This window comes from Telmatherina bonti (assembly GCF_933228915.1).
Source record: "Telmatherina bonti genome assembly, chromosome: 12".
In the NCBI taxonomy this organism is placed as follows: domain Eukaryota; kingdom Metazoa; phylum Chordata; class Actinopteri; order Atheriniformes; family Telmatherinidae; genus Telmatherina; species Telmatherina bonti.
Genome location: NC_136610.1, coordinates 39,907,744 through 40,051,922, shown reverse-complemented (window position 1 = coordinate 40,051,922; position 144,179 = coordinate 39,907,744). Strand labels below are relative to the sequence as shown.

The 144,179-nt window shown below is 44.6% G+C and overlaps 1 long non-coding RNA gene across 1 annotated transcript; it reads left to right on the top strand.

The window, feature by feature from the left end:
- Positions 1 to 35,749: 35,749 nt before the first annotated feature.
- Positions 35,750 to 106,602, top strand: LOC306763184. Its single transcript, XR_013771521.1, has 3 exons — positions 35,750 to 35,793; positions 36,147 to 36,227; positions 106,327 to 106,602. It is a non-coding gene; the product is annotated as an uncharacterized lncRNA (long non-coding RNA).
- The last annotated feature ends 37,577 nt before the right edge of the window (positions 106,603 to 144,179 follow it).

Below are 144,179 nucleotides of genomic sequence, written 5' to 3'. Positions count from 1 at the left end.
GGATGCAGTTGCTGTTTCCACTTAGTAAAGGCAGGTATTTTAAGGTGACTGCATCTCTTACGGTGAAGCCTCTGTCTGCCAGGACCACATCGCCAGGGGACAGATGTTCCAGGTAGCCAGAGTTTTCAGTCATGTACTTGTCACTGGTTCGCCCTCCCCAACCACTAGACACCAAAGATATGACTCCTTGTGGGGTAATTATTAGGTACTTTGCCGAATTGTGATGTTTGTATTGTGAATAGGTCTGTTCTCCGGCTCTCATGTTTTTAGGTCTTTCAATATAAATGTCAAAACAATCGATTATGGACGTACAGTTTCTGAAGTTACTGGACCTAAAGCACATTGGTAGACTCATCTGAATCTGCTCTTTTGGGGGCCATTCTATTAATCTGGACAATCTATCATGTAAAACATCTAATGTACTGTTAAAAACACGGCTCACAGTTGGCTTGGACACATTAAACATATAAGAAAAGAAAAGAAGCGGCATGTTCGTCTCATTCTCATAAGCGTCATGAAGCAGCTTTGAAAGGGAGACAGTCCATGTCCAACTTGAAGGAATCCCGGAGCAAAGCTGAAAACAACCATAAGTTTGGCATGAGATGGAAGGCCAGTTAAGTCCTGCACCATGTTATCATTGTTTGCAAAGGCTTCCTGGCTGAAGGAGAACTGGCTGACCTTTTGTCTTAGCTGACAAACTTCTGCTCTCAGTGCTCGGCAGTCTTCTGTCAGTCTCTTCACAGTGGCCTGGCAGGCTGCACCGGTGCAACATGGTTTCCCTGCAGTAGCGGTGGTCGGTGGCCTCACCTGGATCCTCTTCAGTCATGTCCTCATGGTCGGTGTGAGGATCACTAATGATGCCACTGGCAGCCACCATCCCAACATCTTGTACTGCACCTAGTTTCCGTTTGAGTGCTTGTGTTTGCTCAAACTTCCTGTAAGCGTACAGTTTCTTTTGCCGTTGCTCAGGTGTAACGAAGGCAAACAAGCATGGAACATAATCAGGGTGAAGGGGTTGTCACTCTTTTTACCTGCAGCAGTACAGTAGATACAAAAACAAGTTAGAACAATAATTGTAATTACTAACTCTAACTTGTAATTGACTGGGTCGATAATAATTTAATATCAATATTTTAAACTAATTGCGTTCACTGATCGCAACTTCTTAATCTTGATCAAGATTGTTAGCATGCTAACGCTAAGTTACATAGGTACTCACCCGAAATAAAGTGTTCAGCACAAAGCCGTGAATGTTTAGTGGGAGTCCAGTGATCCCGTCTTCTGGCAGCAATCCACCTCTGTCTTCGTTCGTTTTCTTTAGAGATGTTATAAAACATAATTGCTGTTTGTTTTCCCTTCGCGTTATCGCAACCGACCGCACAGCGTATAGACAGCATGATTACAACGTACTTCCGGTCTCAGGACGGTCCTAAAGATAGCACTGCTGAAACGCAGTGGCGTCACATGAAACCCAAGAATAACCTCTAGTTTCCATCTATAACCTCTAGTTTCCATATATGCCTTCTAGTTTCCGTCTATATCCTATAGTTTCTATCTATAGCTTTTGGTTTCCATCCAGAGTCTCTACTTTCCATCTATAGCCTCTAGTTTACATCTATACCCTCTAGTTTCCATCCATAGCTTTTGGTTTCCATCTATAGCCTCTAGTTTCCACATATAGTCTCTAGTTTCCATCTATACCTTCTAGTTTCCATCTATAGCCTCTACTTTCCATGTATAGCCTCCAGTTTCCATCTATAGCCTCTAGTTTCCATCTATAGCCTCTAGTTTCCATATATAGTCTCTAGTTTCCATCTATACCTTCTATTTTCCATCTATAGCCTCTAGTTTCCATCTATAGCCTCTAGTTTCCATCTATAGCCTCTAGTTTCCATCTATATCCTATAGTTTCCATCTATAGCCTCTACTTTCCATCTATAGCCTCTACTTTCCATATATAGCCTCTAGTTTCCATCTATATCCTAGAGTTTCCATCTATAGCCTCTACCTTCCATCTATAGCCTCTACTTTCCATCTATAGCCTCTAGTTTCCATCTATATCCTCGAGTTTCCATCTATAGCCTCTACTTTCCATGTATAGCCTCCAGTTTCCATCTATAGCCTCTAGTTTCCATCTATAGCCTCTAGTTTCCATATATAGTCTCTAGTTTCCATCTATACCTTCTATTTTCCATCTATAGCCTCTAGTTTCCATCTATAGCCTCTAGTTTCCATCTATAGCCTCTAGTTTCCATCTATATCCTATAGTTTCCATCTATAGCCTCTACTTTCCATCTATAGCCTCTACTTTCCATATATAGCCTCTAGTTTCCATCTATATCCTAGAGTTTCCATCTATAGCCTCTACCTTCCATCTATAGCCTCTACTTTCCATCTATAGCCTCTAGTTTCCATCTATATCCTCGAGTTTCCATCTATAGCCTCTACTTTCCATCTATAGCCTCTAGTTTCCATATATAGTCTCTAGTTTCCATCTATACCTTCTATTTTCCATCTATAGCCTCTAGTTTCCATATAGCCTCTAGTTTCCATCTATAGCCTCTAGTTTCCATCTATAGCTTCTACTTTCCATCTATAGCCTCTAGTTTCCATCTATATCCTATAGTTTCCATCTATAGCTTCTAGTTTCCATATATAGTCTCTAGTTTCCATCTATATCCTATAGTTTCCATCTATAGCTTCTAGTTTCCATATATAGTCTCTAGTTTCCATCTATATCCTATAGTTTCCATCTATAGCTTCTAGTTTCCATATATAGTCTCTAGTTTTCATCTATATCCTATCATTTCCATCTATAGCCTCTACTTTCCATCTATAGCCTCTAGTTTCCATATATAGCCTCTAGTTTCCATCTATACCTTCTAGTTTCCATCTATACTCTCTAATTTCCACCTATAGCCTCTACTTTCCATCTATAGCCTCTACTTTTCATCTATACCCACTAATTTCCATCTACAGCCTCTAGTTTCCATCTGTAGCCTTTAGTTTCCCACCTATAGCCTCGGCTTTCCATCTAAGGCCTCTAGTTTCCATCTATAACCACTAGGTTCCATCTACAGCCTCTAGTTTCCATCTATAGCCTCTAGTTTCCATCTATACCCTCTATCTGTGGTGTTTGGCCGGAGGTGCTTCGGGTTTCTGACCAGATCCTGCAGCTGTTGCTGAGCTGACATGGTTTAGTCGCGTTAATGGGCACCTTTACTTGTTTCTGCAGATAATTAGGCACACTGCACCATCACATTTGCTTTAAAGCTGCAACTGGGACATTGTTTCCGCAGTAATGTTTTGTTTTAAACACAATCTGAAAGAAAAATCTTGTAGATGCTCAACGTCTAATGTGCACCCTGCTGTGTGACGTGCACATCAAGGGTAACATACATATCACACAGAAAACTCATACATTTAACTTCATGTAAACCAGATCTCATGCAGTTTCATACTAAAATCTTCATTTTAGACAAATGGCTTGTGGACAACTTTCCTGCCAGCATCAAGTACCTCAACACAACACTAAATAATCGATCACGTTTCTCTGACCCATGATACCTTTACACACATGTTCTTCCTGCGTGCTGTGTAATGGAGCTCTTCAGGAAATGTCAACATGAGGGACATGAACTGTCGGCTTTAACAGTTATTTTTCTGACAAAGGCAAACTGTACGCCTGCTGTGGGAAACTGCCAATGTCAGATACAAGCAGGATAAATATTTAAACATCAAACTGTACAGCTGGATCTGTCTTTGAAGTGTACACACATTTATTTCAATCATTGATGCAGCAGAGGGAGGCTGCTGCGGCTGCTCGCTACCCTGATGCTGTAAATCCATCATGCAGCTCAAAGACTTCTGCAGTTTTCTCATGAAGTCAGACACAACACACTAGTAACTTAAATAACTTCAACAGGAGTTTAAAAGAAATCTTCAATTTTTCCAGTGAAGCAACTTTCAGAGCTTTAAAAGGGTCAGAAAACCCAGATTTCTTTTAAAATAAGAAGGCCATAAAAATAAATGCAAATTGGAATATTTGATATGAGGTTATTACAGCCTTGACTAGCTCAAAAACTGATAACAATATTCTTGTGGAGTTATTTTTACTTTTGGAGATATGAGCATTTATTGGGCATTTTTTAAAATAGCTGACTTTTTCAGCTTCAACACCAAAACAGTACCTGTATGGTGGTGGCCAACCAACCAGACATAGTTTGAGTTTATTTCAGTCAGAAGTGAAACACTTATTAAAGCCAAACCCTATTACAACTTTGTTACAACTTAATGCAGCAAACTTACAGCTAGTTCAGCAAGAAGAAAATAGTTTCAAACTAAATTTAAAGTAAATTTTCAGTAGTCATACATGCATTTCTTCCATTAATTCCACTCAAATGACTTACTTTTAAGGAATGAGACAAAACCAATAAAAATGAAAGATTATATTTTGGTAAATTCTAAAACTCTATATTTGATTATTCTTTTATATTCAAACATTGTTTTAAATACTTTAATTAAAGTGGAGCTTTTCAATGTAACTTTGCCCGGCTATTCCATACATCTCCACCTCTGACTGAGATACATCTGCTTTTCATGTCTGTTCTGTTTGATAAACATGGATTCTCTTAGATTATAGCAGGTCTCTCTGGATTTAAACCTTTGTTGAGGACAGTCGGGAGCTTGTTGTCATGATCCTTGTACATAACTACAGCTGTGCAAAGATCAACTAAATCACTACATTTTAATATATTTAGATCAATGAATAAAGAGTTAGTTGGAGCATAATAATCTGCATAATTTATTATTCTGACTACTTTCTTTTGGAGAATAAAAATGGGTTGGTTAACTGTTTTATAATTATTTCCCCACAGTTCCACACAATAACTTAGGTATGGAAGAAAGGGGGTATTGTACAATAAGGGGAGTGATTTTTTTTTAATTGACATTCACCTTATTTTTACACAATATATCAATTATTTTTGTTACTTTAGTTTTATCGTAATTCATATAAACTTTCTAATTTAATCTTTCATCAATATGCACCCCCAAAAAATTAATATGGTACACCATCTCAATTTCCATTTGGTTAATCTTTCATTTTGTTGGATTATGAATTTTCCTATCATCAAATAGAATATATTTAGTTTTGTTCACATCCATTGATAATTTATAATAGTCAAACCATTTTTTTTTTTTCAAATTTCTAGTTCTTTTGCAACTATATTTAATAAATACATTATATTCTGTCCAGAACAACAGAGGCTAGTGTCATCAGCAAACAGAATACACTTCATGTTCCCAAGGACCGAGCACATGTCATTGAAATGCATAATAAACCATTTTGGCCCCAGGACAGAGCCCTGGAGGACTCCGTGACTTACAAACTGCTGTTCAGACCTAAGATATTTTATTTGTACGTATTGCTGTCTGCCATTTGGATAACTTCTTATCCAGTCATAAGTGAAACCATATTGTTCCATGTTTGATAAAAGTAAGTTGTGATCTATCGTATCAAAGGCCTTGCTTAGATCGACAAAAACACCCACTGTATTCTCACTTATCTGTTATCACCTCCATGACTGCCATAGAGGTCGACCTCTTTGCCCTAAAACCAAACTGCCGATCATTAATTATATTATGCTCATCTATAAATCCATTCCTCCTTTTGTCAAACAATTTTTCGATCTATAAGTTGTAAATTTGTCTACATCTCTGCTTTTTAAGAATGGTATTACTTTTGCGGTTTTCATATTTATTGGAAAAATACTTGTGAGAAAAGATTGATTACAAATGTATGTTAATGGTGCAACAATACATTCAATAGTTTCTTTTACCAGTATCATATGTAAATCAAAGCTATCTGTAGATCTAGGTTTTAAATGTATTCACAATATGTATGATTTCATTTTCATTTACTACTCTAATAAAAAAAAGACTTTACATTGCTTTGAATGTTGCTGATCCCTCCTTCCATATTATCCGGTGGTGTGATGATTCTCGGGCATGAGTAGGCCATACTTCAAGGAATTTATTAAATGCGTTTACTGTTTCTATAGTATAGTACATTATTTTTCCATCTTTAACAAAGTACTTGGGATAATCTGACTTCTTCATTCTGTTTTTAGGTATGATATTTAAAACTTTCCATGTTATCTCTCTGTTCTTCTGACAATTTATTGTAGTATTCTTTTTCACTTTTTCACTTGACCAGAGCCGTTTCAGGTCTGTGATGAGGTCGAAAGCCTGACTGGAATTTATCAAGATTTCCATTTTTATTAAAGAAGTCATGAATCTGATTGAACACAACTTTCTCAGTCATCTTGGATATAAAAGAGAGGTTAGAGACAGGTCTGTAGTTGTTCATTACTGAGGCATCCAAAGTCCTTTTCTTTAGGAGGCTTAATAGCAGCTATCTTTAGAGACTTGGGAAAAATACCTAATGCCAGTGAGCTGTTGACAACAAGCAGGAGATTCTTTCTACAGAGGTAAAAACTACTTTTAAGAAGTTGGATGGCATCAAGTTGCATTTCTCAGTGGAGAGGAGGTCTGGGTAGAACTGTTTAGGAGGATTTGTAAGTTTTTCTGTCATAGCAAACAGAGTGCGGGGATTGTTAACATTCTTGTTAATCATGTGAGACAGATACCGCTCTCTGGCCCTGCGCAGCTCATTGTTATAATCTCCCAGGGTTTGTTTGTACAGCTCATAATGAATCTGAAGGTTTGTTTTCCTCCACTTGCGTTCTGCTTTTCTGCATTCTCTTTTTAGGTTTACAACCAAACTGGTATTTCGCCATGGTGTCTTCTGTTTGCTTAAGTTACTCTTGGTTCTTATCGGTGCTACAGCATCCATCACATTCAAGATTTTCAGATTGAAATTATCCAGGAGTCCATCCACTGACTCTGCAGTCGTTGGCAACAGAGCTACGGCCTTGATAAACTCTGCACTTGTTCTTTCATTAATGAACCTCTTCCTAACAGAGAAGCAGGATGTTTGGACATTCTGGGTGATCAGTAAGTTAACAAGATACTGAAATAGTCCGACAGGTCAAATCAGAAACTGCAACAGAGGAAATATCAACACCTTTAGAAATAACCAGGTCTAGAATGTGGCCTCTAGTGTGGGTTGGTTCTTTTACATGTTCCCTTAAATCAAACATGTCCAATACAGGAGAGGTTTTTTTGGCAATACCATCTGTTGGTTCTGCTTCTTCGGATTGTGACTGTAGAAATAATTTGTAGAGGGTTTTTTTTTCTTACATGCATTAGCTATGGTCAGGATTAGGAGTAGCGTAAACCTCCTTCCACATCTGGTTGGATAGATCAGCTCTTAAAGCAGCCATGGCTACTGGAGTTCTGTTTCTCATCAATAGCCTCTTTCGGACAGAGACTCTCTACGAACAAAGTCCTTAGAACGAAGTGCATTCTAAGTCCTTAGAATGAATTGCGTTCTAAGGACTGCCCTTACCCCGAGAACCGTTTCATTTTGCATTCGGACATGAGTCTGAGATCCTTGATCGTTACCGATCTGACACAACCATCTGTGACAGTGACTTGTTATTCTAGTGCCAATCAGCAACAAAACAATCCGCGAAGAGGAAAGCAACACCAAGGAGCAAAATGGAGAGCGATTGTGTTGTTAGCCTGCTTAACAGGTTCGTTGATCCTGAATGATCGCTTCAGGCGGCTAACACAGATGCTGGACATCCACATAGAGAGAGCCAGGAGAAGAAGAACCGATCAGCAGATGATACTTCTTCGTTTAATGGAGAATGAAAGGAGAGCACAGCTCCGCAGACAACGGAGAGGACATGTAATTTTAACTTATTAAAGATCGTATCCATTTCGTATTAGTAAACGCATACGATGCTAATACGTTGTTTGTGTCGGTATGATTATAGTAGGTGTTATTTCAGGCTGTAGGTTTTTTGTAAATTGTGTTCTGTTTGCGTTTTAGAAGTTACTGCGCCTCGTTGTCCAACAACATCCACCGTCCGTCTGGGTCTGGAGTAGAGCTGCTGACTGGTGGCAAAAAGTTGTTCCCAGTTTAATCAGAGAGCAGCGGATAGAGAACTTCCGCATGTCCAGAGATGCACATCAGTACATCTGTCACCGCCTCAACACAGACTCTTCAACAGGAAGGGGTGGTATTCTATCATTACAAAATTTAAACAATCAATTGAATCAATTTTTTTACCTCTACCATGTGTTAGCATGACTGAGAGTCCCCCTTTAAGCCTTACTCAAAAACAACCCTCGGTTTCTTTTCAGCACTGTAGCCGGGCTTACTAGGAGCCGGAGCGCTGTGGAGCCATGTATTCCTTTCTCACTTAGCTGTGATGATTTCATGTATTTTTTCAGGAATAAAATTGACACTATTAGAGATCAAATTGACAATATTCTTCCTTCTACCTATAATGTTGAGCCTGTTGTGGTCTCTGAAGCATCCTTAGAACCAGGATCTGACTTGTGTCTAAATAGTTTCTGTCCTGTCCAACCCTCTGAATTAACTAAAATAATAGCTTCATCTAAACCATCCACCTGTATCTTAGACCCTCTCCCAACGAGCCTCTTTAAGGACATTTTCCCTTTAATTAATACATCACTACTAAATCATATCAATATGTCTTTAGTGACAGGATATGTACCACAATCATTTAAAACTGCTGTAATCAAGCCTTTACTTAAAAAAGCAATCTCTGGATCCAGAGGTGATAGCAAATTATAGACCTATATCTAACCTCCCGTTTATGTCCAAAATTCTGGAGAAAATAGTTTCAGCTCAGCTACATGCCCACCTGAGCAGAAATAATTTATGCGAGGAGTTTCAGTCAGGATTTAGAGCTCATCATAGCACTGAGACGGCATTGGTGAATGTTACTAATAACCTTCTTATGGCCTCAGACAAAGGACTTGTGTCCGTACTTATCTTGCTTGATCTTAGTGCTGCATTTGATACAGTCGATCATAACATTCTGTTACAGAGACTAGAACAGGTGGTTGGAATTACAGGTACAGCGTTAAGCTGGTTTAAATCATATTTATCTGATAGACTTCAGTTTGTTCATGTAAATGACAAGTCCTCCTCCCAAACTACAGTAAGTCATGGAGTTCCTCAAGGTTCTGTACTTGGACCAGTACTCTTCACGCTATATATGGTCCCTTTAGGCAAAATTATTAGACAGCATGGAATAAACTTTCATTGTTATGCAGATGATACTCAACTATACTTATCCTTTAAACCAGATGAAACAAATCAGCCCAATAGGCTACAAAATTGTCCCATAGACATAAAGACTTGGATGTCTAGAAATTTTCTCCTCTTAAACTCAGATAAGACTGAAGTAATTCTCGTTGGATCTGAAAAACTCAGAGCTAAATTTTCCGGTTTTGTAATGAACCTGGATGGCATTACTTTAGCTTCCAGTGCTACAGTGAGAAACCTTGGAGTAATATTTGACCCTGACCTGTCCTTTGGTCCACAAATTAAGCAGGTTACTAAAACAGCCTTCTGTCATTTACGTAATATAGCCATCAACACAGCAGAGACAGATGGCTGCCTGTCCTTGAGCCGGGTTCTGCCTGAGGTTTCCTTCCTGTTAAAAGGAAGTTTTTTCCTTCCCACTGTCGCCAGTGTGCTTGCTCAGGATGGGAGATTGAGTTGGACCTCCAATCTGTTGGTTTCCTTATATAGGCTGTTATGAATTGGCTTTCATTATGTTTTCTTCTCTGTCTGTAAAGCGTCTTGAGATGGCATTGCCGTGATTTGACGCGATATAAATAAAGTTGAATTGAAGTGAAAAAGATTACAAAGTTGTTTTTTTTTTTTTTAATAGAAAATAAGAAAGAACAGAATAAAACAAGCAATTTGGAGAGACAGTCCGGAGGTCCCACAGCAGAAGTCTGAAAATGCTCTAAAGAGGTCTAGACAAAACCCTCCTTTTACCCTTGCATAAGGGCCATCAATTGCCTGCCCTAAATCTGTTATTCTAAACAAGAATGGTCTGTTATTAGCTGTAACTCTTGAAAGGAAGACAATGTTGTAGTTAGTCAGATCCCAGATGTCTGAATGCAGACATCTCAGGGCCTCTACACATTATGTATGTCTGTAAGGACAATAAGGTGACACTGGAACAAACCTTAAATTCTTAAGTTCAGCATGACCTCATCAGACCTACACAACAACCATCAGAAATTCATATATGCTAAGGATTATAAAATATAATTAAAGTTAGAACATGAAAATTTCGACCAAAACAGCTAGTTAGCCAGCAGTATGACAGCTAGTTAGCTAAATACATGAAAGCTAGTTAGCCAGCAGTATGACAGCTAGTTAGCCAGCAGTATGACAGCTACTTAGCTAGTGACATGAAAGCTAGTTAGCTATTGACATAAAAGCGAGTTAGCCAGCAGTATGACAGCTAGTTAGCCAGCAGTATGACAGCTAGTTAGCTAAATACATTAAAGCTAGTTAGCCAGCAGTATGACAGCTAGTTAGCCAGCAGTATGACAGCTAGTTAGCTAGTGACATGAAAGCTAGTTAGCTATTGACATGAAAGCTAGTTAGCCAGCAGTATGACAGCTAGTTAGCCAGCAGTATGACAGCTAGTTAGCTAAATACATTAAAGCTAGTTAGCCAGCAGTATGACAGCTAGTTAGCCAGCAGTATGACAGCTAGTTAGCTAGTGACATGAAAGCTAGTTAGCTATTGACATGAAAGCTAGTTAGCCAGCAGTATGACAGCTAGTTAGCCAGCAGTATGACAGCTACTTAGCTAGTGACATGAAAGCTAGTTAGCTATTGACATGAAAGCTAGTTAGCCAGCAGTATGACAGCTAAGTAGCTAGTGACATGAAAGCTGGTTAGCCTGCAGTGTGACAGCTAGTTAGCTAGTGACATGAAAGCTAGTTAGCCAGCAGTATGACAGCTAGTTAGCTATTGACGTGAAAGCTAGTTAGCCAGCAGTATGACAGCTAGTTAGCTAGTGACATGACAGCTAGTTAGCCAGCAGTATGACAGCTAGTTAGCTAGTGACATGACAGCTAGTTAGCCAGCAGTATGAACCATAAATGCTTTGGCAACCTGGCGCTAAACTCAAACACCTGGGACTGAAATCGACCGGCGACGCCACTGGTTCAGGCTACAAATAAACAAATAAACAGATAAACACACTAAAAACCCAAGCAATTCACAGATGTTTTCTTCAGTCCACTGAGAAGAAATGTCAACTCTCCGAAGGGATGAAGGTAGACAGCTTTTGAACCTGGTCCAGGTTAGGAGCAGAGTTAGTTAGTTAGTTAGTTAGTTAGTTATTTAGTTAGTTAGTTAGTTAGTTTCTTCCAGCTCAGTAGAAAGTGACGGAGCAGTGTAATAAAATCTTGGGAGTGCTGTGTCTGCAGGTAGCTGGTAGGAAGATGAATATGATAGCAGCAGCCAGAGGATGCATGAGAAACCAATACAAGAGTCTGTGGATGCATGGTGGAGACCAGTTCGCCCGAGAACGGTGAAGGAGGCCTTTACTGTCTTAGCTTTGTACACCATGAATCTGTAGATACACTATGATTGTAAATTAAAGCTAAAATGGAAACATGAGGCATTTGAGCGTGTGCAGGAGGGAAAGCTATTTTCTAATCTTTATGTTTTGCAGCTTTTCATTTGGCACAAAGACGTCAAAGCTGCTGAAGAGACTGCATGTTTGCTGCGGACGCTCTTATTTTATCTGCAGCCAACACTCTGCACTTCTCCTCTTTTTGGATTATTCAGCAACATTTGTACTTATATTTGCACAACACCAGGACTATTCATGATCAAATGCCCGGCCAGGTCTTCCAGCGAATTTTTCATAGTGTAGATTTAGAAGAAAAGGGTCCTGCAGCTCAGCACCGCTGATGAATGTAGTGAATAACAGTGATGGTGGCATAGTTGCTGATTTTATATGCATATAGATATATTGATGACTGATCTCGTTGCTGGTGGTTTTATCAGCGTTACAACCTGGACCTGGTTTTATTTGGGTTTTAATACTGACAGTACATTTTGTTGCAAGTTGAAGATCAGGAACTGAATCTTTTTCTCTGCCCCTGATGGATTTTTGCCAGCAACGGTCTGGTCTGTTGGCTCACTCCATCAGGAACATGGCGGTGACTCTGTTGACATCCCGACATCCTTTGTCTGACGTTTACTTTGGAAAACTATTGATCCTGAAGACCAGGGACCTCATTTATGAACCTGTGCGTAGCAACACTGACTACAGGCGGCGTACGTACGGAAAACAGGAAATGCGGTGCAAAAAAACTTCACGATTTACAAAGCAGCACGTCCCACGCCTGTTTTGCTTCATGAATCAGGATCAACGGTAAATTTCACCACGCGAGGAAACTTCTGGCCACGCCCACATGTTGGCCATAAAAGGTCAGGCCGACGCCCTGATAAATATTAATCCATCTCATTTCCATGACGGTTCTGCAGGAAAAAAGAGGAATTTTCTGGAAAATGAGGAAGAACTTCTAACAGATAAAGTTGTAAAATGTAAAAGTATTTTATCTGGTGGAGACGGGATGGACATCAGCACCAGCAGAAAGACAGAGGAGGTCAGCAGGGGACAGATGCTGTCAGCGTCTCATCAGACCACCGGACTTATCCAGAAAGGACAAATAAAGTGGTCAGACAGTAAAATGTAGGGAGAAAGTGCATCTTGGTCCACAGGAGGAGGAAGGGGGGGCGCTGCCCACTCCCACAGATTAGAAGCTGGCGGGAAAATGAAGGAGTCCAGAGATACGCTGGAACAAAATGCTCCAGATGATGCTGGAAGTGCTTCATTCCTTGGTTTCAGATTATAAAATGAACGGACATAAATGAGACGTCTCTGACTCCAGTTTATTTACTGGGAACATACTGGTGTTCCTGTGTGTCCCAGCTGGGTTGCAGCGCTGCAGATGTGGTCGGAGAGGGGGGTGGGGGATTCTCCTCCTCTGATGTGTTGCATCACTTCTAGACGTTTGGCAGCAGCGTTTGGTTCCAACGTGAGAGGATGATTGACAACACGATCATTCAGATTGGATGATTGATCAGGTGAACGCAGGTGAAGCACTGACGCCATTTAGTAGCATGTTATGTAGCGTCTCCACTATCTGCACACATCTGCAGCTGTACAACAGGTTTCCTCCTGGGCATGGAGGCACCTCCACCTGCCTCCATCTGCCCGATGGCCGCTACACCACGTCTGGCTGTGGAGAACATCGTTCTGTTCCTCTGCTCTGGGTAGGGAAAAGGAGCGGACCCGACCTGTCAGTCCCTTCCCTTTGGAAGGTGCCGGACTGGAGTCCAGAGTCTCCATGTTCCATGTCCACCAGCAGGGACAGATAAGCCACATTGGGGAGCATTTTATCTCCAACCATCACTTCATGTTCTGTATCTGCAGGTGGAGGAAACACCTGAGCAGCCTGATGATGGGCTGTTGTCGTGGCGACACGTCATTTTAATGCAATTATTCATTTAGACTTTTATTATTAATGCAGCTTCTGTATGACTTCACTGTGTGAAATGGTTTTTATAACATGTAGAACTGCTTGGTTTCAGAACAGATTTTAGTGGTTGATGTTTTACGTGCTGGAGGAACAATGTTGATGTGCGTTTTCTTTTTTTCTTTTTTTGCAAATGCTGTTAATATACAACATTCTGCATAAAGGCTTATATCATATTTTGAACAAATGTATCAAATTTCACATCATTTCTTTGGTTTTATTTTCTGCCTTTGGTGTCGCCATTTCCCGTTTCTCCAGATGTTGTCGTACGCCGGGGTCAGAGTTGGCGTGGAGGTCGGGACGTTTTACCGCCATGTCCTGCTTTTAGAAACCCCAGAAGTGGACTATAATTGGCGTACGCTGGCTTCATAAATGAGGCCCCAGAACATGTTGTTTTACTTCCACTTTGGTTCTGATTGAACTGGTGTGAATGTGGGCTGGTTCACCAGAGAGCACCGAGGTTCTGAGACTCCAGAACCAGAACAGTGTGTGCAAGCACTATGGGGGAGCTGACCATAGGCTGCATATAGAAGATGGGTGGAGCCTCCGTGGCATCACTCTTAGGTTTCTGAAGAGCTGAATTGAAGCTCATTGGACGGTTCCTACCATCACCATCTTGGCAGCGTCACCCGTGTCGTTCCTCCTGGAAAAAACAAAAATTAGCAAAGTGTTAATAAATGCTTCTCCCTGAGCCGTCACCTTATCATGGTGGAGGGGTTTGTGTATCCTGAAGATCCTAGCAGCTATGTTGTCGGGGGCTTTATGCCCCTGGTAGGATCACCCATGGCAAACAGGTGTCCAGGGGAGGGACCAGACCAAGCACGGCTCAAAGACCTCTATGATGAACAGAAACCTGGGCATAAATGTTCCCTTGCCCAGATGTGGGCTATCGGGACCCCCTCTGGAGCCAGGCCTGGGGGTGGGGTACGAGAGGCGCTGAGCAGGTGTGGGCATTCTCATCAGCCCCCAGCTTGGTGCCTGCACGTTGGGGTTTACCCCGGTGGATGAAAGGGTAGTTTCCCTCCGCCTCCGGGTGGGGGGACGGGTCCTGACTGTTGTCTGTGCTTATGCACCGAACAGCAGTTCAGAGTACCCACCCTTTCTGGAGTCCTTGGAGGGAGTGCTGGAGGGTGCTCCTTCTGGGGACTCCATTGTTCTGCTGGGGGACTTCAATGCTCACGTGGGCAATGACAGTGAGACCTGGAGAGGAGTGATTGGGAGGCATGGTCCCCCCCCTCTGAACCCAAATGGTGTTTTGTTATTGGACTTCTGTGCTCATCATGGATTGTCCATAACGAACACCATGTTCCAGCATAAGAGTGTCCATATGTACACCTGGCATCAGGATTCCCTGGGCCGCAGTTCCATGATGGATTTTGTAGTCGTCTCGTCTGACCTGCGGCCACATGCCTTGGACACTCGGGTGAAGAGGGGGGCGGAGCTTCAACTGATCACCACCTGGTGGTGAGTTGGCTCAGATGGTGGGGGAGGAAGCCGGTCAGATCTGGCAGGCCCAAACGTGTTGTGAGGGTCTGCTGGGAACGTCTGGCTGAGTCCCCTGTCAGAGCGAGCTTCAACTCCCACCTTCAGCAGAGCTTCAACCATGTCCCGAGTGAGGCGGGGGACATTGAGTCCGAATGGGCTGTGTTCCGTGCCTCTATTGCTGAGGCGGCCAGCCGGAGCTGTGGCTGTAAGGTAGTTGGTGCCTGTCGTGGCGGTAATCCCAGGACTCGTTGGTGGACACCAGCAGTGAGGGATGCCGTCAAGCTGAAGAAGGAGTCCTATCGGGCCTTCTTGGCCTGTGGGACTCTGGAGGCAGCTGATGGTGCTGGACGCCTCCCTGGTGAGGTGTTCCAGGCACGTCCCTCTGGGAGGAGACCCCGGGGAAGACCCAGGACACGCTGGAGGGATTACATCTCTCGGCTGGCCTGGGAACGCCTCGGGATCCCCCCCGCAGAGTTGGCAAATGTGGCTGGGGAGAGGGAAGTCTGGGCTTCCCTGCTTAGGCTGCTGCCCCCGCGACCCGACCCCGGATAAGCGGCATGAAGATGGATGGATGGATGGTCATGAATGTAAACCTGACCTATTAAACCTAAAATGTTTTTTATTCTGCAATAAACATGTTTATTTCTGTTGTAAACATGTGAAGTTGGTCTTTTTAACATGAGACTCTGGGGATTTGCTCTGTTTTATCATTTCTGCGTATTTACATTGTTACACATTAAAAACTTCAGTTTTCTGTTCAGAAACAGCTGTTCCTGTAGTTTATGATGTATTTAACAACTGTTGCATTCTGTGTCACAGTCCCTCATCCTCCCTCTATTCTCACAAGATCTCTTCCTTATTCAGCTTGTTTTTATATATTTATGTGCCGTGTTTGATGTTGGGCTTCATGTGCAGGGCTCTCGGGTCCTTCAGTCAGACAATCCCAACCTCACGCATCACAGATGAAGGACTTGTTCACAGGAACAGGAAAAGACAGCAGAAGCAGTGTCATGTTGAGAAATTCCCACTCAGATCTCCGGGTTGGGATTCGACTGGAGATGAGCTCAAAGTTTCACTGTTAGAAATACAATTCACAGCATAAGACAGAAAGTCATTTTATTTCTATTTCCCTGTTCCTGTAGGCTGTTTGAATCAAACTGAGACTACAGTCAGAAAACATGTAAAATAGCTCATGAGCTAAGTTTGCTAGATAAATAAACAAGAAGCTAGCACAGTGTTCTCTTTCCGCTCCTGAGTACAAGTCCAAGTTCAAGTTTATTTTTCTCAGTTACACATGTGCAACTTGACAATAGCTGCTAACATGCTTCACTGTAAAGAAGGAAAACCCTTGGAAAGCTGCTGCTATTAAAACATGGGTCCTACCACCACCACCCGGCACTGTGTAGCATTGCCTTTGTTCCCTTAGTGTCATACATAACATCATTACAATATCCTATTTTCGGTAAGAATGAGATATGTGCCCTTATAACTTACTTATCTATGAATAACTAAAGACTGTTTAATTCATTAAAGTATTAAATTTGTACATGTGTCAGACACATAACGCTCCAAAAGTTTTTGAAAAATTTCTTTTAAATAAAGAAAATGTAGCAGATTGCTTTATATGGCTTTCCAACGTATTCCATACCTTTGGTCCTTTATCCTGAATAAGTGCAGTTGTACATGTTGATCTGTCTTTCCTGTCCTCTCCACCCCAACCAGTCGAGGCAGATGGCTGCCCTCCCTGAGCCGGGTTCTGCCGGAGGTTTTCTTCCTGTTAAAGGGGAGTTTTTTCCTTCCCACTGTCGCCTCGTGCAGCTCAGGATGGGGGATTGGATCCAAGTCATGACTTGATGCAATCAGTTGGTTTCTATTTTAGGATATGTATGAAAAGGCTTGAAATGATGTGGATGTAAAGTGTCCTGGGACAACATTGTGGTGAAGTGGCGCTGTACAAATAAAGCTGAATTAAATTGAATCAAATCAAATCAAAGATACTTTAATCGTCCCCGAGGGGATATTCAAAGTTCAAACCAGCTCGTCCAAGGTTTGACATACAGACCTTTAACATTAATGACAAAAGAATAATACAGAACCAAGCTTTACCGGCGCCGCCTTATAACAGATAAGAACAGAGATGCAATAGGATCATGGGGGGGGTGGGGGGGTTGAGGAAAAAAGGTCATGTAATTCTGGACCGCGCCACTACATGACGCAGTCCGAAGAGCATCCAGAGCCTTTAGGAACTCCGGGCGGATCTCATCCACCCCTGGGACCTTGCCACCAAGGAGCTTTTTAACCGCCTCAGCCTCCTACTGACCCGGTCTTGGACCACCTCCTCTCCACTGACCCAGTCCAGAACTGCCTCCTCTTTGCCGACCCGGTCCAGAACCCCTCCTCCCCACCGACCTTATCCGGAACCACTTCCTTCTAACCACCCAGTCTAGAACCACCTCCTCCCCACTGACCAAGTCTTGGAACGCCTCCTTCCCATTGACCCGGTCCGAGACCCCTTCCTTTTGATCGACCCAGTTCGAGACCGCCTCCTCCCCACTGACCCGGTCCTGCTGTCTGTCATCCAGTCGTTTTTGTCAGTCTATTGAGGCGCCGCCCACTCTCTGCCACCTGATCACCTCCCAGTCCTCGCTCTCCCACACCTGCAGCTGAACCCAACAGCGTTTTCCTCGAGAGGTGTCTAAAAGTCAGGACTCGGGTCCAGGACAGTCTGCTGAGGGATTCGGTCCACATTGGGCGTTTGTAGTCCTGGAAAGCGCCGCAATGGACCGCTTTATGGCAGGACTGGTGGTGTTCCTGGGACCCGGTGGAGGGGATGCAGAGGGCAGAGGAGGGTTCAGCTGCATCTCAGATCCAGCAGCTTCCAGGTGGATCTCTGATGTTTCCTGGCAGGAGAATCTCATGAAGGTCGACAGACAAGCGTGTACGCTGCAGGGAAACGAGAACATAAGGCATGTTTCCTAGAACACGCTCCAACCTGCAGCCGCATCCTGCACAAGACGACATGCAGTAACGCACCAGAGCACAACATCGCCATGAACGATGCAGAGGTGCAGAAGCCAACATGGTGACTGAAACGGCAAGCAGTTCTGAATGTGTCCATAAATCTGAGCTGTAAATGAGACGGACGATGTCCAGTAACTTTTATTCGTTCAGTCTGTAACACATCAAGTCCTTATGACTTCTCTGATGCTTCTAATTTGTTGTCTTCCACTGCAAACAGGTGATTGGCTGGTGCTCTGAAAAGCCATCTGTGATTGGCCAGATCGTTGGCTGCCATCCAGCTGATGCCCCGCTTTGCCGATCACAGCTGATTTACAGTCGACAACTTTGCTTTAACCTCGTCTTAATGAGGAGAGTCTCAAGTTGTTCCAGCAAGTCTAGTAAGTCAGAAGTAAGATCACTCCTATCAGATCCGATCTTTTATCCCAACGCTGTGCTGATCGACCCAGTCTGGGACCCTTCTTTTTACCCGAGGAAACCAGTGTGGGGTTCCCCAAGGTTCAAGTTCACGCCCAATACGTTTTAATCTGTACATGTTTCCTCTTGGGGACATCATCAGGAGACGCGGTGCTGATGTTCACAGCTATGTTGATGATACACAACTTTACATCGCCGTCGCTCCTGATGAGCCCCTTAATACTCTGCTAAAGTGATTTTAGATATGAAGTCGTGGATGGCAGATAATTTCTTACAGCTCAACCTGGACAAAACCGAGGTTTTAATTATCGGTCCTGAAGGTAAGAGAGATCATTCCACACAGACTGCAGGGTTTCCATCCCTCTCAGTGAGAAATCTGGGAGTTTTATTTCACTCTGAGCTGATTTTCATTCCACACATCAGAAACATCACAAAAACTGGATTTTATCATCTAAAAACATTGCCAGACTCCCGTTTCTCTCTCCTGCCAGCAAAGACATGCTGATGCTTTTATTTCTCTTTTTTCTTCCCTCTTTCATCTTTCCTATTTATTTTCATTTTTATAAATAAATATGTAACAAATTAACTGCAAGATAAAAAAGACAAAAAAAAAAGAAAACAGTGTAATATACTGGGAAACAAACAGGTACTTTTACATACATCAGTACATCATTGTATTTTTTGTATTTCTCCATCTTACATTTGACTAATAAGTATTTCCTCTCTGGTTCTATAGTTCAGAAAAGAGGCCCATTTCTTCTGGAATATCTGTTTATTATGCAAGTTAAGGGTTTGCTGCTCGTAATTAGCCGTTTTATTTATTTCTTCCCTCCATTCGTTATAAGACATCGGTTTGATTTTTCCGATGTCTCAGCACAATCCTGCAGCCTATGTATGAAGCCAGTCTACACCACTGAATCTGTTCAATTTAGAACTTCATCTTTTCTAGGCCTGTACCTAATACACACAACCATTTTTATCCTAAATATGTCATTCATACACTCCAATATACTTGTCCAATAGCTCTCAACTGTTTGACATTAATAAAACACGTGTATCAGTGTACCTCTGGCTCTTTCACACCTCCAGGATTTTACAGAGTCTTGCAGTGTAAGTCTTGCCATCTTGTCAGGAGTCCGGTAGCTTCTATGGACGATTCTGTAGGTAATTAATCGCATCTGCACCTCTCTTGATGTCGAATACCAGGATTTAACAACATTGTCCCATGTAGTGTCCTGTATTTCCTGTTTCAGGTCTTTTTCCCAAGCTCTCTTTAGACCATTATGTTTTGGTGGGTTGGCGGTTCTTAATAAGGTATAGCATTTAGATGCTGCACCTTTAGATATTTGTGTATTTTGACAATTACCTGTGTAGTAGCAGCAGATATTAAGCTGTGTGTTTTGTTTTTTTTTAATGCTTTTCTCATACAGTCTCTAAGCTGTAAGTATTTCCAGGTATTTTTGGAGGTAATTTTTTATTTGAGCTGCCATCTGGTCAAAAGACATGCAACTCTCTGTATTAAAAATATCTTCAATAAATATTATTCCTGCACTGATCCAAGATTGACAATAAAGTGTAATGAGTTACCCTGAGGGTCCGAAATTACAGCCACACACAAGGAGTTATGGACAAATGACCAGTTTATTGGCGAAGAAGTATGAGCAGAAGATCAATCCGGGTGACTGGTCTGCAGAAGAAACCAGGCTCCAGCTGGGAGGTAAACGGAATGGCAAATTACTCGTCCAGGCAAAGACAAGGCTCGGAGATCCAAAGACGAGCAGGGTCGGTAACCAGAAGATCCGAAAAGTAGCGGTGTCCGTCGAGGGCAAGGCAAGGAGGGTAATCCGGGGGCATGAAGCAGAAGGTCGGCAACTGAGGATCAATCCGTAGAACGCTGGAACACAACTAGACATAGGTCTGATTATTATCTGGCAGAGAAGGAGAGATTGGAGGGAGCTTAAGTAGGCAGTGAGAAAAGGAAACCAGGTGAACTGAATGAGACAGCAGAGGCAATTAGGAAGCCAACAGGTGGATCGTGTTACCAATGATGAGTGCCAGGAGATCAGGATGGCAAAAACATGACAGTACCCCCCCCCCCCCCCCCAAGGTCCAGCACCAGACGGACCACCAGGCATGACAGGATGGCGGAGATGAAAATCCCGAACAAGGGACCCATCCAAAATAAAACGAGCAGGAACCCAAGAGCGCTCCTCCGGCCCATAGCCCTCCCAGTCAACCAGGTACTGCAACCCATGGCCCCGCCGCCTGGAGCGGAGTAGACGACGAACAGTGTAGGCAGGCCCCCCCCAATCAATGAACCGGGCGGGAGGAGGGGGCCCGGAGGGGGGTGCAAACTGGGAAGAGAACACAGGTTTGATACGGGAGACATGGAAAGTGGGGCAGACCCGCAGGGTCCTAGGCAGTCGGATTAACCACCCTGGTTATAGGGAAAGGGCCAATGAAGCGAGGGGCCAACTTGCGATTCTCAACCCGAAGGGGAAGGTCCTTGGTTGACAACCACACCTCCTGCCCCACTTGATACTCCGGTGCAGCAATCCGCCGACGATTAGCAGCCCGAGAATACACTGCAGACGTCTTCAACAGGGCACAACGAGCCCTCCGCCATACACGTTGACATCTCAGTGCTGCTGAGTGAGCTGAGGGGACTGTGATGGCAATCTCCTGTAAATCAAAGACTGGCGGCTGGTATCCATACACAGTGTAGAACAGAGAGAGCCCTGTGGAGCTGGAGGGGAGCGAGTTAAGGGAATATTCCACCCAAGGAATGTTCTGTGACCACATTGAGGGATCCCGTTCACACAACATACGTAGCTTAGTCTCCACCTCCTGGTTGACCCGCTCCGTCTGAGGATGATACCCAGAGGAGAGACTCACTTGGATACCAAGAAGGTTACAGAACTCCTTCCAAAATCGAGAAACAAATTGGGGACCTCTGTCAGAGACGATGTCATCCGGAAGTCCATGTAAATGAAATACCTCCCTGGCAAGGATCTCCCCTAATTCCTTAGAAGACGGCAACTTGGCAAGAGGAATCAAATGAGTCATTTTGGAGAAACGGTCAACTATGGTAAGTAGTACTGAATGATTCTTGGAGTTGGGCAGACCTGTGATGAAATCCATGGACAAATGAGACCAAGGACGACGTGGAATTGGGAGCAGCCGCAGAAAACCAGCTGGCGGTCGATAAGACTTAGCTTGGGAACAGACACGGCAAGCAGCGATGAATTCCTTGACATCCTGGACCAAGGTCTCCCACCAGAAGCGACTCTGTACTACTGACAGAGTCTTGGTCACACCTGGGTGACAAAATAAACGAGAACTATGACAAAATGACAGTACCTCTGGGACAAGGTGCACTGGAACAAAGAGGCGACCCTGGGGACAGTTCTCAGGAATCTGGTGTTGTTGTTGGGCCTCCCTTATCTCTCTCTCCAAACCGAGTCTGACGACCCCCAGAATGGGGAAGGATGTAGTCATTCTGACCATCGGACTGTCCCTCCTCCGGAACCTCGTGAAGCCTTGAGAGAGAATCCGGCTTGGTGTTCTTAGTTCCTGGTCTGTAGGATAGGGAGAAGTTAAATCTGCTGAAGAACAGGGACCATCTAGCCTGTCTGGGATTGAGTCTCTTAGCAGATTGTAGGTACTCAAGGTTCTTATGATCCGTCCACACAATGGTGCTTAGCTCCCTCCAGCCAGTGCCTCCACTCTTCGAGTGCCAGTTTAACCGCCAGGAGCTCGCGATCTCCCACATCATAATTCCTCTTGGTTGTGGAGAGACCTCTTGAAAAGAAGGCACATGGATGAGTCTTGCCATCAGAAAACCTTTGACTTAGAATAGCACCCACTCCTGCGTCAGAGGCATCCACTTCAACAATAAACTGCCGATCAGAATCCGGTGCGTGGAGGACAGGTGCCGAGGTGAACAAGTCCTTTAAGTGAGAGAAGGCACGGTCCGCCGCTGTGTTCCAAATAAACCTGTTCTTAGATGAAGTAAGAGCATGCAAAGGTGAGGCGATGGAACTGTAATTTCTTATGAACCTCCGATAGAAATTGGCAAAGCCTTGGAATCTCTGAAGTTGCTTGCGAGACTGGGGAACCGGCCATTCCTTCACCGCTGAAACTTTGCTGAGATCCATGGACATTCTGTTGGGCGAGATGACATAGCCCAGAAACTATATAGAACTTCGTTGGAACTCACACTTCTCTGCTTTTACAAAAAGGTTATTCTGTAAAAGACGGAGAAGGACAGTGCGGACATGGCTCTGGTGCGTGGGGAGGTCTTTGGAAAAAAATCAAAATGTCATCAAGATAAACAAAAACATATAGTCCAACCATATCTCTGAGATCATCATTAATTAGGGACTGAAAAACTGCAGGAGCATTGGTTAGGCCAAAAGGCATGACAAGGTACTCGTAGTGCCCTGTGGGTGTATTGAATGCCATCTTCCACTCATCTCCCTCTTTGATGCGGATGAGGTGATAGGCATTCCTGAGATCCAGCTTGGTGAAGATGGTGGCACCCTGAATGAGATCAAACGCAGTGTTCATAAGGGGAAGAGGATAACGGTTCTTTATAGTTATGTCATTTAGTCCTCTGTAGTCAATGCACGGTCTTAGAGTTCAATCCTTCTTTCCTACAAAAAAAAACCCTGCAGCAGCAGGAGATGAAGAGGGGCGTATTATTCCAGTCTTAAGTGCCCCTTCTATGTACTCCTTCATGGCATGAGTCTCAGGTCCTGACAAGGAGTATAAACGGCCCTTGGGAGGGAAGGTACCGGGTAAAAGATCAATGGAGCAGTCATAGGGACGATGTGGAGGAAGAGAAGTTGCCAAGTGCTTTTTGGATACCTGCTTGAGATCGTGATACTCAGGAGGAACCTTAGAAAGATCTGGGTAGGTCTCCTGACAAACTGGTTCAGCGGGGAGTGAATTAGCCATTAGAAGACAAGAGGATGACCAGCTCAGGACCTCACTTGTCCTCCAATCAATGTGCGGATTGTGGTGAAGCAGCCAAGAGGCACCAAGAATGGGTAGCTCAGGGGAATGGATGACAAGAAATGATACCATCTCCTGGTGATTTCCTCCTACAATGAACTTGAGAGGCGCAGTCTCTTCCGTGATCTGGTGCAACACATGACCATCAAGTGCAAATACTTTCTGCTTCTTAGAGGTGGGTAGTAATTGAATGTTAAGAGATCTTGCCAAGCCCGCATCAATGAATTCCGCATCAGCCCCAGAATCGATACATGCCATAACCTGCTCAGGAAGACCATTTATGAGGAGCTGTGCCTGTAACGAGACTAAAGAGGATTTCACCAACTTCTGACTCAGTAGGAACCTCCTATCTCCTACTGAGTCCGGTCTTTTAATGGACACCGGTGAACCAGGTGCCCGCTCTCTCCGCAATAGAAGCACAATCCCTCCTTCGAACGTCGTGAAAGCGGGTCCGTCCAATCTGCATGGGAACCACTGGGTCCCCTACTGGAGCTGGAACTACAGGAGATTGTGCCAGGGGATTACATTGTGACACGGGCCTTGGTTCAGTGTGAAGACTGTTAGAGGTTCGGCTCCTCTCCACTCTCCGTTCGTGAAGTCTCTGATCGATCCTGGAGGAGAGAGTCTCCAGCTGGTCCAGACATCTCGGAGCTTTCCGGGTAGCCAGTTCGTCTTTAATCTCCTCATTAAGTCCTTGATAGAAAGCGTCACATAACGCCTCATCATTCCAGCGGCTTTCTGCTGAGAGAGTATGAAAATCTATTATATAGTCAGTAACCCGCCTCTTGCCTTGCTTTAGGGCTAACAGACCCCGGGCAGCCTCTCTCTCAGGTGGAACTGGGTCAAAGACTCTGATGAGCTCCCTTGTGAAGTCCTTGTAATTATAGCAGATGAGCGAGTCTCTCTGCCATTCAGCCGTTCCCCACAGCTTGGCTTTCCCTGAAAAAAGTGAAATCATATAGGCAATCCTAGCCCGTTCTGACGGGAAGGAAGAGGGCTGCAATTCAAAGTGGATCTCACACTGGGTTATGAAGGGCTGACACTGACTCCGCTCACCTGAAAATACCTCTGGAGGAGTCAGACGTGGTTCATGGCAAGGTGAGACTTGGCAAAGAGACGACGATCCAGTAGCTTGGACAGAGGCACCTTCCAGTGGAGCTGTAACTGAGGAGAGGTTAGATAGCATAGTCATCATGTCCTGCATGCTTGGTTCCAGTTTGGTGATGGACTTCTCAACACATGAGCGCCACTCCTGTGTGGACGATGGATCCATGTTGGCCAGATAATACTGTAATGAGTTACCCTGAGGATCCGAAATTACAGCCACACACAAGAAGTTATGGACAAATGACCAGTTTATTGGCGAAGAAGTATGAGCAGAAGATCAATCCGGGTGACTGGTCTGCAGAAGAAACCAGGCAACAGCTGGGAGGTAAACGGAATGGCAAATTACTCGTCCAGGCAAAGACAAGGCTCGGAGATCCAAAGACGAGCAGGGTCGGTAACCAGAAGATCCGAAAAGTAGCGGTGTCCGTCGAGGGCAAGGCAAGGAGGGTAATCCGGGGGCATGAAGCAGAAGGTCGGCAACTGAGGAACAATCCGTAGAACGCTGGAACACAACTAGACATAGGTCTGATTATTATCTGGCAGAGAAGGAGAGATTGGAGGGAACTTAAGTAGGCAGTGAGAAAAGGAAACCAGGTGAACTGAGTGAGACAGTAGAGGCAATTAGGAAGCCAACAGGTGGATCGTGTTACCAATGATGAGTGCCAGGAGATCAGGATGGCAAAAACATGACATAAAGAGATTTTTTATCCACCTTAAGTAAACTATTATGTAAATACATGATTTTTTTTTTTTTTTTTTTTTTTTTTGTTGTTGCAAAAAATGGTCTTGTCCTATTATTTGATGGCTTATTTTCCATGTTTCTCTCTCAAAAGCTAATGGTGGGTTTTCAAATGGAATATTCCCAGTCGTTTGAGATATAAAGGCTTCCATGGAGTAAGATTCTATAATTTCATGCTCTATAGGGACCCACTGTGGAATCTTATCCTCATCTCTAAATATTTTGGCAAATTGACTAAGAGAGAAAACATAGTGAGACCAGTCTACTTTGGGTAGACCCAGACCACCATCCTCATGAGAAGCATGTCGTTTGGTCTTATTAAAAAGAGGTCTTTTACCTGCCCATAGGAACAAATCAACAGCTTTGACAAATCTTGACAGCAACTGTCACATAGTCTGTCTGTGGAATTGTTATCATTTTAAAGATATTTACTTTACCCAGTAGAGATAAACTTAATTTGGTCCAGTTTTGTAAGGGGATTTCAATTTTCTGGAGGGAGAAGATTCTCCGACATGACATGATCTTAATATCTAAATATACAAGACCCATAGGGGATCCACTTAAACTGCCAATTTTCCTGAATGCATGGTGGGCAAAATCTTGAAAAAGGCATTGCCTCAGATTTCTCAGATTTCTTCTCAGAAGAGAAGAGATTAATCAAAGAATGGGAAAAAATGGGACATTTCAGGGTTTGAGCTCAATACAGGTATATACAACAACAACTTATGTTCTACCTACCTGAATACCTTGATATTGTGATGACTTCTAATAGCAACTGCTAGAGGTTCAATGGGCTCATAAGGAAGCATTGTCTCGTACCTTTATGTAGCTGAAAAAACTCTGAGTTAATTTCATTAGTAAATACTACAGTCTGAGGACAATAATACCATAATTTGATCCATTTCATAAATATTGACCCTAACTCAAACCTATTTAATATCCTAAACATATAATCCCATTCTACTCTATAAAAAGACTTTTCTGCTTCAAGCGAAAAGGCAACTTTAGGTACAGAATCTTTTCTAACCTGCCATATAAGATGTAAAAGCCTGCAAATAATATCTGCGGAAGATCTTCCCCTAAGAAAGCCATTTGATCTGGATTAAAAAAACTAGGTACATATTTTTCTAATCTTATTGCCAAAGTCTTTGCCAAGATTTTAGCATCAACGTTAATTAATGATATTGGTCTATAACCCCCACACTTCTGAGGATATTTCCCTTTTTTCAGTACAAATGTAATTATTATCCCGGTAACCTTCCTTTCTCCCGGGAATCCTGAAAGACCTTTAACAATTTAGGTGCAAGTATATCAGAGAACATTTTATAGTATTCAATGGGAAATCCATCATTTCCTGGGGATTTACCAGAACTTAATTTATTAATGTCTTTCTGTACCTCCTCTGATGTTATCTCACTCACTGATGCTTTCATTTCTAGTAGAACAGATTACTGTAACTCCCTGCTCGCTGGTCTCCCTAAAAAGTTCATTTCCAGCCTACAATCACTGCAGAACTCTGCGGTACGAGTTCTGACGAGGACCAGAGGGCGGGAACACATCATACCGGTTTTAAAATGGCTGCATTGGCTCCCCGTGCGTTTCAGGATTGATTTTAAGATTCTTTTAGCCATTTACAAATGTCTTAATCATCTTCTTATTCATCTGACATCCTTTTAAGATACGAGACCTGGCGGACCCTGAGGTCCTCTGGTACCGACTTGTACATGTTCCTAAAGTAAGAACCAAAACATATGGCGAGGCCACGTTCCATCATCATGGTCCCGTCTGTGGAGCCGCCTGCAGGAGAACCTTATGGCTGCAGAATCTACTGTTTTTAAAAAAGACCTTTTTTAGTTTAGCTTTGAGATTGTCTTATCCGTTTTTTAGTCTATGTAAGGATTAATTATCTATTGTTCTTATTGTTGCTCATTTGTTTATTTTTACCTTTTTAATCACTTTATTATTTAAATATTTTATTCTTACGTTTACTTTTATTAATTTATTTATTTTTTGTTCTTAGCTGTTCTTTGTAGATTTTAGTCTTGTTTGATCTGTTAAGCTTTGTTATTCCAGTATTTTCATAATGCGGGTCCTCCAAGCTGGGGGCTATGGCGACACCTCGTTGCCATGGAGACGGCTATTTACAGGTAGGCCCTTGCATTGCAGCCATTTGGCTGTGGTGCGGATCTGGGCCAACCTTGAGTCGTGGCCGTTCCAGTGATGACGTGATATATGGTAATGGGTGAGCTGGCCCCTGGTGTGAAAGGATCCCCTGGATATTGTTATTTATTATTATTATTATTAATATTATTATTATTATTAATATTATTAGTTAAAGAGACAGACAATTACTTTAGAGTTTTGCCATGCAACATGGGGGTGTGTTCAGTATGTGTGTGTGAAGGATTATATGTATTTCTTTGTGTTTTAATAGATGTAAAAAAAAAACTTTGTACGACTTCATGTAAGGAAGGAGTTTATTAAATACATCCTGCAGGAAGTACAACACACGTGTGATTATCAACATGTGTGTTACTGTGTCAGGGGTCATTCACCAAGAACACAGTACAACATGGATATGTAATCCTAGGATAGTAAAGTAATCTTATCTAGATAAATGGATGTGCCTGAATGTCTCAGTCAGTTTTTTTTTTCTTTTAACCTGTCCTGTCCAGCATCTCAGCATACAGAACAATCTGCGTGCCGTATTTTTGCCAGACAGATTTGCTCTGTCAAGGGAGACATCTCATGTAAATAGCTGCCCTTGATAATCTGAATATTTTTATTATTATGATAATTATTTTATTTATTTATTTATTTATTTTCCTTTTATCATTTTGCAATCATTGTCAGTCTTGATATGGCTGAGCTGGACCTGGCAGGGAAAGAGGAAAAAAAGAGGAAATGAAAGGAGGAAAAAGAGAGAGAGAAAAGAAAGTCTCAGTCATTTTTACAACACTAAAGTCTTGCTTGTTTCTAGAAGGTCTTTGTCCTGAACCTCCAACTCCAGACCAGACCAGGCCAGACCAGACCAGGCCAGCAGGATTACAAGCTGATCACAGATTCCAACACAGCAGAGACGTGTCCCAGAGAGCTGAGATATCAGAGGTTTCCTGTGAAACATCAGACTGACCGATGAGACACAGAGCAGACTTTGGTTGACTTAGTTTGGATAAAAAACTGCTTTCAGTTAGTGGGAGTGTTGTTCTGGCTGCGGACCCGCTTTGGGCCGGCGCTGCGCCGTCTCCGCTGGGCAGAAGCTTCACTGGGATTTGGCTCGATCCATCTGTGGTCTGTGTCGATGTTATTAAGATTAGTGTTGCCGCCACGCCGGTCTTCCTGCCGCCGCCACGCCGGTCTTCCTGCCGCCGCCACGCCGGTCTTCCTGCCGCCTCCACGCCGGTCTTCCTGCCGCCGCCACGCCGGTCTTCCTGCCGCCGCCACGCCGGTCTTCCTGCCGCCGCCACGCCGGTCTTCCTGCCGCCTCCACGCCGGTCTTCCTGCCGCCTCCACGCCGGTCTTCCTGCCGCCTCCACGCCGCCACGCCGGTCTTCCTGCCGCCGCCACGCCGGTCTTCCTGCCGCCGCCACGCCGGTCTTCCTGCCGCCTCCACGCCGGTCTTCCTGCCGCCTCCACGCCGGTCTTCCTGCCGCCTCCACGCCGGTCTTCCTGCCGCCGCCACGCCGGTCTTCCTGCCGCCGCCACGCCGGTCTTCCTGCCGCCGCCACGCCGGTCTTCCTGCCGCCTCCACGCCGGTCTTCCTGCCGCCGCCACGCCGGTCTTCCTGCCGCCGCCACGCCGGTCTTCCTGCCGCCTCCACGCCGGTCTTCCTGCCGCCTCCACGCCGGTCTTCCTGCCGCCTCCACGCCGGTCTTCCTGCCGCCGCCACGCCGGTCTTCCTGCCGCCGCCACGCCGGTCTTCCTGCCGCCGCCACGCCGGTCTTCCTGCCGCCTCCACGCCGGTCTTCCTGCCGCCGCCACGCCGGTCTTCCTGCCGCCTCCACGCCGGTCTTCCTGCCGCCGCCACGCCGGTCTTCCTGCCGCCGCCACGCCGGTCTTCCTGCCGCCTCCACGCCGGTCTTCCATGACTTTCCATGAAGCAGATTTACACTCTCATGCTGAGTTTTATTTTTATGTCCGACTCCAGCTGAATGACGTTCCTCGCAGTAAAACGTCAACAAAGAGGCTATTAGAATAATCAGCAGCAACTGTTTTCATTGTTATTTAAGCAGCAGAAGACCTCCGAGGCCTCTGACCTCCCTGCTGGCTCACACACAACGCAGGTTAATCATTACTGAATATTTAAACAGGAAGCTGAATAAGAGCTGCTGCAGTAGAGCAGAAAATGGCCAGTCGAGGGTGGAAAACAAGGAGAATTACTGCTTTCTAACTGGGAATGAAACGCAGTAAACCACACAGACTCCTCCCTCCTGTTTTACAGATAGAACTTTTACTGCTCTACATAGTGTCGTGTCTGTATTATATACTGGGGACACATATGGTCTCGCTGCCAAATAGACCTTTAGAGGATGACGACCGTCGTTTACTGGACTTTATGGTCATAAAGTTGCAGAAGAAGTTTAGAACTAGACCTGCAAACTTTTTTGTGGTTCTGAATTTACCTGCTCTAGACCAGACTTCAGAACCAAAGCTGGATTGAAGCTGATTGGTAGACAGGAAGGTAAGGATCTACTGGTGGATGGTCTACTGTGGAGGATTTACTGGTGAAAGATCTACAAGTGAGAATCTACTGGTGGAAGATCGACTGCTGAAGATCTACTGGATTGAAGCTGATTGGTAGACAGGAAGGTAAGGATCTACTGGTGGATGGTCTACTGTGGAGGATTTACTGGTGAAAGATCTACAAGTGAGAATCTACTGGTGGAAGATCGACTGCTGAAGATCTACTGGGGAGGATCTACTGGTGGAAGATCGACTGCTGAAGATCTACTGGGGAGGATCTACTGGTGGAAGATCGACTGCTGAAGATCTACTGGTGAGAATCTACTGGTGGAAGTTCGACTGCTGAAGATCTACTTGGGAGGATCTACTGGTGGATGTTCTACTACTGAAGATCTACTGGGGAGGGTCTACTGGTGGATGTTCTACTACTGAAGATCTACTGGGGAGGATCTACTGGTGAGAATCTACTGGTGGAAGATCTACTGGGGAGGGTCTACTGGTGAGAATCTACTGGTGGAAGATCTACTGGTGACAGATCTACTGGGGAGGATCTACTGGTGGATGTTCTACTACTGAAGATCTACTGGTGAGAATCTACTGGTGGAAGATCGACTGCTGAAGATCTACTGGGGAGGATCTACTGGTGAGAATCTACTGGTGGAAGATCTACTGGTGACAGATCTACTGGGGAGGGTCTACTGGTGGATGTTCTACTACTGAAGATCTACTGGGGAGGATCTACTGGTGAGAATCTACTGGTGGAAGATCTACTACTGAAGATCTACTGGGGAGGATCTACTGGTGAGAATCTACTGGTGGAAGATCGACTTCTGAAGATCTACTTGGGAGGGTCTACTGATGGATGTTCTACTACTGAAGATCTACTGGGGAGGATCTACTGGTGGAAGATCGACTTCTGAAGATCTACTGGGGAGGATCTACTGGTGGATGTTCTACTACTGAAGATCTACTGGGGAGGATCTACTGGTGAGAATCTACTGGTGGAAGATCTACTGGTGGAAGATCTACTGGTGAGGATCTACTGGTATTGGGGATACTGGTGCAGATCTCCAGGGTCGGAGTGATTTTAGCTGTCAACGGCTTCTTCCACAGCTGCAGGATCTGAGTGATGCCATGACGTCATGACCACAGAAGTCAGTGATGGATTTGTAATTTACCATGTGTTAACACCTGGACTTTAGGAAGGTGCTGAGACTCAGGTTATTGAAGATCAGGACCTTGTCCCAGTGGGGGAGGAGTAAGCTCACCTGGATGGCTAAACGTTTCATCCACAGGAAAACTTCTCACGAGTGAAAACAAATGGATCCTTTGGATGCTGCAAAACTAGACGGTGAATTCTATTATCAGGTTGTGAAGATTTACACGCTGCCAGCCAGGCCCATTTCATTTCCATTTAATCATTTCATGAAGGATCATCTCCGTCTAATGGGCAGATTTTCACTCTGTAAACAAACGTTGATGCCAATGACTCAGCTGTTTGTTTCAAACACCAGTTTGTCTCCATGAACCCAGACCAGCGTAATGAGGCGGGCTGATGAGGCTTGCATGCAGGTCAAGATGGAGCGAGTTCTCTGGAGGCCTGTCAGATGACCAATCAAATGGCTGCAAACGTAAAACATTCTCTTTAAACTCGTTTAGTAGATTTTATTTCCTGCGATTTGTGAAATGAACCCTTTAAGGCCCAACCCATGAAAAAGTGGAAAGTCTTAATATTTTATTTTATGATCTGCTGTCTGGTGTCCACCAGCAGACTGCTGAAGATCTACTTGGGAGGATCTACTGGTGGATGTTCTACTACTGAAGATCTACTGGTGAGAATCTACTGGTGGAAGATCGACTGCTGAAGATCTGCTTGGGAGGGTCTACTGATGGAAGATCTACTACTGAAGATCTACTGGGGAGGATCTACTGGTGAGAATCTACTGGTGGAAGATCGACTTCTGAAGATCTGCTTGGGAGGGTCTACTGATGGAAGATCTACTGGTGACAGATCTACTGGGGAGGGTCTACTGGTGACAGATCTACTGGGGTGGACCTACTGGTGGAAGATCTACTACTGAAGATCTACTGGGGAGGATCTACTGGTGATTTCCAGCAAAGTTTTTACCACCAAGCGATGCCAAATGTCTCCGAAACTGGATGTATCCTGCATGTCAAACTAAATCTCCCTGCATGGTCCCATGCTGCCCAGCGTACATTAATGTGTGTAAGGCAGCCATGTTTCACCCCCAGACCTGAGTGACCGCTACATGGTGAGCTGTAAAGCTGCCAGCAGGGTATCCCCAGATCAAGGTGCAGCTTAACATTCATTCTGAATGTTTTTCTGTTTCAGATCAGCCAGGAGGGTGATTAACCCTGACCTCACTGTGGAAGCTCCATCCTGCAGCTCACGGCCGTTTGAACCAGAAAGTCTGGTGACGGAACCCAGACTGTCTACAAGATGAGGAAAAAACTCAACGACAAGTGAATTAAATTCTCTACATTGAACTCAAATGACCCAGAAATTGGGTTAGTTTTCTCTGGAACGTGCTGGCATGGCGATGTACGCTTCTGCCGGTCTTTTCATGTAGATGTCTGTTTGGGTTGCCATGGTTACGGAGGCTGAAAGGGAAAGGTCTTCTGCTCTCTGTTGAAATGACAGACCGACTCTCCTCAGCAAATCCAATTAACGTCACCGTTTCCAAACTCTGAACTCAAGCCGTGTCTCCCTGTCCGTCCCGCTCAGAGTGTCTGGGTTTACCAGACGTCTCTTCCGGTCATCTCTTTTCAGGACAATTTAACCCCATGACCTGATCTCCGTTTCACCTTTTATTAGTGGTGATGTTCTTCCAGCTGTTAGCGTGTAGCATTGGAAGGAGACAGACATTTTCATCTCAGCTCCGTCACTTATCAATAAAGTCATTTATAGGTGGTTTGATTTGGAAGGTTGTGTTTTTTAGGTCTGACTGGATGAAGATGTTCTACAACATCTGCAGAGGGCTGGTTCTAAAATCCAGTTCAGGAAAAAAAGTCTTTTTTTCTTTCATCTGAAGTCTTTATTTGACCCTTGAACAAAAGTAAAAGTACAACTAAATGTATAAAATGTATAGATTTAGTTTGTCAGCAGGTGATGTCACAGTTGCAGTGCAGCAGGTGTCCAGCAGGGGGCAGAACAGCAGCACCGTTTTTACCGCAGAGTGATATAAAATGTCTCGGAACCTGCATCAGAAACCTGGCCGTAAAAGGTTGAATAGAAAGGTTTCCAGGATTGTGGTCTCTGGTTCAGGATGTGGGGCTGCTTGAGGTCTGGATGAAGATGAAATCCACCAGAACCGAACAGGGGGACTTCTTTTAACACCTGAATGAAGATGTTCAGCTGTCCAGCCTGTGTTCTCCATGTTGTTTCTAACAACCATGAATTCACCCTGAAGAAGCGTCTGAACCACGAATGCTGGATGAGACTAAGTCCACTAAACTGTCCTCTTCATCATCCTCATCACATTTAGCAGAACCGGACCGAACACAGGACACTGGTTTGAGGGTTGAGGTGTCCTTTCAGGACAAGACCCGGGACACACTGCAGGGAAAGGAAATGACAGCATTAAACGCCGCCGTCCATCCTCGTCTTCACTTCCACACCTGCTTTGGTCACCATGGTGCTTCTGTCAGTTCACCTCTAGGGGGCAGAGCTGAGTTCAGCGTTCACTTCCACGTCTGACGGCGGTTGGTGGACGTAACCCGCTGCTACAAACTGTCCGTCCGTTTATTCACATTCTGGGTCCGAATGGACCTTTACCTGCTGCCACCGCAGGTCACCATGAAACTGACCCTGTTCCAGACCCGGGGGGGGGGGGGGGGGATTGTAAAACTGGGATCAGTAAAACCATTAGGAGGAGAGTTTATGGCAAACTAGCAGCAACAATCAGTTTATTCTGCATTTTTCTGTCGTCTACAACATTAGTCAAGTTCTGCTGTCCATCTCATTTCTTCCATCCTTCATCATCACTCCCTTTCCTCTCCTACGTCATCTTCCTCCTGCTGCTCCTCCTCCTCCTCCTTCCTCTCATTTTCCATCTTCGCCTTTGTTATTTCTCGTCTCATTTCGTGTCTATAATCTTCTCTGTCTCTACTCGTCTCACATCGTCTCCAGACCTCTGCGTTTTTCTGAAGGTGGTCGTCTCAAAAGACAATTCGACAAAATCTTTCACTTGGTTGCATCACGTCTTTGAACAGTGTTGGCCAAGCGGCCGTGATCTGTGTTCATGCAGCCGAACATCCTCTACGTTAACACGTCTGTTGTCATGCTGCTGCAACGCCGATACTTTCAGCTTTAATAACTTGACATCGTTAATAACTTTACATCTAAAATAACTTTACATCCATAATAACTTTACATCCATAATAACTTTACACCTATAATAACTTTACATCTATAATAACTTTACATCCATAATAACTTTACATGCATAATAACTTTACACCTATAAAAACTTTACATCTATAATAACTTTATATCCGTAATAACTTTACATCCATGATAACTTTACATCTATAATAACTTTACATCCATAATAACTTACATTTATAATAACTTCATATCTGTAATAACTTTACATCTATAACTTTACATCCATAATAACTTTACATCTATAATAACTTTATATCCGTAATAACTTTACATCTATAATAACCTTACATCCATAATAACTTTACATCTATAATAACTTTACATCCATAATAACTTTACATCCATAATAACTTTACATCTATAATAACTTTACATCTAAAATAACTTTACATCTATAATAACTTTACATCCATAATAACTTACATCCATAATAACTTTATATCCGTAAAAACTTTACATCTATAATAACTTTATATCTATAATAACTTTACATCTATAATGACTTTATATCCATAATAACTTTACATCTATAATAGCTTTATATCCATAATAACTTTACATCTATAATAACTTTACATCCATAACTTTACATCTATAATAACTTTACATCTAAAATAACTTTACATCTAAAATAACTTTACATCTATAATAACTTTACATCCATAATAACTTACATCTATAATAACTTTATATCCGTAATAACTTTACATCTATAATAACTTTACATCTATAATAGCTTTATATCCATAATAACTTTACATCTATAATAACTTTACATCCATAATAACTTTACATCTAAAATAACTTTACATCTATAATAACTTTACATCCATAATAACTTACATCTATAATAACTTTATATCCGTAATAACTTTACATTTATAATAACTTTACATCCATAATAACTTTACATCCATAATAACTTTACATCTATAATAACTATACATCTATAATAACTTTACATCCATAATAACTTTACATCTATAATAACTTTACATCCATAATAACTTTACATCCATAATAACTTTACATCTATAATAACTTTATGTAACCAAAGGGGAAAATGTAACATCTAACATGTTTTCTCCATGAGAGATTCAAAATTCCCACTCTTCCACTCAGTCCTTGAATGCATTGGTCACATGACAGTTCACCTGGTCTCTCCAGCCAATCATGGTTCCATACTTATGCTACCTCACTTCCTCTCAGCTCAGTAGTGTGGGAGAGGAGTTGAGGACAGCTGCTTTGAAGGTTGGTTTCAAACAGACATACAATCTATTTAGTAAATCTTGTATAAAGTCAACTATGCATCATTGTAACTTTGTAGAGGCCAACTTGATCTAAGGACTGGGGGGCTGTGCCTGTCATTTGGGCATCTATGATCTTTGGAATTGGTGAGTCTGAGCTTTGTCTGAGCCTATGTAATTTGTTTGTGGTGTTAGCCACCATTAGCTAAAATTAGCATGCTAATGCTAACATGTGATTGTGGACCAGGCCTTTATCCTGTTGTTCATGTTAGCCTGGTGGGTTAAATACTGGCTTTAGCATTAGCTATAGCATTAGCCATCTTGCTTTTTGCTGCTTGTACTGTTTTATTTATGGGTTTGGTTGCAGTGTAAAACCTGAGCATTTCCAAATGTACAGATATTGAACATTTATTTGAAACTCTGATATGAATGTGTACACAGGATTTATTGTTAACAATATGAATTATCAGATATTTAATTGGTCCTGTTCTCCAATGCAGGCCAGGTGCCCTTTAATGGGTGATGTGATGGTGAGCTATTACCCAGGAGCTTGAAGACCCTGAGTCCCTTTCACTGGTTGGGTAGGAGGCTAAAGTAGCCTGTCTCTCTCCCACATATTCTCCACCTGTTTCACCAGTCCACTTCTCAATCTTTCAACAGTTAATCACGCGTTTCCCATCATTCTAAATTTGAATAACTCTATGGATATTCCACCGGTGCAAACGAACTGTTGAATATCCCCCGAACAGGAAAAAGAACTCAGGACTATGGACTTTGGAAATTATGTTTGATTTATTTTGATTCCTTTTCTGTGAAATGGTTGAGGATTTCATTTGATATTTCTCATTGTAAATATTGTATTATTTTTTTGGGGGGTTTTGTGGTTAATGGTTTTAGTTATTGTTTTGTTTTGTTGCAACTACTTTCAAAATATATTACTTCTAAAGCAACCTAATTGTCTTGTGTCACTTACCTTTGCCCTCTAGTAGCTGTATCTAGTCTTCTGATTAATATTTACTAGCCTATTGCAACTTATCAATTATAACAGTAATGCATATTTAAATTCACACTTGCTATATTCTTGGCGAGCTAGCCAGGAGGGCATTTGGTACAGTGAATACAAAATTTTTTGTTTTATTTTGCTCATTCAAACTTACCAATTCCAAAATGGAAATCTTTGAAAGTCTTGAAGTAAAAATTCCGAATGCACTTTTGGTAGATGGGGCCACAGAGTCTGAATTGCGCGACGATGTTTTTGAGTTTCTAGAATCGCATGGCGCAATAAAACGAAGCGTTCCGATTACTGGTACCGATTCTGAATTTTCAGGTCGACTTGTCGTTGAATATATGCCGGGCTCTGTTTTTGAGCTTTTACCAAAATTACCATATATTCACATTTCTGAGCTGGGCAATAAATATTTTATTGAAAAACTATCTGACGTTTATGCTTCAAAGGGTTGTGCTTCAAAAACTGAAACTTTTATGGAGGATGTGAAGAACATGGCTAAATTTTCCGGAAAGGAATATGGAGAAATTCTCCAGGAAATGATGGCACAAATTAATAAGTCCATTGCTGAGCTTTACCATCCTGCAGCTGCTACCAATGCTGTCATACAGCAACAGACTTTTCCTGTAACAGTGAAAAAATCAGGTCCTCCATTAACAAATGTTTTATCTGCACCCAGCGTTCCAGCAGAGAATCAACAGAGGGAAGAAAGGCAACCCACTGTGAACATGGCTGCCAGTGATCTGAACCCTCCGGAAGTTCAACGCTATGTGGTAGAACACGTTGTACGGAGTGGAGACAGTTCACAGTCATCCCATAAGCTGAGGACATTCTCTGGAAAAGTACCAAGACCAGCACAGGAAACGGACTATGATACCTGGAGATCTGGCGTTGTTGTTTTTGAGAGATCTATTTCTGACCTGCAACGCACTAGATTTATCCGGGACAGTCTGCTGCCACCTGCTGCGGATATGGTAAAACATCTCAGTCCTGACACTTTACCTGGGGTGTACCTGCAACAATTGGAATCTGCATATGGGACGGTGCAGGATGGAGATGAATTGTACGCGAAGTTCCTCGATACTTACCAGAATATAGGTGAGAAACCATCCACATACCTCCAGCGCCTCCAGGTTGCCTTGCAGCATGCCGTGAGAAGAGGAGGGGTTCCTGTAAGTGATGTGAATAAACGGCTGTTGACCCAATTTTGTAGAGGATGTTGGGACAACAACCTTATTGTCGAGCTGCAGTTAAAGCAGAGGAAAAATGATCCACCACAGTTTGCCGAGCTTCTCCTACTCCTTCGTACTGAGGAAGATCAGGATGCATCAAAGGCAATAAGAATGAAGCAGCACCTGGGTGTGGCAAAGCATAAAGTCACAAGCCATGCACAATATGTACAACCCGGCGAGGAACCTAATTTGTGTGCTACTTTCATGTCATTCACTAAGCAGCTCATCGAACAAATGACTGCTATACAGCAGCAGCTGGCCATGCTGACTACCAGTCAGTGCAGCCTTAAAGCTCCTGCTGTCACACAAGTTGAAGGACCCAAGCCTGGAAAATTTGTTAAACATGTTAAGCCTGGATTTTGTTTCCGCTGTGGAGAGGACGGGCACATTAAGCCCCAATGTGACTCGGAACCAAACCCTTTATTAGTGGCAACCAAACGTAAACAACTTCAGGAGAAACAGCAAAAATGGAAGAAGCAAAGCTCTCACTCGACTGGATCTTTAAACTAGTTCGAGTTCCTGGTGTGGGACACCCAGGAACTGAGCCGGACCAATCCAGTCCCGCCAAGAAGTCACTGTCAGTTCAGTGTGCAGAGCTAAAGTCCAGTCTGAACAAGAAACCACACATACCAAAAGGTTTAATTGGATCACGATACACCGCAGAGATCAACGTCGCTGGTCATAAATGTCAATGCCTGCTGGATACTGGATCTCAAGTCACTACGGTGCCAGTCTCATTTTATAATGATCACCTCTCTGACCAGCCTGTTCATTCAATCAATGAGCTCCTTCATGTAGAAGGTGCTGCTGGCCAGAGTGTGCCATATCTGGGATATGTGGAGACCACAGTGACTTTTTCTGAAGATTTTGTTGGGAGGGAATTTACCATTCCTACACTTGCTCTGGTAGTTCCCGATGTGAGACCAGGGTTTCCGACTTCCATTCTTGTTGGTATGAACACACCTGAAACTCTTTGTGATCAGTTTTGTGAAAGTGGGAATCCAACCTTTCAACCACTCTCATATGGTTATAAGGCTGTGCTAAATACACTTCAGCTAGTTTACCAGCAGAGTTGTAGAGACACTTTGGGAGTTGTAACTCTATTCAGTAAAGCTCCAGTGGTTATTCCAGCTGGCCGCACAGTTGTGATTGAAGGATCTGCAAAAGTTCATGTTTCGACCAGTCAGTCTGCTCTTTTACAGCATCCGGAGTCAGGCCTGCCGGGTGGTTTGTGTGTAAGCAGCTGTCTGATATCTCTTCCTGCTCATTCACCTCAAAAGATTCCGGTAATTGTGACGAATGAGTCCGAGCAAGACGTGTTCATTTCCCCTTCTACGGTCATAGGAGAGCTTGGAGCATACGACTGTGTTATTTCGGAGCATAGTGTGACCAACTCCACCTCTACTGAACACTCAACTGTTCCATTGAAGTTCAACTTTGACAACTCGCTGATACCTCCAGAGTGGAAAGAGCGCATCACATCAAAGCTCAATGCCATGCCAGAAGTCTTTTCCCATCATGATCTGGACTTTGGTTGCACAAGCCGAGTGAAACATCACATTAATCTTCATGACCCAACCCCTTTTAAGCATCGAGCTAGACCTATACATCCACATGATGTTGAGGCTGTACGGAAACATCTGCGGGAGCTCTTGGATGCTGGTGTTATTAGGGAGTCAGAATCCCCTTTTTCTTCTCCGATTGTGGTGGTCAAAAAGAAGAATGGGAATATCCGGCTGTGCATCGATTATCGGAAACTCAACCTTCAAACAATAAAAGATGCTTACGCATTGCCCAACCTGGAAGAGTCTTTTTCAGCCCTCACTGGATCTAAATGGTTCTCAGTGCTCGACCTCAAATCAGGTTACTATCAGATCGAAATGCACAAAGAAGACAAGGCCAAGACAGCCTTTGTAACTCCCCTTGGCTTCTGGGAATTTAACAGAATGCCACAAGGTGTCACCAATGCACCTTCTACCTTCCAACGTATAATGGAAAAGTGCATGGGGAGTCTTCACCTAAAAGAGGTCTTGGTGTTCATTGATGATTTGATTGTGTTCTCGAATACTCTAGAAGAACATGAGAACCGCCTTTTGCGAGTGCTGAACCGTCTGAAAGAATACGGGTTGAAACTTTCCCCGGACAAATGCAAATTTTTCCAGTCGTCTGTGCGATATTTGGGTCACATTGTGTCGGAGAGAGGTGTGGAAATGGACCCAGAAAAGGTTGCTGCCTTGAAATCCTGGCCAATTCCAACCAACCTGAAGACCTTGCGATCATTTCTGGGTTTTGCAGGTTATTACCGGCGATTTATCAAAGGGTATGCCAAAATTGTCAAACCTCTCAATGACCTAACAAAGGGATATTCGCTTCACAAATTAGTGAAGAAGAAAGTTTCTAATGCCCGACAGATGGATCCTAGTCAGCCATTCGGTGCCCGGTGGACTGCAGAGTGCCAACTTGTTTTCTCTACTCTCATTGAACAGCTCACTAGCGCACCTGTCCTTGGGTTTGCTAATCCTGCCTTGCCTTACATACTCCACACTGATGCTAGCACCACTGGTCTTGGCGCTGCCCTTTACCAAGAACAAGAGGGGAGGCTAAAGGTGATAGCATATGCCAGTCGGGGATTGTCACAGAGCGAGAGCCGTTATCCGGCACACAAACTCGAATTTCTGGCACTAAAGTGGAGTGTGACAGAGAAATTTCCTGATTATTTGTATGGGTCAAACTTTACAGTGGTTACGGATAGTAATCCCCTTACTTATGTTCTGACATCCGCTAAACTCGATGCCACCAGCCACCGCTGGTTGGCATCTCTTTCAACTTTCTCATTTAAGTTGCAGTACAGAGCTGGCCGACACAACTTGGATGCCGACGCCCTTTCTCGTCGTCCTCATGAGAGCACGCAGAATGAATTCATACAAAAAGACTACGAGCTCCTGCACCAATTTGCTGAACTTTATATCTGTAAATAACTTTACATCTATAATAACTTTACATCTATAATAACTTTATATCCATAATAACGTTACATCTATAATAGCTTTATATCCGTAATAACTTTACATCTATAATAAATTTACATCCATAATAACTTTACATCTATAATAACTTTACAACTATAATAACTTTATATCCGTAATAACTTTACATCTATAATAACTTTACATCTATAATAACTTTGCATCCATAATAACTTTACATCTATAATAACTTTATATCCGTAAAAACTTTACATCTATAATAACTTTATATCTATAATAACTTTATATCCGTAATAACTTTATATCCGTAATAACTTTACATCCGTAATAACTTTACATCTATAATAACTTTACATCTATAATAAATTTATATCCGTAATAACTTTACATCTATAATAACTTTACATCCATAATAACTTTACATCTATAATAGCTTTATATCTATAATAACTTTACATCTATAATAGCTTTATATCCATAATAACTTTATATCTATAATAACTTTACATCTATAATAACTTTACATCTATAATAACTTTACATCTATAATAACTTTACATCTGTAATAACTTTATATCTGTAATAACTTTATATCCGTAATAACTTTACATCTATAATAACTTTACATCTATAATGACTTTATATCCGTTATAACTTTACATCTATAATGACTTTATATCCGTAATAACTTTACATCTATAATGACTTTATATCCGTAATAACTTTACATCTATAATAACTTTATATCCATAATAACTTTACATCTATAATAACTTTACATCTATAATAACTTTACATCTATAATGACTTTATATCCGTAATAACTTTACATCTATAATAACTTTACATCTATAATGACTTTATATCCGTAATAACTTGACATCTATAATAACTTTACATCTATAATAACTTTGCATCCATAATAACTTTACATCTATAATAACTTTACATCTATAATAACTTTACATCTATAATGACTTTATATCCGTAATAACTTTACATCTATAATAACTTTACATCTATAATGACTTTATATCCGTAATAACTTGACATCTATAATAACTTTACATCTATAATGACTTTATATCCGTAATAACTTGACATCTATAATAACTTTACATCTATAATAACTTTGCATCCATAATAACTTTACATCTATAATAACTTTACATCTATAATAACTTTACATCTATAATGACTTTATATCCGTAATAACTTTACATCTATAATAACTTTACATCTATAATGACTTTATATCCGTAATAACTTTACATCTATAATAACTTTACATCTATAATAAATTTACATCCATAATAACTTTACATCTATAATAACTTTACAACTATAATAACTTTATATCCGTAATAACTTTACATCTATAATAACTTTACATCTATAATAACTTTGCATCCATAATAACTTTACATCTATAATAACTTTATATCCGTAAAAACTTTACATCTATAATAACTTTATATCTATAATAACTTTATATCCGTAATAACTTTACATCCATAATAACTTTACATCTATAATAACTTTACATCTATAATAAATTTATATCCGTAAATAACTTTACATCTATAATAACTTTACATCCATAATAACTTTACATCTATAATAACTTTATATCCATAATAACTTTATATCCATAATAACTTTACATCTATAATAACTTTACATCCATAATAACTTTACATCCATAATAACTTTACATCTATAATAACTTTGCATCCATAATAACTTTACATCTACAATAACTTTATATCTACAATAACTTTATATCTACAATAACTTTATATCTATAATAACTTTATATCTATAATAACTTTATATCCGTAATAACTTTACATCTGTAATAACTTTACATCTATAATGACTTTATATCCGTAATAACTTTACATCTATAATAACTTTACATCTATAATGACTTTACATCTATAATGACTTTATATCCGTAATAACTTTACATCTATAATGACTTTACATCTATAATGACTTTATATCCGTAATAACTTTACATCTATAATAACTTTACATCTATAATAACTTTACATCTATAATGACTTTATATCCGTAATAACTTTACATCTATAATGACTTTACATCTATAATGACTTTATATCCGTAATAACTTTACATCTATAATAACTTTACATCTATAATAACTTTGCATCCATAATAACTTTACATCTATAATAACTTTATATCCGTAAAAACTTTACATCTATAATAACTTTATATCTATAATAACTTTATATCCGTAATAACTTTACATCCATAATAACTTTACATCTATAATAACTTTACATCTATAATAACTTTACATCTATAATAAATTTATATCCGTAAATAACTTTACATCTATAATAACTTTACATCCATAATAACTTTACATCCATAATAACTTTATATCCATAATAACTTTATATCCATAATAACTTTACATCTATAATAACTTTACATCCATAATAACTTTACATCTATAATAACTTTGCATCCATAATAACTTTGCATCCATAATAACTTTACATCTATAATAACTTTACATCTACAATAACTTTATATCTATAATAACTTTATATCTATAATAACTTTATATCCGTAATAACTTTACATCTATAATAACTTTACATCTATAATGACTTTATATCCGTAATAACTTTACATCTATAATAACTTTACATCTATAATGACTTTACATCTATAATGACTTTATATCCGTAATAACTTTACATCTATAATGACTTTACATCTATAATGACTTTATATCCGTAATAACTTTACATCTATAATAACTTTACATCTATAATGACTTTATATCCGTAATGACTTTACATCTATAATGACTTTACATCTTTAATGACTTTATATCCGTAATAACTTTACATCTATAATAACTTTACATCTATAATAACTTTATATCCGTAATAACTTTACATCCGTAATAACTTTACATCTATAATAACTTTACATCTATAATAACTTTACATCTATAATGACTTTACATCTATAATGACTTTATATCCGTAATAACTTTACATCTATAATAACTTTACATCTATAATAACTTTACATCCGTAATAACTTTACATCCGTAATAACTTTACATCTATAATAACTTTACATCTATAATGACTTTATATCCGTAATAACTTTACATCTATAATGACTTTATATCCGTAATAACTTTACATCTATAATAACTTTACATCTATAAGAACTTTACATCTACAGCAGGAAAGAGTCCTTCCAGGATGGACAAATCCAGCCAGTCCGAAAGGATCCCTGTCCAGTTTGATGTTCCTGCGGATGAGCAGTTCTGCTGGTTCTCATGGTCAGATCTTCCTTCTTCCAGTCTGATCCAGTTCCAGAAGACACAATTACACTGAGACTGGATAAAGTGATCGGACCAGCGATGGGAACGCTTCGACGTGGACTGATCTAGCAGGAGAACTTCCATCTGAAAGGTTCGATCCTGTGACTGACCCACTGCTTCAGTCTCAGACTCTGCAGATGGGATTGTAGGAGGATCAATAACTCATTCTGATTGGACAGTTTGCATCAGGTGTTGCAGCCATGTCTGCAGGACTTGAGCAGGTGGTGGACCATTACTACAACTGCGTTGTTTCTGTTATCAGAAGCTGGAGTCTTTCCCAGCGGGTGTCTCAACATACGGTGGACGGAAGCCTGGACAGAACCACGTTTCCATGGCGACAGCATGAAACTCCACACAGAAGGACCTCTGGTCCTGAGGCTGCAGAACGTCGGCTGGACTCTTATCAGGTCAGCTTCTCTCCCAGCAGCTGTCCTCTCTTCAGAGCAGCGTTCAGCTGAATCCGCAACGGTTTTTCCAGCCGGGTGGAGCTTCGGACCGAGGCTGCCTTCCAGCCCCTTTCTTCCTCCTTCTCCCACCTCATGAGGCCGCTGCATGTCCCACCATGCAATGCCTCAACAGAAATGAACCAATTACCAAGAGCTGCATGTCACCCCCTCCCCCCCCCCGCTGCAGCGGGAGACAAATCAATGGGTCGTCCTGAGACAGCAGTCCCACTCGTAGTTCATGCCTGCCCCCCCCGGCTGGAAGGAGCCGCCCATACAGATGAAACAGCAGCCATGTGGGGGGGGGTCAGGGAGGTGGGCCGACCCAGAGATGGATTGTTTGTGTATACCGGGGGAAGGGGGGGGGGCTGTGAAGCCTGGCTGTGTAATCAGCAGAGTATCAGTGGTGGTTAACGGCTCGACCACGGGGCTGAGAACTCCAGCTTCATGTTGTTACCGCCATCGCACACCGATCGTGCCTACAGCTGATTACTGCCACGCCGCTGCGACGTTGTGACGTGGGGTTTGACATGGCAACGCTGCAATGATATCAGCCTGGAGTTGATTGATATCAGTCAGTCAAATTATCAGTAGATACTTCCGAGTATAAAAACATCAGTTTATAAAAATAAAACACAACTTTTTTTTCACTTTTTTTAGAGTTTTAGGTAATAAAATGAACAAAACAAAGTGTTTGTTTCGAGTCACATGATCATGATCAGCCAATCAGATGCCAGGATGCTGCTACTGTTTCCATATTTATGTGGTGTAATGCAGGTCAGTGGGCAGAATGTTTCATTATATTTATCTTTACATATTATAATAATTTCACATTTAAAATCATGAATCTTGTATTAATGTCTATTTTTATCACTTTTTACTTCAATATTTGTATTGAGAACATTTCTTTTAAGTATTGATGTTCTTGAATCAAACATCTTTCTGCAAACAATGTTTTTCATTTCAGGGCTAAAAAGTATCGATATAGGTCTCGATATCGGCACCAGTATTGATATCAGATTATTGGTATCGATGACAAAGAACCATAAACTACTGGTATCACTTGGTTTGGTCCGATCGACCGTCTACAGGAGCGGCGTGGAAAGAAGGTGTTGGGCCTGGAAGGATGTGATATTTTTCCTCAGGTGCATCCTGACTGATGGGCTGCAGCTGTTCCTCGTTCCAGCCTGGCTGATAAAACTGAGGACTGCTCTCCAGCCATTGCCAGTTCGTCTGCTTGCCAGCGGTATTGTATGGCCAACCAGCGTTTGGTGTTGGTAGACTCAATAAGAGTCTAAAGAATCCCCCCTGTCTTGTTTTCCAGTCTTCAGCCTGCCCACCTTGCCCCCCTGCCCCCAACCAGTGACCAAAATAAAGGAATCGGGTTGAGAAGCATCTGTGTGCCTGACTTCTTGGAGGCTCTTTCCTGCACTTTTCCTTAACAGAAGGAAAGTTCTGGTGAAAACAAAGCAGGTGTGACATCCGTTTCCTCTGAAACGTGTTCATACTGTCCTTCTTCTTCTGCTCTGCGTTGACGGAGGCGCCGTGTCTGTCGTTGGCATGACGTAATCTCATGCTGCCTGCACTGTGGAAGTCCTTGGTTTTTCCTGGTTGGCTTTGACCCCAGAGACACGTGGAGGCGACGCTCCGGCAGCAGCGAACAAGCAAACTGCATTAGGATCTCCCGCCGAGAAACACTTTTTACTCTATGCAGGCGGTTTGTGGAGACCACCTCCTGTCATGTTTCTAAATGGTTGCTGTTAAAACAAAGTCACGTAGCGTGAAATCTCCGTGTGCAGAATCTCTGTAACCATGGCAACTGTTGCAGCCGCGCTGAAGCAGAGTAAACAACGTTTTCATTATTTATGTGGCTCTTCCTCTATGACAGGCCCGGACGTCAGTTCCTCCTCCAGGAACATGGATCTGACACGAGACCCATCACAGGACCAGAGTCTCTCTGCTGGACTTCATCTCCACATTTCACCAGTTTACCTGCTGGTTCCGTTTCATTCGGTCCTGCTCAGCTTCTCGTGTGCGATTTTACACACGTTTTCATTTTGACCTCCTTAAACACTAAAATCCCCATCAGGGACCTGATCTGGTCAAGAACCCACTTCCTGTCAGACCGGACGGGTCAAGACCAGGTCGCCTCCCGTCCAGTAGGAGGCAGCACTCTGACAACTCGTCCTCAGGAACCAGTTGCTTCATGTGGTAGAAAGTTCTGATTGGTCGATGGGGTGCATTTCTCTGCCAATAGGAAAGGAGCTCTTTAGACTTTTACTCCGACTCCATTTTGACGTGATGCTGGACAGGACGGCGTACAAAGCGGCAGAAACCGTCGCCGCCATGTCGCAGACATAACACACCTGGAAATTACTTGATAAGAATTTGTATTCATGTCATTATTTTGTTTACCTGGATATCGTGTGTTGTTGCAGCTCTGGGCGATAGTGGTGTAGTGGTAGAGCCACAGCCTCCTAGCCAGAAGGTTGCTGGTTTGAGCCCCAGCTCGGGGTTTGAACGGTGGGTTTCACTGATTCTCCCTGTGTGTGTGGATACTCCCACCCACAACACATGGGGTGGCCACTTACCTGTCCATCTGTCAAATGACTGTAGAATAGATTGTTGAATTTATTTATCGCTTTTATTTTGTGTGAAACCTGAAGTAGCGCGCTAGCTTAACAACGCTAAAGCACGAACTGCCCGGAAAATGTGTGGAAAAACTTGCTTATTTTGCTTAGAAACCGAGAAGTGTTGTATTCATTGATGCATACTGATTAAAATCCCGCCTCAGAGGCCGGAGTCAGAGAAAAAGGCCTTTGCTAATAGTTTTTTTTTATTGTTATGTCTGTTAGTCTGAATGCAGTACAGAACTTTCATCAAAAATGCTAATTTGTCAATGTTTACTAAGCTGAAGCATGTGTCTGGACTTTCATGCGGTCCGCTGGATTTTCTTTCCTTCCGGCTGGTTAGCTAGTTTGTGGGTTGGTTAGCTAGTTGCTTGTTGGTTGGTTGGTTGGCTAGCTTGCTGTTTGGTTGGTTAACTTCTCTGGTTGGTCGGTTAGCCTGTTGGCTGGTTGGTTGGTTTGCTAGTTGGTTGGTTAGTTAGCTGGTTGTATAGCTGGTTATCTGATTGATTGGTTGGCTGGTTTTCTGGTTGGTTAGTTGGCTGGTTGATTGGCTGGTTAGGTGGTTGTTTGGTTTTCTGGTTGGTTAGCTTGTTTACTGATTGGCTGGTTGGCTTGTTGGCTGGCTGGTTGGCTGGTTAGCAGGTTAGCTAGTTGGTTGGCTGGCCGGTTAGCTTGTTGGCTGGCTGGCAGGCTGGTTAGCTGATTAGGGTAGGACGGTGTGTTTTTTCTGAAAGAATGGGTGTTCTCTTCAGGAGAGAAGTCTGGATTGTAAATGTGTGAAGAAACAGATGAATGATTTTAAGCGAGTGCAGATGGGAAAGCTGTGATGTAGACCTGCAGTGCAGGTGGAGACGTGATGTCTATCCTCTGCAGAATGCACCATCATACAGCAGCAGATTTAATAAGAGCAGCAGATGAATGAACCACCCGTGTGTGTGTGTGTGTGTGTGTGTGTGTGTGTGTGTGTGTGTGTGTGTGTGTGTGTGTGTGTGTGTGTGTGTGTGTGTGTGTGTGTGCACTGTATTTCCTGTGACAGTGTGATTTGTTATTGGAATGAATGCAGAACTATTTGCATATTAAGTGATTTGTCAGAGACATGTAGCTGGTTGATAGAGGAGGTATAAGACTGGAGTTGGCTCTCGTATTCATTGGGATTTGTCAGCAGTGCCTCTTCTCCGCCGTGTCGTCATTCCTCACCGTCTTCATTTTGGGAGCGACTCTTGCCGTTTTTCTCTGCTGGTCTCACATCTTTCATCCTCCTGCTTATGCCATCATAAACTTTTCTTTCTTCTACCAGATGTCTCCATTTTTAATCCCAAACTGCTCTTTAAATTTGAAAATTTAACTTATTTCTCTTGAAATCCAGCCTGGTGTGAACCATCCATTAAGACATTTTTACAATTTTTGCTCCATTTATTTGTTGTTTGAATCTTGATCTGTGGAAACTAAAGCCTATTAGCCCCTGTCAGCAGACATTTGCTACGTTTCTACACAGACGCTACATTTCCACACAGACGCTCCGTTTCAAACTTTATTCTTCCCGGGGGGAAATTCAGAGTTCAAGCCAGCTCGTCCAAGGTTAGACATACAGACGTAACATTCATGACAAAAGAGCAATACAGAGCCGAGCTAAGCTCAGGCCATGCAGCTATTATACCAGCGCTGCCTTACAATCGATAAGAACAGAGATACAATAGGATCATAGGGGGTCGAGGGCAAAAAAGGTCATGTAACTCCGGGCCGCACCAGGAAGACGCGGTCCGAAAATACAGAGAAAAAAACCTCATACAGTAAAGTACAAACCAAAACGAGACACACAAAGTCCAGGGAGGCGGTGAGTCATGTGGGAGGGGACTGGGGGTGGATGAGGAGGGGGACAGAGCATCTATGAACATCTCTTCTTCCGTTCTCGGGGGGGGGGAGGTTGCGCCGGCCCAAGATCGCTGGGAAGCCGAATCCAGATATGATTGGGTCTTCAGGTAGATCAAAACTCCACCAGCGCCAATCAGCAGAATCCCGATCACCAATAATCCAAGGATGTCAACATCCTCCACGTCCTCAGAGGACAGAACCACCAGATACATCGGTCTCCACCTGGCCCATGAGTCCTAAATGTATCCAGCCAAAAGCGTCCCCTCAGGACATGCGGGCTCCCCTCTGCCCGATCATCGGGTTGAGAAAATTTGATCAATTGGGTTGAGAGACCAGCTGATCAAATCCATGATGTAGTTTGAGTGGAAGTAAAGAGATGTAAAAAGAGGTTCAGAGTCAGACAGGAAAAAGTCACAGGCCAGAGTGGGAGGGAGGGGAGGAAACAGGAGCACAGAGAAAAAGCGTCCGACTTCGCTGAGAGCAGGAGTAGACAGGCGCTACGTTTCCACTCAGACGCTACGTTTCCACACAGTGGCTACGTTTCCACACAGTTGCTACGTTTCCACACAGTCGCTACGTTTCCACACAGTCGCTACGTTTCCACTCAGACGCTACGTTTGCACACAGTCGCTACGTTTGCACACAGTCGCTACATTTCCACACAGTCGCTACGTTTCCACTCAGATGCTACGTTTCCACACAGTCGCTACGTTTCCACTCAGACGCTACGTTTCCACACAGTCGCTACGTTTCCACACAGTCGCTACGTTTCCACACAGTCGCTACGTTTCCACTCAGTCGCTACGTTTGCACACAGTTGCTACGTTTCCACACAGTCGCTACGTTTCCACACAGTCGCTACGTTTCCACTCAGTCGCTACGTTTGCACACAGTTGCTACGTTTGCACACAGTTGCTACGTTTGCACACAGTTGCTACGTTTGCACACAGTCGCTACGTTTGCACACAGTCGCTACATTTCCACACAGTCGCTACATTTCCACACAGTCGCTACATTTCCACACAGTCGCTACGTCTCCACACAGACGCCGCGTTTCCACACAGATGCCGCGTTTCCACACAGTCGCTACGTCTCCACACAGTCGCTACGTCTCCACACAGTCGCTACGTTTCCACACAGTCGCTACATTTCCACACAGTCGCTACGTTTGCACACAGTCGCTACGTTTGCACACAGTCGCTACGTTTGCACACAGTCGCTACGTCTCCACACAGACGCCACGTTTCCACACAGACGCCACGTTTCCACACAGACGCCACGTTTCCACACAGACGCCACGTTTCCACACAGACGCCACGTTTCCACACAGACGCCACGTTTCCACACAGACGCCACGTTTCCACACAGACGCCACGTTTCCACACAGTCGCTACGTTTCCACACAGTCGCTACATTTCCACACAGTCGCTGCATTTCCACACAGTGGCTATGTTTCCACACAGTCGCTACGTTTCCACAGAGACGCTGCATTTCCACACAGTCGCTGCATTTCCACACAGTCGCTACATTTCCACACAGTCGCTGCATTTCCACACAGACGCTGCATTTCCACACAGTCGCTACATTTCTACACAGTCGCTACATTTCCACACAGATGCTACATTTCCACACAGACGCTACATTTCCACACAGTCGCTACATTTCCACACAGACGCTACATTTCCACACAGACGCTACATTTCCACACAGACGCTACATTTCCACACAGACGCTACATTTCCACACAGTCGGTACGTTTCCACACAGACACTGCATTTCCACACAGTCGGTACGTTTCCACACAGTCGCTACATTTCCACACAGACGCTACATTTCCACACAGACACTACATTTCCACACAGTCGCTACATTTCCACACAGTCGCTACATTTCCACACAGTCGCTACATTTCCACACAGACGCTGCATTTCCACACAGACGCTGCATTTCCACACAGTCGCTACATTTCCACACAGACGCTACGTTTCCACACAGTGGCTACGTTTCCACACAGTCGCTACGTTTCCACACAGTCGCTACATTTCCACACAGTCGCTACGTTTCCACTCAGACGCTACGTTTCCACACAGTGGCTACGTTTCCACACAGTCGCTACGTTTCCACACAGTGGCTACGTTTCCACACAGTCGCTACGTTTCCACACAGTCGCTACGTTTCCACACAGTCGCTACGTTTCCACTCAGTCGCTACGTTTGCACACAGTTGCTACGTTTGCACACAGTTGCTACGTTTGCACACAGTCGCTACGTTTGCACACAGTCGCTACATTTCCACACAGTCGCTACATTTCCACACAGTCGCTACGTCTCCACACAGACGCCACGTTTCCACACAGATGCCGCGTTTCCACACAGTCGCTACGTCTCCACACAGTCGCTACGTTTCCACAGAGACGCTGCATTTCCACACAGTCGCTGCATTTCCACACAGTCGCTACATTTCCACACAGTCGCTGCATTTCCACACAGACGCTGCATTTCCACACAGACGCTGCATTTCCACACAGTCGCTACATTTCTACACAGTCGCTACATTTCCACACAGATGCTACATTTCCACACAGACGCTACATTTCCACACAGTCGCTACATTTCCACACAGACGCTACATTTCCACACAGACGCTACATTTCCACACAGACGCTACATTTCCACACAGTCGGTACGTTTCCACACAGACACTGCATTTCCACACAGTCGGTACGTTTCCACACAGTCGCTACATTTCCACACAGACGCTACATTTCCACACAGTCGCTACATTTCCACACAGTCGCTACGTCTCCACACAGACGCCGCGTTTCCACACAGATGCCGCGTTTCCACACAGTCGCTACGTCTCCACACAGTCGCTACGTCTCCACACAGTCGCTACGTTTCCACACAGTCGCTACATTTCCACACAGTCGCTACGTTTGCACACAGTCGCTACGTTTGCACACAGTCGCTACGTTTGCACACAGTCGCTACGTCTCCACACAGACGCCACGTTTCCACACAGACGCCACGTTTCCACACAGACGCCACGTTTCCACACAGACGCCACGTTTCCACACAGACGCCACGTTTCCACACAGACGCCACGTTTCCACACAGACGCCACGTTTCCACACAGACGCCACGTTTCCACACAGACGCCACGTTTCCACACAGTCGCTACGTTTCCACACAGTCGCTACATTTCCACACAGTCGCTGCATTTCCACACAGTGGCTATGTTTCCACACAGTCGCTACGTTTCCACAGAGACGCTGCATTTCCACACAGTCGCTGCATTTCCACACAGTCGCTACATTTCCACACAGTCGCTGCATTTCCACACAGACGCTGCATTTCCACACAGTCGCTACATTTCTACACAGTCGCTACATTTCCACACAGATGCTACATTTCCACACAGACGCTACATTTCCACACAGTCGCTACATTTCCACACAGACGCTACATTTCCACACAGACGCTACATTTCCACACAGACGCTACATTTCCACACAGACGCTACATTTCCACACAGTCGGTACGTTTCCACACAGACACTGCATTTCCACACAGTCGGTACGTTTCCACACAGTCGCTACATTTCCACACAGACGCTACATTTCCACACAGACACTACATTTCCACACAGTCGCTACATTTCCACACAGTCGCTACATTTCCACACAGTCGCTACATTTCCACACAGACGCTGCATTTCCACACAGACGCTGCATTTCCACACAGTCGCTACATTTCCACACAGACGCTACGTTTCCACACAGTGGCTACGTTTCCACACAGTGGCTACGTTTCCACACAGTCGCTACATTTCCACACAGTCGCTACGTTTCCACTCAGACGCTACGTTTCCACACAGTGGCTACGTTTCCACACAGTCGCTACGTTTCCACACAGTCGCTACGTTTCCACACAGTCGCTACGTTTCCACTCAGTCGCTACGTTTGCACACAGTTGCTACGTTTGCACACAGTTGCTACGTTTGCACACAGTCGCTACGTTTGCACACAGTCGCTACATTTCCACACAGTCGCTACATTTCCACACAGTCGCTACGTCTCCACACAGACGCCACGTTTCCACACAGATGCCGCGTTTCCACACAGTCGCTACGTCTCCACACAGTCGCTACGTTTCCACAGAGACGCTGCATTTCCACACAGTCGCTGCATTTCCACACAGTCGCTACATTTCCACACAGTCGCTGCATTTCCACACAGACGCTGCATTTCCACACAGACGCTGCATTTCCACACAGTCGCTACATTTCTACACAGTCGCTACATTTCCACACAGATGCTACATTTCCACACAGACGCTACATTTCCACACAGTCGCTACATTTCCACACAGACGCTACATTTCCACACAGACGCTACATTTCCACACAGACGCTACATTTCCACACAGTCGGTACGTTTCCACACAGACACTGCATTTCCACACAGTCGGTACGTTTCCACACAGTCGCTACATTTCCACACAGACGCTACATTTCCACACAGACGCTACATTTCCACACAGTCGCTACATTTCCACACAGTCGCTACATTTCCACACAGTCGCTACATTTCCACACAGACGCTGCATTTCCACACAGACGCTGCATTTCCACACAGTCGCTACGTTTCCACACAGTCGCTACGTTTCCACACAGTGGCTACGTTTCCACACAGTGGCTACGTTTCCACACAGTCGCTACGTTTCCACACAGTCGCTACGTTTGCACACAGTCGCTACATTTCCACACAGTCGCTACGTTTCCACTCAGACGCTACGTTTCCACACAGTGGCTACGTTTCCACACAGTCGCTACGTTTCCACACAGTCGCTACGTTTCCACACAGTCGCTACATTTCCACACAGACGCTACGTTTCAACACAGTCGCTACGTTTCCACACAGTCGCTACGTTTCCAATCAGATGCTACGTTTCCACACAGTCGCTACGTTTCCACACGGTCGCTACGTTTCCACACAGTCGCTACGTTTCCACACAGTCGCTACATTTCCACACAGTCGCTGCATTTCCACACAGTCGGTACGTTTCCACACAGACGCTGCATTTCCACACAGACGCTACATTTCCACACAGTCGCTACGTTTCCACACAGACGCTACATTTCCACACAGTCGCTACGTTTCCACACAGACGCTACATTTCCAATCAGACGCTACGTTTCCACACAGTCGCTACGTTTCCAATCAGACGCTACGTTTCCACACAGTCGCTACGTTTCCACACAGTCGCTACATTTCCACACGGTCGATACATTTCCACACAGTCGCTACGTTTCCACACAGTCGCTACGTTTCCAATCAGATGCTACGTTTCCAATCAGATGCTACGTTTCCACACAGTCGCTACGTTTCCACACAGTCGCTACGTTTCCACACAGTCGCTACGTTTCCACACAGTCGCTACGTTTCCACACAGTCGGTACGTTTCCACACGGACGCTACGTTTCCACACAGTGGCTACGTTTCCACACAGTCGCTACGTTTCCAATCAGATGCTACATTTCCACACAGTCGCTACGTTTCCACACAGTCGCTACGTTTCCACACAGTCGCTACGTTTCCAATCAGACGCTACATTTCCACACGGTCGATACGTTTTCCACACGGTCGATACGTTTTCCACACAGTGGCTACGTTTCCACACAGTGGCTACGTTTCCACACAGTGGCTACGTTTCCACACAGTCGCTACGTTTCCACACAGTCGCTACGTTTCCACACAGTCGGTACGTTTCCACACAGTCGGTACGTTTCCACACGGACGCTACGTTTCCACACAGTGGCTACGTTTCCACACAGTCGCTACGTTTCCAATCAGATGCTACATTTCCACACAGTCGCTACGTTTCCACACAGTCGCTACGTTTCCAATCAGACGCTACGTTTCCACACAGTCGCTACGTTTCCACACAGTCGCTACGTTTCCACACAGTCGCTACGTTTCCACACAGTCGCTACGTTTCCACACGGTCGCTACGTTTCCACACAGTCGCTACGTTTCCACACAGTCGATACGTTTTCCACACGGTCGATACGTTTTCCACACAGTGGCTACCTTTCCACACAGTGGCTACGTTTCCACACAGTGGCTACGTTTCCACACAGTCGCTACGTTTCCACACAGTCGCTACGTTTCTACACAGTCGCTACGTTTCCACACATTCGCTGCATTTCCACACAGTCGCTACGTTTCCACACAGACGCTGCATTTCCACATAGTCGCTACATTTCCACACAGTCGCTACGTTTCCACACAGTCGCTACGTTTCCAATCAGACGCTACGTTTCCACACAGTCGCTACGTTTCCACACAGTCGCTACGTTTGCACACAGTCGCTACGTTTCCACACAGTCGCTACGTTTCCACACAGTCGCCACGTTTCCACACAGACGCCACGTTTCCACACAGACGCCACGTTTCCACACAGTCGCTACGTTTCCACACAGTCGCTACGTTTCCACACAGTCGCTATGTTTCCAATCAGATGCTACGTTTCCACACAGTCGCTACATTTCCACACAGTCGCTACGTTTCCACACAGTCGCTACGTTTCCAATCAGACGCTACGTTTCCACACGGTCGCTACGTTTCCACAAGATCGATACATTTCCACACAGTCGCTACGTTTCCACACGGTCGCTACGTTTCCACACGGTCGCTACGTTTCCACACAGTCGCTACGTTTCCACACAGTCGCTACGTTTCCACACAGTCGCTACATTTCCACACAGTCGCTACGTTTCCACACAGTCGCTACGTTTCCACACAGTCGCTACGTTTCCACACAGTCGCTACGTTTCCACACAGACGCTGCATTTCCACACAGACGGTACGTTTCCACACAGACGCTGCATTTCCACACAGTCGGTACGTTTCCACACGGTCGATACATTTCCACACAGTCGCTACGTTTCCACACAGTCGCTACGTTTCCACACAGTCGCTACGTTTCAACACAGTCGCTACATTTCCACACAGTCGCTACATTTCCACACAGTCGCTACGTTTCCACACAGTCGCTACGTTTCCACACAGTCGCCACGTTTCCACACAGACGCCACGTTTCCACACAGACGCCACGTTTCCACACAGTCGCTACGTTTCCACACAGTCGCTACGTTTCCACACAGTCGCTATGTTTCCAATCAGATGCTACGTTTCCACACAGTCGCTACATTTCCACACAGTCGCTACGTTTCCACACAGTCGCTACGTTTCCACACAGTCGCTACGTTTCCAATCAGACGCTACGTTTCCACACGGTCGCTACGTTTCCACAAGATCGATACATTTCCACACAGTCGCTACGTTTCCACACGGTCGCTACGTTTCCACACGGTCGCTACGTTTCCACACGGTCGCTACGTTTCCACACGGTCGCTACTTTTCCACACAGTCGCTACATTTCCACACAGTCGCTACATTTCCACACAGTCGCTACGTTTCCACACAGTCGCTACGTTTCCACACAGTCGCTACGTTTCCACACAGTCGCTATGTTTCCAATCAGATGCTACGTTTCCACACAGTCGCTACATTTCCACACAGTCGCTACGTTTCCACACAGTCGCTACGTTTCCAATCAGACGCTACGTTTCCACACGGTCGCTACGTTTCCACAAGATCGATACATTTCCACACAGTCGCTACATTTCCACACGGTCGCTACGTTTCCACACGGTCGCTACGTTTCCACACGGTCGCTACGTTTCCACACAGTCGCTACGTTTCCACACAGTCGCTACATTTCCACACAGTCGCTACATTTCCACACAGTCGCTACGTTTCCACACAGTCGCTACGTTTCCACACAGTCGCTATGTTTCCAATCAGATGCTACGTTTCCACACAGTCGCTACATTTCCACACAGTCGCTACGTTTCCACACAGTCGCTACGTTTCCAATCAGACGCTACGTTTCCACACGGTCGCTACGTTTCCACAAGATCGATACATTTCCACAAGATCGATACATTTCCACACAGTCGCTACATTTCCACACAGTCGCTACGTTTCCACACAGTCGCTACGTTTCCACACAGTCGCTACATTTCCACACAGTCGCTACGTTTCCACACAGTCGCTACGTTTACAATCAGACGCTACGTTTCCACACAGTCGCTATGTTTCCAATCAGATGCTACGTTTCCACACAGTCGCTACATTTCCACACAGTCGCTACGTTTCCACACAGTCGCTACGTTTCCACACAGTCGCTACGTTTACAATCAGACGCTACATTTCCACACAGTCGCTACGTTTCCAATCAGACGCTACGTTTCAACACAGTCGCTACGTTTCCACACAGTCGCTACGTTTCCACACGGTCGCTACATTTCCACACGGTCGCTACATTTCCACACGGTCGATACATTTCCAATCAGACGCTACGTTTCCACACAGTCGCTACGTTTCCACACAGTCGCTATGTTTCCAATCAGATGCTACGTTTCCACACAGTCGCTACATTTCCACACAGTCGTTACGTTTCCACACAGTCGCTACGTTTCCAATCAGACGCTACGTTTCCACACGGTCGCTACGTTTCCACAAGATCGATACATTTCCACACAGTCGCTACATTTCCACACAGTCGCTACGTTTCCACACGGTCGCTACGTTTCCACACGGTCGATACATTTCCAATCAGTCGATACTTTCCACACAGTCGCTACGTTTCCACACAGTCGCTATGTTTCCAATCAGATGCTACGTTTCCACATAGTCGCTACGTTTCCACACAGTCGCTACGTTTCCACACAGTCGCTACATTTCCACACAGTCGCTACGTTTCCACACAGTCGCTACGTTTCCAATCAGACGCTACGTTTCCACACAGTCGCTACGTTTCCAATCAGACGCTACATTTCCACACAGTCGCTACGTTTCCACACAGTCGCTACGTTTACAATCAGACGCTACATTTCCACACAGTCGCTACGTTTCCAATCAGACGCTACGTTTCAACACAGTCGCTACGTTTCCACACAGTCGCTACGTTTCCACACGGTCGCTACATTTCCACACGGTCGATACATTTCCACACGGTCGATACATTTCCAATCAGACGCTACGTTTCCACACAGTCGCTACGTTTCCACACAGACGCTACGTTTCCACACAGACGCTACGTTTCCACACAGTCGCTACATTTCCACACAGTCGCTACGTTTCCACACAGTCGCTACATTTCCACACAGTCGCTACGTTTCCACATGGACGCTACGTTTCCACACAGTGGCTACGTTTCCACACAGTGGCTACGTTTCCAATCAGATGCTACATTTCCACACAGTCGCTACGTTTCCACACAGACGCTGCATTTCCACACAGTCGCTACATTTCCACACAGTCGCTACGTTTCCACACAGTCGCTACGTTTCCAATCAGACGCTACGTTTCCACACAGTCGCTACGTTTCCACACAGTCGCTACGTTTGCACACAGTCGCTACGTTTCCACACAGTCGCTACGTTTCCACACAGTCGCCACGTTTCCACACAGACGCCACGTTTCCACACAGACGCCACGTTTCCACACAGTCGCTACGTTTCCACACAGTCGCTACGTTTCCAATCAGATGCTACGTTTCCACACAGTCGCTACATTTCCACACAGTCGCTACGTTTCCACACAGTCGCTACGTTTCCAATCAGACGCTACGTTTCCACACGGTCGCTACATTTCCACAAGATCGATACATTTCCACACGGTCGCTACGTTTCCACACGGTCGCTACGTTTCCACACGGTCGCTACGTTTCCACACAGTCGCTACGTTTCCACACAGTCGCTACGTTTCCACACAGTCGCTACGTTTCCACACAGTCGCTACGTTTCCACACAGTCGCTACGTTTCCACACAGTCGCTACGTTTCCACACAGTCGCTACGTTTCCACACAGACGCTGCATTTCCACACAGACGGTACGTTTCCACACAGACGCTGCATTTCCACACAGTCGGTACGTTTCCACACGGTCGATACATTTCCACACAGTCGCTACGTTTCCACACAGTCGCTACGTTTCCACACAGTCGCTACGTTTCAACACAGTCGCTACATTTCCACACAGTCGCTACATTTCCACACAGTCGCTACGTTTCCACACAGTCGCTACGTTTCCACACAGTCGCCACGTTTCCACACAGACGCCACGTTTCCACACAGACGCCACGTTTCCACACAGTCGCTACGTTTCCACACAGTCGCTACGTTTCCACACAGTCGCTACGTTTCCACACAGTCGCTACGTTTCCAATCAGATGCTACGTTTCCACACAGTCGCTACATTTCCACACAGTCGCTACGTTTCCACACAGTCGCTACGTTTCCACACAGTCGCTACGTTTCCAATCAGACGCTACGTTTCCACACGGTCGCTACGTTTCCACAAGATCGATACATTTCCACACGGTCGCTACGTTTCCACACGGTCGCTACGTTTCCACACGGTCGCTACGTTTCCACACGGTCGCTACGTTTCCACACAGTCGCTACTTTTCCACACAGTCGCTACATTTCCACACAGTCGCTACGTTTCCACACAGTCGCTACGTTTCCACACAGTCGCTACGTTTCCACACAGTCGCTATGTTTCCAATCAGATGCTACGTTTCCACACAGTCGCTACATTTCCACACAGTCGCTACGTTTCCACACAGTCGCTACGTTTCCAATCAGACGCTACGTTTCCACACGGTCGCTACGTTTCCACAAGATCGATACATTTCCACACAGTCGCTACGTTTCCAATCAGACGCTACGTTTCCACACGGTCGCTACGTTTCCACAAGATCGATACATTTCCACACAGTCGCTACATTTCCACACGGTCGCTACGTTTCCACACGGTCGCTACGTTTCCACACGGTCGCTACGTTTCCACACAGTCGCTACGTTTCCACACAGTCGCTACGTTTCCACACAGTCGCTACATTTCCACACAGTCGCTACGTTTCCACACAGTCGCTACGTTTCCACACAGTCGCTATGTTTCCAATCAGATGCTACGTTTCCACACAGTCGCTACATTTCCACACAGTCGCTACGTTTCCACACAGTCGCTACGTTTCCAATCAGACGCTACGTTTCCACACGGTCGCTACGTTTCCACAAGATCGATACATTTCCACAAGATCGATACATTTCCACACAGTCGCTACATTTCCACACAGTCGCTACATTTCCACACAGTCGCTACGTTTCCACACAGTCGCTACGTTTCCACACAGTCGCTACATTTCCACACAGTCGCTACGTTTCCACACAGTCGCTACGTTTACAATCAGACGCTACGTTTCCACACAGTCGCTATGTTTCCAATCAGATGCTACGTTTCCACACAGTCGCTACATTTCCACACAGTCGCTACGTTTCCACACAGTCGCTACGTTTCCACACAGTCGCTACGTTTCCAATCAGACGCTACGTTTCCACACAGTCGCTACGTTTCCAATCAGACGCTACATTTCCACACAGTCGCTACGTTTCCACACAGTCGCTACGTTTACAATCAGACGCTACATTTCCACACAGTCGCTACGTTTCCAATCAGACGCTACGTTTCAACACAGTCGCTACGTTTCCACACAGTCGCTACGTTTCCACACGGTCGCTACATTTCCACACGGTCGATACATTTCCACACGGTCGATACATTTCCAATCAGACGCTACGTTTCCACACAGTCGCTACGTTTCCACACAGACGCTACGTTTCCACACAGACGCTACGTTTCCACACAGTCGCTATGTTTCCAATCAGATGCTACGTTTCCACACAGTCGCTACATTTCCACACAGTCGCTACGTTTCCACACAGTCGCTACGTTTCCAATCAGACGCTACGTTTCCACACGGTCGCTACGTTTCCACAAGATCGATACATTTCCACACAGTCGCTACATTTCCACACAGTCGCTACGTTTCCACACGGTCGCTACGTTTCCACACGGTCGATACATTTCCAATCAGTCGATACTTTCCACACAGTCGCTACGTTTCCACACAGTCGCTACGTTTCCAATCAGATGCTACGTTTCCACATAGTCGCTACGTTTCCACACAGTCGCTACGTTTCCACACAGTCGCTACATTTCCACACAGTCGCTACGTTTCCACACAGTCGCTACGTTTCCAATCAGACGCTACGTTTCCACACAGTCGCTACGTTTCCAATCAGACGCTACATTTCCACACAGTCGCTACATTTCCACACAGTCGCTACGTTTCCAATCAGACGCTACGTTTCAACACAGTCACTACGTTTCCACACGGTCGCTACGTTTCCACACGGTCGCTACATTTCCACACGGTCGATACATTTCCACACGGTCGATACATTTCCAATCAGACGCTACGTTTCCACACAGTCGCTACGTTTCCACACAGACGCTACGTTTCCACACAGACGCTACGTTTCCACACAGTCGCTACATTTCCACACAGTCGCTACGTTTCCACACAGTCGCTACATTTCCACACAGTCGCTACGTTTCCACATGGACGCTACGTTTCCACACAGTGGCTACGTTTCCACACAGTGGCTACGTTTCCAATCAGATGCTACATTTCCACACAGTCGCTACGTTTCCACACAGTCGCTACGTTTCCAATCAGACGCTACATTTCCACACAGTCGATACGTTTTCCACACGGTCGATACGTTTTCCACACAGTGGCTACGTTTCCACACAGTGGCTACGTTTCCACACAGTCGCTACGTTTCCACACAGTCGCTACGTTTCCACACAGACGCTGCATTTCCACACAGACGCTGCGTTTCCACACAGACGCTACGTTTCCACACAGACGCTGCGTTTCCACACAGTCGCTACGTTTCCAATCAGACGCTACGTTTCAACACAGTCGCTACGTTTCCACACAGTCGCTACGTTTCCACACGGTCGCTACATTTCCACACGGTCGATACATTTCCACACGGTCGATACATTTCCAATCAGACGCTACGTTTCCACACAGTCGCTACGTTTCCACACAGACGCTACGTTTCCACACAGACGCTACATTTCCACACAGTCGCTACGTTTCCACACAGTCGATACATTTCCACACAGTGGCTACGTTTCCACACAGTCGCTACGTTTCCAATCAGATGCTACGTTTCCACACAGTCGCTACATTTCCACACAGTCGCTACGTTTCCACACAGTCGCTACGTTTCCACACAGTCGCTACGTTTCCACACGGACGCTACGTTTCCACACAGTGGCTACGTTTCCACACAGTCGCTACGTTTCCAATCAGATGCTACATTTCCACACAGTCGCTACGTTTCCACACAGTCGCTACGTTTCCACACAGTCGCTACGTTTCCAATCAGACGCTACATTTCCACACAGTCGATACGTTTTCCACACGGTCGATACGTTTTCCACACAGTGGCTACGTTTCCACACAGTGGCTACGTTTCCACACGGTCGATACGTTTCCACACAGTCGCTACGTTTCCACACAGTCAGTACGTTTCCACACAGACGCTGCATTTCCACACAGACGCTGCGTTTCCACACAGACGCTACGTTTCCACACAGACGCTACGTTTCCACACAGACGCTACGTTTCCACACAGTCGCTACGTTTCCACACAGTCGCTACGTTTCCAATCAGACGCTACGTTTCCAGACAGTCGCTACGTTTCCACACAGTCGCTACGTTTCCACACAGTCGCTACGTTTCCACACAGTCGCTACGTTTCCACACAGTCGCTACGTTTCCACACAGTCGCTACGTTTCCACACAGTCGCTGCATTTCCACACAGACGGTACGTTTCCACACAGACGCTGCATTTCCACACAGTCGGTACGTTTCCACACAGACGCTGCATTTCCACACAGACGCTACATTTCCACACAGTCGCTACGTTTCCACACAGTCGCTACGTTTCCACACACATGCTAGGTTTCCACACAGACGCTACGTTTCCACACAGTCGGTACGTTTCCACACAGATGCTGCATTTCCACACAGTCGCTACGTTTCCACACAGTCGCTACGTTTCCACACAGTCGCTACGTTTCCACACAGTCGCTACGTTTCCAATCAGATGCTACGTTTCCAATCAGATGCTACGTTTCCACACAGACGCTACGTTTCCACACAGACGCCACTTTTCCACACAGTCGCTACGTTTCCACACAGACGCTACATTTCCACACGGACGCTAAGTTTCCACACAGTCGCTACATTTCCACACAGTCGCTACGTTTCCACACAGTCGCTACGTTTCCACACAGTCGCTACGTTTCCACACAGTCGCTACATTTCCACACAGTCGCTACATTTCCACACAGTCGATACGTTTCCACACAGACGCTACGTTTCTACACAGTCGCTACGTTTCCACACAGACGCTGCATTTCCACACAGTCGGTACGTTTCCACTCAGACGCTGCATTTCCACACAGTCGCTACATTTCCACACAGTCGCTACGTTTCCACACAGTCACTACGTTTCCACACAGTCGCTACGTTTCCAATCAGACGCTACGTTTCCACACAGTCGCTACGTTTCCACACAGTCGCTACGTTTCCACACAGTCGCTACGTTTCCACACAGTCGCTACGTTTCCACACAGACGCTACATTTCCACACAGTCGCTACGTTTCCACACAGTCGCTACGTTTCCACACAGTCGCTACGTTTCCACACAGTCGCTACGTTTCCAATCAGACGCTACGTTTCCAATCAGACGCTACGTTTCCACACAGTCGCTACGTTTCCAATCCGACGCTACGTTTCCACACAGTCGCTACGTTTCCACACAGTCGCTACGTTTCCACACAGTCGCTACGTTTCCACACAGTCGCTACGTTTCCAATCAGATGCTACGTTTCCAATCAGATGCTACGTTTCCACACAGTCGCTACGTTTCCACACGGTCGCTACGTTTCCACACGGTCGCTACGTTTCCACACGGACGCTACGTTTCCACACGGTCGCTACGTTTCCACACGGACGCTACGTTTCCACACGGACGCTACGTTTCCACACAGTGGCTACGTTTCCACACAGTGGCTACGTTTCCAATCAGACGCTACGTTTCCACACAGTCGATACGTTTTCCACACGGTCGATACTTTTTCCACACAGTGGCTACGTTTCCACACAGTGGCTACGTTTCCACACAGTGGCTACGTTTCCACACAGTGGCTACGTTTCTACACAGTCGCTACGTTTCCACACAGACGCTGCATTTCCACACAGTCGGTACGTTTCCACACAGACGCTGCATTTCCACACAGTCGCTACATTTCCACACAGTCGCTACGTTTCCACACAGTCGCTACGTTTCCAATCAGACGCTACGTTTCCACACAGTCGCTACGTTTCCACACAGTCGCTACGTTTCCACACAGTCGCTACGTTTCCACACAGTCGCTACGTTTCCAATCAGACGCTACGTTTCCACACAGTCGCTACGTTTCCAATCAGACGCTACGTTTCCACACAGTCGCTACGTTTCCACACAGTCGCTACATTTCCACACGGTCGATACATTTCCACACAGTCGCTACGTTTCCACACAGTCGCTACGTTTCCAATCAGATGCTACGTTTCCAATCAGATGCTACGTTTCCACACAGTCGCTACGTTTCCACACAGTCGCTACGTTTCCACACGGTCGCTACGTTTCCACACGGACGCTACGTTTCCACACGTACGCTACGTTTCCACACAGTGGCTACGTTTCCACACAGTCGCTACGTTTCCAATCAGACGCTACGTTTCCACACAGTCGATACGTTTTCCACACGGTCGATACTTTTTCCACACAGTGGCTACGTTTCCACACAGTGGCTACGTTTCCACACAGTGGCTACGTTTCCACACAGTGGCTACGTTTCTACACAGTCGCTACATTTCCACACAGACGCTGCATTTCCACACAGTCGGTACGTTTCCACACAGACGCTGCATTTCCACACAGTCGCTACATTTCCACACAGTCGCTACGTTTCCACACAGTCGCTACGTTTCCAATCAGACGCTACGTTTCCAATCAGACGCTACGTTTCCACACAGTCGCTACGTTTCCACACAGTCGCTACGTTTCCACACAGTCGCTACGTTTCCACACAGTCGCTACGTTTCCACACAGTCGCTGCATTTCCACACAGACGCTGCATTTCCACACAGACGGTACGTTTCCACACAGACGCTGCATTTCCACACAGTCGGTACGTTTCCAATCAGACGCTACATTTCCACACAGTCGATACGTTTTCCACACGGTCGATACGTTTTCCACACAGTGGCTACGTTTCCACACAGTGGCTACGTTTCCACACAGTCGCTACGTTTCCACACAGTCGGTACGTTTCCACACAGACGCTGCATTTCCACACAGACGCTGCGTTTCCACACAGACGCTACGTTTCCACACAGACGCTGCGTTTCCACACAGTCGCTACGTTTCCAATCAGACGCTACGTTTCAACACAGTCGCTACGTTTCCACACAGTCGCTACGTTTCCACACGGTCGCTACATTTCCACACGGTCGCTACATTTCCACACGGTCGATACATTTCCTCACGGTCGATACATTTCCACACAGTGGCTACGTTTCCACACAGTCGCTACATTTCCACACGGTCGATACATTTCCACACAGTGGCTACGTTTCCACACAGTGGCTACGTTTCCAATCAGATGCTACGTTTCCACACAGTCGCTACGTTTCCACACAGTCGCTACGTTTCCACACAGTCGCTACGTTTCCACACAGTCGCTACGTTTCCACACGGACGCTACGTTTCCACACAGTGGCTACGTTTCCACACAGTCGCTACGTTTCCAATCAGATGCTACATTTCCACACAGTCGCTACGTTTCCAATCAGACGCTACATTTCCACACAGTCGATACGTTTTCCACACGGTCGATACGTTTTCCACACAGTGGCTACGTTTCCACACAGTGGCTACGTTTCCACACAGTGGCTACGTTTCCACACAGTGGCTACGTTTCCACACAGTCGGTACGTTTCCACACAGACGCTGCATTTCCACACAGACGCTGCGTTTCCACACAGACGCTACGTTTCCACACAGACGCTGCGTTTCCACACAGACGCTACGTTTCCACACAGTCGCTACATTTCCACACAGTCGCTACGTTTCCACACAGTCGCTACGTTTCCAATCAGACGCTACGTTTCCACACAGTCGCTACGTTTCCACACAGTCGCTACGTTTCCACACAGTCGCTACGTTTCCACACAGTCGCTACGTTTCCACACAGTCGCTACGTTTCCACACAGTCGCTACGTTTCCACACAGTCGCTGCATTTCCAATCAGACGCTACGTTTCCACACAGTCGCTACGTTTCCACACAGTCGCTACGTTTCCACACAGTCGCTACGTTTCCACACAGTCGCTACGTTTCCACACAGTCGCTACGTTTCCACACAGTCGCTACATTTCCACACAGTCGCTACGTTTCCACACAGTCGCTACGTTTCCAATCAGACGCTACGTTTCCACACAGTCGCTACGTTTCCACACAGTCGCTACGTTTCCACACAGTCGCTACGTTTCCACACAGACGGTACGTTTCCACACAGTCGCTACATTTCCACACAGACGCTGCATTTCCACACAGTCGGTACGTTTCCACACAGTCGCTACGTTTCCACACAGACGCTGCATTTCCACACAGACGGTACGTTTCCACACAGTCGCTACGTTTCCACACAGACGCTGCATTTCCACACAGACGGTACGTTTCCACACAGTCGCTACGTTTCCACACAGACGCTGCATTTCCACACAGTCGGTACGTTTCCACACAGACGCTGCATTTCCACACAGACGCTACATTTCCACACAGTCGCTACGTTTCCACACAGACGCTACATTTCCACACAGTGGCTACGTTTCCACACAGTCGCTACATTTCCACACAGTCGCTACGTTTCCACACAGTCGCTACGTTTCCACACGGTCGATACATTTCCACACAGTCGCTACGTTTCCACACAGTCGCTACGTTTCCACACAGTCGCTACGTTTCCACTCAGACGCTACGTTTACACAGTCGCTACGTTTGCACACAGTCGCTACGTTTGCACACAGTCGCTACGTTTCCACACAGTCGCTACATTTCCACACAGACGCTACGTTTCAACACAGTCGCTACGTTTCCACACAGTCGCCACGTTTCCACACAGACGCCACGTTTCCACACAGTCGCTACGTTTCCACACAGTCGCTACATTTCCACACAGTCGCTACATTTCCACACAGTCGCTACGTTTCCACACAGTCGCTACATTTCCACACAGTCGCTACGTTTCCACACAGTCGCTACGTTTCCACACAGTCGCTACGTTTCCACACAGTCGCTACGTTTCCACACAGTCGCTACGTTTCCACACAGTCGCTACGTTTCCACACAGTCGCTACGTTTCCAATCAGATGCTACGTTTCCACACAGTCGCTACATTTCCACACAGTCGCTACGTTTCCACACAGTCGCTACGTTTCCACACACATGCTAGGTTTCCACACAGACGCTACGTTTCCACACAGTCGGTACGTTTCCACACAGATGCTGCATTTCCACACAGTCGCTACGTTTCCACACAGTCGCTACGTTTCCACACAGACGCTACGTTTCCACACAGTCGCTACGTTTCCAATCAGATGCTACGTTTCCACACAGTCGCTACGTTTCCACACAGTTGCTACATTTCCACACAGTCGTTACATTTCCAATCAGACGTTACATTTCCAATCAGACGCTACGTTTCCACACAGTCGCTACGTTTCCACACGGTCGATACATTTCCACACAGTCGCTACGTTTCCACACAGTCGCTAAGTTTCCACTCTGACGCTACGTTTCCACACAGTCGCTACATTTCCACACAGTCGCTACGTTTCCACACAGTCGCTACGTTTCCACACAGTCGCTACGTTTCCACACAGACGCTACGTTTCCACACAGTCGCTACGTTTCCAATCAGATGCTACGTTTCCACACAGTCGCTACGTTTCCACACAGTTGCTACATTTCCACACAGTCGTTACATTTCCAATCAGACGTTACATTTCCAATCAGACGCTACGTTTCCACACAGTCGCTACGTTTCCACACGGTCGATACATTTCCACACAGTCGCTACGTTTCCACACAGTCGCTAAGTTTCCACTCTGACGCTACGTTTCCACACAGTTGCTACATTTCCAATCAGACGCTACGTTTCCACACAGTCGCTACGTTTCCACACGGTCGATACATTTCCACACAGTCGCTACGTTTCCACACAGTCGCTACGTTTCCACACAGTCGCTACGTTTCCACACAGTCGCTACGTTTCCACTCAGACGCTACGTTTACACAGTCGCTACGTTTGCACACAGTCGCTACGTTTCCACACAGTCGCTACGTTTCCACACAGTCGCTACGTTTCCACACAGTCGCTACGTTTCCACACAGTCGCTAAGTTTCCACTCTGACGCTACGTTTCCACACAGTTGCTACATTTCCAATCAGACGCTACGTTTCCACACAGTCGCTACGTTTCCACACGGTCGATACATTTCCACACAGTCGCTACGTTTCCACACAGTCGCTACGTTTCCACACAGTCGCTACGTTTCCACACAGTCGCTACGTTTCCAATCAGATGCTACGTTTCCACACAGTCGCTACGTTTCCACACAGTTGCTACATTTCCACACAGTCGTTACATTTCCAATCAGACGTTACATTTCCAATCAGACGCTACGTTTCCACACAGTCGCTACGTTTCCACACGGTCGATACATTTCCACACAGTCGCTACGTTTCCACACAGTCGCTAAGTTTCCACTCTGACGCTACGTTTCCACACAGTTGCTACATTTCCAATCAGACGCTACGTTTCCACACAGTCGCTACGTTTCCACACGGTCGATACATTTCCACACAGTCGCTACGTTTCCACACAGTCGCTACGTTTCCACACAGTCGCTACGTTTCCACACAGTCGCTACGTTTCCACTCAGACGCTACGTTTACACAGTCGCTACGTTTGCACACAGTCGCTACGTTTCCACACAGTCGCTACGTTTCCACACAGTCGCTACGTTTCCACACAGTCGCTACGTTTCAACACAGTCGCTACGTTTCAACACAGTCGCTACGTTTCCACACAGTCGCTACGTTTCCACACAGTCGCTACGTTTCCTCACAGTCGCTACGTTTCCTCACAGTCGCTACGTTTCCACACAGTCGCTACGTTTCCACACGGTCGCTACGTTTCCACACGGTCGCTACGTTTCCACACGGTCGCTACATTTCCACACGGTCGCTACATTTCCACACGGTCGCTACATTTCCACACGGTCGCTACATTTCCACACGGTCGCTACATTTCCACACAGTCGCTACATTTCCACACAGTCGCTATGTTTCCAATCAGATGCTACGTTTCCACATAGTCGCTACGTTTCCACACAGTCGCTACGTTTCCACACAGTCGCTACGTTTCCACACAGTCGCTACGTTTCCACACAGTCGCTACGTTTCCACACAGTCGCTACGTTTCCACACAGTCGCTACATTTCCACACAGTCGTTACGTTTCCACACAGTCGCTACGTTTCCACACAGTCGCTACGTTTCCACACAGTCGCTACGTTTCCACACAGTCGCTACGTTTCCACACAGTCGCTACGTTTCCAATCAGATGCTACATTTCCACACAGTCTGTACGTTTCCACACAGTCGCTACGTTTCCACACAGTCGCTACGTTTCCTCACAGTCGCTACGTTTCCAATCAGACGCTACATTTCCACACAGTCGCTACGTTTCCTCACAGTCGCTACGTTTCCAATCAGACGCTACATTTCCACACAGTCGCTACGTTTCCAATCAGACGCTACGTTTCCACACAGTCGCTACGTTTCCACACAGTCGCTACGTTTCCACACAGACGCTACGTTTCCACACAGACGCTGCATTTCCACACAGTCGGTACGTTTCCACTCAGACGCTGCATTTCCACACAGTCGCTACGTTTCCACACAGTCGCTACGTTTCCACACAGTCGCTACGTTTCCACACAGTCGCTACGTTTCCACACAGTCGCTACGTTTCCAATCAGACGCTACGTTTCCACACAGTCGCTACGTTTCCACACAGTCGCTACGTTTCCACACAGTCGCTACGTTTCCACACAGTCGCTACGTTTCCACACAGTCGCTACGTTTCCACACAGTCGCTACGTTTCCAATCAGACGCTACGTTTCCACACAGTCGCTACGTTTCCAATCAGACGCTACGTTTCCACACAGTCGCTACGTTTCCACACAGTCGCTACATTTCCACACGGTCGATACATTTCCACACAGTCGCTACGTTTCCACACAGTCGCTACGTTTCCAATCAGATGCTACGTTACCAATCAGATGCTACGTTTCCACACAGTCGCTACGTTTCCACACAGTCGCTACGTTTCCACACAGTCGCTACGTTTCCACACAGTCGCTACGTTTCCACACGGACGCTACGTTTCCACACGGACGCTACGTTTCCACACGGACGCTACGTTTCCACACAGTCGCTACGTTTCCAATCAGACGCTACGTTTCCACACGGTCGATACGTTTTCCACACGGTCGATACTTTTTCCACACAGTGGCTACGTTTCCACACAGTGGCTACGTTTCCACACAGTGGCTACGTTTCTACACAGTCGCTACGTTTCCACACAGACGCTGCATTTCCACACAGTCGGTACGTTTCCACACAGACGCTGCATTTCCACACAGTCGCTACGTTTCCACACAGTCGCTACGTTTCCACACAGTCGCTACGTTTCCACACAGACGCTGCATTTCCACACAGACGCTGCATTTCCACACAGACGTTACGTTTCCACACAGACGCTGCATTTCCACACAGTCGGTACGTTTCCACACAGACGCTGCATTTCCACACAGACGCTACATTTCCACACAGTCGCTACGTTTCCACACAGACGCTACGTTTCCACAAGGTCGATACATTTCCATACAGTCGCTACGTTTCCACACAGACGCTGCATTTCCACACAGTCGGTACGTTTCCACACAGACGCTGCATTTCCACACAGTCGCTACGTTTCCACACAGACGCTACATTTCCACACAGTCGCTACGTTTCCACACAGTCGCTACGTTTCCACACAGTCGCTACGTTTCCAATCAGACGCTACGTTTCCACACAGTCGCTACGTTTCCAATCAGACGCTACGTTTCCACACAGTCGCTACGTTTCCACACAGACGCTACGTTTCCACAAGGTCGATACATTTCCATACAGTCGCTACGTTTCCACACAGACGCTGCATTTCCACACAGTCGGTACGTTTCCACACAGACGCTGCATTTCCACACAGTTGCTACATTTCCAATCAGACGCTACGTTTCCTCACAGTCGCTACGTTTCCACACGGTCGATACATTTCCACACAGTCGCTACGTTTCCACACAGTCGCTACGTTTCCACACAGTCGCTACGTTTCCACACAGTCGCTACGTTTCCACTCAGACGCTACGTTTACACAGTCGCTACGTTTGCACACAGTCGCTACGTTTCCACACAGTCGCTACGTTTCCACACAGTCGCTACGTTTCCACACAGTCGCTACGTTTCAACACAGTCGCTACGTTTCAACACAGTCGCTACGTTTCCACACAGTCGCTACGTTTCCACACAGTCGCTACGTTTCCACACAGTCGCTACGTTTCCACACAGTCGCTACGTTTCCTCACAGTCGCTACGTTTCCAATCAGACGCTACGTTTCCACACAGTCGCTACGTTTCCACACGGTCGCTACGTTTCCACACGGTCGCTACGTTTCCACACAGTCGCTACATTTCCACACGGTCGCTACATTTCCACACGGTCGCTACATTTCCACACGGTCGCTACATTTCCACACGGTCGCTACATTTCCACACAGTCGCTACATTTCCACACAGTCGCTATGTTTCCAATCAGATGCTACGTTTCCACATAGTCGCTACGTTTCCACACAGTCGCTACGTTTCCACACAGTCGCTACGTTTCCACACAGTCGCTACGTTTCCACACAGTCGCTACGTTTCCACACAGTCGCTACGTTTCCACACAGTCGCTACATTTCCACACAGTCGTTACGTTTCCACACAGTCGCTACGTTTCCACACAGTCGCTACGTTTCCACACAGTCGCTACGTTTCCACACAGTCGCTACGTTTCAACACAGTCGCTACGTTTCCAATCAGATGCTACATTTCCACACAGTCTGTACGTTTCCACACAGTCGCTACGTTTCCACACAGTCGCTACGTTTCCTCACAGTCGCTACGTTTCCAATCAGACGCTACATTTCCACACAGTCGCTACGTTTCCTCACAGTCGCTACGTTTCCAATCAGACGCTACGTTTCCACACAGTCGCTACGTTTCCAATCAGACGCTACGTTTCCACACAGTCGCTACGTTTCCACACAGACGCTACGTTTCTACACAGTCGCTACGTTTCCACACAGACGCTGCATTTCCACACAGTCGCTACGTTTCCACTCAGACGCTGCATTTCCACACAGTCGCTACGTTTCCACACAGTCGCTACGTTTCCACACAGTCGCTACGTTTCCACACAGTCGCTACGTTTCCAATCAGACGCTACGTTTCCACACAGTCGCTACGTTTCCACACAGTCGCTACGTTTCCACACAGTCGCTACGTTTCCACACAGTCGCTACGTTTCCACACAGTCGCTACGTTTCCACACAGTCGCTACGTTTCCAATCAGACGCTACGTTTCCACACAGTCGCTACGTTTCCAATCAGACGCTACGTTTCCACACAGTCGCTACGTTTCCACACAGTCGCTACATTTCCACACGGTCGATACATTTCCACACAGTCGCTACGTTTCCACACAGTCGCTACGTTTCCAATCAGATGCTACGTTACCAATCAGATGCTACGTTTCCACACAGTCGCTACTTTTCCACACAGTCGCTACGTTTCCACACAGTCGCTACGTTTCCACACAGTCGCTACGTTTCCACACGGACGCTACGTTTCCACACGGACGCTACGTTTCCACACGGACGCTACGTTTCCACACAGTCGCTACGTTTCCAATCAGACGCTACGTTTCCACACGGTCGATACGTTTTCCACACGGTCGATACTTTTTCCACACAGTGGCTACGTTTCCACACAGTGGCTACGTTTCCACACAGTGGCTACGTTTCTACACAGTCGCTACGTTTCCACACAGACGCTGCATTTCCACACAGTCGGTACGTTTCCACACAGACGCTGCATTTCCACACAGTCGCTACGTTTCCACACAGTCGCTACGTTTCCACACAGTCGCTACGTTTCCACACAGACGCTGCATTTCCACACAGACGCTGCATTTCCACACAGACGTTACGTTTCCACACAGACGCTGCATTTCCACACAGTCGGTACGTTTCCACACAGACGCTGCATTTCCACACAGACGCTACATTTCCACACAGTCGCTACGTTTCCACACAGACGCTACGTTTCCACAAGGTCGATACATTTCCATACAGTCGCTACGTTTCCACACAGACGCTGCATTTCCACACAGTCGGTACGTTTCCACACAGACGCTGCATTTCCACACAGTCGCTACGTTTCCACACAGACGCTACATTTCCACACAGTCGCTACGTTTCCACACAGTCGCTACGTTTCCACACAGTCGCTACGTTTCCAATCAGACGCTACGTTTCCACACAGTCGCTACGTTTCCAATCAGACGCTACGTTTCCACACAGTCGCTACGTTTCCACACAGACGCTACGTTTCCACAAGGTCGATACATTTCCATACAGTCGCTACGTTTCCACACAGACGCTGCATTTCCACACAGTCGGTACGTTTCCACACAGACGCTGCATTTCCACACAGTCGCTACGTTTCCACACAGACGCTGCATTTCCACACAGTCGGTACGTTTCCACACAGACGCTGCATTTCCACACAGACGCTACATTTCCACACAGTCGCTACGTTTCCACACAGTCGCTACATTTCCACACAGTCGCTACGTTTCCACACAGTCGCTACATTTCCACACAGTCGCTACATTTCCACACAGTCGCTACGTTTCCACACAGTCGCTACGTTTCCACACAGTCGCTACGTTTCCACACAGTCGCTACGTTTCCACACAGTCGCTACGTTTCCACACAGTCGCTACGTTTCCACACAGTCGCTACGTTTCCACACAGTCGCTACGTTTCCACACGGACGCTACGTTTCCACACGGACGCTACGTTTCCACACAGTGGCTACGTTTCCACACAGTCGCTACGTTTCCAATCAGATGCTACATTTCCACACAGTCGCTACGTTTCCACACAGTCGGTACGTTTCCACACTGACGCTGCGTTTCCACACAGTCGCTACGTTTCCACACAGTCGCTACGTTTCCACACAGACGCTACGTTTCCACACAGACGCTACATTTCCACACAGTCGCTACGTTTCCACACAGTCGCTACGTTTCCACACAGTCGCTACGTTTCCACACAGTCGCTACGTTTCCAATCAGATGCTATGTTTCCACACAAACGCTACGTTTCCACACACACACCACTTTTCCACACAGTCGCTACGTTTCCAATCAGATGCTATGTTTCCACACAAACGCTACGTTTCCACACACACACCACTTTTCCACACAGTCGCTACGTTTCCACACGGACGCTAAGTTTCCACACAGTCGCTCCATTTCCACACAGTCACTACGTTTCCACACAGTCGCTACATTTCCACACAGTCGCTACGTTTCCACACAGACGCTACGTTTCCACACAGTCGCTACGTTTCCACACAGACGCTGCATTTCCACACAGTCGGTACGTTTCCACACAGACGCTGCATTTCCACACAGACGCTACATTTCCACACAGTCGCTACGTTTCCACACAGTCGCTACGTTTCCAATCAGACGCTACGTTTCCACACAGTCGCTACGTTTCCAATCAGACGCTACATTTCCACACATTCGCTACGTTTCCACACAGTCGCTACATTTCCACACGGTCGCTACATTTCCACACGGTTGCTACATTTCCACACAGTCGCTACGTTTCCACACAGTCACTACGTTTCCACACAGTCGTTACATTTCCAATCAGACGCTACGTTTCCACACAGTCGCTACGTTTCCACACGGTCGATACATTTCCACACAGTCGCTACGTTTCCACACAGTCGCTACGTTTCCACTCTGACGCTACGTTTCCACACAGTTGCTACATTTCCAATCAGACGCTACGTTTCCACACAGTCGCTACGTTTCCACACGGTCGATACATTTCCACACAGTCGCTACGTTTCCACACAGTCGCTACGTTTCCACACAGTCGCTCCGTTTCCACACAGTCGCTCCGTTTCCACACAGTCGCTACGTTTCAACTCAGACGCTACGTTTCCACACAGTCGCTACATTTCCACACAGTCGCTACGTTTCCACACAGTCGCTATGTTTCCAATCAGATGCTACGTTTCCACACAGTCGCTACATTTCCACACAGTCGCTACGTTTCCACACAGTCGCTACATTTCCACACGGTCGCTACGTTTCCACACGGTCGCTACGTTTCCACACGGTCGCTACGTTTCCACACAGTCGATACTTTCCACACAGTCGCTACGTTTCCACACAGTCGCTACGTTTCCACACAGTCGCTATGTTTCCACACAGTCGCTACGTTTCCAATCAGATGCTACGTTTCCAATCAGACGCTACGTTTCCACACAGACGCTACGTTTCCACACAGACGCCACTTTTCCACACAGTCGCTACGTTTCCACACAGTCGCTACATTTCCACACGGTCGCTACATTTCCACACGGTCGCTACATTTCCACACGGTCGCTACATTTCCACACGGTCGCTACGTTTCCACACAGTCGCTACGTTTCCACACAGTCGCTATGTTTCCAATCAGATGCTACGTTTCCACATAGTCGCTACGTTTCCACACAGTCGCTACGTTTCCACACTTCGCTACGTTTCCACACAGTCGCTACATTTCCACACAGTCGCTACGTTTCCACACAGTCGCTACGTTTCCACACAGTCGTTACGTTTCCACACAGTCGCTACGTTTCCACACGGTCGCTACGTTTCCACACGGTCGCTACGTTTCCACACAGTCGCTACATTTCCACACGGTCGCTACATTTCCACACGGTCGCTACATTTCCACACGGTCGCTACATTTCCACACGGTCGCTACATTTCCACACGGTCGATACATTTCCACACAGTCGCTACATTTCCACACAGTCGCTATGTTTCCAATCAGATGCTACGTTTCCACATAGTCGCTACGTTTCCACACAGTCGCTACGTTTCCACACAGTCGCTACGTTTCCACACAGTCGCTACGTTTCCACACAGTCGCTACGTTTCCACACAGTCGTTACGTTTCCACACAGTCGCTACGTTTCCACACAGTCGCTATGTTTCCACACAGTCGCTACGTTTCCACACAGTCGCTACGTTTCCAATCAGATGCTACGTTTCCACACAGTCTGTACGTTTCCACACAGTCGCTACGTTTCCACACAGTCGCTACGTTTCCTCACAGTCGCTACGTTTCCAATCAGACGCTACATTTCCACACAGTCGCTACGTTTCCTCACAGTCGCTACGTTTCCAATCAGACGCTACATTTCCACACAGTCGCTACGTTTCCACACAGTCGCTACGTTTCCACACAGTCGCTACGTTTCCACACAGTCGCTACGTTTCCAATCAGACGCTACGTTTCCACACAGTCGCTACGTTTCCACACAGTCGCTACGTTTCCACACAGTCGCTACGTTTCCACACAGTCGCTACGTTTCCACACAGTCGCTACGTTTCCAATCAGACGCTACGTTTCCACACAGTCGCTACGTTTCCACACAGTCGCTACGTTTCCACACAGTCGCTACGTTTCCACACAGTCGCTACGTTTCCACACAGACGCTACGTTTCCACAAAGTCGGTACGTTTCCACACAGTCGCTCTTACAATATCTTAGACGTTTCCTTTTTCAATAAAACTGCGCATGACGCACCGGTAGGCTCTCCCCTTCTGATTGACCCCATTTCTCACCAACTGGATAGATCCATGGTCCTTCCTTGGCCAATAATACCCACTCTGTGTGAACCTAGGTGGTCTGACCATCACATACGTCTCTGCTGCCAGACCTCGCCCACCAGCTCTGACGGCAGTTCTGACCCCACTGCTGTAAAGCCAATAAAATTCCCGTCACGGCGATGTGCAACTTCTGTGTGTGGGATGTAAAATGGCTCCAGGGGGTCCGTGTGTAGACATTTGCGACAACGTGCGTACTTGTGTGCGGGAGGGGAGGCTTGGGGGGGGGGGGGGGGTTGTTTACTTTGTGTGTTGGGATGGGGAGGAGGGGTGGGGGCGTCCGTGTTGTTTTCTTTCCGTTGTTTCTTACCGTTGCCGTATCTCCAGTGGTTCTGTTGGGTCTGCTAAAGACGTGGGACCTGGTTTGTTAGAAAACTTGGGGTCTCGGCTCTAAAACGTCAGACCCCGGACCGGCAGAACCGTTCATGCGGGTGTCGTTCAGTCCGAGTGTGGGTGAAGCAAAAAGAGCAGCGATGAAAGAGACGCAGCGGTTCAACACCTCTATTTCCCTCCAGTTGTAAACATTTGTTCATAAATAGAAAATGATAGAAAGAAAATAAGCTGCTGCTGATTTATCTGCGTGTGTGTGGACCGCTTCCATACTCTGTGTGTGCATGCGTGCAGCGATGCGTGTCTGTTAGAACATACACTTATTACAGTCGCAGGACTAATGTGGGATAAAAACTTCTTGTTTGTCTTTATTATTCTGTCATGTGATTGTGATGGAAACCCAGCAGCTCTTCAGATGAAGAAGGAGCAGCTCCTTCCAGAGGAAGACTACATTCCTGCCCTTCAGACCACCAGGACCCCTGCTCATCATAACAGCTACATATTCTGCTTTAGTGTGTTTATGCATCACCTGGTGAATTTCAATAATACTGATAGTAAATATGAATATACAGCAAGATTCCTCTTGATACCACCTTTCATTAGAGTCTCATTGATGACTGTATGTTGAAGTGTTCTGGAGTTAGAGCTTATTGAAGTTGGAGACTCCAAATGGCCACTTTGGGGAGCGCATGAACATACTTACAGTAAAACCCTCATAGAATAATAACTGTGGCTATTGCCACCAAATTTTAACTGGTCATAGGAAAGGCTTCAGGCTACAGCTCCATCTGATTTTCCAGTCCATATCTCCATCTCTCCATGAGCAGCATGTTGACAAAGTAGAAGAGAAATTCAGACGAGAGAAAAAACCTGAAATTTCCTTGTGTTCCAACTTCAATAACTTTATGCTGCTTACAGTTACAATCCATCTGAAGGCTCAGGGTAAAACTTTAGAGTTTTATCTTTATAAAGAGACCGGGTTTTTTAATCTACTCCAAAGGGTTCAAGAACAGCATCTACTTTAATTTGGGTCTGTCTTTTTCAGGCGTATTTGGCATTTTGGGGGGTGGCTGTTAAGGGGTTAAGGACCCGCTAGCTGCAGAAACGGAGAACAGTAAGATGGTAAGACACTCAGCCATGGTCTCCATGGTGACACAAATCTGAATGAAGGAGCGGCAAAGTGATGCTGGCATGGCGGCTTCTCTGATTGGTGCATTCTGTAAGTGTCAGATGTGAATATTAGTAGAAGACACTGCAGGATAACACGTCAGATATATCACACATTAATGAACATATCTTCCTTTTAACTGTCCTCGTGTTGCTCTGGCTGATTGGGTTCAGCTCTGTGTTCCAACTCTGCTTGTTATAAAGAGCTTTGTAAATAAAGTTGATCTGAGTTGCGACGCATTGCCGCTCAGTAGTCCATCTGACGTCCTCGTTTTCTCGCTCACCAGCTGGTGGCGCTAATGCACCAACTCACGGTTAGGAAAAGAAGCTGGAGGTGGACAAATCCAGAAAAGCGGTTGCTGGTTAGACGGAGCAGGAAGCTCCTCTTTCCCAGCATGCATCAGGTTTAACATCGAGCTTTCTGCAGACTGCAAGCTAGCTGTTTAGTTAGTTCGGTTTAGTTCCTGATGTATTATTATTATTTCTACTGCATGTTTTGGATGTCACTGTGTTCTCAAGTCTTCTTTGTCTTAAATGAGACGCTGTCGCCACTAGGACTCCCTGGTTGTGAATTAAGCATCAACTAATGAAAAGATACAGCGTGTGTTTGTTTTTTACTGGTTAGAATAGAAATATGGCGAGGTAACCGATGACAACAACAGTAACGCTCGTCATGCCGATGAAAGCGTCAGACACTCGTCTGATTGTCCTGATGCTCCGGAGGCAGACATGGGCAGCAACTCTGCTCCGAATCAAAGCTCTTTCTTCTGGGATGAGCGTGGAAAGCTAGCCTGAGGAGAAGCTCTGCCCGCTGTGGATACGTCTGTGTGTGTGTGGACATTAGCAACGGCATGAGGACTTCAGAACCAAAGCCATGTTTGCCTTTAGTCTTGCTCTGTTTGTAGCACATCTGCTCTCATCTCTGTTTATTCGCCGCTCAGGGCCGAATCAGGGCCGTGAAGCGTCGCTGCAGAGAGGGCCAGAGGACACCACACTGTCCTGGTCTGGACAACATGGCAGGATTATAAGGACAGGGAATATTTTCATCTCCTATTAAAGCCATTTACCATGATTATGCTAATACCGTCACCCTGAGCTGCACACCTTCCACAGTGCTGCAACAAGGTTTGAATAAAACATTTCAGCTGTTCATGTGTTCATGCTGAACAAGTAGAAACAAATCTCTGTGATGCTAGCCAGTCTGTGTTCAGCATGGTGTTTGGAAATCACTGAATGATGCTAATTTCTATAAATCAGCTACACTTACTGTGTAAAACAGCATCGTGTCCAAAGTTAAGTCCGGTAAAAACTATTTGCAATGTGTTAAAATAAGACTTCCTGCATCAGACGGGTTAGCTTGTTCTTCGTGTTACCACCGCGGTCCTGCAGGTAGCTAACATAGATGCGAGGTCTGAGTAGCGAGCATCAAACCTGCTGCAGAAAGCTTGTCGGAACTCTCCGGAAATCAAACTAAAGTTGGGGCGACACTGATACTAGCATCAGAAATACACAAATGCTTGTCGATCCCCTTACTTTTGGCAAGATGTCCGAGTATTTGTGTCAAAACATCACCTTTTACCATGGAAACCAAATCTTTGATTTTCCTGTTCCAGTTGCATCATGTTGGAGTACGAAGAGTTTCCTGACGCGAAGGATGTATGTTTAAATATGTTTTTAAAAGATGAGGAAGAAATCCTCGATAACGGCAAAGATGGTGATCTGGATGACCCTGTCCGACATGGAAAACGTTACTGTAAGTCCAGTTTCTAGATTTATGAGAAGAAATTCTTTGATTTGAGCTTATTCACTCAACAATTCTAAAAGTTTTGTAACAGTTGTTTTTATGTTAATCAAACATAAATTATATAAATATATCATCACTGTTTGATAGTTGTTGTTCCTGTTTGGCGTGTCCCTCTGAAGAGGTCGCCACAGCGAGTCATCACACGGGTTAGTTGGGACATATACGCCGGATGCTCTTCCAGACGCAACCCTCCTGGCTTGGGAACGGCTTTCAGACGCCCTTATCGCTGCAGCAGAGTCAGAAAGCAGGACTCAAACCACCGACCTTTATGTCACAAGACAAGCATCTCTACCACCTGAGCCACTGCCACCTTTATATTCAGTGTTTTCTAGATGAAACAGAAAATATGTTTCATGTGTTAAGTTGGGTCATTGAACAACAGCAAAACAACGTGACACTGAATCTCTGTATCGGTACTCAGCATCGGTTCTCTGTATCGGTACTCAGCATCGGTACTCGGCATCGGTTCTCTGTACCGGTTCTCTGTACCGGTACTCTGTATCGGTTCTCTGTACCGGTTCTCTGTATCGGTTCTCTGTACCGGTACTCGGCATCGGTTCTCTGTACCGGTACTCGGCATCGGTTCTCTGTACCGGTACTCGGCATCGGTACTCGGCATCGGTTCTCTGTACCGGTACTCAGCATCGGTTCTCTGTACCGGTACTCGGCATCGGTTCTCTGTACCGGTACTCGGCATCGGTTCTCTGTACCGGTACTCGGCATCGGTTCTCTGTACCGGTACTCGGCATCGGTTCTCTGTACCGGTACTCGGCATCGGTTCTCGGCATCGGTTCTCTGTACCGGTACTCGGCATCGGTTCTCTGTACCGGTACTCTGTATCGGTACTCTGTATCGGTACTCTGTATCGGTTCTCTGTATCGGTTCTCTGTACCGGTACTCGGCATCGGTTCTCTGTATCGGTACTCTGTATCGGTTCTCTGTATCGGTACTCTGTATCGGTACTCGGCATCGGTTCTCTGTATCGGTACTCGGCATCGGTTCTCTGTATCGGTACTCGGCATCGGTTCTCTGTACCGGTACTCGGCATCGGTTCTCTGTATCGGTACTCTGTATCGGTTCTCTGTATCGGTACTCTGTACCGGTACTCGGCATCGGTTCTCTGTATCGGTACTCGGCATCGGTTCTCTGTATCGGTACTCGGCATCGGTTCTCTGTACCGGTACTCGGCATCGGTTCTCTGTATCGGTACTCTGTATCGGTACTCGGCATCGGTTCTCTGTACCGGTACTCAGCATCGGTACTCAGCATCGGTTCTCTGTATCGGTACTCTGTACCGGTACTCGGCATCGGTTCTCTGTACCGGTACTCGGCATCGGTTCTCTGTACCGGTACTCAGCGTCGGTTCTCTGTATCGGTACTCAGCGTCGGTTCTCTGTATCGGCATCGGTTCTCTGTATCGGTACTCAGCGTCGGTTCTCTGTATCGGCGTCGGTTCTCTGTATCGGTGCTCGGCGTCGGTTCTCTGTACCGGTGCTCGGCGTCGGTTCTCTGTACCGGTGCTCGGCATCGGTTCTCTGTACCGGTGCTCGGCATCGGTTCTCTGTACCGGTGCTCGGCATCGGTTCTCTGTACCGGTGCTCGGCATCGGTTCTCTGCGTCGGTACTCGGTGTCGGTACTCGGCATTGGTACTCGGTATCGGCATGCTGTATTTGCAGATGCCAGGTAACTGTGGAGACAGAGGTTTAGATACGTTCTACCATCAGACAAAACTGTCAGTTTCCCACGCTGTCATCTTTTCTAAGGTCTGTCCTCTCCTTGATGCTTCTTGCCTCCATCTTCCTGAGTGAAAGACTGAGTATTCTCATTATTCCTCCCTCCGGGTGGACTTTTATGCAGCCCACCTCATCCCCATCTCCTCCTCGTCTTTTTACCTAAAGCAACTCATCAGAAGTCTGAGCCACCTTTTAAATCTGCTCATCCTGCAGCAGTGTCGACACTCCGGGGGTCCCATCTTATCCCTGTCCTCCTTCCATGCCACCGCTCCACCAAACTAAATTACAGCTAATCCATCCTTCTACTTTAAAAAAAACCACCTTTCAACTTTGGCAGACAAGAACAAACAAAGCAAACATTGGAGCATCTGGAGAAAATCTAAAGGCAAACAGATCAACAAGCAGACAGACAAACGGATCCGAGACGGACTCCTCTGACAAACATCTACTTCCTTTTCAAGCATGGCGACGAGGGATTAACACTGGGAAAAGAAAGCTGTTGCCAGCTTGAATTAGCAGGTCAGGGAGTCACTATCTACAGTCCTCAGCTTTGTGATGTCCGTCTCAGAGATGACATGGACTTTAAGGAGGCATTCCCATCCGCCTTTTGACTGTAACCCAACACCGTCTGCTGCGAATGTCCGCTTCTTTCTGGGAATTGTGAAGTATTCTGATTCGGATCAAAGAAGCAGCTTAATCTGCTTCAAGTGGGCCATATACAGGAAGTGGACTACACAACCAATTGTATTGTGAGTAAATACAACCAAAACATATGTTTGTGGGAGACATGGAAAAAGCCTATCAACACCAGACCGCTAGGACCTGAACCAGCTGCGTTTTACTCCGATGGAAACGTTTTTCAACTTTAACCAGTAGACAAACCAGTTTTCTTTGTTGATTATCTTGTTTTCTCCTTCAGTAATTCTTTGTGCAGTGTCTCCATGACAATCCTGGCCCCCAACCACATGGAGTCCTGAATCCTACCAGGTCTAAAGAACTATCCTAGTGAGAGGAAGACTTGAACATCCAGTTATTAAGGCGTTGGAACTGCCCCTTTGTTTGCTTCTGTCTTGCTTTGTCGTAACGTCTTTAGTAAAGAGGACCATAACTTCCATCAGGGTGCGAAATTGTTGATTCTATTCTATTCTATTCTATTCTATTCTATTCTACAGTCATTTAGCAGACGCTTACATATGAGTGAGAACAACACAAGCACGAAATCAATCAGTAGAGGACATCGTAGGAAGGTGCTAGTGGACTGTCCAGTTGGACGCAAGTCCTTCCATGAAGTACTACAGACTTTTTTTCTTTCTTTTTTTTTTGTGTGTGTGTATTTGTGTTTTTTAAATCAGGGAAAAGTCTTATAAATGACACTGAACTAATTAATTCCACCATCACTCTGTGCATGTATTACTGAAGTGTTACTTTTTGTTTTTTCTTTCTATTGTCTTGTCCAGCATTTAAGCAGCACACTGATGTTCTGGATGCTGTGCAAATTTATTTTGCCAAGGGGAACTTTTATAGATGTAATGATCCCCTTGTATTTCTTGATTCTTATTTAATTTTTCTATTTGTTTTGGATAATAGGTTGTATTACAGAGTTTATGCTGCTGGACCGGAGAGGATAGAAAAGGGGCAGAAAGAGAACAGAAAAGAAAACAGAGAAAACAAGAGAAAGAGATCAATGCATACATGTATATGCACATACATACCCACCTACATATACATGTATATACACTCGCACACACACACACATACATACATATACACAAACATATATATATATATATATATATATATATATATATATATATATATATATATATATATATATATATATATATATATATATATTATATGTGTATATGTACACACACACACATACACACCCACACAAGCCAACTCTAGATTCATGGTCCCTGTGGAGAACAGAACCATTGACAATCAGGAGGACCAGAAACTAGCAAGTTAAATCAGAAAGACAGAAAGAGAGCTTCCTGCTGTTAATGAATAAACTTGCTGGATGACTCAGTGACTGTGACACATGCAGAACATTCATGCAGAACATTTAGAGTGGAACGTGTTCAGAGAAGAGTGATCATGCCAATGTGACCCCGCCCGCCTAGGGCTAGAGGCAGGCCAGGAGAACCCAGAAACCCGGGTAACCGACAGCCACCCCCAGGCACAGACCCCAACCACCCCACTCCGGAGCCAGCCATGCATCCGCCCAGGAGGTGGCGAAGGAGGTCCCCAACCAGAGTCCCCCGCAGTCAGGGGGAACAGGCCCCAGCAGGCCCAGGCCGGCAAGGGCCGATCCCGCCGGGCACCAGCCCCCCAGGGCAGACAGAGCACAGGCCCCAGGGCCCCAAGAGCCTGAGAGCAGCCCCCCGCCCCCGCAGGCAGAGGGTACAGCCCACACCGACGAAGGACCAGGATCCCCAGACCGCCACCTAGCGGCAGCCAGGTCGCACCCCAGTGCACCAGCTGCGCTCCCCGGGTATAGGACCCCCCCCCCCCACCACCACCACCACCACCACCACCACCAAACCACACACACATATACATGCACACCCTCCCTCCCCCAACACGCACTCTCCTCTCAACCCCCACCCACACACCCCCACCACCCCCTGGCTTCATCTCCAAACCAACAGCTCCCTCTGCCACTACAAGCCAAAGCAGCAGAGTCTCTCTGCTCCAACTGAGAAGCTGCAGCAGCAGCAGCACTTTGTCTTCTGATTGCTAACTGTGAAAGAACCTCAGGAGAAGAAGCTACAATATTTGTGACTGTACAGACTATCTCTGTGTGTGTCAAAGTTAGTCATTGGAGATGAACTCTGAGCTGTGCACTGCCCTCTGGTGGACAAACTGGCAAACTACCACACTAACATAACGGGAAAGCATGCGGCCAGTGACGTTTGAAACCGACGTACCTGTTAACGTATGTAAAAAGAGAAGAAAGGAACTTTCTACTGCTCTGTATTCTACCCACATCTGTTAACCAACAAAACAGACTAAACAGCATCTTTGAGCCCTAAGTCTTCTCACCTGCAATTTTCAGCAGCTGTGGTGTTCGGCAACCATCAAGTGCGTTGTGGCCAAGGGAGCTAAACAAGGTTAAGCTATATCTGTGAAAACAACAGCACTACCAGGGATTCTGGAGCTCCAGGTCTCTAGAACTACAGGACGCAGAGAAACGCATCAACGCAGGTAAAACCCAACCTCCAGGTAGGATGTTGTCTTCTTGTGGACGTCTTCCTGACCATGTTCTCACTAGCTGACGTTTTTTCATTATTTTATTCTCTGTCTGAGGGAAGATTAATGCCATTTTTCTGTAACAAACAGCAGCGTTGCAGATGTAAAACCTTTGCTATAACTTGTTAACTTAGCAAAGTTCTTTCAGGAACTGATTTACATTCTCTTCATAAAATGACTGACAGATAAATTATAACTCCGCTGAGCAATTAGCGAGCCTGTGCTGTGTAAGAGCGGCCTTGCGCTCAGCTTCAGTGGCGGTTCAGTGGAATTATACCACGGTCTGGGTGAATACTCCATGCTGATTGGCTGCAGGGTGTCGGTTAAAAAGTGGTATACCATGGTCTGTGATAATTCTACAGACATCAGGCTGCATTATTTTTGTATATACTCACGTATTTGGCCAGTTATATCTCTGTAATTTCCCTCTGTTACAGGGTGTCACCATAGCAACACATTTATAAGCTTACTTAGATCAGCTCCTTTTCCCAGGTGAATGACAGAAACATACTTTAGCTTGGCAGCGGTTGTTTGGTATAAAAACTACACAGAGGCCAACATGAAATATAGTGTTGTAAAAAGAAATGAACATTTGTTATGACATTTTGACTGTGTGGGATCATGGTGGTATAAGCAGATAAAACGACGAGGATCCCTGCAATAGTCAGTTATCACGCACTCCACGGAGTCTAGAACAGGGATCCCCAACTCTGGTCCTCAAGGACTGGTGTCCTGCAGGTTTTCTAAATGTTCCTGCTGAACACACATGACTCAGACTGAGACAAGCTCTGCTCATGTCTGCTAAATACACATTGATGTAAATCAGGTGTGTTGCAGCAGGGACAGGACACCAATCCTCCAGAACCAGGATTAGGGATCCCTGGTCTGGAACACCACAACATGTAGTACAACCTGAAATCCCTCCTCTTCCTCCCAGTGCGAAACCGTCCCTTTTTACCAAATGTGACTTGACAGCAGTTTTCTCCTCCAGCTGGGACTCAGACCTTCCTGCCACGTTGAACGTGCAGATCATCTGGGTAAGATGGTGGTGGAGCTGGACGGTAGGGTGATGGAGCTGGATGGTGGTGGAGCTGGACGGTAGGGTGGTGGATCTGGAAGTTAGGGTGCTGGAGCTGGACGGTAGGGTGATGGAGCCACGCGTTAGGGTGGTGGAGCTGGACGGTAGGGTGGTGGATCTGGAAGTTAGGGTGCTGGAGCTGGACGGTAGGGTGATGGAGCCACGCGTTAGGGTGGTGGAGCTGGACGTTAGGGTGGTGGAGCTGGACATTAGGGTGATGGAGCTGGATGGTGGTGGAGCTGGACGTTAGGGTGGTGGAGCGGGACTTTAGGCTGATGGAGCCACGTGTTAGGGTGGTGGAGCTGGATGGTGGTGGAGCTGGATGGTGGTGGAGCTGGACATTATGGTGGTGGAGCGGGACTTTAGGGTGATGGAGCCACGTGTTAGGGTGGTGGAGCTGGATGGTAGGGTGATGGAGCTGGACAGTAGGGTGGTGGAGCTGGAAGGCAGGTTGGTGGAGCTGGACATTAGGGTGGTGGAGCTGGATGGTGGTGGAGCTGGACGTTAGGCTGATGGAGCCACGTGTTAGGGTGGTGGAGCTGGATGGTAGGGTGATGGAGCTGGAAGGCAGGGTGGTGGAGCTGGATGGTAGGTTGGTGGAGCTGGACATTAGGGTGGTGGAGCTGGATGGTGGTGGAGCTGGACATTATGGTGGTGGAGCGGGACTTTAGGGTGATGGAGCCACGTGTTAGGGTGGTGGAGCTGGATGGTAGGGTGATGGAGCTGGACAGTAGGGCGGTGGAGCTGGAAGGCAGGGTGGTGGAGCTGGACGTTAGGGTGGTGGAGCTGGACATTATGGTGGTGGAGCTGGATGGTGGTGGAGCTGGACGTTAGGGTGGTGGAGCCACGTGTTAGGGTGGTGGAGCTGGACGGTAGGGTGGTGGAGCTGGATGGTGGTGGAGCTGGACGTTAGGGTGCTGGAGCTGGACGGTGGTGGAGCTGGACATTAGGGTGGTGGAGCTGGACATTAGGGTGATGGAGCTGGACATTATGGTGGTGGAGCTGGACATTAGGGTGGTGGAGCTGGATGGTGGTGGAGCTGGACGTTAGGGTGGTGGAGCGGGACTTTAGGCTGATGGAGCCACGTGTTAGGGTGGTGGAGCTGGATGGTAGGGTGATGGAGCTGGACAGTAGGGTGGTGGAGCTGGATGGTAGGGCGGTGGAGCAGGAAGGCAGGTTGGTGGAGCTGGACATTAGGGTGGTGGAGCTGGACATTAGGGTGATGGAGCTGGACATTAGGGTGGTGGAGCGGGACTTTAGGGTGATGGAGCTGGACATTAGGGTGGTGGAGCGGGACTTTAGGGTGATGGAGCTGGACTGTAGGGTGATGGAGCTGGAAGGCAGGTTGGTGGAGCTGGAAGGCAGGTTGGTGGAGCTGGACATTAGGGTGGTGGAGCCACGTGTTAGGGTGGTGGAGCTGGATGGTAGGGTGATGGAGCTGGACGGTAGAGTGGTGGAGCTGGACATTAGGGTGGTGGAGCTGGACATTAGGGTGGTGGAGCTGGACATTAGGGTGATGGAGCCACGTGTTAGGGTGGTGGAGCTGGATGGTAGGGTGATGGAGCTGGACGGTAGAGTGGTGGAGCTGGACATTAGGGTGGTGGAGCTGGACATTAGGGTGGTGGAGCTGGACATTAGGGTGGTGGAGCTGGACAGTAGGGTGGTGGAGCTGGATGGTAGGGTGATGGAGCTGGACATTAGGGTGGTGGAGCTGGACGTTAAAGGTGATGGAGCCGGACGGTAGGGTGGTGGAGCTGGACGTTAGGGTGGTGGAGCTGGACGGTAGGGTGATGGAGCTGGACATTAGGGTGGTGGAGCTGGACGGTAGGGTGGTGGAGCTGGACATTGGGGTGGTGGAGCTGGACGGTAGGGTGGTGGAGCTGGACATTAGGGTGGTGGAGCTGGACGGTAGGGTGGTGGAGCTTGATGGTAGGGTGGTGGAGCTGGACATTAGGGTGGTGGAGCTGGACGGTAGGGTGGTGGAGCTGGACATTGGGGTGGTGGAGCTGGACGGTAGGGTGATGGAGCTGGACATTAGGGTGGTGGAGCTGGACGGTAGGGTGGTGGAGCTGGACATTAGGGTGGTGGAGCTGGACGGTAGGGTGGTGGAGCTTGATGGTAGGGTGGTGGAGCTGGACGTTAGGGTGGTGGAGCTGGATGGTGGATTAGCTGGACATTAGGGTGGTGGAGCTGGACGGTAGGGTGGTGGAGCTGGACATTGGGGTGGTGGAGCTGGACGTTAGGGTGGTGGAGCTGGACGGTAGGGTGATGGAGCTGGACATTAGGGTGGTGGAGCTGGACGGTAGGGTGGTGGAGCTTGACGGTAGGTTGGTGGAGCTGGACATTAGGGTGGTGGAGCTGGACTGTAGGGTGGTGGAGCTGGATGGTGGTGCAGCTGGACATTAGGGTGATGGAGCTGGACATTAGGGTGGTGGAGCTGGATGGTGGTGGAGCTGGACAGTAGGGTGGTGGAGCTGGACGTTTGGGTGATGGAGCCGGACATTAGGGTGGTGGAGCTGGATGGTGGTGGAGCTGGACGTTAAGGTGATGGAGCTGGACATTAGGGTGGTGGAGCTGGATGGTGGTGGAGCTGGATGGTGGTGGAGCTGGACGTTAAGGTGGTGGAGCTGGACAGTAGGGTGGTGGAGCTGGACGTTAGGGTGGTGGACCTGGATGGTGGTGGAGTTGGATGGTGGTGGAGCTGGACGTTATGGTGATGGAGCTGGATGTTAGGGTGATGGAGCCACTAGTTAGGGTGGTGGAGCTGGACGGTAGGATGGTGGAGCTGAACATTAGGGGGGTGGAGCTGGACGGTAGAGTGGTGGAGCTGGACAATAGGGTGGTGGAGCTGGACGGTAGAGTGGTGGAGCTGGACAATAGGTGGTGGAGCTGGACGGTAGAGTGGTGGAGCTGGACGGTAGGGTGGTGGAGCTGGACGGTAGGGTGGTGGAGCTGGACGGTAGGGTGGTGGAGCTGGATGGTAGGTTGGTGAAGCTGGACGGTAGGGTGGTGGAGCTGGACATTAGGGTGATGGAGCTTGATGGTAAGGTGGTGGAGCTGGACATTAGGGTGGTGGAGCTGGACATTAGGGTGGTGGAGCTGGACTGTAGGGTGGTGCAGCTGGACGTTAGGGTGATGGAGCTGGACGTTAGGGTGATGGAGCTGGACGTTAAGGTGGTGGAGCTGGATGTTTGGGTGATGGAGCCGGACGTTAGGGTGGTGGAGCTGGACGTTAATGTGGTGGAGCTGGACGTTAAGGTGATGGAGCTGGACGGTAGGGTGGCTGAGCTTGACGGTAGGTTGGTGGAGCTGGACATTAGGGTGGTGGAGCTGGACTGTAGGGTGGTGGAGCTGGACTGTAGGGTGGTGGAGCTGGACATTAGGGTGGTGGAGCTGGACTGTAGGGTGGTGGAGCTGGACTGTAGGGTGGCTGAGCTTGACGGTAGGTTGGTGGACCTGGATGGTGGTGGAGCTGGACGTTAAGGTGATGGAGCTGGACATTAGGGTGGTGGAGCTGGATGGTGGTGGAGCTGGATGGTGGTGGAGCTGGACGTTAAGGTGGTGGAGCCGGATTTTAGAGTGATGGAGCCGGATGTTAGGGTGGTGGAGCTGAACATTAGGGGGGTGGAGCTGGACGGTAGAGTGGTGGAGCTGGACAATAGGGTGGTGGAGCTGGACAATAGGGTGGTGGAGCTGGACAATAGGGTGGTGGAGCTGGACGGTAGAGTGGTGGAGCTGGACGGTAGGGTGGTGGAGCTGGACGGTAGGGTGGTGGAGCTGGACATGAGGGTGGTGGAGCCGGACGTTAAAGGTGGTGGAGCCGGACGGTAGGGTGTTGGAGCTGGACATGAGGGTGTTGGAGCTGGACGTTAGGGTGGTGGAGCTGGACGGTAGGGTGGTGGAGCTGGACATGAGGGTGGTGGAGCTGGACGTTAAAGGTGGTGGAGCCGGACGTGAGGGTGGTGGAGCTGGACGTTAAAGGTGTTGGAGCTGGACAGTAGGGTGGTGGAGCTGGACGTTAAAGGTGTTGGAGCTGGACGGTAGGGTGGTGGAGCTGGACGGTAGGGTGGTGGAGCTGGACGGTAGGGTGGTGGAGCTGGACGGTAGGGTGGTGGAGCTGGACGGTAGGGTGGTGGAGCTGGACGGTAGGGTGGTGGAGCTGGTCGTTAGGTTGGTGGAGCTGGATGGTGGTGGAGCTGGACGTTATGGTGGTAGAGCTGGACGTTATGGTGGTGGAGGTGGACGTTATGGTGGTGGAGGTGGATGGTGGTGAAGCTGGACGTGAGGGTGGTGGAGCTGGACGTTGGAACAAATATTGCGACCACAAGCTGCTCGTTCTGATATTTGGTGGTGTATTTTTCTCATTAACCGCCATAAAGACGTGACGAGGCTGCTTCTTCAAGTTGGTACGCAGCGTTTCCGCAGTCCTGTTTACTCGGCAGCGTTTACACGGTAGCGTTTACACGGTAGCGTTTACACGGTAACGTTTACACGGTAGCGTTTACATGGTTACGTTTACACGGTAGCGTTTACATGGTTACGTTTACACGGTAGCGTTTACATGGTTACGTTTACACGGTAGCGTTTACACGGTAACGTTTACACGGTAGCGTTTACACGGTAACGTTTACACGGTAGCGTTTACATGGTTACGTTTACACGGTAGCGTTTACACGGTAGCGTTTACACGGTAACGTTTACACGGTAACGTTTACACGGTAGCGTTTACACGGTAGCGTTTACACGGTAACGTTTACACGGTAGCGTTTACATGGTTACGTTTACACGGTAACGTTTACACGGTAGCGTTTACACGGTAGCGTTTACACGGTAACGTTTACACGGTAGCGTTTACACGGTAGCGTTTACACGGTAACGTTTACACTGTAGCGTTTACACGGTAACGTTTACACGGTAGCGTTTACACGGTAGCGTTTACACGGTAGCGTTTACATGGTTACGTTTACACTGTAGCGTTTACACGGTAACGTTTACACGGTAGCGTTTACACGGTAACGTTTACACGGTAACGTTTACACGGTAGCGTTTACACGGTTACGTTTACACTGTAGCGTTTACACGGTAACGTTTACACGGTAGCGTTTACACGGTAGCGTTTACACGGTAACGTTTACACGGTAACGTTTACACGGTAGCGTTTACACGGTAACGTTTACACTGTAGCATTTACACGGTAGCGTTTACACAGCAGGGTTTACCCGGGTGACCTGATTGTCCTTTGGAGTCTCCCCAGTTTTGTTGTGGATCCAAACCAGACCGTGATGGAGGTGCAGATCAGCAGCTCCTGTGGCAGTTTAAACCTCCTGATGACACCTAACCAAAGCCGCTAGAAGAAGAAATGCATTTCATCTGGGTGGAAACCTAGTGACTGCGTGCTGATTGGGATTAAAATGATTAAGCTTCTCTGAACTGGTTTCGGCTAAATGGTGGCATCACTATCGGATCACAGTAATGATCCGTAACAAAATAAGAACATGACACCTACACTACCTGATCTGTGTTTATATACATGTGAAGTTTGGATCTGTTGATGTGATGTGAGCATGCGCTGGCTTTGGACACGTTGCCATAGAGACGGTTCTGAGTGATGTAGCTACATCTTCTGTCCAATCAGCCGTTAGTCTTGTTGCTTGCTGCAGTAGCGGACGATGGTGCTGGGCTGATTAAACATGTTAGCACGCTGCTGAGCCATGTTCTCTCCTCTAAAGTCAGCTTTGCTCTCGTGGCCGCTTTTCCCTTTTTTGTTTATCAAGACTGCCGTACACAAACTGGTCACCAATTACAGTCTGTCAGTTGTCCAAACTAACATGACTGAGCCTTTAGCTTTCAATCCGTCACACAGCTAGCAGAGGTCTATGATGGTTGAAGCGCATCAAACCCGTCATACGGCTGCATCTGCCCTTGCTGAAGATGTGGCGACGAGACCAGCTGAGGTAAGCAGTCTTCCTGGCGTTCAACTTGGACTCCAATCTCAAACTGGAACTGTTGCTTAAAAGAGCGCCAGCTACCGTCCACATCTCCGGTGGTCTCATCGGTTTTCCTCCCAGTTTGTCTGGTTTGTAGGATCTAATGTCTAACAGGTTGCAAACCAGAAGGAAGCTGTTGGATTTGACAGTAGGGGTTGTTTTTTCTACTTTTATGCTTCTCTGGATCATTTCATGACTTTTTAATGAGGTGTAAACGAACACTGCAGCATCTCGTTGTGTTAATGTTCTCTGCAGATCACAGTTCCTGCCCAGAGCTACAACAGTGATTGAAAGTAAGGAAGGAGGAGTGTGAGGGTCTCTGTAGGGTGACCTGCTGAAAAGGCGTCGGTTCAAACCTAACCGAGGAGGCAGCCTGAAGAGGCGGACCCCCAGCTGGGCCTTCCCGTTCAGCAGCAGTCTGAGTCGTTACGCTGGCTCAGCCTGAAGAGGATGTAGGAAATCTAAACCAGATGTGTTAATGATGAGAAACATACTTTAAAAAGGTTAATGTGGTGCAAACATGAGCACTTTTACAGGATAAAACATGTTGATGATGATCACGTCATCGTGGTGAAACAGCTTCAGTTCTGCTGCTGCTGGATTCATGCCTCATGTTCTCCATGTAGACTATGAGACATGATCAGGCAGCAGCTCAGACGGTCGTTTTGCTTCATAAGTCTGTGTTTTCCTCTCAGTCTGGCCTTGTTTTTACACCACAAAGACCTGCTTTGTGTTCTTTCCCACATCTGTTTTGCTGCCTTGTCCCAGTCTTTGTTTCTGTTGTTTACTGGTTAATACCAATTCAGTAGCGGCTTTCTTTTTACTTTTTAAAAATTATTTTTCTGTCTAAGGCACTCTGTACAGCTTCAGACATAAATGTTATGGTATGATGCAATGCAGCAGAATTAGCCTTCAGGCTAATTTACATCTGCAGTCGCCTGACAGGGAACACTAAACTCACCCAGACACAAACACACATTTAACCAGCACCAGAAGTAAATATAGAAGGTTTAAATTAGGGAGACAAGTCAGCGGCTCCAGACTTGTCTGGTTTTTAAACAGCGTTGCAGCTCCTTATCACTTGTTATGAATTCCTCTGTGAATCGGCTTTCAAAGAAATGACAGATCGTCCAGAAGTTGTGCAGCAGGACAGTTCGCATCAGCTACAGAAGGAAAATATTCTGGCGGGTCCTACAGAACTAGCAAGGCAGAATAAATCCAGTAGGCATGCAGGGGACACTCAGGATTTAAAACTTAAACTAAAAAATAGTCTGAAACTTGGCAAACTCAGTCGGCTGTTTGTTGAGAATGTTGCAGTGATGATGCTGGAACGGCTTTTTGTCTGATATTTTACAGCTTGTACGACTAAGATCCGATGTGCATTCACTGCCTCGAACAGAAGATCCAGAAGTGTGAAAAATTAGAGCAACAATAAATATTTTGTCTACATTTGTATGAAGGAATGATCTGAAATTCACCAGGTTCGGTTTGACTTTTGTTTTGTTTTTGTAACCATTTTTCTGATGTGTGATTGAAGCTAAATGCCTGAATCTAGGCTAGATTATAATTAATGGATTGATTTCTAATGAAAATATCTGCAGCTGGAATCTGACCTCAAGTTTTACAAAAGAAACATAGATTTTACCTTCCTGACTGATCCAACCGCTCAGCTACACCTGATACAACGCAACTTGCCTTCCCACCTGCACGCTGAGCAGTTTATGCATGTATGTAGAAAACTGTGTCATCAGCGTAGAGGGAGATTAGCATTGTTTCGCTCCCTCTGACAGCTGCTAAATGTTTCATATCTGACGGAGATACTCACCAAAAAAACAGTTCTGTCCAAACAGAATGTGGAAAAGCCTCATTTATCACCCACTACAATCCAACTTTAAAAAAAAAAAAAAAACTCCACCCCCCCCCCCACCTCCCAGGGTAGGCCGACTGTACATCTCTCCAGCTCAGGTTCTCTACCAGAGTCCTGGGAGGCTCCTCTTCAGTATCTCAGCTGTTCCTAGGACTGATTTCTTCTGGACGGAGATGTCTGATGTTCCACTAGGTATCTGTTGGAGCCACTTCTCCAGTGGGGGGACACGGCCCCCAGTGCTCCCATCACTATGGGTACTACTGTTGCTTCCACCCTCCAGGCCTTCTCCAGGTCTTCCTTGAGGCCTTGGTACTTCTCCAGTTTCTCCTTTTTTTTTTTCAAACAAACAAACAAAACCAAAAACAAAACAGAAAAAAACAAAACAAACAAACAAACAAACAGAATTGTACAGATAAAAAACCAATAACAAAAAAAGAAAAAAAATGTGTACATATATATAGAAAACACACACACACAGAAAAATAAAATAAAATTCAGTCTCACACATTTGCCTAACAGTTCTCAAACTGCAGTTTGTGTATCAGTAGTGGTGCTAGGGCCTTGGTACTTGGCGCAACAGACCCAAGAAGAACTACTATAGTCAAAACATTAACTCATATTATCAGGTAGACAGATCAGGTAGACAGTAGAGGTTGCAGGACACTTTGGTTTAATGCAGATAAGTATGGATTCCAGAGTTCATAAAATGCTTTTATATTTCCCCGCTGGGAGAACTTAATCTTTTCAAGTTTTAAGAAGAAAAGAAAATCATGAACCCAATGTATATAGGTGGGTGGCAGAGACTCCTTCCATTTGAATAAAATAATTCTACGAGCCAGAAGTGTGATGAAGGCAATAGAATCAGATTCTGTTTTTGATAATCCTGTATTGTGAGATGTTCTAAATACGTCCAATAGGGGTCATGGTTGTATTGATTTACCAATAACAGAGCCTATTAAAGTGAAAATGTTTTGCCAGAATGGTTTTAGTTTTGTTCAGGACCAGAACATATGGACGTGGTTGGCAGGAGTAGCACCACACCGATTGCAATTTGGGTTCACATCTGGAAAAATCTTTGCCATCTTTTGGTTGGTCCAGAAACAGCAGTGCAAAATCTTACATTGCATAAATGATTGTTTTGCACAAACTGAAGAAGTGTGGACCCTGTTAAGGATGGACAGCCAGAGGTCATCACAAAGTGTTATATTTAACTCACTTTCCCATTCACGCTTCAGTACAAAAAAAGATGTTTTTTCATTGCATAATAATTTATTATACAAAATTGAAATAATGCCCTTAAATGTTTGAGGCTGATCTAAAATTGAGTCAATTGGATTTTTTGGTGGTGCATTGGAAAACTGAGAGACACTTTTAAACATAAAATCCTGTAGTTGTAAATAGCGGAAAAAATCACTGTTTTTTATGTTAAATTTAGATTGAAAGTTGGCGAATGAAATAAATGTCCCATTATCATAAAAGTCAGCGAAGGTTTTAATGCCCATATCATCCCAGTCAGTGAAGGTTTTGTCCGTTAAAGATGGTTTGAAGAGGTGGTTTGAGCAAACTGGAGCTCTTAGACAAAAAGATGTCCAATTTAAATTGTGTTTACACTGAATCCAAATTTTAACAGTATTTTTCACAATAATATTTTTAGTACATTCAGTAGGTGGAGACATATTGGAAAAAATTAGGGCTGGCAGGGATGAGGGGCGACGAGATAATGCCTCTAATTGTAGCCATGATGGAGCATCAGCTCCTGGATGTTCATACAGCCAGTGGACAATTGGTCTAATGTTTGCTGCCCAATAATAATATTGGAAGTTTGGAGCGGCCATACCTCCCATTTTTTTTGGTTGCTGTAAAGTGGCCCATGCTATCTGAGGTGGCTTGCCGTTCCAAATGAAAGTTGTTATAATGCCATTTAATTTAGTAAAAAAGGATTTAGGAATGAAAATTGGCAAACACTGAAAATGTAAATGTAAATTTTGGTAAAATATTCATTTGAACAGAATTAATACGGCCAGCAACTGATAAAGGAAGGGATGACCAAGACTTCAGGTTGGACTTTGTCTGTTCAAGCAGAGGTTGAAAGTTGGCAGAGAAAAGATCTGAATGCTTTCTGGTGACAGTGATTCCCAGGTAGATAAACTGGTCTGTGATTTTGAAGGGAAGTGCTTCTAGTGAATTATTATGAGCTGCTCTGTTTATAGGGAATACCTCACATTTTTCAAGATTCAGTTTGTATCCGGAGAGTATTTGGAATCTATTTAGAATACTGAAGACCTCAGGTAGGCTGGTATCAGGATCTGAAATGAACAAGAGGAGGTCGTCTGCATACAGACAGACGCGCTGCTCTTGTCCCTCTCTCATAATCCCTTTAATCAGAGGACTTTGGCGAAGGGCTATGGCCAATGGCTCGATGGCTAATGCAAAGAGGAGAGCTGAGAGAGGACAGCCCTGCTTTGTCCCTCTGTGTAAGGGGAACTGGTTAGAGTAAGTATTGTTGGTTCGAACTGAGGAGACAGGCGATGTATATAGCAGTTTGATCCATGAAACAAATTTGTTGTCAAAACCAAATTTGTTAAGTGTAAAGAATAAATAGTCCCATTCGACTCTGTCAAATGCTTTTTCAGCATCCATAGATATGACTAATTCAGAGACTGAGTTGTCAAATGGATGATAAATTATATTAAACACCTCACATTAAAAAAAGAAAATCTATCTTTAATAAAGCCAGTCTGGTCAGTGGAGATTATTTCAGACATTACTGTTTCTAAACGGGTGGCGAGGATTTTGGCCAAAATTTTGGTATCTACATTAAGTAGTGAAATTGGTCAGTACGAAGCACACAGTTGAGGATTTTTGTTTTTTTTTTTTTTAACAGAAGAGAAATTTGAGATTCCCGCAGAGTTGGAGGAAGGATATTATTTCTATAAGAATCATTGTAAATGTTTAATAGAAGAGGTTCTAGTTGATTTGGAAATTTTCTGTAAAATTCGGTACAGAAGCCATCTTTACCTGGGCTTTTGCCACTCTGCATGTTAAAAATGGCTTTTTTAATTTCGTCAAGTGTAATTGGACTCTCTAATGTCTCTGGTGTGTTAATATGAATTTGGGGAATAACATATTCATCGAAAAAACTTTGTAGATCTTTGATAGTGTACTTTGCTTCAGAGGAATACAATGATTTGTAAAAAGATAGAAAAGCATTGTTAATTTCCCCAGGATCAGAGGTTAAAGTATCACCCACCTGAATTTCATGGATGATTTTGGATGCCATAGACTTCCTCAGCTGCTGTGCCAAGAGTCGACTTGGTTTTTCCCCAAATTCATAGTAGGAATGTCTGGACTTCAGTAGCATCTCTTCTGCTTTAACTGTGGAAAGGTTATCAAACTCATATTGAAGAAGGAGCGTTTGCTTGTATAATTCATCTGATGGGGTAACAAAATATAGATGGTCAATCTCTGAAATCTTATTGGCAATATTCTTAATTTGGGACAAATATTTTTTTCTTTCAAAAGACGCATAGGAAATTATCTGACCTCTTAAATAACATTTCAGAGATTCCCATAAAACACATTGACTAATGTCAGGTGTACTGTTCTTCTCAATGAAAAAGTCTATTTGTTCCCCAATTGTAGTGAGGAAATCTGAGTTTGATAAAAGTCTAATATTTAATCTCCACAACTGAGGGTGGACTAAAGACGGGCAGAGCAAGTCCATAGTTAGAGGAGAATGATCAGAAATCACTCTAGCTTGATATTGGCAATTTTGGATAGAGCTAACTAAATTATTATCTACCAAAAAATAATCGATCCTTGAAAATGTATGGTGAACAGAAGAAAAAGAATAATCTCGTGTATTCCGATTAGACCTACGCCAAATATCAGACACACCGAAATCATAGATGAATTAGGTAAATTACTGAAGTAGATTTATGTGCATAATGTTTAGATGAAGATCTGTCTAATTTGTCGTTTAAACAGCAATTAAAGTCTCCCCCAATAATGAGACAATGAGATTCAATATTAGAAATTTTAGAGAAAAAATTAACAAAAAAGCTCTCATCATCTATGTTTGGTGCATAGACATTTGCCAAGGTTAAAGTAGTATTATTAATTGAACCATAGATTATAACATATTGACCATTGTGGTCTGTAACCACGCTTTCACATTTAAATGGGACCGAGTGATGAATGAGAATGGCAACCCCACGTGCGTTACTATTAAATGATGAATGATATAGTTGTGACACCCAGGTTTTGTGCAGTTTGTTTATATTTTATGCATTTGAATGAGTTTCTTGAATAAAAGCTACTTTTACATCAAGATTGCTCAGGTTATGAAGCACCTGGTGAATTTTTGAGACTTTTCCCAGACCTCTGACATTCCATGTTGCAAATTTAATGATAGTGCCTGCAGAATTCATATATCTAAAGTTCATATAGTCTCAACATGTGAGAAGGAGAGAAATTGTGAAGAAGTCCTTGGAATGGTGAGACAAACGAAACAATCATGTGTAGAAAACTCAAAATAAAACAAAACAAAAGAAAAAAAACACACCCGCACACACACACACAGAACTCAAAAGCACACTGTATCCCCACCCGCCCCCAAAAAAAGCCACAGTATCCCTGCGAGAGGGCAGTTTTAATTCTAACTAAATAAACCATTGTCTTTTGTTTTTAGGTCTGACTGAAAATTTAATATAAACCGACACCGAAATAAATTGCCTAAGAAGGCGCATTATGCTCCCTAGAGTCTGCAAGTAGAAGTTACATGTATATCCGACAGGGGGCAGTGCATGTTCCGGCCTGTATGCTTTGTACAGTGTGTAGCCAATACGAGGAAGAAAGGCGAGGAAACTGTAAACAAAAATCAGCTGGACAGCATGTCGCACCGTTGCAGGAGACAGAGCCTCATCTCCTCATGAAAACAAAAATAATCCAGCAAAAAATCTCCGTCGAAAATGATGCAGCGTAATCCATTGACTTTGTTGCCACAAGCTCTGAGAGGCAAGAGCAAAAGTTCTGAAGACAACTCAAGCCTAAGTTGGTGACGCATTCGTGGAAGGAATGAAGGCGGCTTCTGCAGCTTTATGGCAGGTGAATTGCTGGAGCTCACCGTTAACAGTAACACAGAGTGCTCGGATATCGGAGTGAGTATTTAGTGTTGAGTTCACGGAGCCTACGCTTGACTGTCAAAGCTCCTCCGCTTCCTCGTGAGCTCCGCGCTGAAATTGGGGTATATGTAGATGCGGGAGCCATTGAAGGTCAACTCCTTATCCCTGGCCAAACGAAGAACTTTGATTTTATCCTGGAAATTGAGTAGTTTGATTAGTATGGGCCGCGGTCTGACTCTGTCACCATGGCGCGCGGTGGCACCGCCAGGTGGACCGGTAGGAGTGCGGTTAGCCCTCTCAATGACCGGGGCAAAGGGAAAATTTTCCCGTCCAAGTAGCTGTGGGATCAACTGAGACATGAAGCCGAGGATATCAGGACCTTCGGCATTCTCCAGGACATGAATGAAGCGCAGGTTGGAAGCACGGCTCCTGTTCTCCAAGTCTTCGACCTTAGTCAGGAGGTAAGAGTTTTTTTTTTTCCAGTTCGCGGTTCTTAGATTGGAGATCAAGAATATCATCTTCAGTTTTCCCAACTCTTTGTTCCAACAATCCCACATGCTCACCGATAGTATCCAGAGAGCGCTGAATGTTGTTGAGTTGGGAATGAATGGGATCCACCTTAACGTCCATGTGAGATAGCATTTCCATCTTCAGCTGATTTAAGCAATCCAGCACAACTTGCATGGAGTTTTGGTGAGATGAATCTTGAAACATCATCAAGGTGATCAGATTGGAGCAGTTGTGGTGTCAGAAAGCAATATTAAGAGATATAGCAAACTATTTCAGACAGACCAGTTTTGCACGCACTCACGCTGCGGCCATCTTCTCCTTTTTCCTGATATTTCCATCATTGGGGATGGATCCATCGATCACTACGGCTTTCCTCTGCTGCTTCTCCATGATCACTATGTCCGCTTGGTTGGCCACCACCATTTTATCTGTCTGGATCTGGAAGTCCCAGAGGATCTTAGCCCTCTCATTCTCCACCACCTTGGGGGGAGTTTCCCACTGGGACTGAGGGGTCTCCAGTCCATATTCTGCTCAGATGTTCCTGTACACTATGCCGGCTACTTGGTTATGGCACTCCATGTATTCTTTGCCTGCCAGTATCTTGTACCATGCTGTGAGGTGCTGGATTGTTTCAGGGGCTCCTTTGCATAGTCTGCACCTGGGATCCTGCCTGGTCTGGTAGATCTGGGATCCTGCCTGGTTTGGTAGATCTGGGATCCTGCCTGGTCTGGTAGATCTGGGATCCTGCCTGGTCTGGTAGATCTGGGATCCTGCCTGGTCTGGTAGATCTGGGATCCTGCCTGGTAGGGTAGATCTGGGATCCTGCCTGGTCTGGTAGATCTGGGATCCTGCCTGGTCTGGTAGATCTGGGATCCTGCCTGGTAGGGTAGATCTGGGATCCTGCCTGGTAGGGTAGATCTGGGATCCTGCCTGGTCTGGTAGATCAGGGCCTGCTCCTGTGCTGCCATGATTCGTGTCTCTGTGCTGTCCTTCAGTCCAGCCGTCTCCATTGATAGGACTTGTTTATATCGGCCACTTCGGTGATCTGCCGGTGGTACATCCCATGCAGGGGCTTTTCCTCCTATGATGGTTCTTCCATCTCGTGTTCCTCCACACTCCATTGTCTGAGACATTCACAAAGTACTTCATCCCTCTGTGCCCTCTTCCTGATGTATTCGTGGAGCTTGGATGTTTTATTTGGATAGTGGCCTTGATGCTCACTAGTCCCCCCTTCTTTGTGCTTAGTGTATAGTCGCTGGACACTGGACTTGGGGTGGAACCCTCCATGCATGGTGAGCAGCTTCCGTGTTTTAACCTGAGCTTCCTCCTTTGACCGGCTTATTATCCCAGCAGGGTATCGGATCACTGGCAGGGCGTAGCTGTTAATTGCCTGGATCTTGTTCTTGCCATTGAGCTGACTTCTCAGTACTTGCCTCAGTCGCTGCAGGTATGTAGCTGTGGCAGCTTTCCTTGTGGCTTCTTCATGGTTACCATTTGCCTGTGGTATGCCCAGGTACTTGTAGCTTTCCTCTACATCTGTTATCCTGCCCTCTGGGAGTGCAATGCCCTCCGTATGGATTACCTTCCCTCTCTTTGTGATCATTCGCCCACATTTCTCCAGTCCGAATGACATTCCGATGTCCCTGCTGTAGATCCTGGTGGTGTGGATCAGTGAGTCAATGTCCCGCTCACTCTTAGCGTACAGCTTGATGTCATGCATGTACAGGAAGTGGCTGATGGTGGCCTCATTCCTCAGTGGGTATCCATAGCCAGTCTTGTTGATTAGTTGGCTGAGAGGGTTCAGGCCTATACAGAACAGCAGCGGGGACAGGGTATCTCCTTGATATATGCCAAATTTGATGGAGACTTGTGCTATTGGCTTGAAGTTGGTCTCCAGGGTGGTCTGCCACAGTGTAATGAAACACTTTTATTTATTTTGCAGGATCGTAGGAAGTTGGCAAATAATGAACACACAAACTCTTAGCCCAATGATTAACTCAGCGTTTTATTAATCTTGCAGCACAACACCATTGAATGAGGGCACACAACAACACCATTAAAGTTTATACTTCATTCCACTCTTGATGTTTTGTGACATCATTCAATTTATAAAGTGCCATGGTTCCCATAAGAATGCAGTGTCATAAACCCATGGTTTGCCAGGCCATGTTGTGATCTTCATGACATAGCCCACCGGTTATATATGATTTTATAGATAACCCTTTTCACCCGTCTGATATATAAGCAAGTTAGCACATTTAAGCAGGTTAGTACAATTAAGCAACTTATCAAAATGATCAGGGGAGGCACTAAGGTTCTGCGTGCTGTTAGAAAATGTCCCACCAATGGTGAGCAGAGCTTTGCTGTATGTTTCTAGCTGCATGTATCACCTCCTTTCCAGCCATTAAGGTTGTCACCATAGCTCCGGAAACGTTAGCCCCATGACTCCTGATTATATCACGCAGTTCTGTAGAGAGATCCAATGTGCATTTGAATCGGTCCAGAGAAATACCCCATGGCACCCGCAAAATTTCCCATTGGAGTGCAGTCAGCCGGGATTGCTCCGTGTAATTGGTCAGGAAGTAGGTCCTATTTTTCCATTGCCATAGATGAACATTCCCTAAACAGCCGGAGAAAGGAGCTGAAGGTAATTGTGGATGTGACCTAAATGTAGCTACGCATAAGTAGTGTGGGCCTACCTGCCATAGCATGTCCTGTGTTGGTTTCACCGTCCAATCACACAATACCTTGTCTTCAGTTAAACATGGATTTCTATGTCCCATCTGTAGTGCACATGTTAACCCCTGATCAGTTGTCTCACATAATTTGGCATCAAATGTCATGTTGGTTCAAACCACTCTCCACTCATATGCAAGAAGTAATAAGCGTGCGAGGTTATTACAGGTAATACTTCATATTGACACACTATCTTTGGCTGAGTAACATTGTATAGAGTGTAAGAACCTCGACAGCTTGTTTCATTACAAATGGTCTTTTCCGGATGTATCTGTAACCACAAATCATTACTTATGTTCCATGTTGTTCTCCAGTGATGATAGTTACCGGAATAAACCCCTGTGACAAATCTTTGTTTCTGGAGCCGCGCATGCAATACCTGAATACTACATACAGTCCAGTTTAAAGCATGTGTGACATTATTTAAAACATCAGAGGTTGAATTCCACATATCTAATCGCCATTTATATGCGCGTGTCCACAGATTGACATTTTCGCTGGATAAACCAATTCCAGTAGGCATCCACGCTCCAACAGTGTGGACTGCCTTGGAGGTGTATTGTCCAGTGTTAGACAACATTGTTCTGGTGATTTCTCCATCAATGGTGTTGGACACACCGAGGATAATTCCAGCACAGCCCAATAGCATGTCATACCATGCTCGACATAACTGCAAACACATAGGTATGGGAGGAAAAGTCACCGTCCAATGGACCACAGTTCGCCGTTTTCCCATTGTCATGTTGGTGCAGGTGGATAGAATGGGAGCCAACTGTGTTTGAGTAGCCTTAGGTTTATCATTTCTGACCCAAATTACAAACATAAAGGCATTTCTTCCTGTTATGACTGTGCCATTGCTCAACCACACATCAGAAAACACCGTCATGGTCCACTGAGTACCATTATTATGGGTACTACAGGTGGTATCATCCAGCTCACACATAGTGGCCGCCGCTCGAACGGTGATGTTGCAGCCACGAGCCACCATTGGGACGTCGAGGACACGTCCGTCCCGAGTCTTCATACATCCTTGGCATTTATACAGCTGGCATGTACTGGTAATATTTGATGCCCAACAGGCCTGATTGGCCTGACAGGTGAAGTCGTCCTGGGTCCGGTCGCGCGACTCATTCCGCTAACCAGTGGTGAATGTTGACACTTCAGTCAGCAGCAATCCCTCCGTGTCGAGCCTCCAGCTGCAGCGAGGACATGGAGGAATATGACCCCACAGACGACACTTCCAGGTCCTGGGCCTCCAGCCATCCTGCCTTGGCGAGGTCCCCTTACGTCCTTGCGCCGAGGTCCCAATGAGCAACCTCCACCACGTCATTTATCTGCACACAAAAAATGTTAGATCTAAGAGAGAGAGAAAAGCATTAGTCCTCCCTTAGATAACATTGATCCACAGGCACATTCACCCACTGTTCTTCTCTGTCATAGAGCACGCTGACTACAGCATCTGACACAGCTGCAGTCAAGGGTGGACTTTCCACATTTTTATGGGCTGATCCGTCTGTGTCACACCTTCACAGGAAATCATTCTCATCAGCGGAGTTTGCCCTGACCCTACAGGTCGGTTATTTATCTGGGCAACCGCCTGAGATAGATGCACTCGCCAGTTCTTAAGCGAGTTCTCCCCAGAAAGTTTTCTCAACTTTTCTTTCAGCATTCCATTCATTCTTTCTATCAGTCCAGCTGCTTCTGGATGATAGGGAACATGATAAATCCATTCTACATGATGTTCCTCAGCCCATTCCTTCACCTTGTTACCTGTGAAGTGAGCTCCATTATCACTTTGCACCTGCAAAGGAATACCATAAAACTGACAGATAGTGTTCAAACATTTCAGCGTAGCGAATTGGTTAGCGAAGCGACAAGCATGCACAACCAACACTCCTGAAAATGTATCTACTGCCGTACATGCATATCTACAGCCATTGCTGTTAACCATGGGACCAATAAAATCAATCTGCCATGATTGTCCTGGTTTTATTGTTTCATACACACAACTTCTGAGCGAATAAGTTTTTCAGTTCCAAACTGAAATCTACCCTGGCGCAGATGTAGAGTCATTCCTGCCAAAACAGCCATTCCCAAAATCCACTCTCTTAATGGAGTGACAACAACAGTATATTCTCGAATCGGGAGTTTTCCTATTTTAAGGGGTACTTTAATAGCTTTTCCATTAACTATTTGGCCTCCTATTCCTGCTAGGGGAACATGCACGCCTTTAATCTTATCTGGATTACCATAAACTAGTGAGGCCTCCGCCCCCGTGTCTACTAAAGCCATTACTCTTTGAACTGATTTTCTCCAATAAATTTCAAGATCTACATGAGGCCGAATATCTGTAGCAGACCAAGAAATTTTTAATATCCGGGCTTGGCCTCCTCCCTATTCCTCATCATAATCTGGCTGTCTTTGGTTTCTCCTCTTTTGATAAGCATTTATGATTTAACTCAGTCAGCTGCTTCACCTGCTCTTTACACGCAGCCAACTCTCTCTGAATGATCTCTCCTTCTGCCACACTCCGTCGCCAAGCATTGGCACAAACCCACATGTGCCGCTGCACAGACGATAAAGGTGCTTTATCATTAACAGGTATTTTCTGCAATACCTCTGTTAATTCCGCTGGTGTGGCGGTTCTCACAACCCCAGACCACGGCTCAGGGCGTCCCCCTCCCGCTCTGAGTGCTAACCCCACACTCTGCCACCGTCCCTCCCAACCAACGCAGCTCGCGTCAGTCGGAGGTTCAGACTCAACAGCCGTTTTCCGTGAAAACAGCTTCTTAAAACCAGACATTATTTACAGCTTTCTTAGTATCCTGTTCGTGACGCCAAAATATAATGAAACACTTTTATTTATTTTGCAGGATCGTAGGAAGTCGGCAAATAATGAACACACAAACTCTTAGCCCAATGATTAACTCAGCGTTTTATTAATCTTGCAGCACAAGAGTAAGCAACACATCATCAGTTAAGGCACTTTTCAGTTTCCAGCTCTTACCGTAACGCGAGAGGTTGGAGAGCCCACAACCCCGGTAGAGAGTGCCAAAACCAGCTGGGCGTCCTGATCAAATAGACCCGCAGCAGACTCCACCGAAGTCCGGGACTTCCCCGCTTTAATACCCCTCATTCTGCCACATAACGTGGGAGCGCTAGGGAGGTGGCCAACCATCCCCACACACACACACACACCATGAGACCATAACTTTATATACATATACAGATTTGTTGCTATGTTCAAAATTCTCTAAGCGAAGTCTTTGTAGCAAAAACTGGGTTTTTTGATTAATTATTTCATTTCATTCCAGGTAAAGATGACGTGGTGTGTATGGATGGAAACAATGAGACGGGAAGAAAATGATAACCTCCAACCTCGATGGCAAACAGCATCATGGAGAGTTTTACAAGGAAGAGAAATAAAGAGCTTCGGCATTGCGACTCCACGGCTACCTGTTCTGGAATCCTCCGTATGCTCATCGCCACTCAGTGTTTGCAGAAGAAGAAGACTTGCAGGTGTCCTTCATCCTTGTCTACATCCACATCAGGCAGATGGTCCGCTTTCGGTTCAGATGTCATGTTTTTCAGGAGGCATGTCTTTTCAGGAAGCGTCTTGAGATGGGATTATTGTGATTTGATGCTATATAAATAAAGTTGAACTGAATGGTCACTTAGTAGCTAAGATTAACTGGTCTAGCAGGCAGTCATAGGTCACTCAAATCATGTCACTTAGTGTTGCCAATTATACTACCATCCAGAACAGCAACAACATTCTGGATACTACCATAGAAAACAGGAACAATATTCTGGATACCACAATCCAGAACAGGAACAAAATTTTGGATACTACCATCCAGAACAGGAACAACATTCTGGATACCACCATCCAGAACAGGAACAACTTTCTAGATACTACCGTCCAGAACAGGAACAACATTCTGGATACTACCATCCAGAACAGGAACAACTTTCTAGATACTACCGTCCAGAACAGGAACAACATTCTGGAAACTACCATAGGAAACAGGAACAATATTCTGGATACCACAATCCAGAACAGGAACAACATTCTGGATACTACCATCCAGAACAGGAACATCATTCTGGATACTACCATCCAGAACAGGAACGACATTCTGGATACTACCATCCAGAACAGGAACAACATTCTAGATACTACCATCCAGAACAGGAACAACATTCTGTATACTACCATCCAGAACAGGAACAACATTCTAGATAATACAATCCAGAACAGGAACAACATTCTGGATACTACCATCCAGAACAGGAACAACATTCTGGATACCACCATCCAGAACAGGAACATTCTAGAACCACCATCCAGAACAGGAACAACCTTTTTTAGATACCACCATACAGAACAGGAACAACATTCTGGATACTACCATCCAGAACAGGAACAATGTTTAGGATACTACCGTCCAGAACAGGAACGACATTCTGGATACTACCATCCAGAACAGGAACAACATTCTAGATACTACCATCCAGAACAGGAACAACATTCTGTATACTACCATCCAGAACAGGAACAACATTCTAGATAATACCATCCAGAACAGGAACAATATTCTGGATACTACCACCCAGAACAGGAACAACATTCTGGATACTACCATCCAGAACAGGAACGACTTTCTGGATACTACCATCCAGAATAGGAACAATGTTCTGCATACTACCATCCAGAACAGGAACATTCTGGATACCACCATCCACAACAGGAACAAGCTTTTTTAGAGGCCACCATACAGAACAGGAACAACATTCAGGATACTACCATCCAGAACAGGAACAATGTTTAGTATCCTACCGTCCAGAACAGTAACAACATTCTGGATACTACCTTCCAGAACAGGAACAACATTCTGGATATTACCATCCAGAACAGGAAACATTTTCTGGATACTGCCATCCAGAAAAGGAACAATGTTCTGGATACTACCATCCAGAACAGGAACAATGTTCTCGATACTACCATCCAGAACAGGAAGAACATTCTAGATACTTCCTCCCAGAATAGTGACAACATTCTCGATACCACCATCCAGAATAGGAACAACATTCTGGATACTACCATGCAGAACAGGAACGACATCCTGGATACTACCATCCAGAATAGTGACAACATTCTAGATACCACCATCCAGAACAGGCACGACTTTCTGGATACTACCATACAAAACAGGAACAATGTTCTGGATACTACCGTCCAGAACAGGAACATTCTAGAACCACCATCCAGAACAGGAACAACCTTTTTTAGATACCACCATACAGAACAGGAACAACATTCTGGATACTACCATCCAGAACAGGAACGACTTTCTGGATACTACCATCCAGAACAGGAACAACATCCTGGACACCACTATCCAGAACAGGAACATTCTAGAACCACCATCCAGAACAGGAACAACCTTTTTTAGATACCACCATACAGAACAGGAACAACATTCTGGATACTACCATCCAGAACAGGAACAATGTTTAGGATACTACCGTCCAGAACAGGAACAACATTTTGGATACTACCACCCAGAACAGGAACAACATTCTGGACACTACCATCCAGAACAGGAACGACTTTCTGGATACTACCATCCAGAATAGGAACAATGTTCTGCATACTACCATCCAGAACAGGAACATTCTGGATACCACCATCCAGAACAGGAACAAGCGTTTTTAGAGGCCACCATACAGAACATGAACAACATTCTGGATACTACCATCCAGAACAGGAACAATGTTTAGTATCCTACCGTCCAGAACAGGAACAACATTCTGGATACTACAAACCAGAACAGGAACAACATTCTCGATACCACCATCCAGAATAGGAACAACATTCTGGATACTACCATGCAGAACAGGAACAACATCCTGTATACTCCCTTCCAGAACAGGAACGACATCCTGGATACTACCATCCAGAATAGTGACAACATTCTAGATACCACCATCCAGAACAGGCACGACTTTCTGGATACTACCATACAAAACAGGAACAATTTTCTGGATACTACCGTCCAGAACAGGAACAATTTTCTGGATACTACCATCCAGAACAGGAACGACTTTCTGGATACTACCATCCAGAACAGGAACAACATCCTGGACACCACTATCCAGAACAGGAACAACATTCTGGATAATACCATCCAGAACAGGAACATTCTGGATACCACCATCCAGAAAAGGAACAACCTTTTTTAGATACTACCATCCAGAACAGGAACAACATTCTGGACACTACCATCCAGAACAGGAACAACATTCTGGATACCACCATCAAGAACAGGAAAAACATTCTGGATACTACCATCCAGAACAGGAACAACATTCTGGATATTACCATCCAGAACAGGATCAACATTCTGGACACCACCATCCAGAAAAGGAACAACTTTCTAGATACTACCGTCCAAAACAGGAACAACATTCTGGAAACTACCATAGAAAACAGGAACAATATTCTGGATACTACCATCCAGAACAGGAACAACATTCTGGATACTACCATCCAGAACAGGAACAACATTCTGGATACTACCATCCAGAACAGGAACGACATTCTGGATACTGCCATCCAGAACAGGAACAACCTTTTTTAGGTACCACCATACAGAACAGGAAAAACATTCTGGATACTATCATCCAGAACAGGAACAATATTTAGGATACTACCGTCCAGAACAGGAACAACATTCTGGATACTACCACCCAGAACAGGAAAAACATTCTGGATACTACCATCCAGAACAGGAAATACATTCTGGATACTACCATCCAGAACAGGAACATTCTGGATACTACCATCCAGAACAGGAACAACATTCTGGATACCACCATCCAGAACAGGAACATTCTAGAACCACCATCCAGAACAGGAACAACCTTTTTTAGATACCACCATACAGAACAGGAACAACATTCTGGATACTACCATCCAGAACAGGAACAATGTTTAGGATACTACCGTCCAGAACAGGAACGACATTCTGGATACTACCATCCAGAACAGGAACAACATTCTAGATACTACCATCCAGAACAGGAACAACATTCTGTATACTACCATCCAGAACAGGAAGAACATTCTATATACTTCCTTCCAGAATAGTGACATTCTCGATACCACCATGCAGAACAGGAACAACATCCTGTATACTCCCTTCCAGAACAGGAACGACATCCTGGATACTACCATCCAGAATAGTGACAACATTCTAGATACCACCATCCAGAACAGGCACGACTTTCTGGATACTACCATACAAAACAGGAACAATGTTCTGGATACTACCGTCCAGAACAGGAACAATTTTCTGGATACTACCATCCAGAACAGCAACGACTTTCTGGATACTACCATCCAGAAAAGGAACGACTTTCTGGATACTACCATCCAGAATAGGAACAATGTTCTGCATACTACCATCCAGAACAGGAACATTCTGGATACCACCATCCACAACAGGAACAAGCTTTTTTTAGAGGCCACCATACAGAACAGGAACAACTTTCTGGATACTACCATCCAGAACAGGAACAATGTTTAGTATCCTACCGTCCAGAACAGGAACAACATTCTGGACACTACAAACCAGAACAGGAACAACATTCTAGATACTACCTTCCAGAACAGGAACAACATTCTGGATATTACCATCCAGAACAGGAAACATTTTCTGGATACTGCCATCCAGAAAAGGAATGACTTTCTGGATACTACCATCCAGAACAGGAACAATGTTCTGGATACTACCATCCAGAACAGGAACAATGTTCTCGATACTACCATCCAGAACAGGAAGAACATTCTAGATACTTCCTCCCAGAATAGTGACAACATTCTCGATACCACCATCCAGAATAGGAACAACATTCTGGATACTACCATGCAGAACAGGAACGACATCCTGGATACTACCATCCAGAATAGTGACAACATTCTAGATACCACCATCCAGAACAGGCACGACTTTCTGGATACTACCATACAAAACAGGAACAATGTTCTGGATACTACCGTCCAGAACAGGAACATTCTAGAACCACCATCCAGAACAGGAACAACCTTTTTTAGATACCACCATACAGAACAGGAACAACATTCTGGATACTACCATCCAGAACCGGAACGACTTTCTGGATACTACCATCCAGAACAGGAACAACATCCTGGACACCACTATCCAGAACAGGAACATTCTAGAACCACCATCCAGAACAGGAACAACCTTTTTTAGATACCACCATACAGAACAGGAACAACATTCTGGATACTACCATCCAGAACAGGAACAATGTTTAGGATACTACCGTCCAGAACAGGAACAACATTTTGGATACTACCACCCAGAACAGGAACAACATTCTGGACACTACCATCCAGAACAGGAACGACTTTCTGGATACTACCATCCAGAATAGGAACAATGTTCTGCATACTACCATCCAGAACAGGAACATTCTGGATACCACCATCCACAACAGGAACAAGCGTTTTTAGAGGCCACCATACAGAACATGAACAACATTCTGGATACTACCATCCAGAACAGGAACAATGTTTAGTATCCTACCGTCCAGAACAGGAACAACATTCTGGATACTACAAACCAGAACAGGAACAACATTCTCGATACCACCATCCAGAATAGGAACAACATTCTGGATACTACCATGCAGAACAGGAACAACATCCTGTATACTCCCTTCCAGAACAGGAACGACATCCTGGATACTACCATCCAGAATAGTGACAACATTCTAGATACCACCATCCAGAACAGGCACGACTTTCTGGATACTACCATACAAAACAGGAACAATTTTCTGGATACTACCGTCCAGAACAGGAACAATTTTCTGGATACTACCATCCAGAACAGGAACGACTTTCTGGATACTACCATCCAGAACAGGAACAACATCCTGGACACCACTATCCAGAACAGGAACAACATTCTGGATAATACCATCCAGAACAGGAACATTCTGGATACCACCATCCAGAACAGGAACAACCTTTTTTAGATACCACCATCCAGAACAGGAACAACATTCTGGACACTACCATCCAGAACAGGAACAACATTCTGGATACCACCATCAAGAACAGGAAGAACTTTCTAGATACTACTGTCCAGAACAGGAACAACATTCTGGAAACTACCATCGAAAACAGGAACAATATTCTGGATACCACAATCCAGAACAGGAACAACATTCTGGATATTACCATCCAGAACAGGAACAACATTCTGGACACCACCATCCAGAAAAGGAACAACTTTCTAGATACTACCGTCCAAAACAGGAACAACATTCTGGAAACTACCATAGAAAACAGGAACAATATTCTGGATACCACAATCCAGAACAGGAACAACATTCTGGATACTACCATCCAGAACAGGAACAACATTCTGGATACTACCATCCAGAACAGGAACGACGTTCTGGATACTGCCATCCAGAACAGGAACAACCTTTTTTAGGTACCACCATACAGAACAGGAAAAACATTCTGGATACTATCATCCAGAACAGGAACAATATTTAGGATACTACCGTCCAGAACAGGAACAACATTCTGGATACTACCACCCAGAACAGGAAAAACATTCTAGATACTCCCTTCCAGAACAGGAACAACATTCTGGATACTACCATCCTGAACAGGAAAAACATTCTGGATACTACCATCCAGAACAGGAACATTCTGGATATCACCATCCACAACAGGAACAACCTTTTTTAGAGGCCACCATACAGAACAGGAACAACATTCTGGATATTACCATCCAGAACAGGAAAGATTTTCTGGATACTGCCATCCAGAACAGGAATGACTTTCTGGATACTACCATCCAGAACAGGAAAAACATTCTGGATACTACCGTCCAGAACAGGAAAAATATTCTGGATACCACCATCCAGAACAGGAACAACCTTTTTTAGATATCACCATAACGAACAGGAACAACATTCTGGGTACTACTACCCAGAACAGGAACAATGTTTAGGATACTACCGTCCAGAGCAGGAACAACATTCTGGAAACTATCATCCAGAATGGAAACAATGTTCTGGATGCTATCATCCAGAACAGGAACAACATTCTGGATACTACCATCCAGAAAATGAATGCCATCCTGGATACTACCATCCAGAACAGGAACAACATTCTGGATGCCACCATCCAGAACAGGAACATTATGGATACCACCATCCAGAACTGGAAGAATGTTTAGGATACTACCGTTCAGAACAGGAACAACATTCTGGATACTACCATCCAGAACAGGAACAATGTTTAGGGTACTACCGTCCAGAACAGGAACAATGTTTAGGATACTACCGTCCAGAACAGGAAAAACATTCTGGATACTACCATCCAGAACAGGAACAACATTCTGGATACTACGTTCCAGAAGAGGAACAACATTCTGGATACTACCATCCAGAACAATAAAAAAATTCTGGATACTACCTTCCAGAACAGGAACAACATTCTGGATACTACCTTCCAGAACAGGAACAACATTCATGATACTACCATCCAGAACTGGAACAACATTCTCGATACCACCATCCAGAATAGGAAAAACATTCTGGATACTACCATCCAGAACAGGAACAACATCCTGTATACTCCCTTCCAGAACAGGGACGACAACCTGGATACTACCATCCAGAACAGGAACAATGTTTAGGATACTACCATCCAGAACAGGAACAATGTTTAGGATACTACCGTCCAGAACAGGAACATTGTTTAGGATACTACCGTCCAGAACAGGAACAACATTCTGGATACTACCATCCAGAACAGGAAAAACATTCTGGATACTACCTTCCAGATCAGGAACAACATTCTGGATACTACCATCCAGAACAGGAAAAAAATTCTGGATACTACCTTCCAGAACAGGAACAACATTCTGGACACTACCTTCCAGAACAGGAACAACATGCTAGATACTACCATCCAGAACAGGAACAACATTCTCGATACCACCATCCAGAATAGGAACAACATTCTCGATACTACCATCCAGAACAGGAACATCCTCCTGTATACTCCCTTACTGAACAGGAATGACATCCTGGATACTACCATCCAGAACACGAAAAACATTCTGGATACTAACATCCAGAAAAGGAACGACTCTCTGGATACTACCATCCAGAAAAGGAACAATGTTCTGGATACTACCATCCAGAAAAGGAAGAACATTCTAGATACTTCCTTCCTGAGCAGGAACAACATTCTGGAAACTATCATCCAGAATAGAAACAATGTTCTGGATACTATCATCCAGAACAGGAACAACATACTGGATACTACCATCCAGATCAGGAACAATGTTTAGGATACTACCGTCCAGAACAGGAACAATGTTTAGGATACTACCGTCCAGAACAGGAACAGCATTCTGGATACTACCATCCAGAACAGGAAAAACATTCTGGATACTACCTTCCAGGACAGGAACAACATTCTGGATACTACCATCCAGAACAGGAACAACATTCTGGATACTACCATCCAGAACAGGAACAACATTCTCGATACCACCATCCAGAATAAGAACAACATTCTGGATACTACCATCCAGAACAGGAACAACATCCTTTATACTCCCTTCCAGAACAGGAACGACAACCTGGATACTACCATCCAGAACAGGAACAATGTTTAGGATACTACCATCCAGAACAGGAACAATGTTTAGGATACTACCATCCAGAACAGGAACAATGTTTAGGATACTACCGTCCAGAACAGGAACAACATTCTTGGATACGACCATCCAGAACAAGAAAAATATTCTGGATACTACCTTCCAGAAGAGGAACAACATTCTGGATACTACCATCCAGAACAGGAAAAACATTCTGGATACTACCTTCCAGAACAGGAACAACATTCTGGATACTACCTTCCAGAACAGGAACAACATTCTGGATACTACCATCCAGAACAGGAAAAACATTCTGGATACTACCTTCCAGAACTGGAACAACATTCTGGATGCTACCATCCAGAACAGGAACAACATTCTCAATACCACCATCCAGAATAGGAACAACATTCTGGATACTACCATCCAGAACAGGAACAATGTTCTGGATACTACCATCCAGAACAGGAAGAACATTCTAGATACTTCCTTCCAGAGCAGGAACAACATTCTGGAAGCTATCAACCAGAATAGAAACAATGTTCTGGATACAATCATCCAGAACAGGAACAACATTCTGGATACTACCATCCAGAACAGGAAAAACATTCTGGATGCTACCATCCAGAACAGGAAAAACATTCTGGATACTACCATCCAGAACAGGAATGACTTTTTGGATACTATCATCCAGAACAGCCACAATGTTCTGGATACTACCATCCAGAACAGGAATGACTTTTTGGATACTATCATCCAGAACAGCAACAATGTTCTGGATACTACCATCCAGAACAGGAACAATGTTCTGGATACCACCATCCAGAAAAGGAAGAACATTCTAGATACTTCCTTCCAGAGCAGGAACAACATTCTGGAAACTATCATCCAGAATAGAAACAACGTTCTGGATACTATCATCCACAACAGGAACAACATTCTGGAAACTACCATAGAAAACAGGAACAATATTCTGGATACCACAATCCAGAACAGGAACAACATTCTGGATACTACCATCCAGAACAGGAACATCATTCTGGATACTACCATCCAGAACAGGAACAACATTCTAGATACTACCATCCAGAACAGGAACAACATTCGGGATACTACCATCCAGAACAGGAACAACATTCTGGATACTACCATCCAGAACAGGAACAACATTCTGGATACCACCATCCAGAACAGGAACAATTTTCTAGATACTACCATCCAGAACAGGAACAACATTCTAGATACTAACATTCAGAACAGGAACAACATCCTTTATACTCCCTTCCAGAACAGCAAAGACATCCTGGATACTACCATCCAGAACAGGAACAACATCCTGTATACTCCCTTCCAGAACTGGAACAACGTCCTGTATACTCCCTTCCAGAACAGGAACGACATCCTGGATACTACCTTCCAGAACAGGAACAACGTTCTAGATACTACCATCCAGAACAGGAACAACGTTCTAGATACTACCATCCAGAAAAGGAACAATGTTCTGGATACTTCCATCCTGAACAGGAACAACGTTCTAGATACTTCCATCCAGTACAGGAACAATGTTCAGGATACTATCATCCAGAACAGGAACAACGTTCTAGATACTTCCATCCAGAACAGGAACAATGTTCTGGATACTACTACCATCCATAACAGGAAAAACGTTCTAGATACTTCCATCCAGAACAGGAACAACATTTTAGATACTTCCATCCAGAACAGGAATAATGTTCTGGATACTACCAACCAGAACAGGAACAACGTTCTGGATACTACCATCCAGAACAGGAACAACGTTCTAGATACTTCCATCCAGAACAGGAACAACGTTCTAGATACTGCCATCCAGAACAGGCACAACGTTCTAGATACTACCATCCAGAACAGGAACAACGTTCTAGATACTACCATCCAGAACAGGAACAATGTTCTGGATACTACCATCCAGAACAGGCACAACGTTGTAGATACTTCCATCCAGAACAGGAACAACGTTCTAGATACTTCCATCCAGAACAGGAACAGCGTTCTAGATACTACCATCGAGAACAGGAAAAATTTTCTGGATACTACCATCCAGAACAGGAACAACATCCTGGACAACACTATCCTGAAAAGGAACAACATTCTGGATAATACCATCCAGAACAGGAATGACATTCTGGATACTACCATCCAGAACAGTAACAACATTCTGGATACTACCATCCAAAACAGGAACAACATTCTCGATATCACAATCCAGAACAGGAACGACTTTCTGGATAATACCATCCAGAACAGGAATGACATTCTGGATACCACCACCCAGAACAGGACAATTCTGGATACTACCATCCACAACAGGAACAACCTTTTTTAGATACTACCTTCCAGAACAGGAACGACATTCTGGATACTACCATCCAGAACAGGAACAATGTTTAGGATACTACCGTCCAGAACAGGAACAACATTCTGGATACTGCCTTCCACAACAGGAACAACATTCTGGATACTACCATCCAGAACAGGAATGACTTTTTGGATACTATCATCCAGAACAGTAACAACATTCTTGATACTACCATCCAGAACAGGAACAACGTCCTGTATACTCCCTTCCAGAACAGGAACGACATCCTGGATACTACCATCCAGAATAGTGACAACATTCTGGATACCACAATCCAGAACAGGAACGACTTTCTGGATACTACCATACAAAACAGGAACAGCATTCTGGATACTACCATCCAGAAAAGGAACAATGTTTAGGATACTACCATCCAGAACAGGAACAACATTCTGGATACTACAATCCAGAACAGGAACAACATTCTAGATACTACCTTCCAGAACAGGAACAACATTCTGGATACTACCTTCCAGAACAAGACCAACATTCTGGATACTACCATCCAGAACAGGAAAAACATTCTGGATACTACCATCCAGAACAGGAATGACTTTTTGGATACTACCATCCAGAACAGGAACAATGTTCTGGATACTACCATCCAGAACAGGAACAATGTTCTGGATACTACCATCCAGAAAAGGAAGACATTCTAGATACTTCCTTCCAGAGCAGGAACAACATTCTGGAAACTATCATCCAGAATAGAAAAAACGTTCTGGATACTATCATCCACAACAGGAACAACATTCTGGAAACTACCATAGGAAACAGGAACAATATTCTAGATACAACCATCCAGAACAGGAACAAAATTCTGGATACTACCATCCAGAACAGGAACAACATTCTGTATACTACCATCCAGAACAGGAACAACATTCTTGATACTACCATCCAGAACAGGAACAACATCCTGTATACTCCCTTCCAGAAAAGGAACGACATCCTGGATACTACCATCCAGAATAGTGATAACATTCTGGATAAAACCATCCAGAACAGGAACGACTTTCTGGATACTGCAATACAAAACAGGAACAATGTTCTGGATACTACCATCCAGAACAGGAACAACATACTGGATACTACCATCCAGAACAGGAACAACATCCTGGACACCACTATCCTGAACAGGAACAACATTCTGGATAATACCATCCAGAACAGGAATGACATTCTGGATACTACCATCCAGAACAGTAACAACATTCTGGATACTACTATCCAGAACACGAACAACTTTCTAGATACTACCATCCAGAACAGGAATAACATCCTGGATACTACCATCCAGAACAAGAACAACATTCTAGATACTACCATCCAGAACAGGAATGACACCCTGGATACTACCATCCAGAATAGGAACAACATTCTTGATACTACCATCCAGAACAGGAACAACATCCTGTATACTCCCTTCCAGAACAGGAACGACATCCTGGATACTACCATCCAGAATAGTGACAACATACTGGATACCACAATCCAGAACAGGAACGACTTTCTGGATACTACAATACAAAACAGGAACAATGTTCTGGATACTACCGTCCAGAACAGGAACAATGTTTAGGATACTACCATGCAGAACAGGAACAACATTCTGGATACTACCATCCAGAACAGGAACAACATTCTAGATAGTATCTTCCAGAACAGGAAAAACATTCTGGATACTACCATCCAGAACAGGAATGACTTATTGGATACTATCATCCAGAACAGGAACAATGTTCTGGATACTACCATCCAGAAAAGGAAGAACATTCTAGATACTTCCTTCCAGAGCAGGAACAACATTCTGGAAACTATCATCCAGAATGGAAAAAACGTTCTGGATACTATCATCCACAACAGGAACAACATTCTGGAAACTACCATAGGAAACAGGAACAATATTCTGGATACCACAATCCAGAACAGAAACAACATTCTGGATACTACCATCCAGAACAGGAACATCATTCTGGATACTACCATCCAGAACAGGAACGACATTCTGGATACTACCATCCAGAACAGGAACAACATTCTGGATACTACCATCCAGAACAGGAACAACATTCTGGATACTACCATCCAGAACAGGAACAACATTCTTGATACTACCATCCAGAACAGGAACAACGTCCTGTATACTCCCTTCCAGAACAGGAACGACATCCTGGATACTACCATCCAGAATAGTGACAACATTCTGGATACCACAATCCAGAACAGGAACGACTTTCTGGATACTACCATACAAAACAGGAACAACATTCTGGATACTACCATCCAGAAAAGGAACAATGTTTAGGATACTACCATCCAGAACAGGAACAACATTCTGGATACTACAATCCAGAACAGGAACAAAATTCTAGATACTACCATCCGGAACAGGAACAATGTTCTGGATACTACCATCCAGAACAGGAAGAACATTCTAGATACTTCCTTCCAGAGCAGGAACAGCATTCTGGAAGCTATCAACCAGATCAGGAACAATGTTCTGGATACAATCATCCAGAACAGGAACAACATTCTGGATACTACCATCCAGAAAAGGAACAATGTTTAGGATACTACCATACAGAACAGGAACAACATTCTGGATACTACAATCCAGAACAGGAACAACATTCTAGATACTACCTTCCAGAACAGGAACAACATTCTGGATACTACCTTCCAGAACAAGAACATTCTGGATACTACCATCCAGAACAGGAAAAACATTCTGGATGCTACCTTCCAGAACAGGAAAAACATTCTGGATACTACCATCCAGAACAGGAATGACTTTTTGGATACTACCATCCAGAACAGGAACAATGTTCTGGATACTACCATCCAGAAAAGGAAGACATTTTAGATACTTCCTTCCAGAGCAGGAACAACATTCTGGAAACTATAATCCAGAATAGAAACAACGTTCTGGATACTATCATCCACAACAGGAACAACATTCTGGAAACTACTATAGAAAACAGGAACAATATTCTGGATACCACAATCCAGAACAGGAACAACATTCTGGATACTACCATCCAGAACAGGAACATCATTCTGGATACTACCATCCAGAACAGGAACGACATTCTGGATACTACCATCCAGAACAGGAACAACATTCTAGATACAACCATCTAGAACAGGAACAACATTCTGGATACTACCATCCAGAACAGGAACAACATTCTGGATACTACCATCCAGAACAGGAACAACATCCTGTATACTCCCTTCCAGAACAGGAACAACATCCTGTATACTCCCGTCCAGAACAGGAACAACATTCTTGATACTACCATAGGAAACAGGAACAATATTCTGGATACCACAATCCAGAACAGAAACAACATTCTGGATACTACCATCCAGAACAGGAACATCATTCTGGATACTACCATCCAGAACAGGAACGACATTCTGGATACTACCATCCAGAACAGGAACAACATTCTAGATACAACCATCCAGAACAGGAACATCATTCTGGATACTACCATCCAGAACAGGAACAACGTCCTGTATACTCCCTTCCAGAACAGGAACGACATCCTGGATACTACCATCCAGAATAGTGACAACATTCTGGATACCACAATCCAGAACAGGAACGACTTTCTGGATACTACCATACAAAACAGGAACAACATTCTGGATACTACCATCCAGAAAAGGAACAATGTTTAGGATACTACCATCCAGAACAGGAACAACATTCTGGATACTACAATCCAGAACAGAAACAACATTCTAGATACTACCATCCAGAACAGGAACAATGTTCTGGATACTACCATCCAGAACAGGAAGAACATTCTAGATACTTCCTTCCAGAGCAGGAACAACATTCTGGAAGCTATCAAACAGATTAAAAACAATGTTCTGGATACAATCATCCAGAACAGGAACAACATTCTGGATACTACCATCCAGAAAAGGAACAATGTTTAGGATACTACCATCCAGAACAGGAACAACATTCTGGATACTACAATCCAGAACAGGAACAACATTCTAGATACTACCTTCCAGAACAGGAACAACATTCTGGATACTACCTTCCAGAACAAGAACAACATTCTGGATACTACCATCCAGAACAGGAAAAACATTCTGGATGCTACCTTCCAGAACAGGAAAAACATTCTGGATACTACCATCCAGAACAGGAATGACTTTTTGGATACTACCATCCAGAACAGGAACAATGTTCTGGATTCTACCTTCCAGAACAGGAAAAACATTCTAGATACTTCCTTCCAGAGCAGGAACAACATTCTGGAAACTATCATCCAGAATAGAAACAACGTTCTGGATACTATCATCCACAACAGGAACAACATTCTGGAAGCTACCATAGAAAACAGGAACAATATTCTGGATACCACAATCCAGAACAGGAACAACATTCTGGATACTACCATCCAGAACAGGAACATCATTCTGGATACTACCATCCAGAACAGGAACGACATTCTGGATACTACCATCCAGAACAGGAACAACATTCTAGATACAACCATCCAGAACAGGAACAACATTCTGGATACTACCATCCAGAATAGTGACAACATGCTGGATACCACCATCCAGAATAGGAATGACATTCTGGATACTACCATCCAGAACAGTAACAACATTCTGGATACCACCATCCAGAACAGGAACATTCTGGATACCACCACCCAGAACAGGAAAATTCTGGATACCACCATCTACAACAGGAACAACCTTTTTTAGATACTACCTTCCAGAACAGGAACAACATTCTGGATACTACCATCCAGAACAGGAACAATGTTTAGGATATTACCGTCCAGAACAGGAACAACATTCTGGATACTACCATCCAGAACAGGAACAACATTCTAGATACTACCTTCCAGAACAGGAACAACATTCTGGATACTACCATCCAGAACAGGAATGACTTTTTGGATACTATCATCCAGAACAGGAACAACATTCTAGATACTACCTTCCAGAACAGGAACAACATTCTAGATACTACCTTCCAGAATAGGAACAACATTCTTGATACTACCATCCAGAACAGGAACAACATCCTGTATACTCCCTTCCAGAACAGGGACAACGTCCTGTATACTCCCTTCCATAACAGGAACGACATCCTGGATACTACCATCCAGAACAGGAACAATGTTTAGGATACTACCGTCCAGAACAGGAACAACATTCTGGATACTACCATCCAGAACAGGAAAAATTTTCTGGATACTACCATCCAGAACAGGAACAACATCCTGGACACCACTATCCTGAACAGGAACAACATTCTGGATAATACCATCCAGAACAGAAATGACATTCTGGATACTACCATCCAGAACAGTAACAACATTCTGGATACTACCATCCAGAACACGAACAACTTTCTAGATACTACTATCCAGAACAGGAACAACATTCTAGATACTACCATCCAGAACAGCAACAACATCCTGTATACTCCCTTCCAGAACAGGAACAACGTCCTGTATACTCCCTTCCAGAACAGGAACGACTTTCTGGATAATACCATCCAGAACAGGAATGACATTCTGGATACTACCATCCAGAACAGTAACAACATTCTGGATACCACCATCCAGAACAGGAACATTCTGGATACCACCACCCAGAACAGGAAAATTCTGGATACCACCATCTACAACAGGAACAACCTTTTTTAGATACTACCTTCCAGAACAGGAACAACATTCTGGATACTACCATCCAGAACAGGAACAATGTTTAGGATATTACCGTCCAGAACAGGAACAACATTCTGGATACTACCATCCAGAACAGGAACAACATTCTAGATACTACCTTCCAGAACAGGAACAACATTCTGGATACTACCATCCAGAACAGGAATGACTTTTTGGATACTATCATCCAGAACAGGAACAACATTCTAGATACTACCTTCCAGAACAGGAACAACATTCTAGATACTACCTTCCAGAATAGGAACAACATTCTTGATACTACCATCCAGAACAGGAACAACATCCTGTATACTCCCTTCCAGAACAGGGACAACGTCCTGTATACTCCCTTCCATAACAGGAACGACATCCTGGATACTACCATCCAGAATAGTGACAACATTCTGGATGCCACCATCCAGAACAGGAACGACTTTCTGGATACTGCAATACAAAACAGGAACAATGTTCTGGATACTACCATCCAGAACAGGAAAAACTTTCTGGATACTACCGTCCAGAACAGGAAAATTCTGGATACCACCATCCACAACAGGAACATTCTTTTTTAGATACTACCTTCCAGAAAAGGAACAACATTCTGGATACTACCATCCAGAACAGTAACAACATTCTGGATACTACCGTCCAGAACAGGAAAATTCTGGATACCACCATCCACAACAGGAACAACCTTTTTTAGTTACTACCTTCCAGAACAGGAACAACATTCTGGATACTACCATCCAGAACAGGAACAATGTTTAGGATACTACCGACCAGAACAGGGACAACATTCTGGATACTACCATCCAGAACAGGAACAACATTCTGGATACTACCATCCAGAACAGGAACAATGTTTAGGATACTACCGTCCAGAACAGGAACAACATTCTGGATACTACCATCCAGAACAGGAAAAATTTTCTGGATACTACCATCCAGAACAGGAACAACATCCTGGACACCACTATCCTGAACAGGAACAACATTCTGGATAATACCATCCAGAACAGAAATGACATTCTGGATACTACCATCCAGAACAGTAACAACATTCTGGATACTACCATCCAGAACACGAACAACTTTCTAGATACTACTATCCAGAACAGGAACAACATTCTAGATACTACCATCCAGAACAGGAACAACATCCTGGATACTACCATCCAGAACAGGAACAGCATGCTAGATATTACCATCCAGAACAGGAATGACACACTGGATACTACCATCCAAAACAGGAACAACATTCTCGATACCACCGTCCAGAATAGGAACAAAATTCTTGATACTACCATCCAGAACAGTAACAACATTCTGGATACTACCATCCAGAACAGGAAAAACATTCTGGATGCTACCTTCCAGAACAGGAAAAACATTCTGGATACTACCATCCAGAACAGGAATGACTTTTTGGATACTACCATCCAGAACAGGAACAATGTTCTGGATTCTACCTTCCAGAACAGGAAAAACATTCTAGATACTTCCTTCCAGAGCAGGAACAACATTCTGGAAACTATCATCCAGAATAGAAACAACGTTCTGGATACTATCATCCACAACAGGAACAACATTCTGGAAGCTACCATAGAAAACAGGAACAATATTCTGGATACCACAATCCAGAACAGGAACAACATTCTGGATACTACCATCCAGAACAGGAACATCATTCTGGATACTACCATCCAGAACAGGAACGACATTCTGGATACTACCATCCAGAACAGGAACAACATTCTAGATACAACCATCCAGAACAGGAACAACATTCTGGATACTACCATCCAGAATAGTGACAACATGCTGGATACCACCATCCAGAATAGGAATGACATTCTGGATACTACCATCCAGAACAGTAACAACATTCTGGATACCACCATCCAGAACAGGAACATTCTGGATACCACCACCCAGAACAGGAAAATTCTGGATACCACCATCTACAACAGGAACAACCTTTTTTAGATACTACCTTCCAGAACAGGAACAACATTCTGGATACTACCATCCAGAACAGGAACAATGTTTAGGATATTACCGTCCAGAACAGGAACAACATTCTGGATACTACCATCCAGAACAGGAACAACATTCTAGATACTACCTTCCAGAACAGGAACAACATTCTGGATACTACCATCCAGAACAGGAATGACTTTTTGGATACTATCATCCAGAACAGGAACAACATTCTAGATACTACCTTCCAGAACAGGAACAACATTCTAGATACTACCTTCCAGAATAGGAACAACATTCTTGATACTACCATCCAGAACAGGAACAACATCCTGTATACTCCCTTCCAGAACAGGGACAACGTCCTGTATACTCCCTTCCATAACAGGAACGACATCCTGGATACTACCATCCAGAACAGGAACAATGTTTAGGATACTACCGTCCAGAACAGGAACAACATTCTGGATACTACCATCCAGAACAGGAAAAATTTTCTGGATACTACCATCCAGAACAGGAACAACATCCTGGACACCACTATCCTGAACAGGAACAACATTCTGGATAATACCATCCAGAACAGAAATGACATTCTGGATACTACCATCCAGAACAGTAACAACATTCTGGATACTACCATCCAGAACACGAACAACTTTCTAGATACTACTATCCAGAACAGGAACAACATTCTAGATACTACCATCCAGAACAGCAACAACATCCTGTATACTCCCTTCCAGAACAGGAACAACGTCCTGTATACTCCCTTCCAGAACAGGAACGACTTTCTGGATAATACCATCCAGAACAGGAATGACATTCTGGATACTACCATCCAGAACAGTAACAACATTCTGGATACCACCATCCAGAACAGGAACATTCTGGATACCACCACCCAGAACAGGAAAATTCTGGATACCACCATCTACAACAGGAACAACCTTTTTTAGATACTACCTTCCAGAACAGGAACAACATTCTGGATACTACCATCCAGAACAGGAACAATGTTTAGGATATTACCGTCCAGAACAGGAACAACATTCTGGATACTACCATCCAGAACAGGAACAACATTCTAGATACTACCTTCCAGAACAGGAACAACATTCTGGATACTACCATCCAGAACAGGAATGACTTTTTGGATACTATCATCCAGAACAGGAACAACATTCTAGATACTACCTTCCAGAACAGGAACAACATTCTAGATACTACCTTCCAGAATAGGAACAACATTCTTGATACTACCATCCAGAACAGGAACAACATCCTGTATACTCCCTTCCAGAACAGGGACAACGTCCTGTATACTCCCTTCCATAACAGGAACGACATCCTGGATACTACCATCCAGAATAGTGACAACATTCTGGATGCCACCATCCAGAACAGGAACGACTTTCTGGATACTGCAATACAAAACAGGAACAATGTTCTGGATACTACCATCCAGAACAGGAAAAATTTTCTGGATACTACCGTCCAGAACAGGAAAATTCTGGATACCACCATCCACAACAGGAACATTCTTTTTTAGATACTACCTTCCAGAAAAGGAACAACATTCTGGATACTACCATCCAGAACAGTAACAACATTCTGGATACTACCGTCCAGAACAGGAAAATTCTGGATACCACCATCCACAACAGGAACAACCTTTTTTAGTTACTACCTTCCAGAACAGGAACAACATTCTGGATACTACCATCCAGAACAGGAACAATGTTTAGGATACTACCGACCAGAACAGGGACAACATTCTGGATACTACCATCCAGAACAGGAACAACATTCTGGATACTACCATCCAGAACAGGAACAATGTTTAGGATACTACCGTCCAGAACAGGAACAACATTCTGGATACTACCATCCAGAACAGGAAAAATTTTCTGGATACTACCATCCAGAACAGGAACAACATCCTGGACACCACTATCCTGAACAGGAACAACATTCTGGATAATACCATCCAGAACAGAAATGACATTCTGGATACTACCATCCAGAACAGTAACAACATTCTGGATACTACCATCCAGAACACGAACAACTTTCTAGATACTACTATCCAGAACAGGAACAACATTCTAGATACTACCATCCAGAACAGGAACAACATCCTGGATACTACCATCCAGAACAGGAACAGCATGCTAGATATTACCATCCAGAACAGGAATGACACACTGGATACTACCATCCAAAACAGGAACAACATTCTCGATACCACCGTCCAGAATAGGAACAAAATTCTTGATACTACCATCCAGAACAGCAACAACATCCTGTATACTCCCTTCCAGAACAGGAACAACGTCCTGTATACTCCCTTCCAGAACAGGAACGACTTTCTGGATAATACCATCCAGAACAGGAATGACATTCTTAATACTACCATCCAGAACAGTAACAACATTCTGGATACCACCATCCAGAACAGGAACATTCTGGATACCACCACCCAGAACAGGAAAATTCTGGATACCACCATCTACAACAGGAACAACCTTTTTTAGATACTACCTTCCAGAACAGGAACAACATTCTGGATACTACCATCCAGAACAGGAACAATGTTTAGGATATTACCGTCCAGAACAGGAACAACATTCTGGATACTACCATCCAGAACAGGAACAACATTCTAGATACTACCTTCCAGAACAGGAACAACATTCTGGATACTACCATCCAGAACAGGAATGACTTTTTGGATACTATCATCCAGAACAGGAACAACATTCTAGATACTACCTTCCAGAACAGGAACAGCATTCTGGATACTACCATCCAGAACAGGAATGACTTTTTGGATACTATCATCCAGAACAGGAACAATGTTCTGGATACTACCATCCAGAACAGGAAGAACATTCTAGATACTTCCTTCCAGAGCAGGTACAACATTCTGGAAACTATCATCCAGAAAAAAAACAACGTTCTAGATACTACCTTCCAGAACAGGAACAACATTCTGGATACTACCATCCAGAACAGGAACAACATTCTAGATACTACCTTCCAGAACAGGAACAACATTCTGGATACTACCATCCAGAACAGGAATTACTTTTTGGATACTATCATCCAGAACAGGAACAATATTCTGGAAACTACCATCCAGAACAGGAACAATGTTCTGGATACTACCATCCAGAACAGGAAAAACATTCTGGATGCTACCTTCCAGAACAGGAAAAACATTCTGGATACTACCATCCAGAACAGGAATGACTTTTTGGATACTATCATCCAGAACAGGAAGAACATTCTAGATACTTCCTTCCAGAGCAGGAACAACATTCTGGAAACTATCATCCAGAAAAAAACAACGTTCTGGATACTATCATCCACAACAGGAACAACATTCTGGAAACTACCATCCAGAACAGGAACAACATTCTAAATACTAACTTCCAGAACAGGAACAACATTCGGGATACTACCATCCAGAACACGAACAACTTTCTAGATACTACTATCCAGAACAGGAACAACATTCTAGATACTACCATCCAGAACAGGAACAACATTCTATATACTACCATCCAGAACAGGAACAACATTCTCGATACCACCATCCAGAATAGGAACAACATTCTTGATACTACCATCCAGAACAGGAACAACATCCTGTGTGCTCCCTTCCAGAACTGGAACAACGTCTTGTATACTCCCTTCCAGAACAGGAACAACTTTCTGGATACTACCATACAGAACAGGAACAACATCCTGGACACCACTATCCTGAACAGGAACAACATTCTGGATAATACCATCCAGAACAGGAATGACATTCTGGATACTACCATCCAGAACAGGAACAATGTTCTGGATACTACCGTCCAGAACAGGAACATTCTGGATACCACCACCCAGAACAGGAAAATTCTTGATACCACCATCCAGAACAGGAACAACCTGTTTTAGATACTACCTTCCAGAACAGGAACAACATTCTGGATACTACCATCCAGAACAGGAACAATGTTTAGGACACTACCATCCAGAACAGGAACAACATTCTGGATACTACCATCCAGAACAGGAACAACATTCTGGATACTACCTTCCAGAACAGGAACAACATTCTGGATACTACCATCCAGAACAGGAAAAACTTTCTGGATACTACCTTCCAGAACAGGAACAACATTCTGGATACTACCATCCAGAACAGGAAGAACATCCTAGATACTTCCTTCCAGAGCAGGAAGAACATCCTAGATACTTCCTTCCAGAGCAGGAACAACATTCTGGAAACTATCATCCAGAATAGAAACAACGTTCTGGATATTATCATCCACAACAGGAACAACATTCTGGAAACTACCATCCAGAACAGGAACAACATTCTAGATACTACCTTCCAGAACAGGAACAACATTCTGGATACTAACATTCAGAACAGGAACAACATTTTGGATACTACCATCCAGAACAGGAACGACTTTCTGGATACTACCATCCAGAACAGGAACAACATCCTGTATACTCCCTTCCAGAACAGGAATGACATCCTGGATACCACCATCCAGAACAGGAACGACTTTCTGGATACTACCATACAAAACAGGAACAATGTTCTGGATACTACCGTCCAGAACAGGAACAATTTTCTGGGTACTGCCATCCAGAACAGGAACAACATCCTGGACACCACTATCCAGAACAGGAACAACATTCTGGATACTACCTTCCAGAACAGGAACAACATTCTGGATACTACCATCCAGAACAGGAAGATTATTCTAGATACCACCATCCAGAACAGGAACGACATTCTGGATACTACCATCCAGAACAGGAATGATCTTTCATCATTGCAAGAGAACAAACATGCAACAAACACCACCATTTATCCAAGACTCTGAATTCATTATCAGTGGATCTGGAATCTGATATTGGATCCATAGGAGATGGATGTCGGACCAGAACATCTGCTGCTGGATGTAGTTCTGATTTTCCCCATGTTGGTGTGGGTAGAACAATGTCATCTGTTTGTTCAGGCTGTTTTAAAACTTTACCTTTGGCTCTAAAATAAGTGTTCTTCAGTCTGAACTGCAAGCCATCCTGAAGCATCTCTGTTGCTTTTAAGGTTATAGGCAGGATGAAATGTGTTAGTATGGATTCTTCCTCTAATCTAAGGTGACGTTAATTGTTGACTTCTAATGCGAGAAACTCTCATCTTTTCTGCAGCAGAGGGAATTCTCGTTTCCCCTCATTAGACATCCTTTCATCATGCCATCTGATGGCTTTAGCAACTGAATTTGAACAAACTTTTATCAAGGCTTTGAAGTTTTTACCTTTAAGCTGCATCCTAGAGATATACACGACGTAAACAAACTGAAGTTAATCACTTTATTTTCTTGTCGCCTCATTGTCGGACTTTGCCTTCTCCTCAATGAGTATTTTCTCTGAATGTTGGCATCACATCACTAATGTAATGAACAACAGCCAGTTCAGCTCATGTAACACAGGAAGCCGGCGTTCTGCTAAAACGTCCTCCCCTGGGTTAGGGTTCCAGCATCATCGTCTCCAGAAGCTTGTGCAACGTCAGCACTCTCATTTCCATTCATGTCTCTCCAAACTCTCCGATTGATGATAGAGAGTTCGACCACGGCACAAAGCTTCTCCAGACCGTCCCAATGGTCCTCCATGAGGTTCAGGTCTGGAAACACTATTTCACAATCTGAGCCATTAATCCTGGAGCAAGATGGAATAATCTGCTCATTTTCAGGAAGTCAGCTGATTCTGACCCTAGACCAGAATAAATGGTAAATGGACTTGTACTTCTATAGCGCTTTTCTAGTCATACAGACCACTCAAAGCGCTTTACACTACTTGTCACATTCACCTATTCACACACACACTCATTCTACACACTCATACCCCGATAGGCACATCGGGGGGCAGTTTGGGGTTCAATGTCTTGCCCTAGGACACTTCGGCATTTCAGGGGAAGCCTGGAATCAATCCCTCAACTTACCCATTGAAGGACAACTGCTCTTCCTCCTGAGCTACAGCCGCCCCATATATAGACCTAATTCTAGACCTGACCAGATCATAACCTGCAAGCATGATGTCTTCATCTGCTTCCGTTCTTCCCCTGATGCACCATCACTCTGGACCCATCAGACCACATGATGAGTCTGGACCAGGGTCCATCTTGACCCATCAGACCAGAGGACCTTCGTCCAGGTCTAGAGTCCGGTCTTTCTGCTGTTCTTTCTTCTTCTGGCTCCACAGCTGTTCAGCCACATGGTTCATGTGGAAATGTTCTTCCTGTCTCTATGAAACCAGCTGCTGAGTTCTACTGTTGTAGAACCATGGAACCATCTGGTTCCAGCAGACGTTCCAGTGATCTCCATCATTCAGGATGTTTTCCTTCCTGGAAGACGACGCTTCCCCGCCATCCTCCCAGGATTAAAGCTGCACTGGACACTTCTGAAACCAGTTCAGTCAAGTCCAGGTTCAGGTCCGAGTCCAGGTCCAAGTCCAGGTCCAGGTCCAGATTTAGGTCTAGGTCCAGGTTCAGGTCTAGATCTTGATTCAGGTTCAGGTTCAAGTTCAGGTCCAGGTCCAGGTTCAAGTTCAGGTTCAGGTCCAGGTTCAGGTTCAGGTTCAGATTCAGGTCCAGGTCCAGGTTCAGATCTAGGTCCAGGTCCAGGTTCAGGTTCAGGTTCAGGTCCAGGTTCAGGTTCAGATCTAGGTCCAGGTCCAGGTTCAGGTCCAGGTCCGAGTCCAGATTCAGGTTCAGGTACTGAGTCCAGGTACCTTGATGGATGGATGGATGGCTTTTCCCTCAACTTTAATCTTGTGAAATAGTAAAAATTGTCTTCTGAGGGCCAGACTATAATATTTGCAACAAACAACAAAACCTCGACTCTGAACGATTACTTTATTTGGACCGTACATAGTGTCTGCATAGAGCCTGTTTAGCCCCACTGTAATGCAGGATCGACCTCCAGGCTTCCTTTTAATTGACATGAGATTTGTTCAGGCGGCAAGGCCAACGTAAAGCCAGGCCACCATGACTTAACTATAGCGCGTCTATCTCTTTTACCTGATTAGCTCCCGTTAGCTCCAGATTAGCCACCCCCATGCTCACAGCCCCCCTCTCTGCTCTTCCTCTTTGCCTTTTGTGTATTGCCAAGTACATGATAAGATGGCCATGGCGGGAACTGCCAAGTGAGCTTCAGTTCAGTTTTTCAGAAGCATACCGATGATGTCATTGAGGCTCCACCCATCTTTTTATAAACATTCTGTGGTTCCAGCTCTTTCACACCCAGGTTCATTTGAAGCAAACCTAAATTCCTCTGTTTTCATCGGTAATTTGCAGTAAGTGGAGGAAAATGTTTGGACAGATTTATTGTGTAGTGATTTTCCACTGAAAATGAACAGGAGGAAAATCGTACAGATGCTCCTCGAATTTGGGCATTGACTATCTGATGGACTCTACTCTCCATGAACCCTGAATAGATCTTACCATGGAGGCTGAGGTGTTTGATTCCCCTATAGTTCAAGCACATCCTCCACTACTTTTCTTCAAGAGGAGGACCACCACACCCCAGCCTTACAGTCCAGAAGAACTGTTCCTGATGTCCATACAAAGCCGCTAACACGTGTCAGCAATGACAGCCCCACAGCATGCCGTGTCTCCTGATGACGTCCCCAAGAGGCAACATGTACAGATTAAAATGTATTGGGCCTAAAATTGATCCTTTGGGAACCCCACACTGGATTTCATGGTTCTTTGAGCAGCATGAATCCAAACTTACTAAACTGTCGGCCTGTGAGGCGGGAGTAAAACCATTTCAGACCGTACCTGAGAGGCCCACCAGACTTCTGGGTCGAGTTAATAAGAACTGGTGGTCTGCTGTGTCAAAGGCACTGAGATCTAGGAGAACCAAGATGGAAAGATTCTGTGAGTCTAAATTACATCTGAGATAATTAACAATGCTTAGGGCCGTCTTGGTTCATCCTAATGCCAGACTGGTATTTTTCTAAGATATTGTTTTTATTCAGGAACTCTTGTAATTTAATAGAAACAAATTTTTCTATCAATTTACTTAAACATGGTAAATTGGATACAGGTCTATAATTATCAGTAGTGTTTGGATCTAAGTGATTTCTCTTCAGAAGGGGCCTGACCACAGTTGTTTTACAGGCAGATGGGAAGATACCTGTCTGAAGAGAGCAGTTCACCTTGTCTCAAAGCTCTGATTCAAAGAAACTATAACATTTTTTAAAAGCAGGTTGTTGGGTTTAACGGGGAGAAAACCAAGCATGTTTGCATCAACCAGAACAAAGCTCTCCAGTGTTTCCTCAGGTAAAAACAATGCTAAAGATCTGTTAGAATCAACATTACGTTGAGATAAAAGATTGGATTTAATATCATTGATCTTACTTCTGAAGTGGTCTGCGAAGTCCTCACCTGCAGCGATCAATGGCGGCACGCAGGACTTGTTACTATCTGTGTTCATTAAAAGGTTGATTGTCTTAAAAAGGAATTTTGGATTATTCTTATTGTCTGTAATGAAATTTGAAAAATAAATGATTATTGCCCATTTAACTGTCTTATTGTAGATACTGAGCTGTTCCTTAAAATGTCCAAATGAACAGTTAATTTTAATTTTCTTCCATTTTCTCTCTGCTCTTCTGCAGCTTTTTTAAGATCTCTGATTTCCTCATTTATCCAGGATTGTGTAAGTGGAGCTACAAGGCTGATTGCTGATTTAATTTAGTTGTTAAAATTATCCACAGTAGAGTCACAGGATGCAGATAAAATCAGGAGTTTGGTTGAAAATATCGATAAAACTTGCAGCCACTTCAGAAGTAATATATAGTTTCCTTACAGGTCGCACCGAGGCCTCCTGCAGAGTAAAGCTGGTGATGTTACAAAATACAGAAGAATGGTCAGACCCAGCCAGGCCAACAACAGAGGACACACTGATAGCCAGACCATGGGTTATGACCAGGTCCATGGTGTGTCCTCTGTTGTGAGTAGGCTGCGTGACATGCTGCTTAAATGTTCTAAAGATTTAAAAACTGTTGCATAAAGTTCTGAGATCCTATCAACATGTAAGTTAAAATCACCAGTAATTAAAGTATTGTTGTATTTAACAAGTATGGTAGCTAAAAGATGAGCGAATTCTTGAATAAAAGAGAGGGGGCTGAGGCGTTCCATATACAGTCATGCATAAAACTGGTGGGTTGCTAAAAACAAATGCATAATGCTCAAATTTATTATAGTTATTTAAAGTAATTATTTTCGTTAAAATTGAGTTATGAGCAATTCCTGCAGTTCCAGCACCCTTTCTGCCATCCCTGACTGAAAATGAGGAATTAAAATTTGGTGGTGAGGCATCGGTGAGAGTAATAGGAGGGTCAGTGCCAAGCCAGGTTTCAGTTAAAACAAGACAGTCAATATTATTTTCTCAAATTAAATCATTGATGATTAACATTTTATTTGAAAGAGCCCTAACATTTAAAAGAGCCATTTAAGAAGTCTTGTTGCAGTCTTATCAGATGATGGTGTATTGGTATTAATGGTATGAAGATTATTTGGATGATAGAATTTTGTGGAATACTGAATACATTTCCGACTGGTGAGGATGACAGGAACGGGGTGAGTATTGGAAAAACTAGGGCTGGACTGACATGTGGTTAAATTTGGGACATAATCTGAGGTAGAGACCACAAGGGGAGCTGATGGGAGCTGAATGAGAATGTCTACCTGAGGAAAACGGCTCAGAAGAAGAGTCCAGGCCAGCAGGTACAGGGGTTGCGTAACTCCCTCAATCAAACTGAGAACAATGGATGAAGTAAAATATGTCGCCGTTTAAAACCCGACAGCCCAACCTGTTTGGGTGCAGACCATCCATCCTAAGGAGAGATGGACAGTTCCAGAGCAGATTAAAATGGTCAATAAAAACAGCGTTAAACTTTGGTTATGCTGACTGGAGCCAGGCGTTAAGTCTTGGAAAGATTTGACACCTGGAGATCTTGGAGATCAACGATGGAGAATCTGTTCTCGAGCGGAGGGGACAGGTGGAACACAATTGTTGTCCCCGGTTCTGGTTGGGAGCCCCAACTTTAGTCCATTGGTTGGATGGCTGCAGAGTTTGGCTTGCCAAAGCTTTGGATTTGGCCCCAAGCTGATGCCAGGGGTGCTCACTGGGATCCTGACATCCCCACAGTAGTTTTGGTGAATGGAGCGGGACCCATTCACCACACCTGTAGCTCCCACAGCAGCTACAGGTGGAGCAGTCGCCGGGTCAGCCAGGGAGCCGACGCTGCCATGGAGTACAGCAGTGTGTTAGCTAGTTCGGTGCATGTAGCTGGAGCCTCAGTTCTTCCCAGGTGACGCTCGGCCTCCTGAATTTTGTACAGACTGGATGCCCTCTATTCAAGCTCAGCAATCTTTCAACAGAGGATGTCACAGCTTTTCCAACTGGGTTGCGAGGTAAGTGGAGCCATTACCCTCAGCCTTATGAGAAAACTGTCTAATTTGACAGATTCCACAGTTTCTCACTTGTGTTCCACAATGGATTAGACTGCTAACATGTAGCATTGTTATCTGATTAGACTGCTAACATGTAGCATTGTTATCTGCTTACACTGCTAACATGTAGCATTGTTATCTGCTTACATTGCTAACATGTAGCATAGTTCTGTGATTAGACTGCTAACATGTAGCATAGGTATCTGATTACACTGCTAACATGAAGCATTGTTATCTGCTTACACTGCTAACATGTAGCATTGTTATCTGATTAGACTGCTAACATGTAGCATTGTTATCTGCTTACACTGCTAACATGTAGCACTGTTATCTGCTTACACTGCTAACATGTAGCATAGTTATCTGCTTACATTGCTAACATGTAGCATAGTTCTGTGATTAGACTGCTAACATGTAGCATAGGTATCTGATTACACTAACATTTAGCATAGTTATCTGATAAGACTGCTAACATGTAGCATAGTTATCTGATTAGACTGCTAACATGTAGCATTGTGATCTGATTAGACTGCTAACACGTAGCATTATTATCTGCTTACACTGCTAACATGTAGCATAGTTATCTGCTTACATTACTAACATGTAGCATTGTTATATGGTTTTACTGCTAACATGTAGCATTGTTATCTGATTAGACTGATTAAACTAAAAGAGAGTTTTTTTTTTTCCTTCCCACTGTCGCCAGTGTGCTTGCTCAGGATGGGAGATTGAGTTGGACCTCCAACTCGATTTGTTGGTTTCCTTATATAGGCTTTTATTAATTGGCTTTCATTATGTTTTCTTCTGTCTGTAAAGCGTCTTGAGATGACATTGCCATGCCTTGACTAACCCGAACCCTTTATCTGCTTACACTGCTAACATGTAGCATAGTTACCTGATTAGACTGCTAACATGTAGCATTGTTATATGATTAAACTGCTAACATGTAGCATTGTTATATGATTAAACTGCTAACATGTAGCATAGTTCTATGATTAGACTGCTAACATGTAGCATAGTTCTGTGATTAGACTGCTAACATGAAGCATTGTTATCTGCTTACACTGCTAACATGTCGCATTGTTATCTGATTAGACTGCTAACATGTAGCATTGTTATCTGCTTACACTGCTAACATGTAGCATTGTTATCTGCTTACACTGCTAACATGTAGCATTGTTATATGATTAGACTAACATGTAGCATAGTTCTGTAATTAGACTGCTAACATGTAGCATAGGTATCTGATTACACTGCTAACATTTAGCATTGTTATCTGCTTACACTGCTAACATGTAGCATAGTCCTGTGATTAGACTGCTAACATGTAGCATTGGTATCTGATTACACTGCTAACATGAAGCATTGTTATCTGATTAGACTGCTAACATGTAGCATTGTTATCTGCTTACACTGCTAACATGTAGCATTGTTATCTGCTTACACTGCTAACATGTAGCATTGTTATATGATTAGACTAACATGTCGCATAGTTCTGTAATTAGACTGCTAACATGTAGCATAGGTATCTGATTACACTGCTAACATTTAGCATTGTTATCTGCTTACACTGCTAACATGTAGCATAGTTCTGTGATTAGACTGCTAACATGTAGCATTGGTATCTGATTACACTGCTAACATGAAGCATTGTTATCTGATTAGACTGCTAACATGTAGCATTGTTTTCTGCTTACACTGCTAACATGTAGCATTGTTATCTGCTTACATTGCTAACATGTAGCATAGTTATCTGCTTACATTGCTAACATGTAGCATAGTTCTGTGATTAGACTGCTAACATGTAGCATAGGTATCTGATTACACTGCTAACATTTAGCATAGTTATCTGATAAGACTGCTAACATGTAGCATAGTTATGATTTTACGGCTAACATGTAGCACAGTTATCTGATTAGACTGCTAACATGTAGCATTGTTATCTGATTATTACAATGCTTACATGTAGCATAGTTATCTGATTACAATGCTTACATGTAGCATAGTTATCTGATTACAATGCTTACATGTGGCATAGTTATCTGATTACAATGCTAACATGTAGCATAGTTATCTGATTAGACTGCTAACATGTAGCATTGTGATCTGATTAGACTGCTAACACGTAGCATTATTATCTGCTTACACTGCTAACATGTAGCATAGTTATCTGCTTACATTACTAACATGTAGCATTGTTATATGGTTTTACTGCTAACATGTAGCATTGTTATCTGATTAGACTGATTAAACTAAAAGAGAGTTTTTTTTTCCTTCCCACTGTCGCCAGTGTGCTTGCTCAGTATGGGAGATTGAGTTGGACCTCCAACTCGATTTGTTGGTTTCCTTATATAGGCTTTTATTAATTGGCTTTCATTATGTTTTCTTCTGTCTGTAAAGCGTCTTGAGATGACATTGCCATGCCTTGACTAACCCGAACCCTTTATCTGCTTACACTGCTAACATGTAGCATAGTTACCTGATTAGACTGCTAACATGTAGCATTGTTATATGATTAAACTGCTAACATGTAGCATTGTTATATGATTAAACTGCTAACATGTAGCATAGTTCTATGATTAGACTGCTAACATGTAGTATAGTTCTGTGATTAGACTGCTAACATGTAGCATAGGTATCTGCTTACACTGCTAACATTTAGCATTGTTATCTGCTTACACTGCTAACATGTAGCATAGTTCTGTGATTAGACTGCTAACATGTAGCATAGGTATCTGATTACACTGCTAACATGAAGCATTGTTATCTGCTTATACTGCTAACATGCCGCATTGTTATCTGATTAGACTGCTAACATGTAGCATTGTTATCTGCTTACACTGCTAACATGTAGCATTGTTATCTGCTTACACTGCTAACATGTAGCATTGTTATCTGCTTACACTGCTAACATGTAGCATAGTTATCTGCTTACATTGCTAACATGTAGCATATTTCTGTGATTAGATTGCTAACATGTAGCATAGGTATCTGATTACACTGCTAACATGTAGCATTGTTATCTGCTTACACTGCTAACATGTAGCATAGTTATCTGCTTAGACTGCTAACATGTAGCATTGTTATCTGATTATTACAATGCTTACATGTAGCATAGTTATCTGATTATTACAATGCTTACATGTAGCATAGTTATCTGCTTACATTACTAACATGTAGCATTGTTATATGGTTTTACTGCTAACATGTAGCATTGTTATCTGATTAGACTGATTAAACTAAAAGAGAGTTTTTTTTTCCTTCCCACTGTCGCCAGTGTGCTTGCTCAGGATGGGAGATTGAGTTGGACCTCCAACTGAATTTGTTGGCTTCCTTATATAGGCTTTTATTAATTGGCTTTCATTATGTTTTCTTCTGTCTGTAAAGCGTCTTGAGATGACATTGCCATGCCTTGACTAACCCGAACCCTTTATCTGCTTACACTGCTAACATGTAGCATAGTTACCTGATTAAACTGCTAACATGTAGCATAGTTATATGATTAGACTGCTAACATGTAGCATAATTCTGTGATTAGACTGCTAACATGTAGCATAGGTATCTGATTACACTGCTAACATGAAGCATTGTTATCTGCTTACACTGCTAACATGTAGCATTGTTATCTGATTAGACTGCTAACATGTAGCATTGTTATCTGCTTACACTGCTAACATGTAGCATAGTTATCTGCTTACATTGCTAACATGTAGCATAGTTCTGTGATTAGACTGCTAACATGTAGCATAGGTATCTGATTACACTGCTAACATGTAGCATAGTTATCTGATTAGACTGCTAACATGTAACAGTTATCTGGTTACACTGCTAACATGTAGCATTGTTATCTGCTTAAACTGCTAACATGTAGCATAGTTATCTGCTTACATTGCTAACATGTAGCATAGTTCTGTGATTAGACTGCTAACATGTAGCATAGTTATCTGCTTACATTACTAACATGTAGCATTGTTATATGGTTTTACTGCTAACATGTAGCATTGTTATCTGATTAGACTGATTAAACTAAAAGAGAGTTTTTTTTTCCTTCCCACTGTCGCCAGTGTGCTTGCTCAGGATGGGAGATTGAGTTGGACCTCCAACTGAATTTGTTGGTTTCCTTATATAGGCTTTTATTAATTGGCTTTCATTATGTTTTCTTCTGTCTGTAAAGCGTCTTGAGATGACATTGCCATGCCTTAACTAACCCGAACCCTTTATCTGCTTACACTGCTAACATGTAGCATAGTTACCTGATTAAACTGCTAACATGTAGCATAGTTATATGATTAGACTGCTAACATGTAGCATAATTCTGTGATTAGACTGCTAACATGTAGCATAGGTATCTGATTACACTGCTAACATGAAGCATTGTTATCTGCTTACACTGCTAACATGTAGCATTGTTATCTGATTAGACTGCTAACATGTAGCATTGTTATCTGCTTACACTGCTAACATGTAGCATAGTTATCTGCTTACATTGCTAACATGTAGCATAGTTCTGTGATTAGACTGCTAACATGTAGCATAGGTATCTGATTACACTGCTAACATGTAGCATAGTTATCTGATTAGACTGCTAACATGTAACAGTTATCTGGTTACACTGCTAACATGTAGCATTGTTATCTGCTTAAACTGCTAACATGTAGCATTGTTATCTGATAAGGCTGCTAACATGTAGCATTGTTTTCTGCTTACACTGCTAACATGTAGCATAGGTATCTGCTTACACTGCTAACATGTAGCATAGTTCTGTGATTAGACTGCTAACATGTAGCATAGGTATCTGATTACACTGCTAACATGAAGCATTGTTATCTGCTTACACTGCTAACATGTAGCATTGTTATCTGATTAGACTGCTAACATGTAGCATAGGTATCTGATTACACTGCTAACATGAAGCATTGTTATCTGCTTACACTGCTAACATGTAGCATTGTTATCTGATTAGACTGCTAACATGTAGCATTATCTGCTTACACTGCTAACATGTAGCATTGTTATCTGCTTACACTGCTAACATGTAGCATAGTTATCTGCTTACATTGCTAACATGTAGCATAGTTCTGTGATTAGACTGCTAACATGTAGCATAGGTATCTGATTACACTACTAACATGTAGCATAGTTATCTGATTAGACTGCTAACATGTAACATAGTTATCTGGTTACACTGCTAACATGTAGCATTGTTATCTGCTTAAACTGCTAACATGTAGCATTGTTATCTGATAAGGCTGCTAACATGTAGCATTGTTATCTGCTTACACTGCTAACATGTAGCATTGTTATCTGATTAGACTGCTAACATGTAGCATAGTTATCTGATTAGACTGCGAACATGTAGCATAGTTATCTGGTTACACTGCTAACATGTAGCATTGTTATCTGCTTAAACTGCTAACATGTAGCATTGTTATCTGATTAGACTGCATAAATGTAGCTTTGTCATCTGCTTACGCTGCTAACACATAGCATTGTTATATGATTTTACTGCGAACATGTAGCGTTGTTATCTGATTAGACTGCTAACATGTAGCTTTGTTATATGGTTTTACCGCTAACATGTAGCATTGTTATCAGATTAAATTGCTAACATGTAGCATTGTTATCTGATAAGGCTGCTAACATGTAGCATTGTTATCTGATAAGGCTGCTAACATGTAGCATTGTTATCTGATAAGGCTGCTAACATGTAGCATTGTTATCTGCTTACACTGCTAACATGTAGCATTGTTATATGATTAAACTGCTAACATGTAGCATTTTTATCGGATTACGCTGCTAATAAATAGCAACATTAACCGTTAATACATGCTACTCTTGAGTTCGCTTTGCTAAACCAGTAACTGACATTGACATTTCCTGTAACTGCCTCATGATAAACTCTTCATCGTAGATGAGAATAAATTCCTGGGTTGTTCTGAGATATGAAGTAAAATGATTTTGCACATGGAGCATAGGCTGGAAAATCAAGTCCTCTCTGATGTGTAACAGGAGAATAATAATTAGTATTAATTCAGTACTACTGAGGAGGATGGATTGAAGATCTGCATTCGTCTTCTTTTCTCTCGAGTGAAGAGATGTGCTGGTGTGTTTTAAGTTCTTGAGCGTCGTGATCCTCCCACATACTACCAGTTTTTATTATTTTATTTATTTGTTTAACCTTTATTTGACCAGGAAGTACCTGCAGCTGAAATCTCCTCTCCTAGAGAGACCTGGCCAAGACGCCCACCAGGTAAATACTTCCCGTCATAAAATCATCTAAAAGCAGTCCAGCGGCAGCAGTTTCTGTTTATCAGCAGAGTTTGCACCCTGAGAGCTAAAGGACTGAAGCTGAAGGTAGAAACGTGGGAGTCGATGTGGTGACTGGAGCTGCAGAAGCCATAACTCTGGTATATAAATATCGTCCCGCAGGTCAAGTCTTATGATTGAAGTCGGAGTCAGGTCTCAAGTCCTTTTTAATATAAAATATATCAAAAAGCAGGAAGAGAACTTTTGATATATTAATATTTTTTCATCCATTTAAATACTGGATATTTCCAGAGATTACATTTGTGGGTTGTTTTGGATGACCTGGAAGCTGGAATAAACATGTAAATAAATAATATATACATAAAATAATAATTAATTAGTACATCCAAATATTAAACAAAATCTTTCAAATTTTATAAATATTCATATTTGAGCCATAATTTAGCTTCAGTCTACAACGATGCCAGCGGTTGTTAGTACTTCTGTGTCTGAACTGGTCGTAACACACCCAGACCCTCCGCTCAGCCTATTAACGGCCCCCCCACCCCACCTCAGCACCATGGATGGCCCAAATGAACCCCCCAGACTCTAACCCACCTGGTCAGACAAGCATCCTCCCTCTGATTGGACGCTGCAGAGCACCTGTCTGCTCTTCTGTTATCGTGTGGCGTTTCTGTTTTAATGTGGCTGTTGGAAGGTTGCCTCGGGGAACTTGAACAGCGCCGATAAATAAAATATATTATTGTTTTTAAATGAACGTGTGCTGCATGCGGCTGCTGATCTAAATGAGTCTGACAGTTGTGAAGCATCTCTGGGTTCATGTCAAGGTTAACAGTTTAAATCTAAACCCTATAAACACAAATACTGAAGCTGATCAGGGTCCTGCGGCCAATTATCTCCCAGTTTTACTCGTCTCCACCGACATTTAGTCTGACATTTAGAGTTTCGAACATTTACATCTGTAACAAGCTTCTCATCGTCTCCAACGATTTGGCGAAGCTAACGACAGGCTGGACGAGGACATGAGGACTTTTAGTCTGGACGGCAGCATTTCTCCACATTCTATCAGCATCGGCAGAAGTTGCTGCTCCCTCGCTGCATCCATCAGAACATCTCCAGTAATGTCCTGAGAGACTCCTAAACTCTACTAATATCCATAATTACATTAGCACAGTCGCTACATAATGAGATTATTAGATAATTCATTTATTAAGAAACGTGTCTTTGTTGACACATGATCGTGTCTCACGGCGTCACAGTAAAATAAGCAGCTTTAATCTCCTTATATGAGATTTATCATGCAGACCACATTTAATTTGATTACACTGTAAAAGCTTTATAAAGATTGGGGTTACCATGGCGATGAGATAAAAAAAAAAAAAGATTCACACATATAGATCACCTAGTCCACCTGGAGGCGGTTCTGTAGGACCGGCGGATTCACCTGGAGGCGGCTTTGTAGGACCGGCGGATTCACCTGGAGGCGGTTCTGTAGGACCGGCGGATTCACCTGGAGGCGGTTCTGTAGGACCGGCGGATTCACCTGGAGGCGGCTTTGTAGGACCGGCGGATTCACCTGGAGGCGGTTCTGTAGGACCGGCGGATTCACCTGGAGGCGGCTTTGTAGGACCGGCGGATTCACCTGGAGGCGGCTCTGTAGGACCGGCGGATTCACCTGGAGGCGGCTCTGAGACTTATCGAGGAAAATCTGTCCACGTGAACCAACATGGACGACAGCACTGTCGTCATGGAAACCCTTCTGAAAGAACTGTTGTCACATGACAAAGGTTTGTGCACGATGACCACGGGGACTGGTGGTGACTTGGCCGATGACCACGGGGACTGGTGGTGACTTGGCCGATGACCACGGGGACTGGTGGTGACTTGGCCGATGACCACGGGGACTGGTGGTGACTTGGCCGATGACCACGGGGACTGGTGGTGACTTGGCCGATGACCACGGGGACTGGTGGTGACTTGGCCGATGACCACGGGGACTGGTGGTGACTTGGCCGATGAACACGGGGACTGGTGGTGACTTGGCCGATGACCACGGGGACTGGTGGTGACTTGGCCGATGACCACGGGGACTGGTGGTGACTTGGCCGATGACCACGGGGACTGGTGGTGACTTGGCCGAAACTCAGTGGGTTGCCGGCTTCCTGCCGAGCCGCTTCAACAAGTCTGAAAACGTGGATAAAACCTCCACATGGTGACGTTCCAGCATCTTCCACCTGTAACGTGACCATGTGCAGCAGTATCCTCCTCCGTCTGAATTGAGACATTTTCTCCTGCCTGTTCTCGTCTTTTCCACCCACATCATCCTTGCTCTTCCTTCCTCACCTCCCGTCCCCAGACAGCAGTGTCAGATTTTACCCTGTCAATGAATTTTACATGAATCTCGCTCTTCTGTGTCTCTGAGATCACGGCATCTCATCAAGTCTTCCCTCATTAAAGTTCCATGTTAAATAAATCTTTCAGGAAGATCTTTTCACTCAACGCACCCGAGTCGTGTCCAGAGGACGCTTGTTCCACAGAACAAATCTGCAGA